At 33.5% G+C, this 144,179-nt stretch overlaps 2 protein-coding genes across 2 annotated transcripts; one reads left to right on the top strand and one right to left on the bottom strand.

Annotated features, from left to right (window-relative positions):
- Window positions 1–4,793: 4,793 nt before the first annotated feature.
- LOC133327492 (protein distal antenna-related) lies at window positions 4,794–6,071 on the top strand. Its single transcript, XM_061536010.1, has one exon. The coding sequence runs from the start codon at window positions 4,812–4,814 to the stop codon at window positions 6,069–6,071; it is 1,260 nt and encodes a 419-aa protein (XP_061391994.1). The 5' UTR covers window positions 4,794–4,811.
- A 43,271-nt stretch (window positions 6,072–49,342) lies between these two features.
- LOC133327493 (uncharacterized) lies at window positions 49,343–103,625 on the bottom strand. Its single transcript, XM_061536011.1, has 7 exons — window positions 103,622–103,625; window positions 92,595–98,072; window positions 90,441–90,469; window positions 87,582–90,378; window positions 53,598–54,643; window positions 53,360–53,474; window positions 49,343–49,527 (listed from the first exon to the last, which is right to left on the bottom strand). The coding sequence occupies exons 1-7, from the start codon at window positions 103,623–103,625 to the stop codon at window positions 49,343–49,345; spliced, it is 9,654 nt and encodes a 3,217-aa protein (XP_061391995.1).
- Between the last annotated feature and the right edge of the window lie 40,554 nt (window positions 103,626–144,179).

Below are 144,179 nucleotides of genomic sequence, written 5' to 3' on the forward strand. Positions count from 1 at the left end.
TCCAAAATCCCCCTATATATCTCATTTTCATTACAAAACATCCAATCAAATCTCTATCTTTAACATTCTAATCACTATCGTGATTTCGACATAGATTTTTACTTTGATCAATTATATATTCATATTCTTTCTGGGGTCTCCAGTGTTGCAAAGGGAATGATAAATTTAATATACCATTTACCTTATGGCAGAAGGTATAAAAAGCTTACATAGCACAGGGCTGACATTATGTGGAAGTCGTATAAACATATTGGAAAATAATCTAATTAAATCCGAATCCTAAATTATTATTACGGCTCTTGATGTGTAGATTATATGACGTTATTTAAATTTATTTTCCATGAATGCAATAATTACAAACATAAAAATTTTATCCAAGGAAATTTTAGAAGGCGGGTTCGACAATTGCACCGCGTATATCTCAAGAACAAAAATAAAATATCCTCGCACAATGAATTTATTTTCTATAGATACAAGACTCGGTCATAATCATCAAATTGTAGATAATCAGAAATGTAATGCTGCTTTATGTGAATGTCATGGTATTACAAACGATGTGTTTTGGTCCAACCCAACAGAAACTTCAAATATTTTATACTGCAGAGATTTAGTTTGAAATGTGTGCTATAGCTTCCGATGTAACGATCCAGATCGGTATATGGGACAAATATAAAAAAGTTTATCTACACCAATAATTTTCATGCATACTTCTTAGCCAAAATTGTTTAGGCAAGTATGAATAGAAATTGAAGAACAAATGCAAAATACCGAAAATAATTCCTTAACAATATTGCTAAGGCAAGACAACGTTTGCCGGGCCATCTAGTATATATATATATATATAATGAAATGTAATGGAATTAATTTTTTTTCAAAACTACAATGAAACTAATTTTTTCATTGTAAAAAATTGCGGATGCCTCTTTTTTGAACACCTGATTGTATATGAAGGAGTTGCCAGATCGAAACAAAATTTAGCATGTTTTCATAACTGAGATGGAAGTTTCCAATACACTTAACTTTTTTCTGTTTACACCGCGCATTTTGTATAGTCTAAGAACTTTCCGAACTGCCCTCATATGTGGGTTATACCGGAGACTGTGGCACCTTCAGCATCGGGGCACATTCGGCAACCGCATTTCGATATGAAGCTCTCACTGTACATTACTGGCTTCGATCCATAGGTACCGAATATCAAAAAAATAACTGTTTGAAAGTTTGAAATCTCTAGCTAATAAACTTATTTTGATGCACGTTTTTTTTTGTATTTTTACAGATGTTTTGGTAATATTTCCATTCCATTTCGTAAGTATTTCGTGCATAAAACTTTTAAAATTTTAAGGCAATATTATTAAAAAGTCATTAATTACATTAATTGTATATTCTTATAAAAATAATTAAAGATGTAATGTTTTTAGAAGATTGCTAGAAAAAAATTAAAAGACAACTATAAAAAGTACTTCGGGGTACATTTGGCATTTTAAAGTGGGCAAATTCGGCCATATACAAATAGTGCGATATTACCTATATAGGACCAAACGAACTTGTATTGACGAAAATTCGGAAGAAAAAATTTATTTCTGATGGTTAGTGTGACCTTGAGACGTGAACGTCCGCTGCTAGAAAATATAGCCCTAAAATTCAAACATTGTGTCGCGTATTAAAACCAAATAGAGCCTCTAGAGGATCTGAATTTCAACGAGACTGATAGCGATGATAATTACCAGGCTATGACTATGGTGCCGAATGTGCCCCATCAAATGCCGAAGCTACCCCGGGTTGGGGCACATTCGGCGAATTAGACTTTTTTTACAAAACTGTAAAAATTTGTAACTAATACTAATTTTTTTGTATCCTTTTGGTATTAGTTTTTATAATTAAGTGTCTGAGGACAATAATCAGCCATAACGTTTTAATATATGTTGAAAAAGTACTGAGATATAGAGCTCTAAACAAAAAGTGCCAAAGGTGCCCTAGTCTCCCCTACTGAGATATAGTTCTCTAAAAAACGTGCCGAATGCGCCCCAGTCTCCCCAACCTACATCTGAATCAAAACAACAATCGGAAGAACGTTGAGTATTTAGTGCAATTTTCAGATACAAATTAACGAATATAAAGTGGTGGTAACGTAATTAAAACATTAACAGGGGTAAACTTTTTTTAATCAGTCCTCTATTTGTTTAAAGTATTTTTGATTTTGTAATTCAGAATACTTAGATATATTGTACTTAAGAAATTTAGTGTGAAAATAGGAGATTATTGCATGCAGTTTTTCCATAAATAACGGGTTTTTGAAAAATATCGACTTTGAAGTGGTCACATAATTAAAACATTGTGTGATTTTTTACTTTGTTGTTTTCTTTACGATTTTTAAAAAATTCCTTAAATTTGTTAAATTAAACTAAGGACCGATAAAATCATTTACAGATAAAAAAAATGTGAAAAGAATATGTAAAATCTATCAAAATGGGCAAGAATTCTGCAGTACACCTAACATTATAGAAAATAAAGGTCCGAATGTACAAGAAATTGCTGGAATTAGTAGAAAACAATAATAATTTCTTAAAATAAATAAATATTTGAAATAAAAACTTAAAGAATTAACCTAAAGGAACGATTCGATTTCAAAAGCCTTGATTTTTCCCAATTTCAATAGGGTTCGTCCTTGGGCCAAACAAATGAGCTGTGCCAAATTTCATCCAAATCGGATCATAAATGCGACCTGTACTTTGTTTACAATTTAACACCAACAGACGGACAGACGGACGGACGGACGGACATGCATATAAATTGATTATTGAAGATGACCGGAATATTTTTGCCGTATATAAAGAAATATCGATTAATATTGGCATTTGTTATATCAAAACGATTGTTCGAGAATGAACAGAGATAAACGACTATGTTGATCAATAAAAGTTTCTGGCACACAGCAGAACTTTTGATGCTCAACACAAGATTTTAAATATTGGTCAAACTTTAAAATTTTTCTGTTATTGGTCAACATAGGCGTTTATATCTGTTCATTCTGTTGTGACTGATATTATATATTTCTAGATTAAATATATTTATATTTTAACTACTCGAACAATCGATTTGATATAATAAATGTCAATATTAAATGGACCCCCCATTCTCGATGTCAAAAAAATTTTATTTAGTTATTTGAATCTATACTAATTCAAGAATGTCCCTACAAAATTTCAAGTTAAAATCTCAAGAACTCTTGAAGATATAGTCGCTTTATTGTGTCAGCATCAATTGACGACAAGAAGGCTTCTCAAACTTTAAACGCATTTTTCTCGAAACAGTGTTTTACGAATGGCGGGCACGATAATTCAGAAACTAATAATCCAATAGGTTCCAACTCGTTTCTCTGTGAGTGTATAGCTATCGTAGGAACTAGGATAACGCTAATCTATGAAGAACTTCCTAATTTTTTAACTAATTTGTAGTCAAAAATAGGCGAATTTCGAAAAAAAGTCAATAATTCTAGTTCATACGAGATCCGGATTCCAATGTTCCAGTGAACAGTTATCATGCCCGCCATCAAAAATGAGGCCATTTTTGATCACCAAAAACAACAACAACCAAATTTTGTAAATTATTTTTCTTCTCTTTTAAATCTTCAATTATATATGTAAAGTTACAAACCTTGATATGCATTGGCATTCATTAACCAGCCCAATGAAAATCTTGAAATTTTAAAATCGAGAATGGGGGAAGATCCCCTTAATCAATATTTCTTCACATACTGCAAAAATTATCCGGCCTTCTTCAATTTCAAAAATATTTACCCAACAAATTCAAAGGGCCTAAATATTTTCATTATTGATTTAAATTTTATTTTAAAATGAACTAACAATTTTAAATTATACTTTTAAATATTTTTTTTTTCGAAATTTTAACAATTATCAGATGTACGTTAGGATGTTGTTATTGATAGGAAGCAAGCACAGTAAGCCTGCTCGAATATTACCAAATGCCATAATGTACAAATCAGCAAGGTTGGCTAGCTCTCTTTAACGAAACGCACACAGCTATTTGGATGCTTTTACTAGCTTCGGTGACCAACCATAAATGTCGTCCCATCCAAAACACATAAACACATGTGCAAATTAATACGACCGAATTCGCTTCATTCGTGTGTCTGAAATGAAGCAAATTCGTTAATACATCACATGTGTGCTTAATGCATGTCGTGATAAAACATGGTTGACGCAGAGCCTTGAACAGCGAACGCTGCCTTCATAGCATTTGAAGAGGACAAGTCTTATAGGAGTTTGCGCCTTGCAGTTTTGCTAGTATGTGTTACAGTAGGATAGTGATGGAGTATTTTAGTGCTAAGGATGATAAGTAACAAGTTGTTGTCCCAGTAAAGTTTCTTACCGTCCTCAAATTATAGATAGGCACATGTTTGTGCTTATATATGTATCTACGTATGAATGCGTGTATAAGCAACATCATTTAAAAATTTGTTTGCATCCACTATGTATACACATACATACTACTATGTGTCCTAACACTGCATATTTCATACTGTTTGGAGCAATTGGCATGAAGGGAAGATTATTCGCAGAAGAAAATTATAAACAAGTGACGACGATTTCACAACTAGTTTCGCGGATAAACTCGGAGCGAAGAGTTCGTTAAGCACAGCAGCGGAAATCGCTTATGCATAAAAGCCCTCCAAAAGTTTGAAATTGTTTAAACATAACGGGAGCTCTAAGCAAATAATAAAAACCCAATTTTGAAATTTAATACGGATTTGACTTGGTTTAAGGAACATTTACAGTACAGTGTGTTCTACCATGGATACATCAGTTTATCGCCACATGAACATTGGCATGAACACAAGAGGAAAACGTCCCCTGCGTAATATGACACCGAGTGATAAGGTGCGGGCTATTCAACGCATCCACAATGGCGAGACTAAGGCGTCTGTCTCGAGAGACATTGGAGTGCCGGAATCTACGTTAAGAGGTTGGTGTAAAAATGAACAAAAGCTTCGATTCATGTGTCGTCAATTGGATACAACGGACCAACTCAACTTTCCGCTGGGCATGGAAAACCCTCCAGAGAAACGTTTTCGTTGCAACAACCATATGCAGTCTGCACATGCTTCTGGTGACTTCCTCTATAGTCGGTTGTCGCTGAACGGCTTCCAGTTCTCGCCAAACAATAATTTTATATTAGAAAAGAATCCAATAACTGAAATCATCCACAAGCACATTGATGCTGAAATTAATCAAAAGCACATTAAGGATACGTTTATCCAACAGACTAATCTTATTATGCCAGATTCTAGCTTATTGAATCGAGAGTGTCCTCAACTACCTTTACTCGCGAATTCCAATTTTCTGCCCATGCTTCGTTCCAGCTCAGGTCATCAAAATGATTCATGTTCCTTCGAAGTTGAAAAAGTGAGGACCACATTACGAATGCCTGATGTATCCAAAATCAATGTGCCCCTGAATAGTAAAACTAAAATTGGTAGTAACTGTTCGTCATCTCTTGGAATGAAGGACTTGCTTCAAACAGACATAATTTCTAAAGCAAGCAACATTGCCGCAAATGCCAAAGAAAATAAAATAAAGTCGATAGGCCCATTAGTAGCTGAAATTCAGAACAAATCTGGATCTAGTTTAACTCCGTTCCAAATACCAAATTCAGTAAATGGTGACACGGAAAGTAATTTGCTCGAATGGTGTAAATTTTTCAATGCAAGCCTAAACTTCTTGGCCCTGGCAGCCGCCGCTGCATCATTGCACCCCAACACTTCCTGCTCTATAAGAGGCGCTAGTGCCAACAGTATGCTTCCAGCGGATAATGTTAAGAGCCCTGACAATGGAAAGTTAGACATATCAATCGAACAAAGTCCAATTCCTGCAATATACGCAAATAGTGATTTATCAAACGACAGTTATTTTGACAGCGAACCGGAGGACTTATCAGTTCGTTCTATGGCTTCCAAACATTCTAGTTCATCGAATAGTCGATCTGAAAGTCCGGGATTGGAATCTTCGTTTCCACAACAAGTTACATCCGTTCCAAATACTGTGTGCCCATAAGCTGAATTGCCTACCCCGAATGCATAACATGTACATAACTTTAGGTTAAATAGAAAAACTACTATTAAACTTAAAAATATCAACTAATATACTTATATGAATATATGTAATAGTCTACTTTCACTTTAGAATTTCTGTCATATTACCATATATCATTCCTACTAGATTTTTGTATATGTTCCAACTAACAACTGTAATTATCAGATATATAAAAAAATTAAAATAAACTTACTTTCAACAGTCAACATTTCTTTTAGTTTGATTGATCTATTAAAAATGCATGATCCAGTAATTTGTTTATGATATATCATGCAATTTCCTGACAACGAAAATAAATGTTTTTTTTTTTTTTTTTTTTTTTTTTTGAAGCCTACAGCCATACATTTCGTTACGATTTCTGTCATTATTATCTTTTATTTAAAAATATAGAAGTGTTCAAAATATAACTTACGGGATCTTGGTACGAGGTTGTGGTTGATGACATTTTAACAAGTTTCCTGCCCAATGGTCGACATCAAAGAACGAGTCAACACATCGGCGCATGAGATTGGATATACTTACAAATTTTATGTAATGTTATAGTTAGTCGTTTATAATATATTAAGATCCATGATTAAGATTTTGTCTATGTAAAGTTCACTAAGTGTGTCTCGGGTCATTGAAGATGGGGGGTATGTAAAGTACGGCCTGGACGAACTTAACGATATTTTTGCTTGTTTTTAATATTGGTGGTATATACATAGTTGGTTGTTCTTTTTCGAGTTGAGCTTAAGGATTGAATTTTGCTATGAAAAGCGAATCCCACTATTTCTATAGAGCGAAGATTTAATGTTTGTGCTGGCCATTATAAAACCCTGATTTTTAATCCCGCAACCAATGTTTGACATGGGCCCCGGCCACCCCGAAATTATTTTTTCAGAGTAAATTTATGTTTGCAACAACGAATTTATTCATTTTGCAGTAGTGGGAACCAGTGTATGTTATATAGTTCACATCAATTAGTGGCTGGTGTTATTTTTTCTTTTTTTACAATAGAAGGCATGGTTTTAACGATTGTAATTTGTTGATAATACTTCATTGAAGTATATAATAAATAATGTTTATATATATATATATATATTATGTTTTGGTAATTTGTAGGAACTTGACATGCTGACAATTGGAAAGAGATTAACTTTAAATCAATGACATAGAAAAATGTATTTGGAAACCCAAATGCTTGGTCGGACACAATTTGATGTACAGTGCCGGCCACCTAATTAACACACACCTGAAAGGTATGTGCTAATTATGAAAGCCAGTCATATTTGAAGGGGACACGTAATTAGCACATATTCTTTCTATCTGAATGAAAACTTTACATTCAGTCAAAATTTAGAGAATTTGAGTCGATCAGCAAAATATCAGCTGTGTGATATAGACTTGTCAACATACCCCTATATCCATTATCATTTGGTTTCGACTGATATTTTTTTCTACAAAATACTTTTTGTTCTACTCAAACGACTAATTTGATATTACAAATGCTATTAAAAATGAAATTTCCTCACATATGGCGAAATTATACAGTTTTTCTTCCTCGAAGCCCTTCAAAGTCAAAGTGAATTTCAAAATTTGAGTTTTTTTTCGAATTTTGTTTATTTTTATAAATCGATCTCTAGTTATTCTAACAATTTCAGGGCCATTCGCATCTTTCTTTTTTATACAAATGCTGACTTTCCCAATATTAAGTTTACTGTACGAATTGTTGCCAATTTAATATTACAGAAATTTTTAAACTTTTTCATCAGCAAATGATTCATAAGACTTAATTTGATAACACGAAGTAGTTTTTTGTATACATTTCTTAACCCTTTGCGGCCCGAATTTTCACCCGTGAAAATAGAACTATTTTCTGTGTAGAGATTTAATGTAACTACCCTAAATAGGATATGAACAAAATTTGACGTCGCTAAATTCTTGCATTAGTGAGATACGGTACCTTCTTTCCGAAAAATAAAAGTCCAATATAAACAAAAGCATATATTGCATCGACTAAAAAATTACTTTTAATTATTCTTTACGTTCTTTTTTACAAGACTCAACAACAATTTGGAGGGTACAATTCGTACATTTCGAATATGAAGCGATTTAAATATTTTGGACTGTATACACAAATTGGTACTATACATATTTTTGCACTCATCTATGTATTGAAAAGCGTATAACTTGACCAAAAGTTTGAATTTTTTAGATTTTTCTTTTGATATGTGTCGTCCATAATCAGCTCTTAACATATGTAATCCAAAAAAATATATATTTACTTACCGCGTATTAAATATAAGATCTAAAACATTTTGTTGCCTATGGGCAACATTGGGCAATAAAGGGTTAATATCAACGGCATTTGAGTTTAAAATTCCAAGATGTGCTAACTACGTGTCCCCCTCAAATTTGACTTGCTTCATAAATACCGTTATATATCACAAATTTCCAGTGATAATTTTCTGTTCTCATACTTAACCACTCTAGCACAGTACACATAAGTGTTTTTAATAAAAATTATTTAAAAATATTCCAAACGAATCGAGTGTAATTCAAAACAGTTTTCTCTTCAGGTGTGTGCTAATTATGTGACCGGCACTGTATATGACCGAGTCATTAAGCGGTGCAATTATCGATCCGTCTCACCAACTATATTTAAAGTATAACTGGATTTGTCCGAACACTATATCTGGGGTTCCTGAATGTGATGATCAATGTTCAATTGATTTTCGAAGTGAAATCCATATTTTTGACATTGGTCAATACGTTGAAACCGGACTCCACATACTGCTTATGAGTTTCAGTCACAAATAAAATATGAAAAAAGAGAACATTTCAAATAAAATGACCAAAAGGTACTTAAGTATTGTTGGCGGGTATTTGATAAACAATTTGTATTTTGTTTTTTGCAAAATAGACAGGCTAAACCCCAGTTTGTTGTTTTTAACAAAAACAACTATTTATTAGTGTGACAGAGATGACGTTTAATAGTTTCTTTACTAAAACTTTCATACCCAACAGCAACAAATGCCTTGTTACCCGCGAAGTGAGGCACCAGCGAAATTCTCATATATTTTATTTCCTTGGTTAGCTAAGTACTTCGTTACTTCTTGTTACAAGAGAAATTTGGGTATAAAAGTTTTTTTTATTTTCTTTTTTTTTTGTGAAGAATCTATTAATAGCTTCTGGGGATTCCGGAATACTGTCGTTAGACGCAGATAATCCGGAAATTTGTTGGGAATGGAAATCTTAGAAAAAGTGTGGAGAGTACAACCAAAAATGCAACATATTAATTAATTAATAGAAATAATTGGAGAATACACCCAGAAGTCTATTGTTGAAGAAGTGAAAAGTGGTGTATTAGCGGATGAAACTACGGATATTTTCGGAAAGGAGCTGCTAGCAATATGTATTAGATTTTTCAACATGGTATCCATAATAAACACAATAATCAAATTGGGTTTGAATCGAACATTTTAGAGAGGTCAAAGATATGACGGCGCGTCGAATTTATAATAGAGTGCAGGCCATATTAAATCAAATTTCCTTTCTGCAGTATAAATTCATTTTTCCTCTTACATGTCGGAAATTTGCTCATTCTTTCGAAAATCTCCAAAAAGGTCTGCTACTTTATATAGAACTAGCTAACCCGGCAAACGTTGTCTTGCTTTAGCAATACTGTTAAGGAATGATTTTCGGCATTTTGGGTTTATTTTCCAAGTAATATGCGTGAAATTTTTTCATATAGATAAACTTTATATATATCCTTCCACATACTACTGCAAAAATAATTGACAGTACGAGTCGTGAATAAGAATCCGTTTTGTTAAAAAATTTAAAAGAAGGCATAACCACCTCTATTGAACAGAATTCAACCCACATTGACTTACTTTAATAGATTACCGTTAAAACAGATCTTGTATAATTATGCCATGGTACAATAACAAGCGGTAGAATTAGTTGACGAAATAAAAAAAAACTGAGGTCAAGTGTAATGTCTTGTAGTGTGATACTTACTTATAAACATATTCAACAGGTAAAGAAAATATATGGAAATATTATATTGATTTTCACAAATGGGATTGCAAATATGATTCTAAAAACATTTCTTTCCAAAATTTGGATAGATTTTTCTCAGAATACTGTAATGTTTAATTTTAAATACAACTGACATGGCTTAATTAAGGAGAAAATCATAATGGCAACCTTTTTTAAAATGGAATTCATATATCAATTTCAAATCAAATGAAAAATAAATTCCAAAAATTGTATGTATGTATGTCGATTGACATATTTACAGTAAATCGGTCAAAATATATTTCCTAAAGCTACACATTGCTATCAAAATTCAACATAGGTTGTTAAGGGCCCCATACGCTATACATCATGCCGTACAGCATTTATCATAGTATGTGTTTTTTTGAAAGTTTATTTATGTATGTGTGACACACACAATGCATGAAGATAATCAAAATAGTTTTGATTTTGAAAATGAACCCCTATCAATCTGGTAAATAATATTCATTTTGAAAGTTGTCAGTAAATAATTTTGTGTACAAAAATAATAAAATTGTGACGGAATAAAAAACAACTGAATTTACGACTCAAAATGCAATTTTTGGGATTCATCGGCATGACGGCATGATATATAGTGTATGGGGCCCTTTAAACCTATATTTATAAATTTTAGATGCAGGGAACTTAAAAATATTTATAAATATACTAACAACTATGCATTTTAAAATCAAAGAAATCGCAACAGAAGTTCGTTGCCCTGTGGTTTACGATTTACTTCAATTTCCTAATGTGAACATTTGAAGCAGAAAATCATTTTGCAATGAAATATTCAATGATATATTTCAATGACTCAATTGGAGGAAAGATCTGGAAGCTATAGAATTAAAAATTTGCAAGATTTTCATTCATGTTTTTCAATTTTATTTTGAAAATTCAAAAAATATTATATTTTAAAAATAAATCAAATTAATTGATATTTCATATGTTTTGTTTACATTTTTCGACATATCAAACTGACACTAGTGTTACATACAATAACAATTTTCTATGTGGTTGTTGTTGAATTGTATTTGTTGTAGTTTTGCAGTTACCTTGTATACTTGTACCATGATCAGCAGGTTACATAAACCTAACTCTTGTTATTGTACCATAGAATTTGATTTTTTAACAATCCATCAAACGTTCTTTTGCCTTCTAAAATATCCGTGGATATAATTTTGTGCTAATTGAATTCATTGAAATAAAGGCACATATAAGTTAGACATCAAGAACCCAAATTGTTGTCATGTAGGATTCGGATTTAATTAAACTCAAATTGTCAATTCGTTTGCAACACCTTATTCTTATTCTTGACCAGAATATAATTCTATGTCGATTTATACATTTCCGTTTGTTGAAATCACGATAGAGCTCGAAATACTTATGATAAAGATTTGAAATTTTGCACATACACCTAATTCTGTTTTTACACGAATTTGAAATAACACGAGTAAATACGAAAAAATATTTCTATTTTTACACGACATAATTTGAAATAACACGAATAAAAAAAAAAAAAAACAAAATTACTTTTTTTACATGAACTATTTATTTATTGAAGAAAATTCTGGAATGCAAAGATCCTGTTATCGATAATAACGCTGAACTTGCTGATATAATAACAATGGCCAATGCAATCGGTGGGGATGGATTCGATGACCTATCGTTAGCAGATGTAGAAGAATTGTTGGTAGATGAAAGCTTGAGCGAAAATGAAATTATAGATCTCACCCTTGAGACTCGTTATGATAAAGAACATAGTGACAGTGACGAAAGAGATCGTCCAATTTTGAAAGGATCTCTAATTAAAGAAGGTCTTGATCTCGCTACAAAATTAGGTAGTCATTTTGAACAACATGATCATGACGAGGAACGAGCTGCCAAATTTCAACGTGAACTGAAATCATTAATGGCATCTTACAGGGAAGTTTATAATGGATTAACGCGAAATAAAACTCAATCTAAGATTACTGATTTCGTTCAAAAATCTACTGATGTCCCAACACAGTCGGCTAGAAATGATAATGATCAACAAAATCATTCCAAGGATGGCAGTGATATTGTAGTCTTTCGCAAACGTTTACGTTTATTATGAGACAGTGACAATAAATAAAATTGTTTAATGTTTAAATTTTTCTTATTGGCAATGAATTTCTGGTATTATTTTTTTTATGAAATCTAAATTTTAATTTATTTTATTATAATTTAGTTTATTTAATAAATTAAAACGAAAAAAAAAATTTAAAATAACTACAACAATATTTTTTTTATTATTTAGTCTAATTTTAACTTATTTTTTGAGGTCTAGAACCAATCTATTATTTTTGTACTTGGCCAGTATCTTTTTTTACACGAATTTCTCGGGAACCATTCTATCGTGTAAAAACAGAATTAGGTGTACATTGTTACTACTCCTAGAATTGTAGGTATTGAAAATGGGATATATCGGTCTACGTTTTTGTATATTTCCCATATAACGGTACCCAATATTCAGTATTATGGGGATGTTGATCATATTTTCAACCGAATTGACTGAATTTTTATACTTTCCTACTATAAAATATTGACCCAAATAAAAAATTAAACATTTCCAAACATATTAATTTTTACCAAAATTTTGGGGTAGCCCCATACAGTGTTATTCCACAATATTCGTTATATTTTTGTTTTAAAAAGTTACCATAATTCCAACTAGGCGTACAAAAATATTCAACTTCCCCACTATAGTAAAATGTTTTGTACGGCCGTATTACCCGAATACGTCGAATTCATATCTCTTAGAGAACTAAACAAAATTGAGAACAAAAATACGAAATGTTTTCAAATATTTCACATTATTTTAAAAGAAAAACATTTTATCTTCTATATATCTATGTATATCTATCTTCTTCTATATATAAAAATGAATTGCTGTTCGTTAGTCTCGCTAAAACTCGAGAACGGCTGAACGGATTTATGTCATCTCAGTCTTGAAATGTTTGTGGAGGTCTTGGGAAGGTTTAAAAGGTGAGAAACAAATCGAAACCGAATTTAGTATAGAGCTATTTGGATTGCACCACGTCGTTGTTGTTATTTAGAGATATTTTGTGCGAAAATTGATAGCGTATCATTCATTTAAGCCTTGATTTTCAGTTATTAAAAATTTTCAAATATTTCATTGCCATTGTATTGAAACTTTTTTTGTAAGAGAACAAAAAAAATTGGGATGCATATCAGTGAATGTACACGCGATCACTGTATGTAAACATTTTCCATAAAATAATAAAAAAAATTTTCAAGGATGAAAATCAGAAGACATTCGGAATAGAGTTCTGATTCTATGACCCATGCCCTAGATTATTTTTCTTGAAAATAATAATAATAGTTCGCAACATTACCTAAAATGTTGCTATTCAAATTAAAAAAAAACTGTATCAAAACATGTACTATAACAAAGATTCTCATGATGTTACCTATTCGTATTAAACATGTGAGTATAAAATTACAAATACCTGAATATGACAACTACCGATATTATATTACATGAGGACATCTGATAACATGTAAAAACGTTGTTAAGATAACCTCTTATACCTTCCAATGCGAAGATTTCTTAAACCGGTCGGGTCATTTATATTGTGGTTGTCCATGCTCTGAAAAAATAAGTTCAAACTTATTGACACTTTGTTGGGAAAAAGGAGGCGTTAAAAAGTTCAACATATGATATATTACACCTACTACAGTTGGAATGGATATATATTAATTTTTGGTACGAAGATTATGAGAAAATATCGAACTATGGGGGACACCCTTATATGGGTTCTATCCGGAAATATGGACCAATATTGATAATGTTTGGTAAAGCGGTTTTGATCATAGAAAATAACACTACAGGAACTTTGGTTGAAATACTGGACCAATCTCCCCAAAATACCGAATATTGTGGGTACCGTTATATGGGAGCTACCTGAAACAGTGGACCTATAATGAACGTACATTTTGGGATAAATGCAAGGTTCTTTCAGGGAATTCAGATTCTCACATACATCCTGTATTATTTTATTTTATTTGGGCTATTCGGAAGCCTGGACGAATATAAAATTACAGCCAAATATCAAAGGATACCTTTATATGGCAGCTACCCATATTGATAATTTTCAGTAGGGAGATTTTCTGCTGAAAAAAAGTATCCCTCAAATTAAATTACAAACAATCCTTTTGAATATTGGGATTGCCGTTATATGGGAGTTACCCTACAAAATGAAACAAATATCCTATACTATGTACTGTAAGGTTACTTTATGTGAGCTCTATCAAATACCAAGGTATTAGAAGCGATCTGTACATTTAATCTTATGGTGAAGGGTAAAAACCAAATCTAAAATGCCGAAAATTATACATCAACAATATTGCTAAGGCAAGACAAAGTTTGCCGTGTACTCTAACAGTAATTTTATTTTTAAATATAAGTTTTCCATCTCTATCCTTCAATCTAATCTAAATTGTACAAAATTTAGTACCATTTAGTACACATAAGTCGAATTTTCAAAACTTCCGATATATCTCAATCCTGCACTCCAACTGCAATATTAATTAAAAATTTTTGGATCTTAGCCCTATCCGTTCACGCAAAACCAATTTGTTAACTATTTGGTACCATATAGTACTTTTTGTTTATATAATTAAGAATTTCCAAAACTACGTCAATCCTACACTCCAACAGTAATTTTTATTCCAAAATTCAGCTCAGCTTTATCTGTAACAAATAATCATGTTGTACCAAATATAGTACCATTTAGTACACATAAGTACTCTGCTTCCATATCTCAATTCAATTTTCCAACACCAACCATTATTCCAAATTTTAGGTTTCCAGCTCTCTCCAATCACCCAAATCCAAATTATACCAAATCTAGTACCGTTTAGTACTTTTTGTACACTTATATACGAATTTCCAAAGATGTCTCTATATTTCTCAATCTTCCACAGTAATCTTAATTCCAAATTTCAGGTTTTCAGCTCAATCCATTGAAGTAAAATTCAAACTATCTAGTACTTTTGGTACCAATAAGTACGAATTTCCTAAACTACCTCAATCCTACACACCAACAGTCTTTTTATTTCCCAATTTGAAGACTCTAGCGCTACCAATTACAATTAGAACTAAATTTAGTAAAGTTTAGTACTTTTCGTACACTTATAGGACGAATTTCCAAAACGCTTTTGTACATCTTTCTACCTGACCCACATTCCAAATTTCAGAATTCTAGCTCTTCCCGTTCGCCTAATACAAAGGGTACCATTTTTGGTACGTTTTAGTACTTTTTATAAACTTCTATTTCGAATTTCCAAAAACCCAGCCTTATCTCACGCCTACACACCAACAACAACCCACACTCCAAATTTAAAGATTATAAATTTTTCCCCAAAAAAGAGGGTAACTGATATCCCGGAATGACATATTATAGCTACTACAATGGGAATTTTGGTAGGAAGATTTGAGAAAACATGGAACAATGGGGATAGCATTTTATGGGGGCTACACGGAAACTTGGTTCAATATTTAACATTTTTTGGTAGGGGAATTTTTACTCAATGATCATCCAAAATAACTTTAACTTTAAATCTAAAAACGTGCCCAAACACCCAAAGCATAGAATAATATAGCGTGCCATTATATAAGGGCTATTCGGAGGCTTCGGCGAATATAAATCCAGTAAGGAAAGCCGTAAAGTCGGACCGGTCCGTCAATGTGATACCCTTCACCACTTTGGGTATATTCAACAGATGGAATCCTAACAGACGTCGCATTTTTGAAGGACCATAAACATGTCATTCTGCAAACTACACTAAATTTTGATCAGATATGGAGTTGCTTCTTACAATGGGACAACATCGAGGGATATGTAGGTACTTTGTTGCACCATTTACATAAAATTGGACGAAAATGTATATGGAAACTATATCCAAATCTGGACCGATCTTCACGAAATTTAAAACACGTCGTTCTAGACTTAATTTAGTACGCTATGCCAAATTTCGTGCAAATCAAAGGATATATAGGGACTTTGGTAAACTATTTACCTAAAATAGGACGAAAATATATATGGGAGCTATATCTAAGTCTAAATCGATTTTAACGAAATTTAACACACATCGTTCTAGACTTAATTCAGTACGCTGTGGAAAATTTCGTGCAAATTGAAGGATATAAAGGGACTTTGGGGAACCATTTATATAAAATCGGACGAAAATATATATGGGAGCTATATCTAAATCTTTGGTAAACTATTTACCTAAAATAGGACGAACATATATATGGGAGCTATATCTAAGTCTCAATCGATTTTAACGAAATTTAACACACATCGTTCTAGACTTAATTCAGTACGCTGTGTCAAATTTCGTGCAAATTGAAGGATATAAAGGGACTTTGGCGAACCATTTATATAAAATCGGACGAAAATATATATGGGAGCTATATCTAAATCTGAACCGATTTTCACGAAATTTAACACACATCTTTTTAGACGTAATTCAGTACGCCGTGCCAAATTTCGTGGAAATCGAAAGATATATAGGGACTTTGGTACACTATTTACCTAAAATCGGACGAAAAAATATATGGGAGCTATATCTAAATCTGAACCGATTTTCTCAAAATTTAGCACACGTCGCACAGTGGGTTAGAATACCCTGTTTCCTTGGATTAATTAAAAAATAAAATTTTATGTATCGTTAAAAATTGTTGCACACGGTTAAAGTATATAAAATTCTACATCACTTGTCGTTGAAATAAATGTCAAAAGTGGACTGGTGTTTTTGTAGTGAAACTTCAAAGTCAAACATCATAGAAATTTTTGTGCCAAAAAAGACTGAAAAAAGTGAAAACGTTCCCGTTGGAAATTTTATTTATTTTAAAAAGAATTGTAAAAGTTAAACATTTTTCAATGGAACCATGAAGTTTAGGTTATTTTGCAAATACTTCGTTAACATTTGAGTATGAAATTGTTTTTGGAAGTGATTAAGATTTAGTTATTTATATTGAAAATGCCAAAAAAAAAAATAATATTTTTATATTTTAAATGGATAAATAGTTATTATTCGTCCACATTCGTGTCAAAATTTTTGGTTTATATTAAAGAGGACATATACCTGTGTTATATTGCAAAATTTTACGCTGCCCTTTTGTGCCTTTTAGAAGCTATGCATTGTTTAATACAAGTGTTGCAGCAGTCAAATTAGCTAAAAGTCACATTGATCTCGTGACTGGTGCTGTTGTTGAGTGTTGTGTTTTCTTGTTTTTCATGTTATTTCTTCTAATTATTTTATTGTTGTTATTTTTGTTTCTTTTAATAATATTCTTTGTTACAATAATATTTTGTTTTTGTTTATTTTAATAATATTCTTTGTTTTGACAAATAGTGATTTTGTTGTGCAGTTGCAAGTAGTCGGGTAAAAGGGTTCTTTATTAGCTTTTTTTATAGATACAAGTTCGAACGTTGTTTTTTATAATCTTCGAAGCTTATGATGAATTCGAGCGCTCAAACAATGAATGACAAGATGACATTTTTAGCTAAAGAAATCCAAAAAACGCACCAAAACGTTAAAAAAAATCTGCCGAAATAACAAAAATATATGTTAATTTAAAAAAAAATCACGTGTCGGTTATATCTGTATCCAGTGGCCATGAGATTAATAATGAAACATTTCAAATATGTGCACACAATACAGGACTACTTTTTGTTGAAACGTATCCTTGGTATAATATGCCTACCACTTTGCACAAGTTTTTTATTCACGGACCCGAAATTGTGTCAAATGCCCTTTTACATATTGAGCAATTATCAGAAGTTGGTAATGCTGCGGACAGAGATGGCCTGTCAGAAACAGTGACGTAAATGACATACGTCAGAAACAGGGATGCAAAAGTTGGTACAATTGTACTAATTTTAGCACTATTTGGAAGTCAATAATACAATAGCACCCCAATGATATATTTAGCACTATTTCTAAATTGTATCAAATTTTTCTCACTTAAGGGAACCCCCTCTATCTATTTTAATTTTTCAAGATTTTAAATGGGCTGGTAAATCAATACCATTGCACATATATAATGGAAGATTTAAAGAGAAGAAAAATAATTTACAAACAAGCTTTGTCATTGTTTTTTGTAATTAAAGAAAAGTCCTTATTTTTGATGGCGGGCATGATAACTCCTCATTGGAAAATCGGAATCCGAAAATTCGAATGGTGTTGGAAAGAATACATGTCTGGCTCTCGTATGAACTAGGATTATTGACTTCGCTCTAAAATTAACAAAATGGCGGACCTTTGAAATAATGTTTTTGGAAAATTGCTGATTTTTTTACCAAAAACCAAGTTAAAAAATAAGGAAGATCTTCACCGATTTGCTTTATCCTAGTTCATATGATACCTATACACTCACAGAGAAACGTGTAAAAATTTGAAATCGATTGGGTTATTAGTTTTTGAGTTATCGTGCCCGCCATTCGCAAAAGATAAAAACGCGTTTAAAGTTTGAGAAGCCCTTTAGCCATCACTTGATGCTGACACAATATCTTCAAGAGTTCTTGAGATTTTCACTTGAAATTTTGTAGGGACACTCTTGAATTAGTGTAGATTCGAATAGATTCTAAATGATTTCGAAGCTTATTCCCAAAAGTTAAGACTCCATTCTATTATTTCAGAATTTTTAAACCCTTTTTATATCCTCCACCATAGTGTGGAGGGTATATTAATTTTGTCATTCCATTTGTAACTCAACGAAATTTTCAATAAGTATTGATCAGGGTAAAATTCTATGACGATCTAGCCATGTCCGTCCGTCTGTTGTAATCACGTTATCTTCTGAGATAGGTCGTCAAAATTTTGCAGGCAGGTCAAGTTCGAAGATGGGCTATATCGGTCCACGTTTGGGCATAGCCCCCATATAAGGGTACAACCCAATTTTCGATATTTTGGGATTCTTGCGAGCGCTATTCAACCAAATTCGCTGAAATTTGGAACACTGGGTTCTTTTTGGGTACCAAAAAAATTACAAATATCGGTCCAAATATCGGGTAGCCCCCATATAAGGGCATCCCCAATTTCGGTATTTTGGGGTTTTTGAGCGCGTTTTTCAACCGAATTCGCTGAAATTTGGTACGTTGGGTTCTTTTTTGGGTAAATGTCCTCACAACAAATTATAAATATCGGTCCACTTTTTTAGTAGCCCCCATATAACCCAAATTCGAAATTTGAAATTTGGTTTTTTGTAGTCGCATAACAAACAAACCTCCCTCCCAAAAATTATTAATATTCGTCCCCTATTAGGGGTAGTCCCCATATAACCCCCTTTTTATATTAAAATAGTTATCTGATTTGTTCCGCGTTTTGGGTCGGGTTCTAAGACATTGTTGTAAATTGAAATTTGAAATTTGTATTTCATGTATGTCGGCAGGATTCAGGCATCTTCTCCATATAATGATAATTCCTGAAGGGAAGAATTGAGATACATAACTAAAAAATTGGGTTCCAAATTTATATATATATATATATATATATCGGTCATTAATTAGGCATAGCCCTCATATAAGTATAACCCCAAATATTCGCTAATTCCTACACTATGTAATCTAAATTGCAGTAATTTGAGGATTGTATATTCCATGCGTTATTAGTATAAGTCCACGCTTTTGGGTTTTCATTACAAATTGCTGAAATTTGTATTTGGTGTACACAATTGTTTACATAAACCGCTTTTTAGAATTATCGGTATAGCTTCACTTTTTGGTATGTCCCCTATATTTTCATTTCAATATCTGTCAGTATACCTATGGAGGTGTTTTTAAGTTTTCATTTTATATATGTGTATATAAAAATGAATTCTTAATGTGTGTTTTTATTAATTGTTAATAACAATAAAAATTTTATTAAAAATATATAAAAAGTACAATCGGACTGAAAAAAGTACACTTTTTATTGAAAGCCAGTACAATTTGAATAATTTCATTTCGCATCCCTGAATAACATTATTTTTTCGAACCAAATACCAATAATTTGCCTCAATATCTTGTTTTGTTGTTGCTGTAATTTACAAACCGCTACATCGATTTATTTTAGCGTGGTGTTTATATAATGTAGATATTTTTGGATTAATTTTTAGGTGGATATATCTTTAATATAATGTAAATAATGAAATGAAGTGGATTTGTCACATTAACCTGTTTTCAGAACTTTGGTTCATAAATGGTTAGACTTTTCTTCTGAATTAACTAAGGTTTTTCCAAAACGCCATAGTATGGAGGGTATATTCATTTTGTCATTCCGTTTGTAACTCATCGAAATATTCATTTCCGACCCTATAAAGTATACATACTCTTGATCAGGGTAAAATTCTAAGACGATCTAGCCATGTGCGTCAGTCTGCCCGCCCGTCTGTTGTAATCACGCTATCTTCTGAAGGAAATGAGATAGTGTGCTGAAATGTAACATAGGGTTGTCTTTTGTCTGCAGGCAATTCAAGTTCGAAGATGGGGTATATCGATCCACGCTCCCATATAAGGGTACCACCCAATTTTCGGTATTTTGGGGTTCTTGAGCGCGTTTTTCAAACGAATTTTGTATTTTGTAGTCGTATATTTGGTATTTTGTAGTCGTATTGGTAACAAATCTCCCTACCAAAACTTATTAATATTCGCCCCCTTTTTGGCGTAGTCCTCATATAACCTCCTTTTTACATTAAAATAGTTATCTGATTTGTTCCGTGTTTTGGGTTTGGTTCTAAGACTCTGTTGTAATCATTTCACCTGTGGAGGATATCGATATAAAAAACTAGAACGTCAGGTTTCGATGAGGCACATCTTCATTGTATTAATGTGTATACACCCTAATTAGCCATAAAGCTAAGGGTACAAATATCCATTAAAAATTGCTGAAATTTGTATTTGGTGTACATTATGGTTTACATAATCAGTTTGTAGAAAGGTCACAAAGCCGGCCCGGCCGGCTTTTTCACTTTTTTTCAATTAAGCTTAGTTGTTTTCAAAGACAGTAATTTCGTTTTTGATAAACCGATTTTATACTTAACCAGACGTCCAATTAAGATGTGGCAAAATTCGACATAACGTTATATGGGGGTACTTTAAAAAGTGGAGTGGAGGGTATAGTGATTTTGTCATTCCGTGTGTATCTCATCGAAATATTAATTTCCGACCCTATGAAGTATATATATATACTAGATCAGGGTAAAATTCGGAGATGGGCTATATCGGTCCACGTTTAGACATAGCCCCTATATAAGGTCACCCCAATTTTCGGTCTTTTGGTGTTCTTGAGCACGTTTTTCATCCGAATTTGCTGAAATTTGGTACATTTTGATCTATTTGCGTACCCAATGTCTCCACTACAAATTATAAATATAGATCCCCTTTTTCTGGTAGCCCCCAATTGGGTTCTTATTGGGTATCAAATTTCTCCACTAAAAATTATACGTCAATTTTTTGGGTAGTCCGCATAGAAGGACACCCCGAATATTCGGTATATTCGGGTTTTCAACCGAATTTGCTGAAATTTGGTACATTGGGATATTTTTGGGTTCCAAATGTTTCCACTTCAAATTAAAACCAGTAAGGAAAGTAGTAAAGTCGGACGGTGCCGATTACATGATACCCTTCACCACTATGGATATATTAAACCAGTGTTGCCAATTTAGCACTTTTAGTGCTAGATTTAGCACTTTTTAAACTTGTTTAGCACCAACAAAAATTGATCTAGCACCAGCAATTTTTTTTGGCATTTTTAATTTGTTCCAAGATTTTTTCAAAGTTTATAGTATCACTCCAAAAAAATTTCGTTTTACCATTTCACATTGACACATAGAAGTTTCTATATGTTTCTCATGGTGGATTTGATTTTCCAATGTTTTTTCCAGTGAGCGGAGCAGTATATTCGGACGCAATCCATATGATACACTACGTAACTACCACAGGACTTAAATTTGCCGGTGAAAAATTCAGCGAGATATCCACCTCTTGGTGTTATAATAATACTATAATAAAACATAGTAAAACAGAGATCAATATTGATATTTTTGGTATTGAAATTTGACAGCCAATGGAAAATACAAAATACCAAATTACAGCCAGTTCGATTGGAAAATATGTGAAAAATCCCCAAAATACCGAATATTGGGGGTAGCGTTATATGGAGGCTAGACCAATACTTGGAGTGATATATGACATTTGCAATGCCAAACATCCTAGGAGTACTAGCAATGTCTGCGCAAAATTTCGGATCTTTATCTTAAATTTTGCGTTCTTTATCGTGATTTCCCGATTTGTGGTGTCTCCGGTGAATACTTCGAGGTGTTGCAACCGGAATGAAAAATTAAATATAGATTCCACCTTATGGTGAAGGGTATAAAAACGCTATTAACATTTTAGTGTATATAAGTCAATATAATTTAAATAAATTTAAAGGACATCTTTACTTTTCTTGACTATAAAAAATATATTCAGATCATTATATTGACAGATCATTATCAAAGCAGCCATTCTTTTTCGTTGACTAGATTTCCTGTATTTATTGGTTTATTGGTATTCGGGTAATAAAAATGGGATCTTAAAAAAATACAATCGTTTTTGGATCATCTCCTAAATATCATCTGTTCAAAACGACAGATGTCGCACTTCACCAAAATCGGAACTATATGTAAAATTGTATAGCTATAGCACCTAGTGTGTAATGCTAAGCACTATTTAAATAGATAGAACCCTGTAAATATTTACGTATATTTCCCATAACCGGTATCTGTCCTTCTAAAATATATTTATACGGCATATAATGCAAATTTTGTATTTTTTCACACAATAGTCTTGGCCAATTTGACTCCCTCAAAATGCTTATTTATTAGCATATTCCCCATATACAATTTTGTGACCTCTAGAGAGTACAGAAACAAATATTAAATGCATCTGGTTGACTTCAACAGCCAAATATTGACAGATTTTACTAAACACAATGAGTCTTCACTGGTCAGAACCGAATAAGCAAAATACCGTGACAATTGTTTCTCAGCTGTAACGGTCACAGATTTTACAAATGTTAATGGACATACCGATAGACACATACATCTATACATCCAGGACCAATATTTCGTTACAAACTGTTGAAACACAAAAACTTATGATACGCTCACAAGTAGCTATTAATTTAAAATTTAAGAAATATAGATCTCATTACAAACTATACTCATATTTTCTTATATTCATTTTTAGCACTTTTTCTGTCACGTTTCTAAAATTTTTAGCACTTTTTGGCATCCTTTTCAACTAAATCTAGCATTTCTCAATCAAGTTTTGGCAACACTGATCCTAACAGACTTCGCATTTTTGGAGGACCAATTACCTATACAGGAGCTATATCCACGTCTGAACCGATTTAATCAAAACATTGTGTGACAATCGGCGTAACTTTGGGTCTTTGGTTTACAATTTATTTAAAATCGTACGAAACTATATATGGGAGTTATATCTGGTAGGTTATAGTAACTTCAGTACGTTGTGCAAAATTTTGTCCCAATCGGCTTAACTTTGGGTCTTTCGTGCACTATTTACATTAAATCAGAAAATATATATGGGAGCTATATCTAAATCTGACCCGATCTTTCCCAATTTCAATAGGGTTCGTCCTTGGGCCAAATAAATGAACTGTGCCAAATTTCATCCAATTGTGGTTTTAAACCGAATTCGCTGAAATGTGGTACAATGGGTTCTGTTAGATGAGATATTGAAACCAACCTTATTGTTCGATTGTAATTCCAATTCTAATTTATTTATAAAATATGCTGACTTAAGAACTACATAAACTAATCTTACTTAGCCTAACAGCTATCAATTCTCACAGTGCAGATGGGGGTTGCGTTCATTTGTTTACATAAAATGAGCGCACCAATATCTTTGTGTGAAATATAAAATTCTTAAAATTTAAGCGATTAATTGTTTTGTAGTGGAATGTAGTATTGTTATCGCTAGCGTTATCGGTTGCTGTTTGCTTTTCTTCTGCCTCTCCAACTATCTCCCCAACTTTCGGTTTATCATCTGGGGTTCGACTAGGTCGAGCGGTTCCTGCAGCTAGTCCTAAAACACTTGGATTTGTGGTACTACTAGCAGCACTTTGGGCAACAGTTTTTTTCAGCTGCCTTTGTCGTTTTGGCAACAAAAATAATCCAAAATATTTGGATTAGTGTATGTCATACTACGTTTATTGGCTAATCGAGGAGAACTATCATGGAAGCCACCACCTCAGCTCAATAGAGCTGGTGGATGATGGGTTCTGAAGCCGTGGATTCTTCACGGAGGAAAAAAACGCCTAACATATGTCCCAAACATATTTTGCAGCAAACATATATATGTTTGCAACAGTCCCAAACATAACATATGTTTGGGTCCCAAACATAATATATGTTTGCATCCAAACATATTTATGTTTGCATACAAACATATTTATGCTTGCATCCAAACATATTTATGTTTGCATCCAAAACTCATTTATGTTTGCATCCAAACATATTTATGTTTGGATGTAAATAAATAAATTTTAGGTGTATTTGTATACTTACGCCATATATAAGGAAAAACAAATTTTAAATAAATTCATATCTTATACATAGTTTATGTATATATATATATATATATATATATAAATAGACACAATATATATATATATATATATATATATTTCAATGTCTATTTATATTTGAATTTATATATTTACCTTTATGTCTATATTAACATATTGTTGGGGTTGTCTTTCATTCGTCAATTATGACCTTTGAGATATTTACCATATCTTATTAAACCGTACAAAACCTATATGAAAATAAAATATGTAAATATATTATTCAAAAAAATATTAAATGCAGTATTCTTACCTCCAATCTGCAACTCAATTTGAAATGTTGGTGTTGACACACACTGAAGAAGAATTTTTTCGAACTGGTCTTCTGAGAGGCTGTACAATTCTAAAAAAAGAATGTAACAAGCAAAAAGAACCAAAAAACTTGACTCATAGGCAAGTATGTGCGAGAGGGGACGCGGCCGAATAAACGCATGTGTTCTGTGTTTGTGTTGTGACGATTTGTTTCACAATAAGCAGGCCCTTTTTTGCATGACGATGGAAACAAAGCACATAACATGTATTCTAGTTGTTGTTGTTGCGACCATTTTTAACAAGCAGGCTTTTTTCATGGCGATGGAAAAAATCGGTGCAACAACAACAAAACATAGAACACATATGTTTCTTCAGACGCATACATATCATACACCCACACTTACCAATTTTTTTATTATTTATATTATACATAATTTATGTTATCCTTTTTTCATATTTAATTCCTTTTTTGTTCCTTACACTTTATTTAACAATTTAGTTATCTTTATTTAACATTTTTCTTTAACACTTATTTTTCTCTAAGACGAACTGAATGAGAGATGAGAGATTTATGTGAACCGAAATCGTGTAGTGTTCTATAGAAGCTGAAGAATAAAACAAACAAAAAGAACCAAAAAAAAATTTTGACTCGCAAGTACCGTCATGCAAAAACGGGTCTGCTTGTGAAACAAATCGTCACAACTACAAAGCACAGAACACATGCGTTTCTTCGACCGCGTCCCCTCGCAACAGCAACAACATAGAACTAAACACAAGCGTTTGCCCGCATACAGAGCACCAAAGTACAACTACCCTTCCCTCGCCCCTTTTGCATCTAATAATGCACCATACACAGAGAGAGAGAGAGAGCACTGTTTTTACGCTCTTCGAAAAAAAAGTGCTCTCTCAAACTATAAAAAATATGTTCTAACATAAAAAATATGTTAGTACCCAAACATATAAAATAAAGATATGTTACAAAATGTTGCAAACAAATATATGTTTGGATATTTGTTTGCAACCAGTCCCAAACATAAATATGTTTGGATGCAAACATATTTCTAACATATATTTTTCTGCGTGTTGGCGCACGTTCACCATGTAAAATATGTCCACCACGAGGATGATGTATCATGAAGCTAGGGGGACCCCGTGAGAAACTAAGTGGCCCAGATGGCTCATCTCGCTCACGCCAGTCCCATGGGCTTCCACTAATTTTTTTAATTGCTTCCGGTAAATCACGTTTGTCGCGTTCCACCAGGCATCTCGGCCGAATTCTGGGTTTTTGGAAACTTCAATTTTGACCTCTTCAGCATCTCGAGGCATGAGAAGATGGTCCTAGTTCATCCTTAGGCCATTCACGTGGACTTCCAACCCACTCTTTGCGTTTCCAATCCGAAACTGGGTGTCTAACATAGTCACGTTCTCGTTCCTCTTCGGGATAAATGCATCGGGTAACGGCACGCATGCGGCTACAATTGGAGCCGCGATATTGTGAGGGGCTTATTTCACGGCATCGTGCAAGATATTCACGGTCTCGTAAGAGTTCCTCACGTTCACTTTCTTCATCATATTCATTTTCTTCGGCTTTAATTTTATAAATGGCTGGCGGTTTATCTTCTCCGTCATCTTCTTCATTCTCGTCTTGGTTTTCTTGTTGTTGTTGCTCTACGGCTGCTTCCAATCTACCTCCAATGTGAAGATCGCCGGCGGGATTATGTGCTCATCTTTGGTATTATTATTTGTGATGTAAAATCCCATCATGTCCATAAACGGCTGCATTTCTTTCATCAATATTTCAAGTTGCTCCTTAAAAGCCAGAATTGCTTGGGTTATTGATCTCGAAATTTTTTATTTTTTAGTTGCCTTTGTGGCTATTTCTTTTGGTTTTCTTTTTGCCTTATTTGACTTTTTTTATGAGCCTTTTTTGCTTCTTTTATTTTTGATGAGCCTTTTTAGTTTTTATTATTATTTTTTTTTTTTGATTTCTTGAGCCTTTTTGGCTTCTTTCATTTATTTGCATTTTTATTATAATATTTTTTCTTTTGTAAAAATATTATTGTTTTGGTTTTTTTTGCGGCCGTTGATTCGTTTTTTTCCGAAGGACTAAATGTTAAAGTTAGATATTGAAACCCAACCTTCTTGTTTGGCTGTAATTTCAATTCTAATTTATTTATGAAATATTCTGACTTAAGGGGACCCCCCATTCTCGGGGTCAAAAATTTTGTTGATATGATTCGAATCTAGACTAATTAAAGAATGTCCCTACAAAATTTCAAATGAAAATCTCAAGAACTATTGAAGATATAGCCGATTTATTGTGTCAGCATAAAGTGACGGCTGAAGGGATTCTCAAACTTTAAACGCGTTTTTTGCGAATGGCGGGCACGATAACTCAAAAACTAATAACCCAATCGATTTCAAATTTTTACACGTTTCTCTGTGAGTGTATAGGTATCATATGAACTAGGATAAAGCCAATCGGTGAAGATCTTCCTTATTTCTTAACTTGGGTTTTGGTAAAAAATCGGTATTGATTTACCAGCCCTTTGAAAATCTTGAAAAATTAAAATCGAAAATGGGGGGGTTCCCTTAAGAACTACATAAACTAATCTAACTTAGCCTAATCTTTTACACATAACACTTATCAATTCTCACAGTTCACATAGGAGATGCGTTCATTTGTTTACATCGAATGAGCGCACCAATATCTTTGTGTGCGGACTTCTATTGATTCTTTATTATCAGCGCACACACACAGATCTTGTGACTGCATTAGCCACTTATCATAAAAACCACTTGAACATCACTTATGAAATGCATAAATGTGAAGTGATCCTAAATAAATACAGAATGATGCCGTGCATGTTCATATTTTTATGAACAGGTTCATATTGGGTACCATTTTTTTCGGGTAGCCCCCATAAGACACCCTCAATTTTCGGTATTTTAGGGTTCTTGAACTACCCCTCTTTTAGGGGTAGTTCCCATATAACCCCCTTCTTATATTAATACACTTAGCTGATTAGTTCCGTGTGTAGGGGTTGTCATCATATAGGCGTATTCTACCATAGTATATGGGATAATCGTTACACGAAATAGTCAGTTTTATCCTACAAATTATGGAATTCTAAGACGATTTACCACCGATTGTAATCATTCCACTTTGGGGTTTTCTGAAATTTTTATTTGGTGTACATAATGGTTTAAATAACCCGGCTTGTAGAATTATCGGTATAGCTTCACTTTTTGGTATGCTCCCTATATTTTCATTTCAATTATCTGTCAAGCTTAAAGTTTTTTCACTTGTTTAATGTTTGGTTCAATTGGCAATGACATTTTTAAACGGTATTTTCATTACAAATTTTTTATTTACGTGCATGTTAAACGACATGTACATTAGAACTTTTTGCAGAGTTAACCTACATTATGTCATAAGTGTATTTTTGCGGCTTGGAAAAAAAGAGCAATATATTTTTCAATATATTTATAATAATTAATAGGCAAAAGTATTCATTCCTGCTACAGCAAATCATTTTCACAAAGACATAAAACTGTAAAAACTGTCAAAATGCATTTTTCTAAAATAGTTTCGAAATCTATTTAATAAAAGAGTTGCGTTATAAGTAATTGACTGGTCATAACGCCCAGAAGAAACGGCTAAAGCTAGAAACTTGAAATTTGGGATGTAGGTCGGTTTTGGTGCGTAGGTGTGTTAAAATGCGTAGGGGAGACTGGGGCACCTTCGGCATCGGGGCACCTTCGGCAATCGCGTTTTCGATATGAAGCTCTCACCGTACATCACTAGTTTCGATACATAGGTATCGAATATCGAAATAAATAACTGACACAAAGTTTGAAATTTCTAGCTAATAAGCTAAGATATATGGGTTTTTGTATTTTTATAGATGTTTCTGTAATATTTCAATTCCATTTCGTAAGTATTTCGTGTATAAAACTTTTTAAATTTTTAAGACAATATTATTAAAAGTGGTTAACTACGATGTGTATTATTATAGAAATATTTAAAAATATAATGTTTTTACAAAACTGATCGAAAAAAAATGAAAAAAACTATAAAAAGTACATTCGGGGTACATTCGGCATTTTAAAGTGGGGCACATTCGGCCATATACAGATTGTGCAATATTATTTCCTTAAAATGTTTTTGAGTTTGTCTTTAAAACTCATCATCAAACGTGCTTGTATTGACGAAAATGCTATAGAAAGCCCCTATTTCTGATGGTGTATGCGAACTTGAGATGTAAACGTCCGCCGCTACAAAATAAAGTCCTTTAATACGCCAAACATTGTGTGGCGTATTAAAGCCAAATAGAGCCTTTAGAGGATCAGAATTTCAACCAGACTGATAGCGATGACAATTACCCGGCTATGACTATGGTGCCGAATGTGCCCCATCAAATGCCGAAGCTACCCCTGGTTGGGGCACATTCGGCGAATTTGACTTTTTTTACAAAACTGTAAATTTTTTTAACTAATACTATTTTTTTTATATCTTTTTGGTACTATTTTATATAATTAAGTGTCCGAGGACAATAATTAGCCATAAAGTTGTTATATATGTTGAATAAGTATTGAGATATAGAGCTCTAAAAAAAGTGCCGAAAGTGCCCCAGTCTCCCCTACTAAGAGTTACTAAAAAGTACTAAAAACGGTTTTACGCGGCACGGAATTTTAGTACTTAGACGTACTAAAAAGTACTAAGTATTATATTTGAATGGAATCGGTAGAAATGCATATCCAAAACTTGCTATATACCTTAAACTATTACAAATAGAATGATGTGCAAAAATATTTTTTTTTTTAAATTTGTACCAAAAAGTACTAAAACTTTGTTACGAGGAAACGGTTGGAAGTCGAACTCCAAAATTTGGTATTAAGCTTTGTCAATGATAAGCAAATCAGAATGTGTGAATTAAATTTTGGAAATTAGTACTAAAGGTACTAATTTCCAATAAATAATTGCAATTTTGAATGTAGTAGTAAAATATGTAGCTCTTGTTGTAAAAGTGTGATTTGAGCATTTTTTAGCACTATAGTCGACGTTTTTGCAAAATGGTCGAGCACTTTGTTTTTCTCGAATATAAAGAAGTTATGTGGTTTTCTTGTTGTCTTTAACAAAAATATACGTTTAGCTGTAATTACAATCGGTGATTTTTAATTTTTATTCATTTTATAGACAAATATATATAATGTTTGACCTGGAATATATTTAGACAACAAATCTACTATGTTGTGTGTATATATATATAAGTACAAGAATAAAATTTTATATTATAAAATGTCTAAATGTGAAACTTCGCATATAGCTTTGGAATTTAGTACTAAATTTAGAACATATTTTGCAATTAAACGCGAAGCCAGCGAAAAAATGTTTTTTCATGTTTCGGCAATATCCTGGTATATTTGTTTTCTCTATAATACACACTTTTCAATAGATGCCACTGTGGTAGGCTCAGATTTTGGTATCGGATATATGTGAGGTGTTGTGTTTATAAGTTCAGAGATATTGACCAACGATTAACCATATTATGGTTTAAGGAACAACATGATCCTTTGGAACTATTATTATTTTTAAACGAAATAATATAGGGCATAGATCTTAGAATCGTAATTCCCTGAACGGACACGAACTCGATTCAGAATGTCTTCTGATTTTCCATCCTTATATTTGTCCCAAAATTTAGTGTATTCTATGGACTATGCAGCTCCGTTCACTGGTTTTATATTACTTTTTCTGTGATATACATTTTGGTATCGGATATATGCGAGGTTTTGTGTTTATACGTTCAAAGATATTGAACAACGATTATACATATAACTCCTCCTATGGAAATATTATTATTATTTTCAAACAATATAATCTAGGACGTGGATCTTAGAATTATATTTCTATAAATGGACACAATCGCGATTCAGAATGTCTCCTGATTTTCCATCCTTGCATTTGTCCCAAAATTTACGTGCATTCTATGGAAAACTTGTACATACAATGATCGTTACTAAATTCGCGGAAATGCTAATAAGCTTCATATTTTGATACCCTTCACCACACTGTGGTACGGGGTATTATGTCTTTGTGCATATGTTTGTAACAGGCAAAAGGAAACGAGATAGACACATGGTTCCTTTTAAGAATATGCATAGAATCACTTTCTGAGTCGATTTATGGATGTCCGAACGTCCGTCTATCCGCCTGTAGATGTTAAATTTTAAACAAAGTACATGCCGCATTTAAGATCCGATTTGGATGAAATTTGGCACAGCTCACTTATTTGGTAAATGGGGCACCGAAGTCCCTATATATCTTTCGATTTGCATGAAATTTGGCACAGAGTTCTAAATTAGGTCCAGAATGATATGCGCGAAATTTTGCATGGTGTACTCAATTGAGTCTAGAATGACGTGTGCCAAATTTCGACAAAATCGGGTCAGATGTAGAATATACCCCAAGTGGTGAAGGGTATCATATAGTCGGCCCAGCCCGACTTTACTACTTTTCTTACTGTGTTTTTTTTTAATTTTCGACTAACGAACAGTAATACATTTTTATATTATATATAGAACTAGCTGACCCCGACAAACGTTGTCTTGCCTTAGCAATATTGTTTATGTATCATTATCGGCATTTTAGATTTGTTTTTAACCCCTTCACCATAAGGTGGAGAGAGATCGTTTGTAATACCTTGGTATTTATCAGAGCTTACATAAAGTAACATTACAGTACTGAATATGTACAATTTGATGATTATGAGTAAGTCTTGTTGCTATTCTCGTCTTCTAATGTTTCGATGGATATATGCTTATTGATAATTTAATTAGTGGAAAATAAACTTAAATTTAATAAACTTTGGATTTAATTAATTGTCAATTTTCATTAATTTAAGGGAACATTCCCCACGGTGTTCAAACCTTCCCTAGACCTTCAAGGACATTTTAAGACTTAGATAAGATGTATCCGTTCAGCCGTTCTCGAGTTTCTTAGAGATATATTCGATAATCTATAAAGTAGTCAATTGTTTATATGTTGGGTGGTTAATTTTTGAATGGTCACATCATATAAATGTATTGTGTGGATAGCCAAAACCATATCTCTGGAAAAGGGTTGGTTGAAAAAGTACTATTGTAAGGTTACGAAAGAGACCTTTCATATCGCTTATCACCAACAGTACAAAATATTACATGATAATTTATACATTTTATCATTGAAGAGCACTTTTTTCGCTTGTTCATAACAAATTGATACAGCCTGGCCTCTGAAATATTGTGCGCTGAGGGTATTGGCCATTCCATACATCAGAATGAAGGAACAGAAATTTAATAATTATGAAACGTTTGACTCCTCACGCCATACCAACGCGCTGTTTACTGTGGCAAACCTTAAACACAACACCAATTATGCACATGCTACGTCAACGTTTTGCCTTGGAGAGCCTGTCGATCGTCCAGTCGCACAGTTCTTGTCAATCACACCGAATGGCGGATGTGCGTGTTACACATGACTTGTTCTGCTATACAATTTGAAGAAGTTTCATGTTTCATCTTTAGTTTTCACAAATCCAGTATTTACGGTACAGCCAACATTTTGTATGCCTTCTGTTGTTTATGTTGAAGACATAGGAGACGTCCAGCCGTTACTGAAGTATGCGCAATTACGATCGGATCAATATAGACAATTGATAGTAATGATGCACAGTGGAGTCAAATCATTCTGTAACATGACGTTACAGAGAAGAGAATAAATATGAATAGATTTAAAATTGAATGCATACATAATTGCAAGGCAGCAAAACCAATCAATATAAAGATATAATATATCTTACTATTCGAATACCCTGTACTATTACAAACAAGATCTCAACATGATCTGTTGCTAATATCTTGCATCGGTACACGTTCCGTTTGAAATAAAATAATCCTTGCTAAAAGAATTAGAAATGAACTGTTTGCGGTACAATCAAAATCGTTTATATCAACAAATCTATCACAATAAAGTCGTTGTGACAGATATGTTGATATAAACGAGAAAAGTTCTGTCATTCATAGGATATACTTATCAGAAAATATATGGAAAGATATTACTAATCGTGAATATACAGCGACGAGCAGAAACGAGTACATATTTGTACTATGGACAACTTTTACGTCATAAAAATAAAAGTTATTAAGGCAATTCAAAAATGTTGGTTTTATTTTATAACGTATTTTGTATTTAACAAAAGTGCCTTAAGTTAAAAATGTAACTCTTAGATTTCTAAGACAAAAATAAAGAAAATTAAATCATCTCCAATGTACTCACATTTGCACGTTTGAAAAAACAATTGCAGAAAACGAATATTTTTATTACTTATACCGTAGTTTTACATTTTTAATGCGTAATTTATGCAATTTTCCATACTTTCTACCAATTTTAGTACAATTTCATTTGAAATATTCTTCCAATCTCATCAGATTCGCTGCCAAAGTTAGTCTCAATTATTAGGGACTGATTAGTTCTGTCCCACCTGTCTCTTTACGATTGGCCCCAAATATCCTTCGGATTGAGGTCGGGACTTTCTGCTGGCCACTGTGTTATTTGAAAATTTTGCTTACCAAGATATTCTGTCACGATTTTGGCTTTGATCGCCGTCCTGCTCATAATTACTTCGCCATCAGAATAGACGTTCTAATCTACTAAGACCGATTGATATGACCCTATAACGGTCTCAATAGATTTCTTTCATTATTATATTGCCAATATTTTTGCATCGGTTCAAGACCCACAAAAAAGATTAAAAAAGTGTTTTGGATTCCTTTTCTTCAAACTATTCATAAAATGCAGAGGTGCAAAAGTGAGTACATTGGAGTTAATTTTGTTTTCCTTATTTTTCATAGAAATTTAAGGGTCAAGTGTTAAAATTTAGGTTGTTTTGTTAAGTACAAAATATTGAATAAAATACAATTAAAAATATTGAATTTGCTTTTTTTTTTCTTTTATTTTTATGACATAAAAAGTGGCCAAAGTACAAACATGTACTCGTTTCTGCTCGCCACTGTATATTTAAACTAGACACTATTTTATATTATTCAAGGTAAAAAATATATAACTTCTTTACTCTAAATGTATTGTGTATATATTTAAATTTTTTGCATATTAAAAAAATAATCTTTATTTCACATCGAGTCTTCTATTTTTAGATATTTTAGTATGTGCTCAGTACTTGGACTTTGCATTTGATTTTTCAGATACTTTTTTACTCGACGTGGTTAGAAAAACTTCTTGCAAAAAAACTTGCAGGATTTTCGTAACATACTACAATTACCTCAAGTGGATTAGATGGTCGGGAATCTTTCGCCGACATAGCATTGACCTCTCAAAAATATTGGAATATGGACTTATTGCCTTTTCATGTTAGGGCAGCAATATAGGTTCATACCTAAAATTATTACCTTATACAACAACGGATTTTATCGTTAATAAATTACGCATGGTATTGTTTGTAAATGCCTTGTAAAACTCGAAGTGAGGCACCAACGAAATTCTCATGCAGTTTATTTCGTTGGTCAGCTAAGTACTTCGTTTTGTTACAAGAGACATTTGGGTATGAAAGGTTTTTTGTATAGAATCAATAAATAGCTTCTGGGGAGAATATCACAACAAAAACCTAAGGTCTTCCCTGCCTTACCCATCGGCGAACAATGTCATACATTCCCCACTAATAAATAGTTGTTTTTTTTATAAAAACAACAAACTGGGATTCAGCCTAACTATTTTGGAAAACAAAATACAAATGGTATCCAAAATAAACCGCCAACACTACTAATTTTAATAAATAACATTAACTGTCCTGCCTTGAGATTTACTCATTTCCTGCGTATTTGGGTAATACGGAAGTTCAACAAACCCTACTAAGGTGAGAAGATGGGTATTTTAGTACGCAACGCACTGTATTTAGGTACGGGCCTCAAATACAAATTTTATTTGAAAATGACCTTGAAAATAACAAAATCAAATACAGAGTTTGCTGCGGTTGCCATCATCGATTCAGCAAATGAGACTACCTTTAATAATTATGCCATGATAATGATCAAATTTCGAAAAGGAAATAAATCTTTCAAACGACTACACAAATAATGAACGAATCTATAGAAGAGATAATATAAGAAGAAATAGGGGAAAATGGTAAGATTAAATTCAGATTAAACCATTCTTATTACATACAGCTGTAGTGTTAATTGTCTCAACACTTAATGTTAACGTATGAAATTAAAAAAAAATATGGATGCAATTTTTTTACACATATATATAGTTCCGCTGATACTTCCTAATACCGAGAGTCAGGGACGTACGCAGGATTTCATGTGGGGGCCCGATGGTGCGAAATGAAAAAAGTTAAATTGTTCATCCTTAAATATAATATGAGTAGATGATTAAGTTATAAAAACAAAAATTTTTCTATTTTATTAATAGAACATGCTAAATTCATATATGAGCACTTTCGTAGTCACTTACACGACTTTCAGAGGCAAAATCATTTGCTAATAATGGGAAAACTCGGCGAATTGAATGAATAAGAGATATAAAGCATTATTACTGCATTTTCAAAATGTCAAAATTAGGCATATGCTTTATTTGTGAAGTATTTTTCTCGGCTACTCAGGCGACGTAACTCACGCGACATTTTTGATTTTGCAGTTTTTATTTCTGCAGTGCCTGCTATAAATGCAGTAGTATTTATGCTATGAACAGGAAGAAAAAATTACAAATGTGGTATCTCTTTGTATTTTTTGCCGTTACTTTACCTATATTATTACCCTTACCCGTATGAACTAGGATTATTGACTTCGCTCAAAAATGATCAAAATGGCGGACCTTTGAAAAAATATTTTTGGAAAATCGCCAACCACAAACCATGTTAAAAATAAGGAAGATTGTGAAAATGTATTTAACCTAAAGACAGTATTTTATATTCATTGAGACCACAAACATATTAAATTTCATTTTTTTTTTTATTTATTGCGTGTATACTAAACATATTGTATATTAGAAAATAATCTGTATTACAAATCAAGTATTATATTCTTGAAATATATATATTGAAAACTAGGGATCTTACACGGATATTCTCCGCGGAGTGAAAGCACGTCTGTATTTTTGCTGTGCATTCACCACCTTGCTTCTTGCCGCAGCCTCCTTTGGACTCAGCATTTTGAAGATCTGCAATGTACTGCCTCGTACTTCCACTGCATCTCCTTCTTCTTCTCTGCTGCGGAAATGCTGTCTCGCATTTACCGCCTTGTTCCTTGCCGCAGCCTCCTTTGGACTCAGCATTTTGAAGGTTTGCAATGTACTGCCTCGTACTTCCACTGCATCTCCTTCTTCTCTGCTACGGAAATGATGTCTTTCATTTACCGCCTTGTTCCTTGCCGCAGTCTCCTTTTGACTCAGAATTTAATTTTAAAGAATCTAATACAGCTAGGTGATCGCATCTAGGTACCACCGCCATCTCTCCAACCAGCTTCTAATATCGGCACCCCCACCTTTGTCTGCCGGCTTCATCTTCCAGCCAGAACCATTGGCCATAGTCTTCGTCAGCTTCGCGATCATACGGCTTCCAAGTGGCTTGTCCGATTCTTTGGCCGGCAGCATCATTCTCCAGGTGCCATTTGTAAACCTCATAATAGCCGCGGCTTCATTTTTCATACCGCATACTTCGTTTTGGTGGGAAAACCTTCCCCTTCTGCTTTACCATAGTTATTGGCACCAAATACGTCCCTCTTCGGCGGAACTTCATATTTGTCAACCAGCTTCTGCTTCCAGCCTAAACCGTTGACAATAGTCTTCATCCGCTTCTTCTTCATCTTTAAGGCTGGACAATCGGCAATCTTTTTCTTCAGCTTCACACCGGCCACCTCTTTCATCTTCCAGGGCAGCATATCCACAAACCTCTTCATATTGGCAATGTAACCACTTTTTCTTGGCGGCTCCGAAACTTCGGCTGCTGTCTTCGTCTTATTGGCGGTATCATCGACAAGCTTCGTCATAACCACCACCTCCTTCTTACGATGAACGTCCCATTTGTCCTCGGCCTTCATTTTCCCGGCCGCAGCTTCAGGATTTATATCCACAATCTTACTGGCAGGGACATCTGCAACTAACGGTCTTTGCTTACATACCCAATCACCTTGTGTCGTCAATTCATCGTCATTGTCCTCCTGCTTTATCTTCATCTCCGCAACATAATTATCAACTAGCGGCTCACACTTCTCAGGCTTGACATCTTCTAGCAATCTCTTCCGCATCCTTTGAAATAGCTCCTCTCTGGCTATTTCATATCGTTTATTAAGTTCTTTAATTTTTTCCAGAATATCTCTTTTCTCAGGATAGTACATCCAAACATGAAGCCAAGCGCCTTCTAGAATTTCATTTTGCTTATCCCAGCTGTCCACCAAACACTCCAACAAATCCATATTAATCTCTAATATCATTTCCTTGAGACTTCTTTCAAATGTGTGGATCTTAAACCATACAAAGTTTGAAAGCCTTCTCTCCTCTTCGGCCGTTGCATTCACCGCCTTGTTCCTTGCCGCAGCCTCCTTCGGACTCAGCATTTTGAAAGTTTGCAATGTACTGCCTCGTACTTCCACTGCATCTCCTTCTTCTGCTCTGCTACGGGAATGATGTCTCGCATTCACCGTCTTGTTCCTTGCCGTAGTCTCTTTTTGACTCAGCATTTTGTTTTTCTATTATTATTATTTTTTTTATTTGGATTTCTTCCACCAAGCTGAGAGAATTTCCTTGAACTTTAAGGCAAATTCTTCTGCATCGATTTCCTCCACAATCGGTCACTGATCCGGCTCGAAGGACCAATGAAAAACTAGGGATCTTACGCGGATATTGTCCGCGGAGTGATAGCACGTATGTTTCTTATTTGCTGTGCATTTACACACTAATTTATTAAAATAAAAAGTGTTTCTTAAGAACTAAATATTACAATATGACTTAACCTATCTTAGACTAATGTGTAAAAGAGAGAGAGCGAGAGAGAGTGTATCTGCCATAACACATGGAGTGGACACACACAATTCTTTATCTCACATGTGGCAAGCACGCTACACATGCTTATCAGTCTGCAGTGAAGATTACTCCCCGTAATCTCACCCAAACATACCACATGTGGCAATAGAAAACTCCTATCTTATTCTTGTGTACAAAACATTCAACCAAAATAATCTCTTATTTCAAGTGGACTGTAGACAAAAATAGATCCCTGTTTAACTAAATATTCTCTCTTCAACACAAGAGACCCACAGCAAGACATTCACTATCTTTATTGTTTAAAAACCATGTTCGCTACATGAACATATATATATATATACATATATATATATATCATGTCATCAGTATTTACAACAGATTTATGCATAGACATAAGAGCGTAGGCTCTTCAGATTTATGCATAGACATAAGAGCGTAGGCTTTGCATTTGATTTTTCAGATACTTTTTTACTCGACGTGGGGTAGAAAAACTTCTTTCTCTGATGCTGTTACCGGTATCGTTATTGAGATTTGTAACAATATATTTATATGTGGAAATAGATTTTCGTCACATACTACATCGGTCGGGATCTTTTACTTTCCACATATCCACTTTCAGATATTTTTCATAAAATTGTATGATTTTTCAATTGGTATCGTTTGCCTAGTTTTGTTTATCTTTGTTGTATTAGTTTGGCTGTAGGCTTTTTAAAAGTATAAATCGTTTTTAATTTAGATTTTTAATATTTATGTTTTCCAATATTTCAATTGGATTCTCCAATCATCCTCAGGGAACTACAATTACTACAATTCTTACTTCAACTAAAGCCTAACAGATTTGTATTTGTTTACTGTGTGTCCGTAGATTTGAGCGCAATTGTCTGTGTCGGTTTTATGATTTTTAAAAATATTTACATTAACTTTTTATAATTCTTCATAATGTTTTCCAGAAATCTGCTTGCCATATCTGCAATTAGTTCGTCCAAACATGAAACAAATAATGTAGTTATATAAAATATTCTGAGTTCGAACTCATTATATTTTTACGTACCAACCCTTCTTCACACGGAAACTTCTACTTCATAGAATTAAAACCAAATTAAATCTTACCATTTTCCTCTATTTCTTCCAACGATTCTACTATCTCATGTTGCTCAAACCATCATGTTTCACAATATGAATGAAGTCGTTTGAAAGATTTATTTGCTTCTCGAAATATTCTATATAACGTATTAGACCTGTTTGAATTTTCTAAAGAATGAGCAAACTTTCAACATTTTAGAAAATATACTTCGAATTTCTCGAATCGTCGAAGCTGCATTTAAACTTAATTTTAAAATGAGAGAGGAACAATGAATGTATACCTTAGCAATAAACCATGGTACAATTATAAAAGGTAACAGCAAATACCAGCTGATATGATTCCAACGTAATACTAGTGTCAATATGAATTTGACAAATTATGTTTTTAAAAATCACCCAACAGGAAAATTGGGAACGCATACAATTTGTAATTGTTCTTTATTAAATGTGCTCTCGTATTCAATTTACTCAATCTGCCTGCTGGGAAAGTTTGATGAAGCAAATCTTTCTTCGTGGAATAACTCGCAATTCCCTGTATTTTCATATGTGTTACACATATAAGTGGCAATGCCTCAATTATAGGAAAGATGTGGAAGCGATAGAAATATAAATTTGATAGATTTTCATTCATGTTTTTCAAATTTTATTTTGAGGATTCGAAAATATTTCATTTTCAAAATAAAAATAATTTGATGATAATTTGTTTGTTTGTTTACATTTTTCTGTCAAATGAGTTGACACTAGTAGAACTTACAACAAAAAATTTCCATGTGGTTGTTGTATCGTTTTTTTGTACAACAACACTTGCTGTTACCTTCTATTATTATACCATGGCAATAAACATATGTTTTGAATTAGTAGAGATGCCACCTAGTCTTTTTCAGAAAGTATGTAAAATATGTAAGTAAAAATGCCAATTATTTCAATTATTATTTTGCAATTAACCGGTGAAAAGTAAAAGGAAATTTATTTTTCATGACATGAATTTTGAACCAATTAAGCGGGAAAATCAGTTAACAGGGTTTAATTATTCGAGAAAATTTACATATATTTTCCTATGCAATAGTTTTTTGCCCAATCATGTGGTTCAATTAAACGTGGTAACGTATTTATTTGTCCATTGTATTTTATTTTTTTTTTAGTACTTTTTATCACCACTCCAGTATTAATTTCCAAAAAATATTTTATGCATAGTATTCTATTTGTAATAGTTAAAGCTATATACGAAGTTTCACATTTCTATTACTATCGGTTATATTGTAATATAATATTTACAACTTTTCAGTACATTTTAGTACTGATTTCAAAAAATATGTTTGCCCACCATTCTATTTGTAAATGCTTAAGTTACATATCCAATTTAAGATATCTTTTCCTACCAGTTCCATCGTAGTAAAATATTTAGTACTTTTGAGTACCTTTAGTGCTAATTTGTCCACACATTTTGATTCGTTTATAATGGACAAAGCTGTATACCAAATTGTAGAGTTCTACTTCCAGCCGTTTCGGTGTACTTTTTGGTACTATTTTAGTACTAATTTCAAAAAAATATTTTTGCAAATCATTCCTTTTATATTAGCATATGCTACATACCAAGTTTCAGATATGTATATCTACATATTCCATACAAATACAATTTTTAGAACTTTTTAGTACCTCTTAGTACTAAATTCCAAATTTTTCACACATATCGTAGGTGTATACCAAATTTCAGAGTTCTACATATAGCCATTCCAACGTAATACAGTTTTTAGTACCTTTTAGTACGAATTTCCTACGCACCAAACCCCTCCTACATGTTAAATTTCAAGTTTCTAGCTTTAGTCGTTTCGTTTGGGCGTCGATGATCAGTCAATCACTTATAACGCAACTCGTTTATATATATAGATTATGAAATTTTTCGACCTTTATAGATTATAGATTATGAATATAGCAATATAGCAAAAAAGTGAATCAGGGTCTGGAAATAACAGATATTACTAGAGAATTTGAACAAAAAACCTCTTCATGTGAGAGATTTGGGCCACCTATAGTGTCATATACCAATAGATTCATATTGACGAGCCCATTAAGAATATTAAGTGATCTTGAGAAATTCAAGGGAAAATATAACAGTGGGTTTTAACTATTAAAAAAGATTTTTATTTTTTCCGTCACAAATAAAAATAATTTGAGAAATCAATATATTTACCTTGTTACCAGTTATATAATTCCAATTTTAAATTTTTGTTTTTTTACAATGTATTATGACCCATGGTTACATCAGTTGGAACCGAATAAAGAGTTCGTTATAAAAAAGCTCGCTTTAAGTGCGAAAATTTGTATGCAAAATATGCCCTAGAAATTCGGGAACGAGAAATGTGTTCATTGAGAATAAAATACCATTATAACCGTTGATCGCTACAAATGTACTCGACTTATTTACATGCATAGGCCCGCTACGTTGTTAGCGAGTCTTTTTATAGTTAAAAAAAATAAACATTAATTTAGCTACACAAAATACTTTTGGATTAAGTATAAATTTGGAACACTTTAATTATTGGTTTTATATATTCAATTTTTATGCAGTTAAATTCTGTAGCTTCATTTCATTTTTCTTTAATTTTTGTACAATTTTCAATCATCTATTAACAAATCAACACGGAACTATGTGAGCGAAAAAAAAAACGATGAAACAGAGAGAGATTCAAAGGAACTATCGGTTCACCACACATGAGTACGTCACCCATGAAATACGTCGACGTACAAATTTTCGAAGTTGAAAAAATTCAACTATGGCAGAACGTATTTTTGTTTTTTATTTGTTAAAAAAGGAACAAAACATAAACCGAAAATATTTTTTTTTTCAATAAGTATATGAAATAATTGGACACATTTTATAATATTTCCAGTTCATTCTTTGATTTTGTTTAGCTGGCTAAGAGTTATGGACTCGACGTATTTCGGAAATACGGCCGTACAAAACTTTTCGTCATAGTGGAGAAATTGAATATTTTTGTACGCTTCGTTGGAATTATGTAACGTTGTCAATATTCAGATTACTTTATATTTTCAATTTTTAAAATTTTCCGTTGCTAATTTGCTATATACGTACAGTGGCGAGCAAAAGTACATTTATATTGAGAAATCCTTCCCTTGACGCAGGCTACCGAAATTTGACTCAGCTGATTTTTATATTAAAACAACTACTGGTATGGAAATGATGTATGTTGGTCCGTGTTTTGATATAGTCCTCATATAACAGGTATATTTTTCTATTATACACACTTTACAATCAAGTTAGTGTAATTTGGCACAGAGAATTCCTACTATTTAGAAAACATCCTTGCATATAGCGGTCGCCGAGTTTGGGTATTTACCCAAATGTTATCAAACCACTCTTTAACTATCAAACCACTTAACGTAGGTTGTTATAATTTGACAACTACTGGTATGTACAATCTATGAGTCCATGTTTTAATATAGCCCCAATATAACCGCACCTCCGACAATTAGGTAAATACTCTGGTATTTACCCAAGTATTTACCCACGTGTTTACAATATCATAAAACTATCCATTTTGAATCGAGTTGATAACATATAACCAGAAATAGGGTTAAAACGGCATATACATTATATCTTTTTACCGGCCTTACCTACTTTATGAGGATTTATTTAACATATATGAAAAGGAATTGACAATTTAAACCCATTGGGTTAACGAAATCCGGTTAAATGTAAACTTACTATAAGATGTATTGGCAATTCTATACAGTAAATACCCAAGTAATACCCACAAATGGGTAATTACCCAATTTTCCGAGTATTTACCCACTGACCATCTCTAATCATAAACTTTCGGATTTTGGCGTTCCCTATTGTGATATACATTGGTGGTCCAAACTAAAGCAACTGAAATTGCAAACAGAATAAATGACCTATAACTTGTTTAAAAATAAACTTAAGATTAGATTTTTATCTCGATATATTCCGAAGGTATAATGATTACAACAAATGGCTAAATCGGAAAAAGTGGACCTATATGCAAAGACCTGGTACCCAATAAGAACCCAATGTACCCAATTTCATCGAATTCGGTTGAAAAAGGCGCTTAAGACCCCAAAATACCGAAAATTGATGGGTACCGTTATATGGGTGCTACCAGAAAAAGTGGACCAATGTTTATAATTTTTAGTGGAGACATTTGGTACCCAATATAGAACCTCAAATACAGCAAATTTGGAGGTACCCTTATGTTGGGGGCTATGTCAAAACATGAACCGATATAGCTCATATTTGAACTTGAACTGCCTGTAGACAAACGACAACCCCATGCAAAATTTCAGCACTCTATCGCAGTTTCTTCAGAAGATAGCATGAATACAACAGACGGGCTGGCATGTTTAGATCGTCTTAGAATTTTATACATACGTTATAGGGTCGGAAATGAAAATTCGATGAGTTAACCAGTAAGGAACGTAGTAAAGTCGGACCACTTCACCACTTTGGGTAAATACGAAATGACGAAATTAAATGTGTGGACTACATAGATATTTGAACTAATTTAAAACAACCTATACACATACAATTCTGAAACATATGTTAATCGGACGGACTTAGGTTAATTGGTGTACCATTTGTATGAAATCGTGCACAATTGTGTATGGGAGCTGTATGTACATCTGAACGTATTTGAGCAACCACTTGGTATGCTGCAGCATAGTGTTCTGTTCACAATTTATCTCGATCGGAGAAACGGCTATTATTTGGTACAAAAGTTGCACGAACTCACACGATAATATAAAGCGTATATATCAACATATGCACACTTTAATCCAATATAGGTTATTCTAGATTTAATTTGTTTAAATCGAGACTTTGGTACACCATTTTCATTAAATCGGATGAAAATATGGGAGCTATATCTAAATCTGAACCGATTTTCTTGAAATTGTACACACATCATTCTAGTCTCAATGCAGTACACTATGGCAAAGTTCGTGCTAATCGAAAGATATATAGGGACTTTGGTGAACTATTTACCTCAAATCGGAAGAAAATATATATGGGAGCTACATCTAAATCTGAACCGATTTTCATAAAATTTAACACAAATCGTTCTAGACTTAATTCAGTATACTATGCCGAATTTCGTGCAAATCGAAAGATATTTAGGGACTTTGGTGCGCCATATACATAAAATCGGACGAACATATATATGGGAGCTATATCTAAATCTGAACCGATTTTTCCCAAGTTCAATAGGGTTCGTCCTTGGGGCGGTTGAGTAAGCTGTGCCACATTTCATCCAAATCGGATCATAAATGCGATCTGCACTTTGTTTACAATTTAACATGGACAGACAGACGGACGGTCGGACATGCATAAATCAACTTAGAAAGTGATTCTATGCATATTCTCAAAAGGAACCATGCGTTTATCTCGTTTCCTTTTGCCTGTTACAAACATATGCACAACGACAGGGACGTACGCAGGGGGTGGCTCGGGAACCCCCCGCCCCTCCCCCGAAATGAATTTCTTTCACAGTATATTTATGTTTGCAACAGCAAATTTTTTCATTTTGTACTGCCGGGCCCCCCCGAAATGAAATCCTGTGTACGTTGCTGCACAACGACATAATACTCTGTACCACAGTGTGGTGAAGGGTATAAACATTTGTTTTTTTATACACTTCACCACACTGTGGTATAGGGTATTATGTCTTTGTGCATATGTTTGTAACAGGCAAAAATAATCGAGATAGACCCATGGTTCCTTTTGAGAATATGCATAGAATCACTTTCTGAGTCGATTTATGCATGTCCGTCCGTCCGCCCGTCCATATATTTTTGTTAACAAAGTACAGGTCGCATTTATGATCCGATTTGGATGAAATTTGGCACAGGTCACTTAATTAGCCCAAGGACTAACCCTATTGAAATTGGGAATAATCGGTTCAGATTTAGATATAGCTCCCATATATATTTTCGTCCGATTTATGGTAAATAGTGTACCAAAAACCGTATATATATTTCGATTTGCACGAAATTTGGCACAGCGTAATGAATTAGGTCTAGAATGATGTGTGTTAAGTTTCCTGAAAATAGGTCCAGATTTAGATATAGCTCCCATATATATTTTCGTCCGATTTTATGTAAATGGTGTACCAAAGTCCGTATATATCTTTCGATTTGCACGAAATTTGGAATAGTGTAATGAATTAGGTCTAGAATGATGTGTGTACAATTTCAAGAAAATCGGTCCAGATTTAGATATAGTTCCCATATATATTTTTGTCCGATACATAAATGGTTCACCAAAGACCCCAAGGTAGGCCGATTGACAAAAAATTTGGCACAGCGAACTGAAGTAGATATAACCTAGCTTGAAGCAACCCTGTATCTGACCACATGAAAAATGTAGTATAGGTTGCAGAATGACATGTTTATGGATCCATTATCATGTTAATGGTCCTTCAAAAATTCGACGTCTGTTAGGATTCATCTGTTGAATATACCCACAATGGTGAAGGGTATCATATAGTCGGCCCCGTCCGACTTTACTGCTTTCCTTACTGTTTTTTTACTAATTCGCTCCAATACACCACCTTATTATTGCATCATGGTACCGCTGTTCTAAAATGACATCTAGTGAGAATAATTAGTACAAACCTGGGTATAAAAAACGGAATGACAAAATTAAATACTATGGTGGAGGGTATAAAAGCACAATATGTTTATTTTTTAAAAAGTTATACGGCATTTGTTAGCATTGCAATTTTAGTTGCTTTAGTTTTGGCCACCAGTGTATATCAAAAAAAAAATCCTTAAGGAGGATACTGGTCTGTTATAGTACGTTTACATTGTACCAGATTTCGTTAACCTAGTGGGGTTCAATTTTCAATTCCATTGTATACATTTCAAATAAGTCCTCTAGAGTAGGTTAACCCAGTAAAAAGTTTTAATGTAAATACCGTTTTAAGTTGGATTTGAATGAAATATGAATTTATAATGGAATATCAGAGTCAAACATGTTATTGGACGCCATTCTTCTTTATTTTTTTTTTTTACAAAAAAATAAGCCAATTTAAAATTCCAAGCCGGATGTACATATATGTTTCATCCTTTTTAAAAGGAGCTTATCCCTGCAACGTAGTAAATTAGTTGTTGAAAGTAATACAAGTGGCAACGTCATTCAATCAAAAAATTTAAACAAAACACACAAATTAATAAAATGTTATTTATTTGAAAAATATAATATTTTGGAATCCTCAAATTAAAAGTGAAGAAGATGGATGAAAATCTGTCACATTTATATTGTTAAAGCTTCCCGATCTTGAGCCATTGCTCAATAATGCTGGAAGATTTGCTATGGAGATAGATTTACTGCCTCAAACATTCCCAGCAGGCAGATTCAGTAAATTGAATACGGGTGGTCATTTAAGGGGACCGCCTCGATTTTTTATTTTTAAGACTTTAAATGGGCTGGTGAATGAATACCAATACATGTTATATATTTAAAGATTTAAAAAGGAAGAAAAATAATTTACAAAAAATTTTGTTGTCGTTTTTTGTGATTAAAGAAAAGACCTTATTTTTGATAACGGGCATGATAACTCCTCACTGGAACATCGGAATCCGAAAATTCCAACGGTGTTAGAAAGATTACATGTCTGTCTCTCATATGAACTAGGATTATTGACTTCGCACAACAATTAACAAAATGGCGGAACTTTAAAAAAAAAATTTGGAAAATCGACTATTTTTGACCACAAACTAATAAGGAAGATCTTCACCGATTGCCTTTATCCTAGTTCATACGATATCTATAAACTCACAGAGAAACGTTCCAAAATTTGAAATCGATTCGGTTATTAGTATTTTAGGGACTTTCTTGAATTAGTGTAAATTCGAAAAATTTATGCGTACCCAATTTTCCGGTTGGGTCATTTTTAAAAACACGATTTGTCATATTTACATTGACACGAGTATAACGTTGGAATGAAAACAGTTGGGTTTCGCAGTTACCTTTTATAATTGTACAATGTCCTGTAAAAATTTTGTTGTTTGGTTCTTTCATACATGTGTAATTTATTTCATACCAATGTTGTATTAACCCTGTAGAACACTGTCTAAAAGTGCGCTTGCCGGCTACAGGGTTAAGTGCTATTACAATTTAATTTGAATTTATTTAAAAATATTGGACATAGTATATTCAAAATATTGTACATATATATATATATATATATATATGGGCAATATTGCCAATTTTTTAACATAGCTGAAGCGGAGGTTCACCCCTTTATAACTCGGGAGTTACTTAAGTATATGAATAAAAGGGAATAGTTTTGGGTTAATTGATCTGTGGTTGCAAACTGCTCATGATATTGACCTCCAAACTTTATTTTGGTGGAAGCTGTGTCTACTTTAATGAAAAAAAATTTGTAAAAATAGGTTGAGGCGAACCAGTTTTTTATGTTCTCTATCGATTTGTGACTAAGCCACTCATTGCACGGTCTTCGTGTCAAAATAAAACTAGAAGCCAACAAAATGGGGACTACGCCCCTTATGTATCATTTTTCAAAATTTAAACTGCATCTCTTTAAATGATGCTGACATTTTGAAGCTCGATTTTGAGTGTTTTTTGAATTTTACTTCTAGCTTTAATACGCAAACAGGAATATCCAAAAATCGATTATAAGATTATTGTAGTCGCGAATCTGCGTAATTTGGTATGTATTTTGAGTATGTAGTATGCACAGCTTCAGAGTAACACTCATCCGAAGGTGCGAATTTTGTGCGATCAAATTTCTAAAAAACCTATTTTTCGGGCCAAATTTTTAGATCTGTCAACTGAATGATATGGGTACCCGCGATCAATAAGGTTTTTTACGTTTCGGATGATATAAAATCTTCTTCGTGAAAATCCATCTACTAGAACGGCGGGAACTGGCCTTCCAAAAACACGAAATTTGGCAAAAAATGTTTTTGAAAATATCGCGGATTTTTTTTCGTTTTCTGTGTATCATTTCCGCTTCAATAAAATACCTCATACGGATTTTGATCTTTTTCGAAAAGAGATCTTTAAAAACTTCAGCCGAAAGAGAGATGTACGCAATTTATCTCAAAAATAGATTGTGCTGGCACATCCATGGTTCTTAATGGACCACATTGAAATGGTATAGATCGATGTATTTTTTTAGGGTGCACGCCGAAATCGGTTGCGCGTTAATGGCATATGGAGTTTTCGGAAATTATTCGCGTTTTACGATTTTTTGGGTACCTCAATGTAACGTGCGGCACATCTTAGCCGTCAAATGAAATTTCGCAAAATATATATGGATTGGAAGATAAACTTCAGTACTTCCTGGAAACCGCATGTGCATCAAATGATTTTGAGAATTACGCGATTTACACGCAATTTAAAATGTATATTTCATAATATTATTTTATTTTAAGATTTATTCCTATTTATAAAACCCTAAGATTTATCGGAAGGGTCTTGCTATAATCCGCTAGGTGTATACTTGTACAAAAAAATGGGATTATTTTTATATAGTCCAATTTTTCGGCGAAATTCGGGTAAAATAGCAGAATAACCCCAACATTTTTTTCTGAAATTTCTTGTATACAATTAAAAAAATAAATATGATGACATTATTTTTTCGAACCAAAAACAAATATTTTTCCTCAATATCTTGCTTTATTGTCGCTGTGATTTACAAACCGCTACACGGACTTGTGTGATTTTGATATCATTTGATTCATCATGGTGTTTAGATTATGTTGATATTTTTAAATTAATTTTTAGGTGTGTGAATGTCATTAAAATAATGAAAATATTGACGTAATCCAATACATTTTTATTATTTTTCTCATATTTCGCGAAGATGTGCAACTTTATCGCGATTATTATAATGTATTCATATTTTTATTTTACGGAGGAAGATATATATCAACGTTTTTGGTCAATATAAAAAACGGCGTAATTTTAAGATTTTTTTCTTATGCCCAAAATTAAAACCTCGATAACTTTGCGCGCATCAACCAAAAATTTGATCGCGAACGGTTTCGGAGTCAGAACATTTTTCTCTATATGTGTACCAAAAATCATTGATGTGCCACAAAAACAAAAAAGCTGATTTTTTGAAAATGGAATATTAAATATATATAATGTTTAATCGTAAATAGTTTTGCGGTTACGTCGCTGTTTGTTGCCATCTGCACTTTTTATTTTTTTCCGTATATGCTTTGGTATAACTCGGAAGACGTCCGAATCAATTTGTACTGGCATAGAATTTTGCCTCATTGCCATCCATTTCCTTCTATTTACTGCATGTATTTTGGAATCAGTAGGCTCAACTGAAAATAAATAAGGAAAATGTATATTGGAATATAAAGTACACAATGTATATGATGATATTACATTATTTATTCAACGAAGAGAAAATCGAGAAATTTGTTCTTATAAGCGGGGTTTTCTTATGGGAATGTATTTTCTATAATAAACTGATTTTTATATGGGTGAAACATTTTCTTATGTCCCCAAATTACGAAATGGAGGGGGGTGGACCTATATATATATATAATTTTTAGTGAAGAAATTTGGTACACAATACGCTGATCAAGAATATATATACTTTATAGGGTCGGAACTGATTTCGGTGAATTACAAACGGAAAAATAAATATAATATGCCCTCCATATTATGGTGGAGGGTATAAAAATGGTAAATCTAGATTCATTCCGAAAATGGGTTCTATGGATCACGCAGTTATCTCCTTTCACAAGTAATTTATATATGCATTCCCCTCGCCCTACTTGGATGTTCCCTAGACCTGTTAAGATCAAAAACTTTCCAAAAAATTATTTTTTCAATATCATAATTGTTCACCATTATTCAAAAATGTTTTAAATTTCTTGGGTTTGCAAGCTCATAATTCGCGAAATATGAACATATTACATATAATTTAAATGCATTTCTATAAAATGAAGTGTTGTGGTCAAAATATTGGAAATAAATAAAAAGTTGCGTAGAAGCTGTGATGGTGGTAAGGTAAACATGTGAAATAGCGTTATGTTCGGCCGACCCGAACTTTGGATACCCTCCACCATAGATATACTGCAGGTACTTGAAATGAAAATACAGACAAAATATCAAACACAGACATTTCCACAAACGGATTATTTATACCATAATACTAATTTCAGAAATTTTAAATGGATTTTAATTATACCCTCAGCCTTATAGCTGATGGGGGTGTATACACTTTGACACGGTGAACATGTGCCTCCTGGAAATATTGGTTCTAGACCACATGTTTCTTTGGACCAAATTTGTTTAAAAAAATTTAATTTCATCCAAACTTTGCCCATTATTTCTTCCAAACATAGTTCAAGTTCGAAGATGGGGAATATTGATCCACTCCTTCTGGTAACTCCCACGCAGGGGCTAGGCCTAAATACTGGTTATAGTTCTACGTTCTAGCTCATCTCGATATCCTCCGCAGGTGAAATGATTACGACTGAGTCTTGGAACAAACTCCAAAACGAGGAACAAATTAGATATGTAACTATTTTTTAATATAAACATGGGGGTTATATGGGGACTATCCCAAAAACGGGGCGAATATTAATAATTTTTGGTGGGGAGATTTGTTACCATATACGACTCCACTCCTTCTGGAATCTCCACACAGGGGCTAGGTCTAAATGCGGCTATAGTTCATTATCGAACTTTGCGTTCTAATTTTTTATATCGCTATCCTCCGCAGGTGAAATGATTACAACAGAGTCTTACAACCAAACTCAAAACGCGGAACAAATTAGATAACTATTTCAGTATATAAAAGGGGGTTAAATAGGGACCACCCCAAAAAGCGGGCGAATATTAATAATTTTTGGTAGGGAGATTTGTCACCATATACGACTACAAAATACCAAATTGCAGCAAATTCGGTTGAAAAACGCGCTCAAGAACCCCAAAATACCGAAAATTGGAGGTACCCTTATATGGGGGCTATCCGAAAAAATGGACCTCTATTTATAATTTTAAGAACTCTATTAAGAACTCAAAATACTAAATTACAGCTAATTCGATGGAAAAATACGATCCAAACCTCCAAAATACTGAAAATTAGGAGGTACCGTTATATGGGGGCTACCAGAAAAAGTGGACCTATATTGATTTTTTGTGGAGACATTTAGTACCCAATAAGAACCCAATGTAGCAAATATCAGCAAATTCGGTAGAAAAACGCGCTCAAGGACCCCAAAATACCGAAAATTGGGGGGTACCCTTATATGGGAGCTATGCCTAAACGTGGACCGATAAAGCCCATCTTCGAACTTGACAAGCCCATCTTCTGCAGACAAAGGACGACTCTATGCAAAATTTTGGATATCTATCTCAATTCGTTTAGAGGCTAGAGTGATTACAACAGACAGACGGGCATGGCTATATCGTCATACGCTGATCAAGAATATATATACTTTATAGGGTCGGAAATAATTATTTCGATGAGTTACAAACGGAAAAACAAAATTAATATACCCTCCATACTATGGTGGAGGGTATAAAAAAATGGTTCAAAATGTGTTGAAGCCAACAAGTTTTTTGGTATTCTTTCCCGATTTGTGACACTTGGGAACAGTGTGGCACTTGTGAACATCGACAATATGGTTTTAATGTATGATTTTTCTTTATAATTGAAGACGGATTTTCCAATTTTTCTTATAATCAGTACACGCTACCAAATAATGGGCTACATTAAATATAGGATTACAGAACTCGTGATTTTGCTTCGTTTAGTGTATATCTAATGAACGTGCTCACCGTAACACATGATTAGATTTCTTATACTTCTAGGAATTCTGTGTTCTTAATGAAGTCCTTCGAAATTTTCTATTCACACCCCCTTATATCGGTCAGTTCGTGAATAATATCATTACCCAAGAATTGTGTATGAATGTTTGCAAAGGCTGGACAGTGACATTGGCAATTTTCCAGTGTTTCACTGTCTTCCCCACACGCTCTACACCTGCTGCTTCCGTCCCACACAATTTTGTGTAAATGTGCCAGCAGGCTTATTGCTTATTATTCCTGTGTGACTCGGTACCCCTATTATTCATACAAGACAGCGTTGTGATAAATTATTTATGGATTTAACATATTCCAGAATATTTTTAGATTGGCTTGTTTACTATTTGCCATTTTTATATCCTGACCAGAGCTTAAACTTAACATGTTTAGACACTTCGTTATAGCTTCAACTTAACATGTTTAGACACTTCGTTATAGCTTCAACATCCGCCTGTAGGATCATATTAAGATCTGGCAAGCGAAGTGAAATTTCGGTTCACAGTTCTTTAATATTTCCAGTCCCGATTTTCCTGCTACCCGGGAGCCATCTATTTAACCACAGTTGCCAGAGGGCATTTAAGCTGGTTTTCCGCTGTCCCATGAGTCTCGGTCCAGTATCATAATTTCACATGATGTGTCTACTCTTATTTCAGGTATTCGGCATGACTCAAAACTACTTATTGAAAATTCCAACCTGTACTAAATTTTAAAATTGTTCGCTCTGTTGTGTCCGGAGTCGATTCCCTCGTTGCAAGGGCCGCTTCATATTTTATTTACTCTGAATTGCTTCACATCATCTATCATCTTTTTGAAATCCGATATACGTAGACTATATATATACACAAAAGCAACAATCTATCTTTTTAGCATCTGTCTGTAACATTCAAATATACAAAGACGTAATATGTTATAACATTTCGAGAAAACTGAATCTTCTGGAGCAGGCCAAACAACATTTTGTGAATTGTATGTCAACCTACCATTCACCAAATTTATTTACTAATGTATTTCTAAAAATTACTTAATTTCTGTACATCATCAAAATTTTCTCAGTGGAGTTCTGCGTGCTGTCCTTGTATTTTAAAAACAAAGTACAGCTCTCATTTATTATCAAGTTAGATTAAATTTGACAATTGAAATTGTGGAGATCTAGATTTACCGAAAATTTGCACTCACAAACAAATTGAGACTAGATTATGAATTGTTACAATCGTTTGAGCAATAGCTCGTCTTAAAAAAATAGCTAGATGTATTTCATGTTTGGAGATGTGCTTATGCTTTGTACGATCAACATGAAATGTTTCTATTTCATTTTTGGCATTGATATTTTACCTTTAATACTATCCTGAACTTCGGTTGGTTCCATATTTTTATTCTGATTGGACGAAGTTTCTTCATTGCTACTCCCTTCATCTGGCGTAGAGTTGTTGCGCAAAGCAACCCCTCTCTGCAACATTGATCGTTTTTGGGCCAAGGAACTGTCACCATTTTTCACAATATTATCGGAATTGTCATGTAATCGTTGTTTTCCATAAATTTGATTTTTCCGTTGCAAATTTTTAAAAAATGCCTGGATTCTTCGTGCAGCTGCTTCTCTTAATAGGAATTCCAGTGATTCGCTTATTGCGGCATTGCCAAATGAAGCCTTTCTACTTTCGTCGCCTTGGGCAGACTTAAGATCGCTGGTACGACCCAAACGTTTTCGAGTGAGGTAACCCCTAGCACCGGCTTGAAGTTTCGTTACGGCAGAAACAATCGTTGACTCGGTTTCAGTAGATGTATCTATATTATCAACTAAAGCGGTGGAACCATTGACATAGTCGAGAATATGACATTTATTTTCTGTGTAATTTTTATCAAAGACGTCTGAATCAGTTTCCGAGAGCGAATATGCCATAATTTTGCTACGAATATTTTTCGTTGTATCATCATCCAGATAAAAGCTGTCAGTAGTTGTTTTATACATGGCGTTTTTTGTAATTGCTGGTCGATCAACAATTTGCTCTTCAGTATCTTTCAGGTCTCTCTCTTTATCTTCAAATATTATTACATCACTTTGCGATGAACTTTCACGAGACTCTTCATTTTGCAATTTATTGATAACTATTGAATTCTCATCTGTATCTAAGTTGCTTTCAATTTTAGGCACTGTTGCAGACTCCTCAAAAGAATATCTAACGTACTCATATTTATTAGTTGACGTAGAATCTCGGCGTTGCTTCATTTTCTCAATCGAAACGTCGGCTTCGTTCAGTTTCATGATCTTACAGTCCAAGCTGTCGTCAGCCTCATTTCCGCTGTCTGTCTCTGAAGAATCATCATCTTCTAAATCGTTCGATGGGTTTGGAGGTGCCGTTAAAGACACTGACTTAACAGTCATCATCTTTTCATAAGGTTGCAACACATTGCTAAAATTTATCTCGGTTTTTATGAACTCTTTACTGATATCAATTGTATTTGATATATTGTAGTTTTTTGAAGCCATCTGCCTTTCATAGTGCTTTTCCGAATGACTCCGTTCAGATGTTATAAATTGCTGAGTAAGAATTGTCATTATCGCGATGTCCCTATCAGATGTATTTAACAACAATTCCGGGTCAAGTAAATTTGCTGCTTCTAAAAAAGAAAATAACATAATATTAGTAAAAAATTGAGAAATACAGTGTTATATGCGCAAATACGCCGAAGACAGAGAAAGCCCAACGGAAACTACAAATGCTTCAATGGAAACCAAATAATTTGCCGTCGTATTTCCCAAGGTGAACATATTTGAAATCTAAAAAAATATGGAGTGTTTCGAGGTCGATTGTGATTCGGCAACAATGTATTTTCTGCGTACCCGACACCAATCATTACAGAACGTTTGGTAAAAATCTCAATAACGCCATTTAAAACAAAAATGATAATGCATACCATATATTGATATAAATTATTTTCTTCGTGATCATTTCTATATATTCTAAACATGCTACGTTGATAACTTCAGTAGGTGCTGCGAAGCGCCATGGGTCAGCCAGTATTTATATATAAATATAAAAGTCGTTACTTACACCGTTTATAATTAAAAAACGGCTGTATCGATTTTGGTCATTCGTGTCAATTTAGAAGCTATCAAGTCGGGAAAATCCGCGAAAATTTTTCAAATAAATATTTTGAAGCACATTTGCATTTCCACGAATTTTCTCTGCAGCCGTTTAGATTGTATTACGTAGTGGTTGTTTTGCTTTAAATATTTGTGCAAAATTAGGAAGCTTAGCATTCCTTTAGGCTTGCATTTGTCAATTATTGAAAATTTTCAAAATATTTAATTTTTTTCAATTGGATTGAGATTGTATTGAAACTATTTTATGCGACAATAAAAAAATAATTGAGAAGTATATCATTGTACACACGATCAAGGGATTCTTATTCTAAGATGCATATTCTAGATTATTTGAAAATAATTTGTCCTATATGTAGTAATTTATTAGATGTTTCTTTAATAAAATTCAAATAAAACCAATAAGACACTGAGTTTCGTTTTTCTTAACCACTGGGTATCAAAAATACCCAATTTCATACCATTCCACAGGGGCCTGCTGTGAAAACCTTTAAAGTACATAAAATCTTGCAGTACCACGGGACCTATCAAATCAGGTGTTACCATTATATTTTCCATGTATTTACGAGATTTTTGAAGTTATGGATCGGATTGTTTATACAAATGTTTTGGAAATCGCAATGGTTCCCTTCGCTGAAGAAAATATATCGATTGTTTGGGTATTGGTTGCGAGAGTCCAAAAATAAGGGTTTTATAATGGCCAACCCAATCATCAGAAATTCAACCAATAATTAACAAATTTTGGAGTATCATAGACAGTAAAATCAAAAGAGTTTTACAAACAAACAGACATAACCAAAGGTTCAGAGTGCGAGGAAAATTATACCCAAGGATCAAATTGATCAATAAAATCTCTATCTCTATATATATAAAAATTACATGTATGTTCGTGATCGCTAATCTCAAAAACTACTGCACCACCTATGGGGCGTGAGGAGTGTTTCTGTGTAGTTTGAAGTTCATCCGACAGATGGCGCAATATTTAGTTTTTTGTGGTTATCACCATAATTCAAGAACTACTGCACCGATTTTGACCAAACTTTACGTATATGCTCTATGGGGCGTGAGTAGTGGTTTTGTGTTTAATTTTAAGTTCATCCAACAGATGGCGCGATATATATAGCTTCTTTGTGTTTTGTCAATTTAAAGATTGGGTGCTTAATCGGCGTGTGTCGACGTTAAGTATTCCGACACCGATACATAACCTGTTTTCGTGAAAAGCGCGTGGGAGTCAAACGAAAAGTAACAACTTATCAAATTGAAGTAAAATGAATTTAAATCTATTTATAAAAATGTATAGCAACTCATCAATTGAGAACGGCGGCACCGATTTGACTCGAAATTTCTTTCAGTTGTCTGTAATTGAAGTGGGAATGCTTTTATGAATGAACATTTTGAGAAAAATCCTTGAAAATCTTCCAAAATATATTTTGAAGGAACGGCTGGGCCGATTTGTCTAATATTATGTGGGACATATACCATAAAGTGATACCATACCGACTGTTTACAGAGAAGTTCTTTATCCTACATGAAATACCTAATTAAAGGCAATGTATACGGTATGTGTCACTACTTTCAAAGTACATAAAATCGTACTATGGCAAAATATGGACCAAATATAAGGAGGCTTAAAAACGCACAACAATAATGAGAAAATTTTTTACATTATAAAACCAACACATGGCATATATCCCACACAATATCTGAATCATTGGCTGAAACTTGAACGTATTCTAATAGGCCAGCTTTATTTGTGAAAATGTCAATACATATACATAGGATATACCAACATGCCCATTACAAATACCTCAACAATTTAGCTAGCTATGGAAGGTATTATTGAAAATTTTATTATATTCGAGATGGCCTAAGTTAGATTAGGTTAGGTAGTTCTTAAGGAATAATATTAAATAATAAAATTAGAATTGAAATGACATTCGACCTTACAAGTCCTTTGTATTTTCCTTTCTCCCGCTTCGTAACACGAGAAGTATATATAAATTTGAATCCCACGTGGAGACAATTGGGCATTAGATGCTCTAGGTGTCTAACTTATATGTGCCTTTATGGTTCCTCAAATATATTTTTCATGATGTGAAAAATGTTTCCATTGAGAACAACTGAACAAATTTGACTCACATTTTCCTTCGATCGTTTTTAATTACAGTGGGAAGAGTTTTACCAAAGAAAAAATTGAGAAAAGCATAAAAAATTGGAGAACTTATGAAACGTATGTGATCAAAACAGGAATAGTAATTATCTATTGAGATACGAGTAGTTAGATCAAAACTTGATCTTCTCCTGAAAAATGTTTGGTGTTTGGAAAATGTTTGGAATAAGTTCGATCAATTGATAAACTGAAATACCACACATACTGACATAATATAATATTTAATAATAACAATATTACTTAATGTACAGGAGTATCAGTAAATGAAGGTCTACCGTCATGAGGAAAATATTGTGCATATTTTTTTGATTATGGAAATTTGACGTACATTTTTGGTAAATAGTTTCTGAAATATATTTTCGATGAATTCGGGTCTGCTAGTAAATTTATAAAAACAAATCAAACAAATTGGGTCAATTTAGTTTTCCATAGAATATTTTTTATTTCAAAATAAATTTTGCGTTTATATTTTTTGATTTTTTAAAAATAAATAAATAGCCTATTTATTTCTGAAAAAACTTTCACTATAACTTTATTTTCAAAAAAGTTACAGCTCATTTATTCAGTTTGCAATTTCAGTTCAGTCAGTCTATTGTAAAATGTGAACCACAGAACAAGTAATATACAAGGATAATGAAAGGAAACTTACTTCTGGCTTTCCTCTGTATTGCAAAATTCGATCTTAAGCTCAATCGAAAGAGAACAACTAACTATAAACCGGCAATATAAAATATGTGAAGGAAATACCAAAACCTCCATCAAAAACTTTTATTTGAATAAGTGACTATTAAGTTACAAATAAATCGGTCTGGGCGAGAATATAAGGACTATGTTGATGATCTGAAAAAATAATATTCCAAATAACAAATACTCATGTTGAAAAACTGGGGTAAGAACTTCAATATATATTTGGGGTCAATTATAAAACGTGGACCTATAGAGCATAATTTTGGGAAGAAATTTTTCGCCAGGAAGTTTCGTGAAAATCGGTTCAGATTTAGATATAATTCCCATGTATAGTTTTGTCCGATTTTATGTAAATGGTGCAACAAATTCCCTATATATCTTTTGATTTGTACGAAATTTGGCATAGGGTATTGAATTAGGTCCAAATATTGTAGTCTGTATGAAAAAAGAGTCCGTCACTTCAAGGAAAATCGGACGGAATATGGGAGCTATATCTATATATGAACCGATTTTCTCGAAACCTAGCACATATCATTCTGGACCTAATTCAGAACATTATGCCAAATTTAGTGCAAATCGAAAGATATTTACTGACCTTGGTTCCCATTTACCTTAAATTGGACGAAATTATATATAGGAGCTATATCTAAATCTGAACCGATTTTCTCGAAACTTGACACACATGATTCTAGACACAATTCAGTATACTATGCAAATTTTCATGCAAATCGAAAGATATATAGGGGCTTTGATGCACCACTTACATAAAATCGGACAAAACTATATATGGGAGCTATATCTAAATCTGAACGGATTTTCACGAAACTTACCACACATAATTCTGAACCAAATTCAGAACTCTATGCCAAATTTCATGCAAATGAAAGATTTATAGGGATATATTGGGACGGATCATAAATGTGACCTGTACTTTGTTTACAATATAACATCTACAGACGGACGGACATGCTTAAATAGACTCAGAAAGTGATTCTATGCATATTCTCAAAAAGGAACTTGTTACAAATATGTATATGCTCAAAGACATAATACCCTGTACCACAGTGTGGTGACGGATATAAAAACGGGACTCCGCAACATAAACACGAAGGAAGACAAAGACAATACTAAGCTTCAGTATTCAATTGCAATAACTTAAACACAGTTCTGTGATATATTTAATTTTTAACTGCGATTTTATTTTTTATAATTTTATTTAATGTTGTGGTGTCCCGTTTTTTTTTTAATTTAAGCCCAACAAAAAGCACCAATAATTAATAAAATTAAAAAAATTGGTCAGTGACTTACATAAGAATACTGAATAATGGCGGATACAATTATTTTGGACAAATATATTTGTATGTTTTGGTAGGTAGATTTTCTACTCAATTTGGTTTAAACGTGACCAATCTCCCCGAAATACCGAATATGGGGCTATTCTTAAAATTGGACCATTTTCAATGCCAAACATCCTAGAAGCAGCAATAATGTATGTGAAAAATTTCAATGTTCTACCTTAAATATTGATGATGTGACAGATCTTTAATTGCACAGCTTATAACATAATGGATTTTTTTCTATACATCAACACTCGGTCATATATATCAAATTGTAAATATTCAGTGCCTTTGTGAAATCTGATCAATACTAAGGTATGACAAACGCTTTGTTTTAGACATTCTGTTCCATTAGGTAACGGCAATCTATTAAAGTAGGTCGATGGCCGTTAAATTATGATTAATATCATGTTCGTTTTCTATTCGTTATTCGGCCCTGAATTATGAAATAATTACTTAGTTCCGCGTACATAATTGTTCAACTCGAATTACTCTCTAATCAACAAAGAGATTGGTCCCATCGTTAACAATGAACAGAATGTATCGAAAAAAAATATGTTGGCAGAATAAAAAAAAAATAAAATAAATGAAATTTCAAAATTATTCACGAAAACTGAAAGTGATGAATGGAAAGTAAAAATCATAACAGTTTTTATAAATGTATTCAATACATATTTCTACTTAATTTAATACATATTTCTTCTCATTATTATAGTAATCTATCTATACTAATAAAAGAGTAAAGTGATTGACTGACCTACTGATTTAACGATTCATCAACGCCCAGACTAAACGGCTGAAGCTAGAATCTTGAAATTTTGGGTGAGGGTCAGTCTCGGTCCAAATGTGACAGATAAGGCTGGGTTTTACTAAATTTGGTGCAATTTTGTAGCATGTGAACGGATAGCGCTAAAAACTTGAAATTTGGAGTGCAAATTAAGGTTGAGAAGTAGGGTTTACGGTTTAAGGGAGATGGCTTTGAAAGTGTGTGCTTATATGTACGAAAAGTACTATATGGTACTATATTTGGTGCAAATTAATTTTGGTGGTACAAATCGAGCTGGAATCCTGAAATTTGAAATTAACATTAGCGTCGGAGTGTAGGATTGGGATATGAACGTAGTTTTGGAAATTTTTTACTGATGTGTACGTCCATAATCGGTACAGTTTGGATTTGGGTGAACCGATAGAGCGGTGAAATTTGGAGTCAGGATCACTGTAGGGGTGTGGGATTGGGGTCAGGATTCAATTTAAGAATATAATACTTAAGGATACTAAATCATGAAATTTGGAGTCTGGATCACTGTTAAGGTGTAAGATTGAGATATGTAGGAAGTTTTGGAAATTTGTACTATTGTGTACTAAATTTGGTACAATTTGAATTGTGTGGGAATTTTGTGATTTTGATTTAGGAGCACTGTGGAGGTGTAGGATTTGGGTATGTAGGAAGATTTGGAAATTGGTACTACTATGTACTAAATTTAGTACAATCCTGAAACTTGGATTTAGGATCACTGTGGGGCTGTAGGTTTGAGTTAAGTAGGATGTTTTGGAAATTGGTACTACTGTGTACTAAATTTGGTACAATTTGAATTGTGGGTGAACCGATAGAGTTGTAATCCTGAAACTTGGAATTAGGATCACTGTGGGGGTGTAAGTTTGTGTTAAATAGGATGTTTTGGAAATTCGTACTACTGTGTACTAAATTTGGTACAATTTAAATTTTGGGTGCACCAATACAGCTGGAATCCTGAAATTTTAAGTTAGGGTTACTGCTGCGGTATAGGATTGGGATATTTGTACCATTGTACAAGATTACTGTTGGAGTGTAAGATTGGGGTATGGATGTATTTTTGGAAATTCATACTTATGGGTACTAAATTGTACCAAATTTGTAACAATTTGAATTTTGGTTGAACTTATAGAGCTGGGATCCTGAAATTTGGAGTAAAGATCATTCGTACTAATGCGTACTAAATGGTACCAAATGGTGGTAAGGATCACTGTTGGGGTTTTGGATTTCGGTATGTAGGAAATTTTGGAAATGTCTACTAATGTTTACTAAATGGCACTAAATTTGGTAGAATTTGTACTGAGAGTGAACCGATAGAACTGGAATCCTGGAATTGAGTAATAAGATTTCCATTGGATTGCATGATGTAAGTAGTAATGGAAATTTGTACTTATGTGTTATAAGTGGTACTAAATGTGACACAATTGGATTAGGTGAACCGATAGAATCCTGAAATTTGGAATTAAGATTGTTGTGTGTGGGAAGTGTTGGAAATTCGTACTTATGATTGTTAAAGTAGGTTGTTGTACTCTTATTAGTATACATTATATTAATGTACAGTATTTTTCGATTAATTGCACATCAAAATTTGCACAAATTTTCGTTCAATTAACCGAGGAACCAATTATCCGAACCCGGTTAATTGAATAGTTTGTTCAATTACAGTAATCACGTATAATTGGAACTACTAATGATTTAAAAAATCCAATTTCAAATACAAATTACGCTTTTTCGAAGTTTTTCCTTAGCAATAAACATATGTTTTGAATTAGTAGAGATGCTACCTAGTCTTTTTCACAAATTATGACAAATATGTATGTAAAAAAATGGCAGATTGTTTTTCAATTATTATTATGCAATTAACCGATGAAAAGTATAAGGAAATTTATTTTTGATGACATGAACTTTGAACCTATTAAGCGGGAAAATCAATTAACAGGGTTTAAGTATCCGAAAAAATGTATAAGTATTTTGCTTTGAAATATTTGTTGCCCCATCATGTGGTTCAATTAAGCGTGGAAACCAATTAACCGAAAAATACTGTATACTAATAAGAGTACAACGGTTAAAAAATCAGAACTGGTGTGTAGTGTTGAGATATAGATGTAGTTTTGAAAAACGTTCTATTATAGAACATAGGTACTAAATGGTTCTAAAACTTTAATAATAGTCGGTATTAAATTTTAAATACTTCCCAAATTCGCTAACGAAGTAGCGGGTATATGCTAGTATATATTATATATATATAATAGTGACTGACTAATCATCAACGCCCAGACGAAACGGCAGAAGCTAGAAACTTGAAATTCGGCATGTGGGTCGGGTTTAGTGGGGAGGCGTGTTTTTGGAAATTCGTACTAAAAGGTACTAAAAACCGAATTACGCGGCAACGGTTAGATGTAGAACTCTGAAATTCGGTATGCAGCTTTGCCTACGATAAAGTTTATTTATTTTAACAATAAAAAGATCCGCTAACGACGTAGCGGGCCTATGCTAGTCTACTATTATAATAAAGAGTAAAGTGATTAACTGACTTACTGACTGACTTAAGGATGCATCAATGCCCAGACGAAACGGCTGAAGCTAGAATCTTGAAATATGGGGTGAAGGTTTTCTGGAAATTCGTTCTAGAACGGCACGAAAAGTGCTAAATGTGGTACAATTTGTATTTGGAGAACCGGTATAGCTGGAACTTTTAATAATAGATATAGCAAAGGGGTTTTCAGAAATGTGATACATTTTTGTACAATTTCGTAGCATGTGAATAAATAGAGCTAAAAATTGGAAATTCGATGATAGGAGCACGTTGGGTTGTAGGATTGGTATATATAGGAAGTTTTGGAAATTTGTTCCAATGGACCGATAGAACAGGAACACTGACATTTGGAAGTAAGGTTACTGTTGGAGTGTAGTATTGGGGTATGGATGTAGTCTTGAAATACATACCGTTCCTGAACTCACAAAACTGGCAAAACATTGAATCAAATTTAAGAGAGCACAATACAAAATGGCGTTCTCTTTGTAAACTTTTTACTCGAGAAATTTGGCCGAGTAAAAATTGTAAACAGGAATGCCTACTTCTGATTGGCTGTTATGCTGATTTTGAAGTATTGCCATCTAATTTTGGTATATTTACTAGATTTGCGTTCCTGAACTTTTCAAATTATTTTGTACTCTTAGAGCGATTTTGAAATGTTTCCCCTTTACTTTTAAAAAAGTACTGAAACAGACCAAAAATTGATTTCCAATATTCTTGTCAAATACAAATTAAACACTTACTTCTACTTTCTGTTGACAGCAAGAGAAGACTAAGAGATTAATTCGCTACCCGGTAGAATTTATTTATAGGCCATGAATAAATGAAAAGTATTTAGCCAAATTTTCTATATAGACCAGGCGATGATTTAATAGTAGACCCCACAGGTTTGAAATAATGATCTCTCACTACCACGTTATTGATGTGCCCGTCAGAAGATGGCATAACAAAGGTTGTTATGGCTTTATAAAATTCTTAACAAAGCAGTGTCAAAAGTTGTTGTTCCCAGCGGATTTTTTGTTGCCCATACATCTTCCATCTTCGAAATACAATGTAGCAGCGATCCATCCGAAGCCTGTATAGAATTTCACAGCGATGGCCTAGGCCTTCATATGGGTCCGAGTTTCCAATGTGTAGCAAATCTCCCAACCAAAAAGGGCATTATGTGCCCACTTTTTATAACGGTACTCTTCATTATTCAGTATTTTTGGGGTGTTTGGCTATTTCGGCTATAATTTAGTGGATATTGATTCACTTTCGAATATATCCCCCATGTAACTGTACATAATTAGTTTTTTGGGCACGACTTTAACCCAATTGGCTGTAATTAGATACCTTGAGCTCCCATTGGGTAACAAATCTCCTTAACCAAAATTATCGATATCGGTCTACATCATGCGACTGTATATTATAATAAATGCTTTTGACCAACGTTTTGGTATATCCTTTACATTATATATTATGCCTATTATACATTTTTTTTATACTAGCAGTAGTAGCGGGTATACTTCGTTAGCGAATGTGGGTAATATTTAAACATGTATTAACATATTATTTTATTATCACAGAAAACTGAATATGTCAGAAAAACTAAACAATCCACACATTAATATCGACCACAAACTGAATTTGAGTACCAAATTTCATGATTCGACCTCACCCAAATCCACATTATTTCCATAAGTACCCTTCTCAACCATCCAAGAAAACTTCCTGCATTCCCCGATCCTAAGTGTACAAAATATTGTACACAGTAGTACGAATTTCCAAAACTTCCTACTTAACCCAAACCTACACCCCACAGTGATTCTAAATTAAAGTTTCAGGATTCTAACTCTATCGGTTCACACACAATTCAGATTGTACCAAATTTAGTAAACAATAGTACAATTTTCCAAAACATCCTACATACCCCAATCCTTCACCTCCACAGTGATCCTAAATCCAAGTTTCCGGGTTCCAACTCTATCGGTGCACCCACAATTCAAATTATACCAAATTTAGTACACAATAGTACCAATTCCCAAAACTTCCTACATACCCCAATCCTACAACTCCACACTGATCCCAAATTAAAGTTTTAGGAATACAACTGTATCAGTTCACCCACAATTCAAATTGTACTAAATTTAGTACATAGTAGTACCAATACCCAAATCTTCCTACATACACCAATCCTACACCTCCAAAGTAATCCTACATCAAAATTTCAGGATTCCAACTCTATCGCTTCACCCAAAATATAAATTGTACCACATTTAGTACATAGTAGTACCAATTTCCAATCCTTCCTACATACCCCAATCCTACACCTCCTTAGTGATCCTAAATCAAAATTTCAGGATTCCAACTCAATCGCTTCACACACAATTTAAATTGTACCAAATTTAGTACAAATTTCTAAAAATTCCTACATACCCACACCCTACACCCCCACAGTGATCCCAAATCCATGTTTCAGGATTCCAACTCTATCGGTTCATTCACAATGCAAATTGTACCAAATTCAGTATACATTAGTAAAAATTTCTAAAACTTTTACATATCTCAATCTCACCTCCACAGTGATCCTGACTCCAAATTTCATGATTCTAGCTCTATTCGTTCACCTAAAATAAAAATATACCAAAATTAGTACTTTTCGTACACATAAGTAACAAATTTCCAAAACTACATTTATATCCCAATCCTACACTCTGACGGTAATGTTAATTTCAATTTTCAGGATTCCAGGTCGATTTGTATCTCCAAATTAAATTTGTACCAAATATAGTACCATATAGTACTTTTCGTACACATTCAAAACCATCACCTTAAATAGACCCTACATCTCAACCCTTATTTGCATTCCAAATTTTTAGTTTGTAGCTCAACCCGTTCACATGCTACGAAATTGTACTAAATTTAGCACTTTTCGCATACTTATAGTTCGAATGTCCGAAAAACCGTTTGCTATATCTATTCTACACTCCATCAGTGACCCTCATTTAAAATTTAAGAGTTCTAACTCTACCGGTTCGCCAAATGCAAATGGTATCACATTTAGTACTTTTTAGTACTTTTCGTACTGTTCTAGTACGAATTTCCAAAAACCCAGCCTTATCTGTCGTCTCTGGACCAAGATTTCAAGATTCTAGCTTCAGCCGTTTCGTCTGGGCGTTGATGAATCGGCAAATCAGTCAATCACTTTACTCTTTTATTAGTATAGATTTGTTCTTTTTGTACCGTTCTAGTAGGGATTTCCAAAAACCCAGCCTTATCTGTCACATTTGGACCAAGAGTGACCCTCACCCAAAATTTCAAGATTCTAGCTTCAGCCGATTCGTCTGGGCGTTGATGAATCCAGTGTGACCAGATCAAAAAAAGTTGCAGCTAAATCCTCATTGAAAAAAATGCTAAATAATGCTAAACAATATAAAACCAGTAAGGAAAGTAGTAAAGTCTGACGGGGCCGACTATATGATACCCTTCACCACTATATGTATATTAAACAGGACTATTAACATGAAATTGGATGAAATAAAATATGTGATATTTATCTAAATGTGAATCTACCTAGATCTATCCATAAACATGTCATTCGTTTGTTACAATGGGACAAAAGTATGTAAATCGACTTCAAACAAATATAAATAGGTCATCTGTTGTCCTATGTCTGTACTTCTAGAAAACGCAACTAAGTAATTCTATGCTCAATTTTATACGTTGTTCAAAATTTGATGTCAATCTGACTAACATGAGGAGTTTGATGTCCAATTTACTTGAAATCGGGCGAAAATATATATGGAAGCTCTATCCAAATATTAAGCGATTTCAAACAAACTTGTCACAGCTTAGGTTATACTAATTTCAGAACGTTTTGTTCCTATCAGCCTATTGGTTCCTTGGTGCGTCGATTACCTTAAATCGATTTATAATAAAAGGGAGCTATATCTAAATCTGGACCGATTTTCTCGAAACTTGGCAGACATCACTCTAGGCTCATTTCAGTACGTTATGCCAAATTTCGTGCAAATCGAAGGAAACATAGGGACTTTGGTGCACCATTTACATAAAATCGGACGAAACTATATATGGGAGCTATATCTAAATCAGGACCGATTTTTACGAAACTTGGCAGACATCATTCTAGGCTCATTTCAGTACGTTATGCCAAATTTCGTGCAAATCGAAGGATATATAGGGACCATTTACATGTAATCGGACGACACTATATATGGGAGCTATATCTAAATCTGGAGCGATTTTCACGAAACTTGGTAGACATCATTCTAGGCTCTATTCTCTATTATCCAAATTTCGTGCAAATCGAATTATATATAGGGACTTTGGGGCACCATTTCCCATATATATGGGAGCTATATCTAAATCTGGACCGATTTTCACGAAACTTGGCAGACATCATTCTAGGCTCAATTCAGTACGTTATGCCAAATTTCGTGCAAATCGAAAGATATATAGGGACTTTGGTGCACCATTTACATGAAATCGTACGAAACTATATATGAGAGCTATATCTAAATCTGGACCGATTTTCTCGAAACTTGGCAGACATCACTCTAGGCTTAATTCAATACGTTATGCCAAAGTTCGTGCAAATCGAATCATATATAGGGATTTTGGGGCACCATTTACATGAAATCGGACGAAACTATATATGGGAGCTATATCTAAATCTGGACCGATTTTCACGAAACTTGGCAGACATCACTCTAGGCTTAATTCAATACTTTGTGCCAAATTTCGGGCAAATCGAATGATATATAGGGATTTTGGGGCTCCATTTACATGAAATCGGACGAAACTATATATGGGAGCTATATCTAAATCTGGACCGATTTTCACGAAACTTGGCAGACATCATTCCTGACCTGAATGATTAGGCTGTACCAAATTTCGTGCAAATCGGAAGATATATAGGGACCGTTTACATTAAATCGGTTAAATATATATATGGGAGCTATATCTAAATCTGAACTGATTTTTCCCAATTTCAATAGGGTTCGTCCTTGGGCCAAACAAATGAGCTGTGCCAAATTTCATCCAAATCAGATCATAAATGCGACCTGCACTTTGCTCACAAAAATACATGGACAGACAGACGGACGGACATGCATAAATCGACTTAGAAAGTGATTCTATGCATATTCTCAAAAGGAACCATGTGTCTATCTCGTTTCCTTTTGCCTGTTACAAACATATGCACAAAGACATAATACCCTGTACCACAGTATGGTGAAGGGTATAAAAATGCCAAAAAATAATGCTAAATTTAGAAACGTTTTTTTTGGTAAGAAGATTACTTTATAGCATTTATTTAACTGTGGAAATATATTTCTTTAGAATAAAACTATGTAATATAGAAATTCATCCATTTATTGTTGAGCCATGGCAAATAACAATAAAAACCCAGTAAGGAAAGTAGTAAAGTCGGACGAGGCCGACTATATGATACCCTTCACCACTTTGGGGATTTTATACATATGTATCTTTACAGATGTCGTATTTTCGAAGTAACATTGACATGAAATTGAACGTACTTAAAATTGCAATCTTTATCTATAAGTATACCGACTAACATCAATTCTTACACATGCCATTCTGCAATGTATTTCATACTTTTTAAGTAGATTTTAAGCAAACTTTACGCACGCTATTTGGTATGCTTCACTGTTTAAAATGTAATATGAATCAAGCACCCATTGATTATTTGGTTTACAATCAACATGAATTTATACTAATTTCAGTACGGCCCAGTCCGACTTTACTACTTTCCTTACTGTTTTTTTTTTTTATATACAGATGAATATCACAAGAATATACGTTTACACACTTTTTGCTTTTATATGCTTCTTCACATTTGTATTCTTTAATTTTGTTTTTACTACCAAACACAATGAATGCAAGCAAACAGCTGATTGATATTTTAAATGATTGCCATCGTTAAAGAGTTGTCATGAAGAAAAACGCTGATGTTCTATTGAACAGCTGATCATAATTGGTAAATGGTTACCATTTTTAAAGGATTGTCATTGTTACATCATAATTGTATAGCCATATCAAATTATGTAGTAAGAAAAATACCAAAATATTTAAAAATGTTGTGTGTAGAATAATGCTAAAAAATGCTAAATAAGTAACTGCAAAATGCTAATAAAATGCTAAATGAAAATTTTGCGGCTATTTCTTTAGAATAAAACTATGTAATATAGAAATTCATCCATTTATTGTTGAGCCATGGCAAATACCAGTAAGGAAAGTAGTAAAGTCGGACGAGGCCGACTATATGATACCCTTCACCACTTTGAGTATATTCAACAGATGAATCCTAACGGACGTCTCATTTTTAAGGGACTAAAATTAGATCCATAAACATGTCATTCTGCAATCGATACAACATTTTTCATTTGGTCAGATATAGAAGCTATATCTAAATCTGAACCGATTTCAGGAAACTTAACACACATCATTCTAGACCTAATTCATATCTAAATCTGAACCGATTTTCAGGAAACTTAACACACATCATTCTAGACCTAATTAATTACGCTGTGCCAAATTTCGTGTAAATTGAAAGTTATATGGCACTTTGGTGCACCATTTAAATTTAATAGGACGAAAATATATATGAGAGCTATATCTAAATCAGAACCGATTTACAGGAAATTTGACACACATCATTCTAGGCCTAATTCATTACGCTGTGCCAAATTTTGTGCAAGTCGAAAGATATATAGGGACTTTGGTGCACGGATTTTCCAATTTCAAAAGGCTTCGTCCTTGGGCCAAATAAGTGACTTGTGCCAAATTTCATCCAAATCGGATCACATATGCGGCCTGCACTTTGTTCGCAAAAATACATGGACGAACAGATGGAGATGCGTAAATTTACTTTATTAAATTTAGATATAGCTCCCATATATAGTTTCGTCCGATTTAAGGTAAATGGTGCACCAAAGTCCCTATATATCATTCGATTTGCATGAAATTTGGCATAGAATACTGAAATAGGTGCAGAATGATGTGTGTCAAGTTTCGAGAAAATCGGTTCAGATTTAGATATAGCTCCCATAAAGAGTTTTGTCCGGTTCTATGTAAATGGTGTACCAAAGTTCCTATATACCTTTCGATTTGCATGAAATTTGGCATAAAATACTGAATTAAGTCTAGAATGATGTGTGCTAAGTTTCTATGTAAATGGTGCACCAAAGTTCCTATATACCTTTCGATTTGCATGAAATTTGGCATAAAATACTGAATTAAGTCTAGAATGATGTGTGCTAAGTTTCGCGAAAATCGGTCCAGATTTAGATATAGCTCCCGTATATATTTTTGTCCGATTTAAGGTAAATGGGGCACCAAAGTCCCAATATAACTTTCGATTTGCACGATATTTGGCATAAAGTACTGAATTAGGTCTAAAATGATGTGTGTTAAGTTTCATGAAAATCGGTTCAGATTTAGATATAGCTCAAATATATATTTTCGTCCGACTTAATGTAAATTGTGCACTAAAGACCCAAAGATTGGCCGACCCGCACACAATTTTGTACAATGTACTGAAGTTACTATAACCTTGTGTGTGCGAAGTTTTCTTAATGGTGTACTAAAGACCCATAGCTAGGCCGATTGGCAAAACGTACTGAAATTAGTATAAATTCATGTTGATTGTAAACCAAATAATCAATGGGTGCTTGATTCATATTACATTTTAAACAGTGAAGCATACCAAATAGCGTGCGTAAAGTTTGCTTAAAATCTACTTAAAAAGTATGAAATACATTGCAGAATGGCATGTGTAAGAATTGATGTTAGTCGGTATACTTATAGATAAAGATTGCAATTTTAAGTACGTTCAATTTCATGTCAATGTTACTTCGAAAATACGACATCTTTAAAGATACATATGTATAAAATCCCCAAAGTGGTGAAGGGTATCATATAGTCGGCCCAGTCCGACTTTACTACTTTCCTTACTGTTTTTTTTTTTTTTTTTTTTTTTGTTTTATATACAGATGAATATCACAAGAATATACGTTAACACACTTTTTGCTTTTATATGCTTCTTCACATTTGTATTCTTTAATTTTGTTTTTACTACCAAACTCAATGAATGCAAGCAAACAGCTGATTGATATTTTAAATGATTGCCATCGTTAAAGAGTTGTCATGAAGAAAAACGCTGATGTTCTATTGAACAGCTGATCATAATTGGTAAATGGTTACCATTTTTAAAGGATTGTCATTGTTACATCATAATTGTATAGCCATATCAAATTATGTAGTAAGAAAATAAGAAAAATACCAAAATATTTAAAAATGTTGTGTGTAGAATAATGCTAAAAAATGCTAAATAAGTAACTGCAAAATGCTAAAAAAATGCTAAATGCTAAATGAAAATTTTGCGGCAAAATACAAAAATAAAATGCTAAATCTAGCTGCAAAAATGCTAACATGGCCCCACTGGATGAATCGTTAAATCAGTCAGTCAATCCCTTTACTCTTTTATTAGTATATATTGCTGGTTTACCGATGTATCCCATTTTCAATACCAAACATGTTAGGAGTAATGGCAATATTTGAGCTCCACCGTGATTCCAACAGAAGGGTAAACCACATAGAATTTTACTCAGATCAAGAGGTGTTGCAAACAGAATGACAAATAGCCAGTTACTAATTCGTTTTGACAATGTGACTACAAAATTACAACTACGTCAACATGTTAATTATCGATATATACAATGAGGACATCTAGTAAAAAGTTTACTTAAGGGAAATTCCCTTATTTTTGATGGCGGGCACGATAACTCCTCACTGGAACATCGGAATCCGAAAATTCCAATTAGAAAGAGTACATGTCTGGCTCTGGTATGAACTAGGATTATTGACTTCGCACAACAATTAACAAAATGGCGGAACTTTGAATTCTTTTTTTTTTTTTTTTTTGGAAAGTCGCCTATTTTTGACCATAAACTAAGTTAAAAAATAAGGAAGATCTTCACCGATTGGCTTTATCCTAGTTCATACGATAGCTATGTACTCACAGAGAAACGTCCCAAACTTTGATTTGATCGATTGGGTTATTACTTTTTGAGTTATCGTGCCCGCCATTCGCAAAAAACGCGTTTTGAGTTTGAGAAGCCCTCTTGCTGTAACCTGATGCTAACACAATAAATCGGCTATATCTTCAAAAAATGTTGATATTTTCACTTGAAAATTGGTAGGGACATTCTTGAATTAGTGTAGCTTCATATTAAATCAAAATAAAAAATTAAATTTTTTGAAACCGAGAATGGGTTGGATCCCCTTAATATTAGGCTACAGTTATTAGAAAGTCTTATAAACTCGCACATACGTATCATGTAATATTCAACAATTTGGGCTCTTTATGTCTAACATATATCGTTAGCTAAAATGCAAAAAGGCGTAACTAACAAAAGCATAATTGTGTAGGAGAAGCAAAAAACTGTTTTGAATGAAAACTATAAACATGTCATGTGAAATGAAAAAGTATGCCCTGCAGGGTGATATTGCATATGACGGATAATATATATAGACTATAATTTTTTTAACAAATTTAGTTATTTAGTTTAATGGCAGTCATAACAATTAAGTAAAATTCGAATTTTCTTGTAGTTAAGTCTTTTTGTTTCTTGTATATAGAAGCTCCTTTTTTGACCGCAGTCGTGTAAAACTTTGTCAACACATGTAGTTTATTGACATTCACAATATTCATTCAAAAAGTCAATTTTAAATTTTTTGTTAGTTACACCTTTTTGCATTTTAGCTAACGATATGTGACTTTATAGTACGTTTCATTTATTTTCCATGAATTCAATCAGAGAAAATTTTCTATTCGCAATGACTTTTTATATTAGTTTTCTCAGTGATAGTCAACTTCTCACCTTTATAGGGTTTGTCACCTTTATAGGTTTCGTATTACCCAAATACGCAAGGACTTTATTTGCTTCTGTGCCAATTGAAAATGAAAAAAAATGGATGAAATCATTTTTTTAATTGATCAAAAAATGCATGGCATAATTACAGAAGGTAGTCTCATTTGAGAATTTGATAATGGCAAACTCTTTTTCATTTGGAATTCATATATCAATTTCAAATAAAATAAAAAATAAAGCTGAACATTGCTCTCAAGATTTAACCATGGTTGTTTCAACTTATATTTATACGTTTTAGAGGCAGGGAACATCAAAATATTTATAAATATAAATTATTTAGCAATTTTTGCCACTGAACACATGATATGCGTACTTGTCGAAGGTAGATATTTTCGTTTGAATTTTTAAAGCTGAATACTGTCAAAGGAAAATTTATTAAAAAATTGGAAACATATGTCTGCATGAGACTACCTTGTATTATCATGCCATGGAAAAATTTTTACTTTCAAAGAAACAAAAATTTTTCAATGACTTAAATTCAATTTTCAAAAAAAAAATCCAAAATACACATTGTCAACGTTGAAAAATTTCAACTTTATATTTTGATACGCAATGCGTATTTGGGTAACATTCATTGAACTACATGTATTTAACTTTTGAGGTGAATAAAATCGTACACATACGCATGAATTTAGATACGACATTTTGGTATCGGATATATGCGAGGATTTGTGTTTATGCGTTCGAAGGTATTGCCCAACGATTAGGAAAAAAATGTTTTATTTAAACTGAAACCTATTATGATTTGGTTGGATACAAGGTAGATATATAAAGTAGCCGCATCGGCGAATTGGGAACATGATATGTCAAAATTGAAAACAAGGCGAATAATAATAATTTCGCCATGCGTAAAAAACTCGAAGGAAATTAAATTCAACCAATCAGAATTAAGCATTTTGAAAAATGAAAAATATGTTTATTTTTTGAATATTTTTAAAATTGTAAATGTTTGTGTAAATATCTGATTTTTGTATAAAAAGTAACATCAGAAGAGCGTCTTAAATGCAATAATGTTGGTGCCATCGGGTGTATAAAGAGATAACAAGATTTGGACCATTTTTGCGTAGTGTTTTTATTCCCTCACATGAAATTGGAAAAAAAACAATATCATACAGAGAAGATAAAAAGGTCCCATCGAACCAAATATTTTTTGATCCCAAAGTCTTGTTTTCGATTCTCGATGGTTTACCGTTATGACTTTCTTTTTATTCCTTGTTTTTCGTTATTTTTAATTTGTAGTTCAATTTTTATTTGGAAATGGATTGGAAAAAAAAACAAACAACAAATTGTTATGACATATAATATTACCATCAGCTGGTTTGATGCGGTTACCTTCTTAATATACCTTGGTTGGATACCATGGTACAATTATAAAAGGTAGCAGCAAATCCCAGATGATTTGATTCCAACGTGATACTAGTGTCAATATGAATTTGACAAATTATGTTTTTAAAAATCACCCAATAGGAAAATTGGGAACGCATACAATTTGAAATTGTTCTTTATTAAATGTGCTCCCGTTTTCAATTTACTCAATCTGCCTACTGGGAAAGTTTGAGGAAGCAAATCTTTCTTCATGGAATAACTCTCAATTCCCAGTATTTTCATATGTGTTTCACATATAAATGGCAATGGCTCAATTATACGATAGATGTGGAAGCGATAGAAATATAATTTTGATAGATTTTCATTCATGTTTTCTAAATTTTATTTCAAGGATTCGAAAATATTTCATTTCAAAATAAATATAATTTGTTTAGTAAAACTTACAACAACAAATTTCCATGTGGTTGTTGTATCGTTTGTTGTACAACAACACTTGCTGTTACCTTCTATTATTATACCATGGTTGGACACAAACGGTTATGTCATTTGTCGTGGCTCAAAAAAAGTTTTCAAAAATTCTTATCGCCTCTCATACAAAAAATCGGACGTTTTTGTGCCTGAATTTTATATGGAATTACATAATAATTAAGATTACGTATTTATAATCTTATGTAATAAATCATCAATGAATGTTACTGTGATACGAATTTGCAAAAAAATGTCACAACACTAATGAAGTTATTGAAATATAAAAAAATCAATGTCGTAAATTTTGTTTCTAATATAACTTAAGGAATACGGATGTTTAAATCATTTATTGTTTTAGAACTTCTATTAACAGCTCATATTGTCATTGTTATTTGTTTTCCACGTTCTTTGTTTAATACATTTTTTCTGCAAAATTACGATTGTCTCTCATCTGATACCAGAAAAAGTATTCGTATACATTAATTTAGGGAAAACCCACAATTGTACGACACAAAAGTGTGTAAAGGAGTAATATATAACAAAACACGAAGAAATTGGTTTGTAATAAATTGATTTGACAAAAACAGTTTATTTTGTTCATCTTAAAAATCGAGATTAGTTTTGATAAAAATTACAGTTCCTAGTATGTAAACCTATGGACAATTTTGTTCATCTCCTCCAGAACTTGAAATGTCTGCAAATTTACATACATACTAACACTTTTATTCAATGAATAGACTTGAAAACATGGGCAGTGTATTAATAAAGAAATTTAGTATATAGATAACAAAGAAGCAAAAATATAGTAATTATACTTGATATTAATATAAAAGAACTTTAAATGTACAACTGGTACAACATTTTTACACTGCGCAACAACATTTTGGCGGGTTGAAAATGTATCTTTAGGATTAAAGTCGTTGGTTATATTCGGAACCCACAACCGCAAATGATTCGTTAGGGTCGGCAATGCAATAATCGTACATAAATTTTGAGGATTAAGGTCATACATTCCGATTTCGAAAAGATTATATATCGAATCATCAATATTTAAAATGTGCGGTATGAGATATAAATTTCACAACATTTTGTTGTTTGTGGCAATATGGGATATTTAAGGGTTGAGCCTATAATTGTTGAAGGTTAAAATTTTCCTTTTAGAGATTAAGATCGTAAGCTGAAGTCGAGGTGCAGCCATTAGTATTTCGAGAGTTTTTATTGTATGCCAGCCAAGTTGAATAGTTATTTGGTCTGTATTTGCAAACTTTACATAAGTTGTGTCTGGTTACTTTTCCAGTAACATTTATTAAGTAATAGTACGTTTACATTTAACCGGATTTCGTTAACCCAGTGGGTTTCAATTGTCAATTCCTTTGCATAAATGTCAAATAAATCCTCATAAACTAGGTTAACCCGGTAAAAAGTTCTAATGTATATGCCGTTTAAGTTCAATTTCAGAGAGTAAGACGTTTTATTCGCTTTTGCAATAATACAGCGTAGAACTGGCAAAATAGCTTTCTCTTTTCGCACTCTTTTACTGGGCTTTCCAGTAAAATTTGGAAACAATTGTTACCAAATATCGGGTAAACACACAGCGCTAATATCGAACTTAACAATCATTTGTGTAGAATCCTTTGCTGCAAAAAATTAGTAAAACAGGTAAACTAGGTTTTTTCTTCTATTTTCTCTTGATTTCGATTAATAGAAGGTTTGTATATGTTCAGGTCGGTTTCAGAACCTGTGTCATGAAACTCAATCTAAACGTTTTCAACGACACAACCATGTAATCAAAACTTTCCCAATAAGAAAAAAAGTAAAAATTTTTAGATTTAAGTAAGAGTCTGAACAGTACCAGAACTGGAAGACATTCTTTATTCGACTTGATAAAAAATATATATGTTTAAATTTATTGAAATAAATATTATAATATATAAATAGTTTATGCTAAAGTGTACGAGAAGTTATTGTTGATTCAATATTATAAACAATATTTCACAATAATTTTTGGTGTGTGTAAATACAGTGAGCTTTTCCCAACATTTGCAGCTCTGTGTAATAAAACCACTCTACATTGCTCCAATGCGCATGTCTGCTCAATGGGGGAAAGTGCTGGCATTCACGAATTTCTCTAATGAAAACCAAGTGAACTAACCCGTTAGCCGCCATTGCCATAGACCAACATAAAAATTGAAAAATAATCAATTTCTATCATATATGAATCTATGTTTACACATATAGTTATTTTAATGAGTTTCCTTCACAAAGCAAGTTTTTTGTAAACTTACTCTAAGCTTATTTTTTGGCAGATTGATTTGTGAAAAGATTCAACAATTATTTGCACAGTCATTATCAGATTGTATGAAATTTTTTACACTTCCTACAATTTTTTTAAAAATATTGCTAAAACATGTCCTTGCCGACATATCTGTGTTTAATGCTCATTTCTCGGTTACAACTGTCAAAAAATAGACTGTTGTTCTCAGAAAACAAGGGACCACAAACGGTTAAGGATATAAGAACGAGGAACGCTAACCTGTATCGAGTAGTATTTAAAGTTTGTATATTATTTAAATAGTTACTCCGATGATATTAATCTCCGTAAAAAAGTTCTGAATTGTTTATTATGCAAAAGCTTAGTTGGGACTGTAATAAAACATATTCCGACAGGACCCATTAACGATACGAAAAATTCTATGAATGGTATTAACTGGGAATTTTCTTAGGCAATTGGAATCTGAAACATTGAATTAAAGGCAAATCAAAAAAACGGGATTTTTTGAAAATGATACATTGCTTATATCCCATACGATATCTGGGGTATTTGCCGAAACTTAAACATGCTCTAAATGGGAAACAAAACCAGCAATATTTGTGAAAACGGCCAATACATAGACATAATTATTATGCGTAGAATATACTAAAAGTTCATCAAAACTATTTAATCGGACAAACATTATGTAAAATCGGACGAAAATATATGTGGTAGCTGCATCTAAATCTGAACTGATCTTCACGAAACAGCATACATCATTCTAGACTCAATTCAAATACACTAAAACAAAAACAAAATAGTGTGTACGTAAATATTTTCAAACGAGAGAAACAAGACTTTACATTAATCCGTGCGTTAGCGACGATAGCGAGAAAAAGTGATGTTGAGATGGGCAAGAAAGTTTTGAAAGTGATCAACAATACGACCAACTACGCCCTCTGCATCCGAACTATGAGACATAGTAGAGTAGAGCGTAACTCTCTCCTACAATCAGAATTAGACTAATGAGGCTCCTGGAAGATATGCAGAGAAGATTTCCCCATTGGGCTCTGAAGAGCGGTCAATTAATGCAGTTAATTGTAATTGATGTAAAAGGGGAAAGAATTTATCAAACATATATGTTGCCGTAAGCAATAGCTCCGTTTCAGAACCCAAACGAATATACTAATTTTACAAGTTTTGCAACTTTTTACTCGAAAACAGTTCCTGATCCCACAAAACTGGTAAAACATTGAATCAAATTTAAGAGAAACAAAAAAAAAGGCGTTCTCTTTGTAAACTACTACTACTTTTAGTAGTAAACAGGAATGTCTACTTCTGATTGGCTGTTATAGTAAGTTTACATTTAACCGGATTTCGTTAACCCAGTGGGTTTCAATTGTCATTTCCTTTGCATATATGTCAAATAAATCCTCATAAAGTAGGTTAACCCGGTAAAAAGTTCTAATGTACAAGGAGTTTTATGTTGATTTTGAAGTATTGTCATCTAATTTTGGCATATTTACTAGATTTGCATTCCCAGACTTTTCAAATTATATTGTACTCTGAGAGCGACTTTGAAAAATGACAAGCTGTCATATCTAGATGCAAGAATAATCAGACAAGACAAATTTAGGAACTCAAAATTATTCATACATTAAAATAATATATAAAAATTATTCATACATTAAAATAATATATATATATATATTTAAATCCATGCTTAAATGATAATCATTGTTTCCGTCCCGGCATACCAAGGGAAAACCAAGGTAGTTTCTGACTTCCACGAGTCGCCCTGATGGCCACATGTTGCCTAGGGTCACAACAATTTGCAGAGGGGTTGGTGAACATCCAAATTAGATCACAATAAAAAATAACTGAAACAAATTAACCCATCTGAAAGCTATAACGAATTTACTATAATTGTTTTAGATAGATTATCATTTAAACATGGATTTAAATTTATATTCTTTCAATGTATATATAATTTTTAGTTTAGATTCATATAGACTAATTTAAAACAAGCGCTTTTACTGGATGGGTTCAAATGTACCACGGTTATTGATCTACGTAGGTAATAACTTTAAAAAATTGTAAAAATTATATATATGGAAAATATTTATAATTTTTTCTTCGATTATGTGTGAAAATACCTTTGAACAAATTGAGAAGGAGTCTGCCAAAGTGGGTCTGGCAGTAAACGGCGAGAAGACCTAGCTGAGACGTCTAGTAGACACCTACCAACTGTGGAACTTGAGAACAACAGCTTCGAGGTAGTCAAAGATTTTATATACCTTGGTACCGCCACAAATAAAACGAACGACATCAGTTTTGAAATTCGGAGAAGGATAGTGATGGCCAACCGATGCTACTATGGTCTGAGCAAACAACTCAAAAGCAAGGCTACCTCCCGCCAGACCAAACTCACACTCTACAAGACGCTGATACTACCCGTGCTGTTATACGGATCTGAAGCATGGGTACTTACGCAAACAGATGAGGCAGCTCTTGGAGTGTTTGAGAGAAAATTTCTCCGAAAGATCTATGGGCCGATCTGCGTTGAAGGTGAATATCGGCGTCGAATGAATAATGAAAAGTCGGACGGTGCCGACTATATGATACCCTTCACCACTTTGGGTATATTCAATAGATGAATTTTAACAGACGTCGCATTTTTGAAGGACCAGTAAAATGAAATTGGATCGATATACATGTCATTCTGCAAGCCATACTAAGTCTAAGTCTGAACCGATTTCAACGAGACTTCCCAGAGATTAATTTATATTAACTTCATTGTACAAAATTGTTTGCAGCAGGACAAACTTAGGGTCTTTAGTGCACAATTTACATAAAATCGAAAGAAAAGGAGCACACCTCCTTCAAGACTTAACTCAGTACGCCACGCCAAATTTCGTGCAAATCGAAAGATATATATTGACTTTGGTGCACCATTTATATTAAATCGGAGGAAAATATAAATGGGAGCTATATCTAAATCTGAACCGATTTTCAAGAAACATATCATTCTGGACCTAATTCTGTACCCTATGCCAAATTTCGTGCAAAGCGAAAGATATTTAGGGACTTGGAAGCCCCTTTTACCTTAAATCGGAGGAAGATGTATATGGGAGCTATATATAAATCTGACCCGATTTTCTCGAAACTTGGCACACTTCCTTCTGGACCTAATTCAGTACTCTATGCCAAATTTCGTGCAAATCGAAAGATATATAGGAACTTTGGTGCCCATTTACCTTAAATCGGACGAAACTATATATGGGAGCTATATATAAATCTGAACCGATTTTCTCGAAACTTGGCACATGTCACAGTAGACGCAATTCAATACACTATGCAAATTTTCGTGCAAATCGAAGATATATAAGGACTTTAGTGCCCCATTTACATAAAATCGGACAAAGCTATATATGAGAGCTATATCTAAATCTGAACCGATTTTCACGAAACTTAGCACACATCATTCTAGACCTAATTCACTACTCTATGCCAAATTTCCTTCAAATCGAAAGATATATAAGGACTTTGGTGCACAATATACCTTAAATCGGACGAAACTATATATGGGAGCTATATCTAAATCTGAACCGATTTTCTCGAAACTTGGCACACATCATTCTGGACCTAATCCAGTACTCTATGCCAAATGCCGTGCAAATCGAAAGATATATAGGGACTTTGGTGCACCATAAATGCGACCGGTACTTTATTTCCAATTTAACATGGACAGACGGACGGACATGCATAAATCGACTTCTATTATTCTATGCATATTCTCAAAAGGAACCATGTGTCTATCTCGTTTCCTTTAGCCTGTTACAAACATATGCACAAAGACATAATACCCTGTACCACAGTGTGGTGAAGGGTATAAACAGTTGTTGTTTACTAATTCGTTCCAATACACCACCTTATTATTGCATCATGGTACCGTTGTTCTAAAATGACACCTAGTGAGAACAATTAGTACAAACCTGGAGTTAGATCGGGTTTAATTTGACGTTTAGGTTGATTTTCGAGTTTTTACCTATTTGAGACTTATATATAGTAAAGTTTAAGGGAACATTTTTGTAGAATATTTTGACAACTCTTGTCGCATTCAGACGTGTTTATTTTTGTGTCAAACAGTGCTTTAACATTTTGTTTAAATTCGTTGTGATTTTTTTTAACATAAACAATAGCGTGCAGTGTATTTATGAAGTGTGAAATACTAATTCAATTTGCCCTTAAAAAGATACGTGAATTCTCTATTGCCTGCATTCTGTCGATCTATTTCAGTGTTTACATTTTGTTTTGCATACACTGACGTTCGCTATTGTAGGTTTTGTAATAATCGTTTTTGTGGCATACTTTTAGGCGATTATAATTAAATTGGCAATACCATTTTTCAACGAGTTATCTTAATCAATATTGAGCATACTTTTAGTAATTACATAATAATGGGTTCTCAATATACACGAGCACTCAAATGTGCTCTTTCAACTCCAAACAGTTTGGACTAATAACTAACCGAGAAGATTTTTTCACTGGCTTGTATAGGTTTTAAGTCCATAGGAGCCGATTTGTATCGTCTATTTAGGTCAGCTAAATTCGAAATAGCAGAAGGTTTTCGAAGCTGTGCAATCAAAATTTGAAAAAGATGCACAGTTTGAATACGTTGATGTTTCACCAAAGAAATCATCAGGTATTGCTCATAGTGAAAATTTAATTACAATAATTTCGTAGGTAGATTAATGTATATGAATGGGTGGAGTTTAAAAATGTATATTTATATTTATTGACACAATTCCATTGTCACATGTTCATAAATTGCTCCCAATTCTGATGTAGAAATTTACTTATTGCATTCTAATAAATTTAACGAGTTTCAGACACATAAACGTCAAAAAGACTTTAATTTGCCTGGGCGAAAATACCACAGATTATGTACCTGTCTTATCAGAACCTGGAATGCATCTTGGAGCACTATATTTGCTTGATGCTTATTTCAAATATATAATATAAGAAATGTCAATAACAGAATTATTGACCTCGGTTTTCTTCATTCCCAAACGTGCCATTGTCTAGATGCTCTACATTTGCAGAACATTACGAAAAACATCATCCTATGTTATGTTTAAATTTAGAACTGCTAGATAAATTATTAAATAACACTTTAACCGACTCCTAAATTTATTTTGCGAAGATCTTCAATCTATTACGTTACACATTATCTAATACTAAATGAGAATGGGTTGAGTATGGTAGTTTGGGCCCGTTTTTCATATTATGGTGTAGGGCCAATCCATATCCATAATGGATAGAACAGTGTATGTTAATATCCTAAAAAACATTAGGAAACACCCATTTAGTGGACATTTCAAGAGGATAATGATCCTTAACATACCAGCAAACTCGCAAGGGTCTGATTTGTATCCGAAAGGATTAAGGTAATAAAAGACATAAAAGTATAACAACAGATGACTTTTGCCTCGTTATGTTACGACTTTTCAAGATCGATTTTCGATTTTCTTTATAAATATAGACTTTATTATCACAAAACCAAAATTGACCAAAAATATCACTTTCCAAAACTTTATTTGATCTGTTGACAACAATACTTCTAAAAATTTAACGATAAGTGGATTTAGCTTTAGTCCGTAAAAGTCGAAAATCGATTTCGAACAGAATTGACAAAATCGAAAGATCGAAAAGACGACTTTTTGGTCAGATGCAAAAATCGAAAAGTTTAAAAGACGAGTTTTGCGCTCGCCTACGTATCCCTTACCACAGCCTGTGCAGTCACCGGATCTGTATCCGATAGAACATTTGTTGGCAGATGTTAAATGATGTGTGGCCAATACCAAACCAAAAAAAAAATCCAACTATGGGATGTAGTTCAAGAAACATGGGCTCAGATACCAATACAGCCATGCAAGGACCTTATCAACACGATCCATGTCGTAGCGTGGCTGTAATAAAAAATAAATGGTAGACAACAAAATATTAAATATATGTATTCATATACAAATAGAAAATTACTTACAGATATTATTACACTTAAAATTTTTATTATTTTAAGTATTAGTTAGACAATAATAGAATAACAGCAAAAGTTGTATTTTAGAAGATTTTAATAAAATACATATTATTTTATATTGGTTCTACCAATTTCGGGAAAAGTTGGACCTATATTTTGCAGATTCAAAAGTAGAATAATGAAAAGGAGGGTTTCCAAAACTCGAAATGGGGAAATATATCCTTAAATAATTTATCTAAAATACGCATTTGCAACCTACATAAATTGTCCTCTTTCTATTTTTTTCCAAACCTTTTAGATAAACAGGAAATGGAAGCAGTTAAAATGTACTTAAATATAGCTTCAAATTCAAGTTCCAATTATAAAAGTCAACATTTTTATTCCGACCTGAAATATTTTCAAACTACCTTGTAAAGCTTGTTTCCATTTTTTTTTTTTGACGAAGTTATTTAATATTGAAAATTATCTACAATATAAAATTTTGAAACGATCGAATATAAAATTTGGATTTTGTGTGCCTTCAGGATAAAATTGGATAATATATATATATATATTTTGAATTGAAGATCAGGTTTTGATACATCCCAATATTTTGACATTTTCTAATTTGTCCATTATTGAAAGATTCTAAATTAGAAAAAAATTTTGTTCATGTCTAACTGTCCTTTTGATTTTTATATTGAAATCAGTATATAACTCGCAATATTTTATTTTCGGCGTAGAAATGTTGAATGTTGGTATTAAAAACATGTCGTATCGTTTAGTGGTATACAATTCCCTCCATATCACAATGGGTAAAAAGTATGATTTTTTGACATAAAGACAATTTTTTTTTGTTTTCATATTTTGAAATGTAACTGATTTCCTAAATGTAGATACCCATATTAGTCTTGGGCAATATCGTTCAGTTTAGTGATCGAACGAACTAGGTAATTTTTTAAAAGTGAACTAGGTCGTTCACCTCGTTCAGTTGCCTTATATCGTTCAAATGATCACTCAGTTCAATTCGTAAGGCAGCACATTGCTTTGCTTTTAAATGTTGCTTAAATTTATATATACTTATTATATAATTTATATACTATACCTAGCTACAGCAGTATTTGCATTTGGCCTTTTGAGCTCCGCATTTCATGAAATAAGACCGGAGTGCTCATTTTATTACACGTACCATATTTCAATTTAACAGATTTTCTATGAAATTTTTCTTGATTAACGCCGTTCAGTTTGTCAAAGTCGGTGCACCTGTGAACAAAACAAAGGGTGCAGAGTAAAATTTAATGTTGTTCAGTGACCGACGACGTTTATTGAGCAAAGTCGTTCAGTGGGCAACGTCGTCCAGTGACCGACGACGTTCATTGAGCAAAGTTGTTCAATGACCAACGTCGTTCAGTGACGGCGTTTTGTAAAGAGAATCGTTCAGTGAACGACAATAATCAACATTGAACGATGTCGTTCACCCGTTCAGTGGTCTGACTCGTTCAATTGAACTAGGTCGTTCACGAACGACACAAGATTAACCCATAAAATGTGTAATAATGGAAAACGTTAGTGCAGGTATGTAAAATTAAGACGAGTTGTCCTTTTTGTCATATTTGTCTGTTGTTGTAATACTGTGAAATGTTTTGTTTATGTATAACTTTATAAAAAAAAACTATAAATTGTAGTTTTGTTCCGTGGAGTGTAACTTGTGAATGGCAAAGCATTGCAAAAAGGTGTAAATGCCATGTTATTAACAAAAGTGTGTTAATTAATGAGTAACTATCCTTTTTTGTTCTATTTTGTGCCAACACGTGTTTTTTTAATGATAAACATGTGTTTGCCCATGCAGCGCTTATTGAAATTTGGAGCAGCAACAATCGCTCAGAAGATGCACTTGTGAAATATGTGCTACAGAATATCAATAATATCAGTTAAAATGAAGATCAAATGCGTTTGATACCAAAACAAGTTAAAGATTTTGTTAATTATATAAAAAGGCATCTGCCAAAGTTCAACCGTAAATTAAAGCGATTCAAAACTAAACATTCAAAATGGCTTAGCAAAAGTATAATTATTGTAATGGTCGCCCAAAATTAAATTATGAAGATGCTGGACCTAGGCTAAAAAGGAAATTAGCTTCCGAAGTTGCTTCACAAAATAAACATGCAACGCCGATGGTAGTTCATGCTGCTAAGGTTTCAGCCAAAATATCCAACGACAGAGACATGACCTTTGTTTTGAATAAAGCAGTCAGTAATGGAAATATAGCCGAAGTAAGGAACATACATTTTGCTATATGCTGTTATATGAAATAGTGCCCCAAATCATATGAAAATTGGTAGGTCATCTTGGGAGCATAACAAATGTATACAAACCAAGTTTCACTTCAATAGCTATAAAAACAAAAAAGTCGGGACAAATCGGCCAGATCGGCTATATGAAATAGTGCCCCAAATCATATGAAAATTGGTATTGGCCAAAATAAACGTAAAAAAACATAGTGCATATGTATGAAGGAAATTCACGAATATATGGATTCTGCTCAGATATAAGTTCATTGAATTTTTTAACAATTTATTAGTAGGTTGCTAGATTGTCGACATTGATTTGTATTTGATATCCAACCGTTTGAGTTGTATATAAGAAAAAAATTCCAATATCTGATGGGAATATTCAGCGATTGGAAATGATCGAATTATTAGTAAAAGAAGATAAAAAAATCCTTAAGCTAGAAGTTTTTATTTAACTACTCTTATCTCATGAGATCATATATCCTTAAAACAATAAATTATTCAAACCTAAAATTGGAAAAATGTAAATATGACATTGTTATCGCGGACTCTCACGATTTGTTTGCATATTTTCCTTTAAAATCGGTGCAGACGTTCTTGAGTTATAAACGGTATAACTAACCAAACGTTCAATTATTCCAACTTCACGACTTTCTTCATGCATTTCACAACATTTTATTTTGTAAAATCTTCCCTCTAATTACAAACAACCGAAGAAATCGGAAACAAAGTAAATAATCTTGATTTAATGGAAAACGTGTGGAAATAGTGATCGCGATAAATATGCGTATCTTACATATAGTTATTACTTTTCGGTTTCATATTATTAAATTTTTCTCTATTGAAATAAAAAGTTATTGTCGTATATCATGACAATCTAATTGATTGTAGAAAATGAACCTATTTTGCGAATTTTACATAATTGACATTAACTTAAAGAAATTATACGCTGACAATTTCGACTAAAACATGCCCAAAAAGAACTACGAAGTGACGAAATCATAAAACTTCGAAGAAAATGTGTGGAAATGCAAGTATCCTTAAACATATATTTTGAAAAATTTTCACGGATTTTTTTAAAGATGTTCCTTCTTTAAAACCTTTCCACTACAATAACAGACAACTAAAAGTAATTTTGAGCCAATTCGGTCCATCCTTTCCTTCAAAATAATTTTGCGGGATTTTTGCTGATTTTAAGAAAAATGTTATTTCATAAAAACCTGCCTTTGGGCCATATTGCAGCAGTGTTAAAGCCATCTATTGTAGTTTGTCCTACTTTATGCTTCTAGTACCTCTAGTAAACGTTTGACAAATTTCAATTTAATTTCGCTCCCAACTGTTTAAACTACACCACGCTAAAGCAAATACAGTACTTTTCGCTTATAGTCCATTACGCTTAAAGGCCAAACAACGGATATAAGCGAAAACGCATAAGCGAAAATTCATACGAATTATTAGTTCTTTAGTCCACTTCGCCTATAGTCCGTTTTCGTTTAAAGGCCACATTTTCTGTGCATGCAAAACTAATATTGCACTGAAAAAATGTCATATAGTCCACTCTGTTTTTTATATATTTTAAACTGCAATGGCATTTTGATTTCTAGTAACATTTACAAATCTAAAAAATTGCTAAATTCATAGAAGTAGCGAAAATTGTAGACGCTTTATATAAAGTATGAGTATTGTAGACGCTTTATATAAAGTATGAAGAAAAACTTGAAATTATTAAATTATTATTGAAATGTGGACAATTGAGCGAAAAATACAAAGTTGACAAATCGACAGTTCATAAAATAATAAAAAATAGTTCTAAAATTAAAAATGCTTCAAATTCGACCACCCTGCTTCAAAGGCGATCACCCTGATACTGAAAAGGCGCTTATTATATGGTTTAATGACATTCGTGGCCAGAATGCGTTGGTGACTGGCCTTTTCCTTAGAATATCAGCATTGTGATGACGAACTGACAATTTGGTTTCGGACAAATTTTTTTAAGAATGTCATAATAATATTCATGATGAGGAATCCACTGTTGAAGTTTCCATTGAAATAATAAGAACATTTTGTGCAGAAAACAAAATTAAACAAAACACATTTTTTGAAAAATTAGAATCGTTTGTTTTAAATTCCATAAAAAAGAAGCGTACGAAGATTACATAATTCTTTTAAAACTTGTGAACAATTCACATTTGTTTTAATCCTCCAAATGCTTAAAATGGGTCTCATACTTCATTTTTATTTCATTACAATAGCATTTGAATTAAAATAAATATTACATTATTGTTTAAACTTCATATTGATTTAATTTAAATAAATATATACATTCGTTTTTAACAAACTTTAATTTTGTTTAAAAAACTACATATGTTGTGTATAGTTCATGACGTGTATTATATCAGGATTCAGTTATAGTCCATTAAAGGGCTTAAAACGAAATTCGGATTCGCTTATAGTCCACAAAAATTCTGCAACTATAGTTGTGGACAATAAGCGAAAACTACTGTATATTGATTACGCTATTCTTACTTTTTATGGCTTTGTGTGATTCGTAAGCGTGTTTTGTTCATTAATTGATTCAAAATACTTTCATATAGAACTTGGACATAAAATATATACATACCCCTGCAATTTTTTTCACGCTTAGGTGTTTCACCAAGATATTCTTCCTTTTCAACCTGATTGGCAGCAGTTGCTTTCATCAAAGGATCTCTAAGACTCACATCTGAAATATTTTCTTTAATCGCATTAGAGTATTGTAGATTATTCTGGATTTCATTGTCGTTATATATGTTAATTTGTGCTGTGGCCATTGTATTAGTATCTACAGCATTTTCCGATTCCGAACTAGTTCTACTTGCATTGCCAACTAAATACGGTGGATTATCTGTAAGCTCTACATAAGCCTCGGTCTCTTCGAAAGAAGTTTCTGAAGGAGTCATTGCATCAATAACTTCATTGCCAACATACCAGATAGGTTTTCCCGGAGACGTTTTTGTTGAAATTTCTGAGGATTGGGAGCAGTTGTCATAAAGTTGTTTCCTGTTATTTTTCGTATATTTTCGAAATGCTCTTTGAATAGTTTCAGCTGCTTTATTTTCGGTTTGGTTAAGTACACATCCTCTGTAAGTTCCGACTGCGAAATTATTAGTGTTGCCCTGCATTTGCCTATATTCGCGGAATCTTTTTTGAATTACTCGTGCAGCTCTATCTCTGGTAAGTATTTGTTTATTTTTATGCAAGTGATCCAGTTTTTCTCCTGATTTATTCAATGTGGTCGTTTCAATAACATTAGTCTCAACTTGTTCTTTTACGGGCGATATGTTAATTTCATTGCAAGTGGAATCATTTCGTAAATATCCATCTTTTTTGGTCCTAGACATATATGCTCTAAATGCATTCTGAATTATTTGGGCTGCACGAATATATGTCCACTTTGAAAGAGACATGTCTGGCGTTTTATATGATTTTTGTATATATGCTCTGAAGGCTTTTTGGATTATAATAGCAGCATCATTACATTCAGAAGAGTTATATTTTGAATGATTGCTGTCATTCTTTTTCATAAAATGTACACTTTCGCCTACATGTTTCGGTTGGGGATTTACTAGAGGCCCCTCGAACCTTCTTTGGATGCCGTCAGCGTGTTTGTTGGCATTGTGTGGAATATCAATGTCCTGTGATACCGTTTTCACGTTCGTGACTTCATCTGAAGAAGTATCATTTATTATGGATTTACTATTTTGTAATGCATCGATCGTAATGTTTGGTAAGATAATATTTCCATCTATGGATTTGTTTTCCATTAACATGACTTCATTTTCTGCATTTACATTTGAAGTAGATTTGGTAGCACTTTGATCACGCAGAGCACCATTTGATAGCTTGGGTGATGCACAAGTATCCTTTCCGGCATTTTCATGTTTATGCAGTAAATATGATTTGAATGCCCTCTGAATAACTGTAGCAGCTTTGCCCACTGAATGGGTATCATCGTCCTTCACATGGTGCTGCTGCACTTCACTTAAATCAGGCCCTTTTGTCATAACTATGTCTGGCGATATATCTTTTTTCTTCAATGTGTTCATAGATATTTGTCGGTCATTCATAAATTTTTTGAAAACTTCCTGTATTTTTCTAGCTGCAATGTCTTTGTTTATTTTTTCGATGACTGTTTTCGAATGGATGTTCGCTTCGTCATCATTATTGATGGGTGGAAGATATTCCACCGATGTCATGGAAATAATGTTTTTATTGTCATTTTGAAACATATTAATTTCGTTGTCGTCCTTCGGTAAATTGTTCACTGGACACATTTTTACGCAATCTGAATTTTCAATAACTACACAAATTTCGTGAAATGGTTCTGTTTCAATACCACATTCCTTCTCTTTTGAAGATTCTGGTTCAGTAAGTTCAATAATTGTGTGCAAAACAGTATCTGTCTTATTTGAAACTGTTTCCATATTTTCTCTTCTGGGGCTAGGTTCATTATCGTGTTCTTCGGATTTGAAGCGAATGATATCATCGATTGTTTGCGATATACCCATGTCGAAAGCGTCAATGTCGTTTTCAAATTGAACGAGTTCATCGAATAATTTTGTAGGTGATTCTGATTCCAATAAACATTCAATTTCTACAGGATAGTTCACGTCTTCTGGGTTTTTGAATAGATTACATTCAAATTGTTGTGGTTGTTGCTTTTTGCGCAAGTTCTCTTTGGGGCGTTCGAATGGTATTGTAAAAGCTGTAGCTTCTTTGTACACCTTACGTTTCGGAAGTAAAGTTTCTTTACTTGGTGTTAATGGAATCCCATTAAAATATCTAGGAATTCTTTCTTGGTTGGTGTTTTTAAAGCGAACGTAATTTCCAGATTTTTCAATAACATAAGAAGCAGAATCGCAAAGTAACGTTTCCTTACACACTTGTGTGCACTCAGAGGTCTCCTCGATATTAGTGGCAGGGACAGGGTTCTGATTTAAAATAATTTCCTTGTTACTTGGCATATCTCCTGAGTCGTCGTCAGATGTATTTTTATTGGCTAAAGTTTCCTCCCTAACATGATTAGTGCACTTAGAGCTTTCTTTGGCATTGCAATTTAAAAGATTTTCCGCGTTGCTCTTCGTGTCACTTGACGAGTCGTCTTGTCGTTTATCCTTATTTAAAAGCATGTTTGGATTTTCGAAATCTTTCTCAATTTGTTCCACATTATTTTGAAGAAGCTGATTTTCGTTCAAGCCTACGCCAAAGTGCGGATTGTTATTCAATTGATATTCATTCCAGAACGAGCGTAAGTGAGTTTCTGCAAACACTTGATCAGAAAATCTTTCTAGGAGACCATGTCTACTTCTACCAGTTAGCAAATTTAGATTACCAATAATAGCTTCGCTTGGATTGTTGCCAATGGAGTATTTCGTTTCCTAATTAATAGTAACAAATATTTTAAAAGCGAATTTAGGAAATAAATCTTACCAAATATTACTTGTTCTTCTCCTACAGATAGACTATCATCTGAAATAAGAAATTCAAATGAATTACATTTTCAGAATTTCAAATACAAATTAGGAACAAGATGTATATTACTACAAATATGTGGTCGTTATATCGTTAGCGGAAAGTGAAATAAATTGAGAAAGAAATTAAAAGAACTTTTATTAAAAAAAATATATATAAGATTGCATTTGTTTTTTATTTATATTTTTTTTAGAAAAAACACTAAATCTCTTAATTAATTTTTTGTTAAGTTTTTGCCTGTTAGGGCGATGATCATTGGATGATTTTATAAGGGCTTTCACTTTTGAGCTGAGTTAAATGACTAATGTTTTGCAATGAAAGGGTAAGCCAGAGCGCAATCCTACACACCCACCATTATTGAACGCGTTTCGGCTCATCAAGCATTTTGGGCTAGTGGAACAATTTTGTCTTTGCGGAATACTCCTTTGATGCAGTATTATTGAAAATTTTCAAGGTGTTTAATTAACACTTACTGAAGTCGACAAGAAATATATTGCGAATAAAGTTAATTTTATAGTGTAAATTTCTAAAGAAAGAAACTATTGAATTGGGACTACTGTTGTGAGATTTATAGTGAAATTTGATGTAGAATAATTCATTATTTGACACTATACACCACAAATTTAGTTTCATGTTACTTTTATACACTTTATAAAAAAATATTGGGAAATTTCTATGAAAAAAGTACTAAGAAATTTCTATGGAAAAAATGTTGTCCCAACGTCTACATATTCCTAATATAAATATATATATATTATATACGGATTTCACTGTATAAAAAATTGAGAATATTTCTTTCCTTTTTGTTTTCCTTTTGTTTTCTTCGTTTTAAAACGACTTTTAGTGGGAAAAATCTGTTTTACCCTATGCTGATTTTTGCTTATGCTGATTTTTGAATTTGGATCTATTCTGAGACTTATCCGACTCTCACTGCCAAAATACAAATTTTATGGCTTGACATCTCTTCTGGTAATGGAGAAGATCCTCTCAAGTAATATCGCGGACGTGGTAAAACTCTTCCCGTGAACTTTATTGCTTGCAGGGAATTTATGCGACTACAATACCATTGAGCCAACAACAACAAAGCTTCACTTTATTTTGGATACTCCATTCTCAATCAGTCAACAATCTATTCCCTTAAAGTAGAGGCCACTACGAAGAATGATTAAAATACGCTCTTTCCCACGGCAAGCATTCGAATGTTTTCAATTTATCACCAACGATAAAGTTACAATGAATGAACAAGCATTTGCAATCTCTCGCGAAAGTTCGCATTGCACGAAAAATTCACGAACGATAAAACTTCGCTGCAAGCGTCGTCGATTGATTAATTCGCAAGCATTCCTTGCTGAAGAACATTCTTTTAAAAAATTCAAAAAACAAATGTTCGCGAGCACTGTTAAAAACAACAACAAACAAAATTATCATAAAAAAGTAAACACACAAACAACGTAGAAGCAGAAAGTGTGTGGAATAACAAAACTCATGTCCAACAACTATTGAGTTCACGGACGTTTGTTGCTGCCGTTTTGAGAAGTCTATGGAAGAGGTAAATGTAACCGTCATCCCGAGATGTACTTTACTTCGTTTTGGCTTCTGATGATAAATGAGATTATGGTAAAATTCAACCATGTTATCATGAAAGTTGTTGTTGTTGACCTTGCTAATGACAGTTAATAAGCGGTAAATATCCCATAACATGGGGGTGAACACAATTAAGACCGAAACTGTACTCCTAAATATGAAATGAAAATATATAGTGAAATGAAAAATATGAAATGTAAAATCCCAAACTTCCGCCTGCCCTCTTTGGGTGGTATGACCTTAAACCTGTGAACACAATCTAAGACGGAAAAGGTATGTCGAGGGGCGTACTAAGAAAGGTCTAATAGCATTTTAGTGATTCAACCCAAAATCGTACAGTGGCCGTACGTAGCAATGGTTCTCAAAGAACACTCTTGGCCAAAATAAGCTGTGTTCAGCGATCTGCATCGCTCCTGATAACTGGGGTTCTCAAAAATATGCCTCAAGCTGCTATACATATAAAAAAAATTGTTAAAATATTATTTTCTGCTAACGATATAGTAAGCCCTGAATATATATAAATATTTTTTATACTTGCCTTTTACGTTGTGAATATTATCGTCATAATGCTGTTCTCTTACATCACTACTGCTATTGGCTTCTGGTGAAGAGTTACACCTGTTCAGCAAATCATTTTTCAATGGATTAACCTTTTCATATTCGTCTGGTTTGTTATTGGATTCTAAGGACAAAATGTCGGAAACTGTATCTCGTACTTTATCATAGGTTAACGCCGTTTTGGTTTCGGTCGGTCCTGCAGAGTTTTGATTGTTTATTGCATTACCATGAATTTCTTTAATTTCAGTGCTGTGATCTTGTAAAGTGAAATTTAAGTTCCGAAATATTTCTTCACTATCTTGTGTCTTTATATGTGTGTTCGGTAATGCCCTTAAATCCTCAGGCGTTATAGGTTCTGGTAGAGAATTATTATCAATTCTAGTATCTATAAATTTTAAATTCTGATCCATTTCAGTATTTGGGGTTTCGTCGGCGTTAATTTCCATATTCGATTGTTCCTTCAAAAGGTGTGAGATTACTGATTTTGCTTGAGAGGAGTTATCTAATACCACTGTTTTCTCTAAAATTCCAGGGTTTTCATTTTCCAATTCTGGGTTATCAATGTTTGTTAACCTCTTAACTACCATATGATTTTCAGCAATCTCTTTTGTACATTTTTCTTTAATGACCATAGAATTGTCATTTTCTTGAGTGGAATTTAAATTCTGGTGCATTTCAATAGCTTCTGTTTCTGCAATATGCATATTGATATTAGGTAAGTCCTTCAAATCATCGGACATTATTGATCCTGCTGGAATCGATGGATCTGATTCATCCGTTTTTTGAGAAAGTTGAGTGTTTTGATGTTTCAGTTCTGTTTCCTCCATGCCTGTCAAATGTTTAAAATCTTCTTCATTATCAGCAATTTCTTTTATACAAGTTTCTCCAACGATGTTGGTGGTGGAATCTTGTCGAGTCATATTTAAATTCTCATGCATTTCAGTATCTAATGTTTTTTCAATACTAATATCTATATTCGGTAGTTTTTTTAAATCCTCTGATGTTGTTGGCTCGGCTGGAATTGAATTATCTAATTCAATCGTTTTCTGTAAAAGATCAGTGGTTTGATTTTCTAATTCTATTTCCTCAATATTTGGCGTTCTTTTAATTATCTTCTGACTAGGGGCAATTTCGTTTAGGATTTTAGTATTACCATCTTGTTGGGTCGAATTTAAATTCAGATGTTTTTCTGTGTCAATCATTTCTTCACTGTTAATTTCAATATTCGACTGTTCTTTCAAATGCTTATAATCCCTTGGTTTCACTTGTGTGGAGTTATCTAATTCCATTGTTTTCTCGGAAATTTGAGAGGTTTCATTATCCAATTCTAGTTCATCAACTTTTGTTAATTTTTTATTTGTGACCCGATTGTCTGCAATCTCTTTTGAACAGTTCTCTTCAATGTTTTTGATACTGTCATCTTGTTGAGTGGAATTTAAACTCTGATGCATTTTTTCGATGTTAATTTCCACATTCGGTTGTTGTTTCAAATGCTCAGTCGTTATTGACTTTGCTTGAGTGGAGTTATCTAATTCCATAGTTTTCTCTGAAATTTGAGAGGTTCCATCATCCAATTGTAGATCATCAATGTTTCTTAATTTTTTATTTTCGACCCGATTATCGGCAATCTCATTTGAACAACTCTCTTCAATGTTTTTGATACTGTCGTCTTGTTGAGTGGAATTTAAACTCTGATGCATTTCTTCGATGTTAATTTCCATATTCGGTTGTCCTTTCAAATTTTCAGACGTTATTGCTTTCACTTGAGTGGAGCTATCTAATTCCATAGTTTTCTCTGAAATTTGAGAGGTTCCATTATCCAATTCTGGGTCATCAATGTTTGTCAATTTTTTATTTGCGACCCGATTATCGGCAATCTCTTTTGAACAACTCTCCTCAATGTTTTTGATACTGTCATCTTGTTGAGTAGAATTTAAACTCTGATGCATTTCTTCGATGTTAATTTCCATATTCGGTTGTTGTTTCAAATGCTCAGTCGTTATTGACTTTGCTTGAGTGGAGTTATCTAATTCCATTGTTTTCTCTGAAATTTGAGAGGTTTCATCATCCAATTGTAGATCATCAATGTTTCTTAATTTTTTATTTTCGACCCGATTATCGTCAATCACATTTGAACAACTCTCCTCAATGTTTTTGATACTGTCATCTTTTTGAGGGGAATTTATACTCTGATGCATTTCTCCGATGTTAATTTCCATATTCGGTTGTCCTTTCAAATGCTCAGACGTTATTGGCTTTGCTTGAGTGTAGTTATCTAATTTCATTGATGTCTCTGAAATATGTGAGGTTTCATTATCCAATTCTATGTCATCAATGTTCGATAATTTTTTATTTGCGACCCGATTTTCGGCAATCTCTTTTGAAAAACTCTCTTCAATATTGTTGATACTGTCATCTTGTTCAGTGGAATTTAAACTCTGATGCATTTCAATATCAGGCGTTTCTTGGATGGTCATTTGCATATTCGGCTGTTCTTTCAAATGCTTAGATGTTATTGACATTGCGTGAGTAAAGTTATCTAATACCGTTGTTTTTCCTGAAATTTGAGAGGTTTCATTATCCAATTCTAGTTCATCAATGTTTGATAATTTTTTATTTGCGATGTTTTTGATATTGTCATCTTGTTGAGTGGAATTTAAACTCTGATGCATTTCAATATTTGGTGTTTCTTGAATACTTATATCTATGTTCGGATGCTTTTTCAAATCCTCGGAAGATATTGATTCGACAGGATTAAAATTATTTAATGCAATCATTTTATTCAAATTTTGGGTTGTTTGATTTTCCAACTCTATTTCATCAGTGTCTGTTGATTTCAGAATAATTTTAATGTCTGGTGTTTCTTTAATATTATCATCTTCCTTCAAATCCTCGGACATTATTCGTTCTAATTCATTATATAATTCAATTGGTTTTGGGGGAAGTTGAGATTTTTGATGTTCAATTTCTATTTCTCCCATATTTGCCGATTTTTTAATTACGTCATGATTATCAGCAATTTCTTTTGTACAAGTTTTTTCAACGATGTTGCTAGCATCATATATTATATTCTGATGCATTTCAGTATCTGGTGCTTCTCCGATATTAATATCTATGTTCGGTAGTCCCTTTAAGCACTCCGACTTTATTGGTTTTGTTGGATTTATTTGATATGTATCAATCTTTTCTTGGAAAAGTTTAAAATTTTGATGTTTCAATTCCATTTCTGTCTGGGGAGGTTGAGAGTTTTGTTGCTCAAGTTCACTTTCCTCCCTGTTTGTTGATTCTTTAGCTAAGCCAGGGTTATCAGCTATTTCCTTTGTACAAGTTTCTTTGATGATGTTAGTAGTATCGTCTCTAACATTCTGATGCACTTCAGTATCTGTTGTTTCTTCGATATTAATATCTATGTTTATTGGTTCTGTTGGATTTATTTGATCTAAATCAATCGTTTCTTTTGAAATGTTAGAGATTTGATGTGTCAATTCTATTTCTTTTACACACGTTTCTTCAATGATATCTGAATTGTTATCTTGTTGAGCGAAATTTAAATGCTGATGCATTTCAATATCTGATGACTCTTCGATATTAATGTCTATATTCGGTAGTTCCTTCAAACTATCAGATGTTATTTGTTCTATAGGAATTGAATTACCTAATTCAATTGTTTTCTGGGATATTTCAGTGTATTGATGTTCTAATTCCATTTCCTTTACGTTTTGTGATTTTTCATTTATCTCCGCATTACCGAAGTTCCCAGTTATTACAGATATAGTTGGGTTTGAATATGGAGTTTTCTTCACGAAGTTTAGAGAGCTTTGATGCTCAATGTCTGTTACCTCAGAATCTGAGATGTTTTTATTAGCGTTAGCACTTTTATTAGCGTTTTTTGCATTTGCTTCATTCTGGGAATTTTGATTGTGGTTTTCGTGGGGGTTATATTTCAATTCCCCATTCATGCTATGTTCTGTTTTATGTGACTTATTATTAGTTGTTTCCCCACCTAAATTGTCAATTACACGTAGTGTTTCATGTTTGAAATCTTCTGTTTCAGACATTTTTTCCGCTTTTGCATTTACATTCAAATTGTTTAAGTCCTTATTCGTATCGCTAATATGTTGATTTTCAAGCTCACTATTAATTTCCCTGTCAATATCAGGGGATTGTTCATGGGTTTTAGTTTGTATTTCTTTTATCTCGACTTCCGTCATTTGAAGATGTTCTGGCTTTTCTTCAATTTTGGAACAATTTAAGACATCGTCCGTTTTATTAGGCAGACAACTTTCGTTATTTATTAACTCTGGTTCTCGGGTGGTTGGTTCTTTTTCTCCCGCAATAGTTTTCTGTAGCGTTGAATCTTCCTTTGACATAACGGAATCAACATTAGTTTGATTAATTGGATTTTCAAGATTATATGATTTGATTTCATTTTGTATCGGCGAATCTATTGTGAATGATATTTCTTCAGTAGTGTGTAATATAGTGGCCATTGGGTGTCTATTAAGTTTATTTGTTCGTAAATCGTTTTTGTTGATTATTGACTTCGTCGACGTGCCGCAATCCATACTACCGTTTTTTTCTTCTTTTTCACGCTCATGTTCACCAAATAGCACGCTATTTCCGCTCTCAACGTCGTCTGCATTTTCTGATTTTGTCTCTAGGTTTGGTTCTTCTTTATTATCACATTTCCTTATATTTTCATTTTTAGTACTTTCATTCATTGACCCCATTGATTCTGCACCTTCAATCTTCTTATCAATGAAAACATTTTTTCTATTTATTCCATTCCAGGATCCACATTGGATCTCGGTATCAACTTCGACGTAATGTGCATCTTTTTCTTTGTATTCGTCTGATAGAGATGTATTTCCTTTTCCAACATTGTTATTGAAAACATTTTTAATATCTGAAAAGTTTTTACTATTCTCATCAATATTATCTGCCGAATTGTTCTTGTCTTCTTCGTGGTTTGTCTTGTCTTCCCATCCTTCATTACTAACATTCAAATCCCGATTAATTTTATATAACCCATTATCGTACGTCGATTCGCTTGAATTGGATGTTTCCAATGGAGTTATTTCGTTCACATTTCCTGTAGTAGGAATATTAGATGCTTTGTTGGCTACATTCAATGATTTAGGTTCTTTCGAATGACTGTTTTCATTAGTGTCATCATATGGTGAAACTGTTTTTTCACAAAATTGTGTAATTGTCATATTGTGTTTACATTGATCTTGAGGTGAGATTCCCTCTAATTGGGTTTCCACTATTTCTTCGTCTTGCTTTTGACAGCTGTTTGGTGTAATATTTACTTCATTGTCCGATTCCTTAATATGAGTATCACCAATATTATTTTCTTCCACACAATTCGGATCCTGGTTCCCCTTATTCTCACTTGTCACACCACTGCCACAATTGTTGCATTCGTTTGAATTTATTACTAAGTAATTTGAAAGATCTGTAAGAAGAACATAAAAAATGTAAATTTAAAAATAATGATTTTAATATATACACTCCTCCGCATTTTTACACAACGCAATCTCAAATTTTGTATAATGGGGTACACAGCTGTAACTTTATTTTCTGAAAAATATACAGTTATTGTGGACTATACGCGAATTTATACTACAGTATTTTTCGTTTATATACTTATTATGCTTAAAGGCCAAAAACGGATGTAAGCGAAAATAGTACTATTTACTGACAATTTCTTTTCAAATTCATAAAATTATTTATTCTTTAGTCCACTTCGCCTATAGTCCATTTTCGTTTAATGACCACATTTTCTGTGCATGCAAAACTAACATTGTATAGATTATTAGCCGTTTTTTCTTAGAATATCAGCATTGTGATGACGATGACGGATTTGCTATGGAATGTTAAATGATGCGGATATTTTGGACGATGTGGTTTCGGACAAATCTGTTGAAGTTTTTCATTGGAAACAACCCAAAGTTACTTTAAAAGAAATTACACATTCCACTGAAATAATAAGAGCATTTTGTACAGAAATCAAAATTGAATAAAACTCATTTAAAAAAAATATATAATCGTTTGTTGTAAATTCCATAAAAATTGTGGACAATTCACATTTGATTTAATCCTCCAAAGGCTTAAAATGGATCTCATACTTTATTTTTATACCCTTCACTATACTGTGGTACAGGGTATTATGTCTTTGTGCATATGTTTGTAACAGGCAAAAGGAAACGGGATAGACACATGGTTCATTTTGAGAATATGCATAGAATCACTTTCTGAGTCGATTTATGCACGTCTGTCCGTTCGCCTGTCCGTCCATGTATTTTTGTGAACAAAGTATGCGACCTGTACATTGATCCGATTTGGATGATTCACTTATTTGGCCCAAGGACGAAACCTATTGAAATTGGGATCGGTTCAGATTTAGATATAGCTCCCATATATAATTTCGTCCGATTGAAGGTAAATGCACGAAAGTCCCTATATATCTTTCGATTTGCACGCAATTTGGCGCAGCGTACTGAAGTAAGCCTAGAATGATGTGTGCTAAGTTTCGTAAAAATTGGTTCAGATGTAGATATAGCTCCCACATATATTTTTTTTCGATCGATTTCATGTAAATGGTGCACCAAATACCCTATATATCTTAGGATTTGCACAAAATTTGGCACAGCGTAATGAATTTAGTCTAGAATGATGTGTGTTAAGTTTCGTGAACATCGGTTCCGATTCAGATATAGCTCCCATATATAATCTCGTCCGATTTTATGTAAATGGTGCACCAAAGACCTAAAGTTAGGGCGATAAACACAAAATTGTGCACAACGCACTGATGTTAAATTAACCTAGCGTATGGATTTTTTTGTTTTGAAATTGGTTTAGACTTGGATATATCCCATATATATTTTCTCCCGATAAATGATGCACCAATAACTCAAAATGCGACCGATACACACAAAACATACTGAAATTAGTATAACCTAACCTGTGAAAAAATTTCGATGAAATCGGTTTAGATTTCGATATAGCTTTTATATATATTTTCGTCCGATTTTAAGCAAATGGTGCACCAAACTCTTCAGGTTTAAATTGATTTAAATAATATTTTCCTCTCTATATCTGACGAAATGAAAAATTTAGTATGGATTGCAGAATGGCATGTTTATGGATATAATTTCATTTTATGGTCATTCAAAAATGCGACGTTTGTTAAGATACATCTGTTGAATATATCCAAAGTAGTGAAGGGTATCATATAGTTGGACTCGTCCGACTTTACAGTTTTCCTTACTGGTTTTCATTACAATAAGCTTTCAAAGCATTTGAATTAAAATAAATAATATATTATTGTTTAATTTAAGTAAATATATATTTTTTAATTTAAATAAATATATGAAATTGTTTTTAATAAACTTAAAACTTTTTAATAAACTTAAACTTAGTTTATGTTCGAAGATGGGGATTATCGGTTTACTCCTTCTTCTTCCTCCCCCACAACATGGTCAAAATCGTGCTAAAAATTAATTATATAATAACATTCAAACAGACTATCCGATTTTAACGAAGCTTTGTACAACCTATTATCTATACCAAACTAGATCAAGTTTGAAGATGGGACCCATTGGCCCACTCCTTCTGGTACGTCCCAACGGAGGGTCCACATTTTCAATATTTATAAATCCAATATCAGGCTAATGGAATGCCCGATTTGAACCAAACTTTGCACAACCTATTACCTTTACCAAGCCTAGATCAGATTTGAATATGGGACCCATTGGTCTACTCCTTCTGGTACCTCCCCCACAAATGGTCAACATTTTAAATATTTATGAATTCAATATCGGGCGAATGGAATACCCGATTTGAACCAAATTTGGCACAACCTATTATCTTTACCAAGCCCAGATCAAGTTTGAAAATGGGACCCATTGGTCCACTCCTTCTGATACCTGCCCCTCAAATGATCGAAATTTTCAGTATTTATAAATCCAATATCAGGCGATTGGAATGTCCAATTTGAACCAAACTTTGCGCAACCTATTATCATAACCAAGAATAAATCAAGTTTGAAGATGGGAGCCATTGGCCCACTCCCTCTGGTACCTCTCCCACAAAGGGGTCGAAAATTTCAATATTTATAAATCCAATATCAGCGAATGGATGTCCGATTTGAACGAAACTTTGCACAACCCATTGTGTGGTACCTCCCACACAAATGGTCAACATATTCAATATTTATAAGTTCAATATTAGGCGAATAGAATGCCCCATTTGAACCAAATTTTACACAACCTGTTATCTTTACCAAGTCTAGACGATTTTTAGTTTTCCGATAAGTGGAACACTACGATTTTTAATGTTCCGGCCAGAGGAACACTACGATTTTTATCGTTCCGGCCAGTGGAACCTTACGATCTTTAGTGCTCGGACAACGGTACACTACGATTTTTAGTACACCGACAGCGGTACACTACGATTTTGAGTGTTCCGACTGCGGTACCCAACGTTGTTAGTGTATCAAAATGTGGAACACTACGAATTTCGTTGTACTCCGGTATAGTAAGACTAAAAATATTTTTATTGTTTGTGTACCGGAACACTAACGCCAAAAAATTTTTAGTGTTTGTGTTTTTTTTTTTTTGCGAACACTGTTTTAAATACAGATCAGAGCTCCGAAACAATTTTTATCCGTCACGCACATGTTACAGAAATTTTAAAATGAGATTACTTTAATTATATAATTACATGAAATTATACTTATTAACATTATAAACTTCTATTTTTTCTTAATTTTTATTTATCCGTTTCCAATAAAATATATAAAAACCAGTGAGCGGTACAGTATAGTCGGACGGGGCGAATCATGTTTTCCTAGAATGAACATTTACCCCGTAAGATTCAAATTTTGTCATTCTATTCCTTTGTAATATTTTGTGATATTGTTGCCATAAATATTAATCGATCATTACCAAAAACAATAGGAGTCTTATTTGGTTAACAAAAAATTAGTGCGAGGTGCTAATTTTGTCGTTCGCGTCGAAAAAATATATTAAACTAGCTTATGCCCGCTACTTCGTTAGCGAATGTGGGTAATATTTAAACATGTATCAACATATTACTTTATTTTCACAGAAAACTGCATTAAAGACGTGCAAAGTATTGTAAAACCAAATACACCAAAAACTTATCTGTTACTACTGGTGCACATGAGAGAACGAGTATAACAGTTCTGTTATGCTCTGTATTGATGAACTCTCTCTACTCGTCAAAAGATAAACAGTTCCAAACATATTTTGAATTTTGTTATGATTTACTTGTTCGTACCCTCAGATACTCGTTGTACAACAAATATATTCGCAATATTGGTGGTGCAATCGATAATCTAGTGAGACAAGCAGCGATTAAAAAGTATCAACTGTGGCACGTGCCCTTTTATTATAATTATATTAAAATGTTAACAATATTAAAAAATGAACATTTTGGTAAATACAAGATAAATAGCAAAAGAGAATAATGTTAAATATGTTTTGGAATTATCGAAATATTGTTTATAATTTTAGAGACAATAAAACCTGTACAAATGTTATTTTTTATCAAAAGGTGCTTATAATTAGAGTTTGCGTTTAAAGAACTGATTTTTTACCTAAGGTACCTGACTTTATATTTAATAATAAATAGGAGTTTGCACAACATACAACTGTTAAATATGCAATTTTTATATGTGTGGCATTAAGTGCATACAAAACAAAACATCAATGTTTGCCTCTGTTTACCTACAACTGACTTCACAATACATTTCTAATGATCAACAGAATACAATAAGTACTTATGATATTCCCGCCAGTAACTGTTTTATCTGTTTGAGAATATTATAGGCAAACAACTACACAGCATTCCAACTCTATCGCTTCACCTACAATTCAAATTGTACTAAATTTAGTACATAGTAGTACCAATTTTCAAACCATCCTACATACCCAAATCCTATACCTTCACAGTGATCCTAAATAAAATTTTCAGGATTCCAACTCTATCGCTTCACCCACAATTTAGATTGTAACCAATTTAGTACACTTAGTAAACATTTCTAAAACTTCTTACATGCCCCAACCATACACCCCCGTAGTGATCCCAAATCCAAGTTTCAGGATTCCAACTCTATCGGTTCAGTCACAATTCAAATTGTACCAAATTTAGTCTACATTAGTAAAATTTTTTAAAACTTTTACATACCTCAATCTTACACCTCAACAGTGATCCTGACTCCAAATTTTATGATTCTAGCTCTATTGTGCTCTATTGGTTCACCTAAAATTCAAATTGTACCAAATTTAGTACTCATAAGTATTAATTTCTTAAACTGAAACCTGACCCCAATCGCACACCCCTACAGTGATCCTGACTCCAAATTTCATTGTTCACCCAAATCCAAACTGTACCGATTATAGTACGATTTAGTACTTTTCGTACAGATAAGTAACAAAGTACCAAAACTACGTTCATATCCCAATCCTACACTCCGACGGTAATGTTAATTTCAAATTTCACGATTCCAGCTCGATTTGTATCTCCAAATTTAATTTGTACCAAATATAGTACCATATAGTACTTTTCGTATACATGAGTTCATGCATTCAAAACCATTTCTTAAATAGACCCTACATCTCAACCCTTATTCGCATTCCAAATTTCAAGTTTTTATCATGCTACGAAATTGTACTAAATTTAGTTCATTTAAGTACTTTTCGCATACTTATAGTCCTGTTTTTGAGGCAAAAATTAAAAGAGAAAACGCAGATTTCCACAGTAGAAACCGGATATAACGAACAACGGTTATAAGCAACTACACATATAACGAACAAAGCTAATCCTTTCTCGGATAATTTCATTAGCTTTCTTAAGCACAACAATCGGTTGAAAACTATTAGGTTAGTGTGTTAAAAAAATTTCAACCCGCGATCAGATTTTTAAAGGAATAATGTTGTATGTTTTTGCAGAATGCATTAATAACAATTAATTCAGTACCCATTTTTACTCTTTAATGTTATTAATCTATACAAGTGAGATAAAACCATGCTTACTACAGTCGAACACGATTATAGTAAACCCTGGATATACTGAACAACATTTCTTCATATGTCATTTTTTATTTTTAATCAATGTTGAAAAAAATAAATTTTTGGTGGTTCATATTCTAAGGGAAACCCAAGCCCGCCATTTCCTCTTCTCCACTTTTTAGATTTTTTCTCATAATCTTTCCTTCAACAACCTATTTGCGGTTTACGAGTCTTGTTATTTATTTTGTAACCAAAATTCTAGTGTATTCGTTTTTTTCGCGGAAAATTCTTCCTATGACATTTGGTCTATCTTGACAGTTGCACCACTGCTCTAATAGAAGTTTCAGAGTCTATAAGGTGCGAGATTGACGAAAATAAGATATGTTTTCTTGTTTTGCTAGATCACTCAAAAGCATTTGACACCGTCGACCATCAAAACTTGTGCTTCAAACTTCGTCGTTTTTTTTTTAATTTTTCCACAACTTCCACAAAACTAATTTCGTCCTATCTTTCAAATAGATCTCAGTCAGCTTACACTGGAACCTTGATCTCTAAACCTTTGGCTGTAAAACTGGAGTCCCCCAAGCATCCATCATAGGTCAGCTCCTCTTCTTTTTATACGCGAACGATTTTGCTGATCAACTTCACCATAGTCAAGCACACATGTACGCAGATGATGTGCAAGTATTTTTGAGTAGCTCCCTAAACAATATAAATCAGTGTGTAGAAATTCTTAATCAGGATCTCTCTAGATTATGCGAGTGGGCTAAAGCTAATGGCCTATTATTGAATCCGCTTAAATCAAAATGCTTGATCATTCACAAAAACAGAAAAATATCATTGCAGCATATTGACATTCTTGTCAACAATGAAAAAATCGAGCTGGTATCCAGCGCCAAAAATCTTGGAGTAATTTTCAACAAATCATTAAGCTGGAACAACCATATCAATGCTGTCGTAGGACAAGCCTACTCAAAATTAAGGGCTCTGTGGCTAACACATTCATACACACCTCCAAATATTCGCTGTCTGCTGGCCAAAACCTTCCTAGTTCCAAGCTCATTGTATGGGTGTGAGCTGTTTGACAATTGTGATTCTCTCTGTCGTCACAAATTGAATGTCGCATTTAATAGCATAACACGATACTACTTGTATGCCCTAAGTAACAGACAAAATGTCTCACAGTATTCTAAATCCCTGTATGGAGTAAATTTCGACTCACTTCTTAAAATCAAATCTCTACAACTCCTTCATAAAACTATTCTCAAACGAAAACCAACGTATTACATTTGCAAGATCACATAGGGGAAGAATAATTATACCCTTTCGTCGAAAGAGCCTGGTTTCTGAGAGAAAATTTTACATTTACCATCCGATTTGCAATGCATCAACAATATAAGTAATTTCAAAAAACGGCTTCTACAACATTTTTAATAATTGAAAAAGTTGGGTTTGATCATACATTCAATTTATTTGATTTACTACTCGTTCTTTTTGTTAACAATTGTAATAGAAACCTTTTTTTATTGTAGTTCAATCATTTTTTTAATTTATTTCAACTCATGTTTATACCCTACACAACTATGTTGTCAGGGTATTATAGCTTTGTGTAGCCCCAAGAGTATGTAACGCCGCGAAATATTGGTCCTAGACCCACCTTTAAGTATACCGATCGTCATATCTCGACTAGCTGAGCCGATCTAGACATGTTTGTCCTCCGTCCGTCTGTCCATTATAATTTGTAAACACGATACAGGCCACAGTTATGGACCAATCTTCGTGAAATTTTGCATGTAGAATGGGTTCTGGTCAATGAAGACCCCTATTGTTTTTGGTAAAGATCGGTTAATATTTAGAGGATGAAATGGACAAAAAACTTTATTTTTGTCGGTTTTTCTGGTCGCTCTAGAGGCCGCAATTATGGCCCAAACATCGCGAATTTTTACATGGAGAAGAAGATCGGGCCAAAGAATATGCATGCCTGTTTTGGTAAAGATCGGTCAATATTTAGCGGGTCAAATGGACCCTGACTTTTGTGTGAAAAATGAAAAAAAATGTATTCTATGGCCTATATATTTACTCCTGAAGGACATAGAACCGAGAAGTTGATAGCATATGTAAGAGGAGTGGATGGCCTTTAAATTGATACCAATTACATTGTAGTATGTACTCGGATGTGGGAGTTGCACTTAAATATTTACAGTTGCTTACGTACTTACATATTATTTAGTAACACATTACCTCACTAGAGGCGGAAATATAGCGCGGATCGCTTTGAAATTTTCCATGAGGGTCCAGGTGTGGTCAAGGATAACGCCTATAATTTTCGGTGATGATCAGATAATAGTAATGGGTAGCAGTGGAATTTTTGTAATTTTGTTGTGTTTTTTTTTTTGAGTCGATCTGTAGGCCCCGTACATCACAAAACAACACATGGTGAAGGGAATCTGGACGAGTAATTAGAAGGGCTGTACTGGATATTAGTAAATCCAAATATCGCGAAATATTGCCCAAGCTCAGAATAAAGAACCACACAAAGTAACATTTCCGTGGATGTTGTGTAGGGTATCATATGGTCGGCCCCGTCCGACTATACTGCTCCGCTCACTGGTTTTAATCATATATATTATTTTCCATTATGTATCCATTCTTTTACCACTTTTATAATATCTAAGAGACTTATTATTAAAAAATTATGGACATGTGTTTCAATCTTGATTGTAAAGTGAGTGGGTTGCGAGAGATGTTTATTCAACGAGAGTTAGAAAGCAAGTGTTTACTCTACGAACGCAAGTGATGTTGCGATGGACAAGAAAGCTACAGCAAGGCCGTGATCAACAACTACGACCACAGCATTGGAAAGCGCCACTCTGCATCCGAACTAAGCGAATGTTGCTTCCAGGAGATATAGTAGAAGAGAGCGAAACTCTCCCCTACAATCCGAACTAGGTGAATGAGGATCCTGGAAGATATGCAGAGAAGATTTCCCCATTGGGCTCCAAAGAGCGGCCAATTAAACTGATTAATTGTAATGCTGTAGAAGGGAAAACAATGTATAAACATTGCCGCCCACCTTGCTGCGCTAGCTGCGTGGCAACCGATATTAGATTAGTGCGCGACTTAAAATAGGGTTAGTAATTGCATTGTGAATTAAATGCATCGATAGGTATAGTAGTTCAGTTTTATTGAGCAGGAGTGGATATAATTCAATTTGAGATTAATTATTTTTCAACTATTTTGACAAAAAGAATGTACGATGAAGTTATTCTTTACTATTTACAACTAATTTAGTCTCTGGTCGACGAACAATTCCTTGTTGGACCTAAGTGATTGCTCATGACAGAGCACAACGAGTTATTGAAATTGTATATTAGCTAAGAAAATTTAGATTTTTTTCTATTGTGGAATTGAAGTAAATATTACAAATTTTAACTAGAGAAGTCTATTGATAAGGCTTAGAAGGACATCGACTATTATTGGATACTGTGGCGAACGAGGAAGAACGACTAGATAGATGGCCCGATGTAAGTTGAACAGTATCGAAAGGGATCCAGAAGTTAAGCAAGTAAGAAAGTAAACAAATTCTGTCATATAACAAACGCGACAACCCAAAATGAGAAAGAGATGTCAAAATGAAGGAATGACTTCTAAGAAACTGCTTTAATTGAAAAGCAGACGAAGACATATACAAACCTTTGACGATACGACACGCTGAATTCGTAAACAACTTCATATCAAAGGGCTCGAGTAAGTTTTTCCCCGAGGAAAGGCAGACATAACTAGAGTACGGAGACGATGGATAACCAACGAAATACAATTATAGAGAACCAAATATTCGATACAAAGGCTACGAAATATATATATATATATATATATATATTTCCATCATGAAGGGAAATCACGTGAACGAATTCTGCAAGAAGCCAAACAAATTGGCAAGAAAACGCCACGATAAATGCTTGACGTTCAATCTATTACAGCGATAGAGACTGAGATCTTTGAGGAGGAGTGAACTGTTCGAAAGCAAGGAAAGACTGATCTAGCAACGAAATCTAGGTAAGCGAGATTTACGAAAATTAGATGAATTTTGATCGGACGCAACGACGATAATTCCCCTCACAGAACATGTCCGACGGCGAAGGATGCTTCAATTTGGGAACATATGTAAGTCTCCAAAGTCGGAGTAGTGTTCTGTGGCGAGATTCATCCTCAGCAAAATCCAACGCAGTCCTAAAGACCTGGACTGAGGACGAAGGCATAGGACCAGTCAGAATCCAGCCGAATATCGTGTTTTGGGCTAAGAGGGAACACAAAACACTTCGATGCGTCTCTTCCTTCAAGATCTGTGGATACAAATCTGCCCCTAACAACAAATCTACAGGTCTACAATTGAAGAGGTGGGCATCGGCTAAAGGAAGATTGGGCAAGCAATAAGTAAGAGTACAACTAAGTGGCACTGAGGGAAGATTTCCAGATATTTTTGGAAGAACGAAAGCAATGGCATCAACAAATAAAGACGAATCTAAGAGATAATCGATGCGAATTGAACAATTTTTCTTGGAAGTGGCATAAGTTGGAAGTTTGGGAGGTATGAAACACCTGACTATTTAATACTCTAGGACTAGTGCCAGTAGAATTTGATGCCACATTGCCATCTACTTGTGGAGGATTGACAACATTTGTCGTTATAGGATTCGAAGACCTAGACGATAGAGGAGAACCAACACTAGAGGAGAACCAATCCCAGATGATTGAGGAGGAGAAGTAGGCCTATGCAACAAAGTATGATGGCGAATTTTACAAATATTACAGTTATTACTACTGGCACAATTCTTGACGGAATGTCCTACAGAGAGACAATTTAACCCACAACCCTGTTTTTAGCCGCTTCAAATCTTTTTTCAGACGAAAGAGTTCTAAATTTTGGACATGAGCGTAATGTATGGGATTCATTTAGACAAAGAATGCATGAATTTGATCTATGTTTAACCGCAGAAGTAGCTACATGGGATTTGATTTTACTTTTTGAAATTGGACTAGAAGGAGAACCTCTCATGTCTCGTAAACAAGCTAAAGTTTGAATCCTTTCAGTAAGAAATTTGTTTAAGTCTTCCCACGACGATAGCGAAGATTTATCTTTAATACTCTGTTCCCACAAAGCTACAGTTAGTTTAGGTAAACGCTGTGAAGCAAAAAAGCCCAACAAATCTACACACAGTCGAATTTGCAAAAGGATCGATGAAAAAAGAGGAAATATAGTCGATAGGAACAACTAAAAACAACAATTTTTGTGGAATTTCCAAAAAAAAGAAGAAAAATTTACGAAAATAATTTAAAAATCGCAATTACCGACAGTAGGGTGCACGAAATTTCAAATTATGCTATAATTATACAGACAAATAATTTTTGTTGTCAAAGTAAATATCTATTTTGTCGCAAAAAATTACAACAATTTCAATAAAAATTTCGCAAAAAGAGATCCAGAAGTTAAGCAAGTAAGAAAGTAAACAAATTCTGTCATATAACAAACGCGACAACCCAAAATGAGAAAGAGATGTCAAAATGAAGGAATGACTTCTAAGAAACTGCTTTAATTGAAAAGCAGACGAAGACATATACAAACCTTTGACGATACGACACGCTGAATTCGTAAACAACTTCATATCAAAGGGCTCGAGTAAGTTTTTCCCCGAGGAAAGGCAGACATAACTAGAGTACGGAGACGATGGATAACCAACGAAATACAATTATAGAGAACCAAATATTCGATACAAAGGCTACGAAATATATATATATATATATATATTTCCATCATGAAGGGAAATCACGTGAACGAATTCTGCAAGAAGCCAAACAAATTGGCAAGAAAACGCCACGATAAATGCTTGACGTTCAATCTATGACAGCGATAGAGACTGAGATCTTTGAGGAGGAGTGAACTGTTCGAAAGCAAGGAAAGACTGATCTAGCAACGAAATCTAGGTAAGCGAGATTTACGAAAATTAGATGAATTTTGATCGGACGCAACGACGATAATTCCCCTCACAGAACATGTCCGACGGCGAAGGATGCTTCAATTTGGGAACATATGTAAGTCTCCAAAGTCGGAGTAGTGTTCTGTGGCGAGATTCATCCTCAGCAAAATCCAACGCAGTCCTAAAGACCTGGACTGAGGACGAAGGCATAGGACCAGTCAGAATCCAGCCGAATATCGTGTTTTGGGCTAAGAGGGAACACAAAACACTTCGATGCGTCTCTTCCTTCAAGATCTGTGGATACAAATCTGCCCCTAACAACAAATCTACAGGTCTACAATTGAAGAGGTGGGCATCGGCTAAAGGAAGATTGGGCAAGCAATAAGTAAGAGTACAACTAAGTGGCACTGAAGGAAGATTTCCAGATATTTTTGGAAGAACGAAAGCAATGGCATCAACAAATAAAGACGAATCTAAGCGAGAATCGATGCGAATTGAACAATTTTTCTTGGAAGTGGCATAAGTTGGAAGTTTGGGAGGTATGAAACACCTGACTATTTAATACTCTAGGACTAGTGCCAGTAGAATTTGATGCCACATTGCCATCTACTTGTGGAGGATTGACAACATTTGTCGCTATAGGATTCGAAGACCTAGACGATAGAGGAGAACCAATCCCAGATGATTGAGGAGGAGAAGTAGGCCTATGCAACAAAGTATGATGGCGAATTTTACAAATATTACAGTTATTACTACTGGCACAATTCTTGACGGAATGTCCTACAGAGAGACAATTTAACCCACAACCCTGTTTTTAGCCGCTTCAAATCTTTTTTCAGACGAAAGAGTTCTAAATTTTGGACATGAGCGTAATGTATGGGATTCATTTAGACAAAGAATGCATGAATTTGATCTATGTTTAACCGCAGAAGTAGCTACATGGGATTTGATTTTACTTTTTGAAATTGGACTAGAAGGAGAACCTCTCATGTCTCGTAAACAAGCTAAAGTTTGAATCCTTTCAGTAAGAAATTTGTTTAAGTCTTCCCACGACGATAGCGAAGATTTATCTTTAATACTCTGTTCCCACAAAGCTACAGTTAGTTTAGGTAAACGCTGTGAAGCAAAAAAGCCCAACAAATCTACACACAGTCGAATTTGCAAAAGGATCGATGAAAAAAGAGGAAATATAGTCGATAGGAACAACTAAAAACAACAATTTTTGTGGAATTTCCAAAAAAAGAAGAAAAATTTACGAAAATCATTTAAAAATCGCAATTACCGACAGTAGGGTGCACGAAATTTCAAATTATGCTATAATTATACAGACAAATAATTTTTGTTGTCAAAGTAAATATCTATTTTGTCGCAAAAAATTACAACAATTTCAATAAAAATTTCCCAAAAAGAGTTTTTAATTAACAAATTAATGCTTTGTATGCGCTTGTGAAATGCCGAAAGTGGGACACTTTTCGTCAAAAAGTCCAAAATTCTACTGTAGACCAACAAATATAACAACAATTTTTTATTAAATATTTTTTAAAAAATTATTTATAAAAATCTACTATTTTTCATACGGACCCACTGTGCAGTGGTGAACAACGAATACCGCACAAAAGGGAATAAAACACAAGCAGTGTTGAGTGAGCGGCTAACGCACTACAAACACACCAACGACAACGAACCAACAGAGATGTGTGGGGAGAGCAAGAGCTTGTTGGTACGTTTGTTTGTTAGTCGGCTCATTGTGAGCGGCTGGAATGCGAGAGTGATATTTGTTGTTGATATCACACGATCAACAACACAACGAGAATGAACCAACAGTGAATGGGGGAAAGAACGATTGAACAGTAATAGTGGTGAAGAGAAATAATTTGTTGGTGGATCGAATGTTAACAAACAGACGCTATAAAAAGGATGTTATTGTTGTTATATTTATACGAACAAACAAGGAGAGTTGATGTGATGTATTAGTTGTTGGTAGGTTTGAGATCAACAAAAGAAATTAGAATAAGGGCACGATGAGTATTCGTATTGTTGTTAGTGTTTTTTCTCCCTAATGGAGAGTTTAACAAGAAGCGAAGTGTATATGTAGCATAGTTAGGCAGACTTGCACACCATGTAGCAAGATATTTTATTATTTCTCCATAAAATATTCATAAGAAGAAAAAAACATTAGTATAAGTCATTATTATATTATTATCCTATCGTTAATCCTTGTTGTTTTGTTTTGATTCACTGTGCAACATTATTTAGTTTAGACTTTGAACCTTTGCACTGCGTAAATATTTATTGTTTGTAACGAATATTCAAAACAAATTGAGTGAACGAACAAACGCAACAGTTATTGAGTGACTATTGATCACTGATTGAGTGTTAGTTTAATGTTGTTTATGTTGTCTCTTTTATCCTTTAGTTTGCTAACGTAAAGAAAAGCTTTTGTTTGTCAGTTAAGATATTGAGTTAATTTGAATTATATTCGATCAATACTTTTGAAAGCTTTGTTTGGATCGCTATAAAAGGACAATGGTTTTACACAACAGACCTTGATTCTCTTATAGACAATCCATACGGTAAGAAGTAAGTCTTCTTGGAAACATGATAATGTGGCCGGTTGACTTATTCTTCCAAAGCTAATTACATGGAATACTTGGTGAAAGCGATGGCAGTCCCTTGTATTCATGTCTGAGGCATATGGAATAATTGTCAACAATGTAAGATTATTGCTTTAATAAAATATTATAACGTTTTATGTAGAAAACCTTGGTGTGTTTCATTTTAATTGGAAAATATTCAAAGACACACACTAAAACCCGCTACATAATTGGCGCCCAACAAACATAATTCAACCCAATTAATTTGTATGGAAATTCCTGTAACCCCAAGAAGAAAAAGTCCACGTTTACAAACAATGACGAGTACATCTCTAACAACCGAGCAGTTTGAGAAGCTGGTTAAAGCCGTAGCTGCAGCTAATGTTAAAGTTGGCACGTTTACTCACTGCACGGCTAGGTATAATGGAGAAAAAGATTCCACTAAGCTGGAGGAATTCATCTCAGCTATCACTACGTTTAAAACGGTGGAAAATATAGGTGATCAGGATGCGATCAACAGCATGCCGATGTTATTGTTAGGCGACGCTTCTGAGTGGTGGAGTGGTGTAAAATCTAAAGCGAAGAAATTTGAGGATGTAGTGAAGATGCTTCGTGACGCCTTTTGTCCAGCAAAGCCAGCATGGCGCATATATGCTGAAATTTTTGATGGAAAGCAGCAGAAAAACGAAGCCACTGATGTTTTCATTAGGAAGAAGAGAGCATTATTTGCAAAACTTCCAAAAGCTCCGTCTGAAAGTGACCAAATTGACATCCTGTTTGGAATGCTTCACGTCCAAATTCGTGATCGAGTTTTTCGGCATAAAGTGGCAAATTTCGACGAATTACTCAATGATGCACGAGAAGCTGAAGATTCCCTAGGTGAGCGTGGCAAGGTTGTGAACACTGAGAATGTAGCTGCCGGTGGTCCAATTCGATGCACGTATTGTCGCAAAAAGGGTCATACTAGAGACAATTGCTTTAAGAAGGAGAAAATTGAATCCGAAGCTAGGCAACAAGCCAATTATATTGCTCAAACCAATACGGAAAAACCGAAATTGGCATGTTATGGTTGTAATGCTCCAGGATTTGTTCGAGCAAATTGTCCCAACTGCAGCGGAAACAAAAATAAAGGACATGCTGAAGGACATGTTGGTTTTAATAATATGTCACTTCGTACAGTTGGAAGAGAGATTCCACTGGCGAATATTCAGATGTTCGGTGTACCAGGTCAGGCATATATGGACACAGGAGCTCGTACCAGTATCGCTAGTGCCAATCTAAAGAAGGTAATGGATTTCCATGGTTGCATATACAATAAGGTGCGAATGGAAATATCTTTAGCAGACGGCAGCAGATCAGTGCAAGAATGTCTGTCCACTATTTGCAAAATATTTATTGGTGGCAGATCATTAAATATACAATTCGTTATTTTGCCAAATGCCGCCAATAATCGAACATTGCTGGGAGCAGATTTTCTTGAGCAAGCAGCTATTATTATGAATATGGGCCAAGGATATTGGTGTTTTGAAGATGATCCAAATAGCCATTTCGATTTTCCAGACTGTTTGCCATTAAATTTGAATCTGCTCGAGACGATTAAAGTGGCCAATCGAAACATAAAGCCTATCCCAAAAGTGATGCCTGCATCAACGTCGGATGCTGTGAAAAGGAAACATGGAGATGAAGTACATGTGGAAAAGAAGTACCACCGTGAAGTCTACATGTCTGAATTTGAGGATTTTGGACCGGAAATTACCGGAAATGACTATTCTCCACATTCTATTCAAGCTATTTTTAAAGATTGTCTACCTCTGCACGAACAAGATACTCCAGAGCGTAGCAACAAAGCTGAACTTTTTCGTGTTAAATCACAAAATGACGAGTATCTAGACTCAATTTTCACCCCTCTATTTATGGCGGATTTCACTATTTTAAAGCCTTCGGACGGACATTGTCTAAATTATGAAGAAAAGTCAAAATTGGACCAACTTTTGAAAACCCATTGGGAAATTTTTGGAGAAATTTGTGAACCAACACCCTTTATGGAACACGCCATTAACACTGGTAGTAAATCTCCAATATTTTCGCCTGCTTATCGACTATCCTTCGCGAAGACTAAAGAGTTAAAGGCAGAAGTTGACCGTATGCTCGATTTGGGAATAGTGGAAGAATGTGAATCTGCTTGGGCATCGCCAGTTGTAATGGTTCCAAAAAGAGATGGAGGCATACGTGTTTGCGTCGATTACCGAAAACTGAATAGTTTTACTGAGCCTGATCGCTACCCTTTACCAAGAATGGACGATTTGTTACATGCCGCCAAAAGTACTAAGTTTATGACCACATTGGATCTTCAGAGTGGATATTACCAGATCGCTGTAGCCGAAAAAGATCGTGATAAAACATGTTTCATAACACCATTTGGGTTGTTTAAATTTACAAGGATGCCATTCGGCCTCAGAAATGCCCCTGCCACATTCCAACGTCTTATAGACCGTTTTAAATCTGGCCTGAGTGAAGTATTTATATTTGCCTACTTGGATGATTTAATAATATGTTCGGAAAACTTTGAAGAACATTTACGAGATTTGGATTTGGTGTTTAAGCGTCTAGACCAATATAAACTTCGTGTAAACAATTCAAAATGTCGTTTTTGTTGCCGGGAAGTAAAATATCTTGGCCATATTTTAACTCCTGCCGGTATAGCCGTAGATCCAGCAAAAACAGAGGCAATTTCGGAGAAAAGAGAACCCAGAAACTTGAAGGAGTTGATATCTTTTATTCAAACATGCTCATGGTATCGTAAGTTCATATGCAATTACGCTGAAATAGCGAAACCCCTTACAGATTTAACAAAGAAAACTGCTACATGGATTTAGAGGGATAAACAGAGAGTTGCATTTAATGAATTAAAACAGAGGCTAATATCTCCACCAATACTGAGGCAAGCTCAGGATGGCTTGCCATTTATAATGAAAACGGATGCAAGTTCGTTTGCTCTCGGAGCAGTTTTGATCCAGGGGGAGAAAGGGGATGAACATCCCATAGAATATGTGAGCCGATTGCTTTCTAGTGCTGAAAGAAATTATTCTACCACGGAGAGAGAAGCATTGGCAATTGTTTGGGCCTGCTCAAGATTCAGAGGTTACATCGAAGGAGCAGAAATAATCATGATGACTGACCATCAACCATTGAAATGGCTACTAACCGTCAAGTGTCCTGTCGGTCGTTTAGCCAGATGGGCTTTGCAGGTACAACAATACAACTTTCGAGTAGAATACACTCCAGGAAAATCTAACTCCGTGGCAGACATGTTATCTCGTCCAAGTGGTTTTGATGATGAATCAAATACTGCTCCTCTTTTAAACATCCAAATTGATTTCCCTACTAGAACTCCAGAAGAAGTACGTGCAGAACAAATGAAGGATGAAGCCATAAAACGGGTCATCAATTCATTGGAATCTGAGGATGAAGATTTGAGTCATTGGGCTAATCGAGGATACATTATGAACGAAGGAGTCCTGTATCGATATAATGATGATGAAACCGATGAAGCACAATTTGTTGTTCCTGAGCACGAGCGTCCTAAAATTTTAAATACATATCACAATGATAGTACTGCTGGACATTATGGTGTGGAGAGAACCATGCAACGAATCTCTAAGAGATATTTCTGGCCAGGTATGAGGGCAGAAATAACAAAATATGTTAAATCATGCATCGACTGCCAGCGATATAAAGCAACAAACATAAAGCCTGTTGGACTTATGAAGACAACCAGTCCCAACCAACGCTTTGAAGTTCTAGCTGTTGATCTTTTTGGGCCACTGCCTCCAACTGCTGATGGTTATCAGTGGATATTAATTGCCGAAGATGTTGCTTCGCGTTGGACTGAGCTTTTTTCCTTGAAAGAAGCCACTGCCGAAATATGTGCTAAGGTCCTAATAGAAGAGGTATTCCTTCGTTATGGAATCCCAAGAAGGCTTAAAACTGACAATGGAGTCCAGTTCATTTCTGCCATAATGCAGCAAGTAACATTCTGCATGAATATCCAACAACAATTTACCCCAGTGTACCACCCCCAGGCGAATCCAGTTGAACGTAAGAATCGCGATATGAAAGCACAACTGGCTATTCTTGTTCAAGGACATCACAATACTTGGTCCACCCATATAAGTGCAATTAGATTTGCCATGAATACCGCCAAATGTCAATCCACGGGATTTTCCGCCGCATTTCTGACTTTTGGAAGGGAATTGAGAACTTTGGATGACGTACATCACGATTTAAGATCTCTAGTAGAAAGTGAAAACTTTGTTCCTCAAATTTCGACTTATATGAGCAACTTATCAAAAATCCTTAAAGATTCCATGGAGTGCGAACAAGGAAGACAAGATGCAAACAAGAAAATATATGATTCCCACAGAAGACCACAGCCACATTTTGATGTTGGAGCCACAGTATTGGTTACTACCCATGTCCTTAGCCAAGCGTCAAAAGGAGTAACATCAAAGTTTGTTCCGAAGAGATAACAAGGAAAATTGGTTCATCGTCCTATGAAGTAGCTTCTCCTGAAAATATCAACTTTCCACTTGGTACATATCATGCGTCCGCATTGACACTTTATGCTGATGATACTACTAATATTATGCCACAGCCTGTGCATCCCATACGCAAGAGAGGAAGACCAAGGAAGTCCTAAGATGTGTTGTCGTGCTTTCGGACCGAAGCCGCACTCCAAAAAGGGAGATTGTAGCAAGATATTTTATTATTTCTCCATAAAATATTCATAAGAAGAAAAAAACATTAGTATAAGTCATTATTATATTATTATCCTATCGTTAATCCTTGTTGTTTTGTTTTGATTCACTGTGCAACATTATTTAGTTTAGACTTTGAACCTTTGCACTGCGTAAATATTTATTGTTTGTAACGAATATTCAAAACAAATTGAGTGAACGAACAAACGCAACAGTTATTGAGTGACTATTGATCACTGATTGAGTGTTAGTTTAATGTTGTTTATGTTGTCTCTTTTATCCTTTAGTTTGCTAACGTAAAGAAAAGCTTTTATTTGTCAGTTAAGATATTGAGTTAATTTGAATTATATTCGATCAATACTTTTGAAAGCTTTGTTTGGATCGCTATAAAAGGACAATGGTTTTACACAACAGACCTTGATTCTCTTATAGACAATCCATACGGTAAGAAGTAAGTCTTCTTGGAAACATGATAATGTGGCCGGTTGACTTATTCTTCCAAAGCTAATTACATGGAATACTTGGTGAAAGCGATGGCAGTCCCTTGTATTCATGTCTGAGGCATATGGAATAATTGTCAACAATGTAAGATTATTGCTTTAATAAAATATTATAACGTTTTATGTAGAAAACCTTGGTGTGTTTCATTTTAATTGGAAAATATTCAAAGACACACACTAAAACCCGCTACAAATATTTATTTTTTGTTTTTGTAAATCGAAATGTAAAAAAACGACAACACTAGCGGTATGCTCAATATAAAAGAAGCTGAACTACGTACCTTTGAGTTTATGATGTATTGTTTGGATGATGATGCAATTTTTGATGTTGATGATGTGTTGTGTTTGGTGAGGGGGGATGATGTTTTTTTCATTAAAACAGATGTGTCAGAGACCAAATTAGCAAAGGTTTCGAAATTTGTTGGTAGATGATCCGATTTAATTGGATCCAAATGCAACAACGATGCTTGTAAATATCCGGCTCGAGCGCATCAAAATGTTGGCGTGATACCGAGATGCAGTGAAACCCCAAAAAATAAAGAAAAGGAAAACGAAATATAGTTTAGTAAATATTTTCAATCTTTATTGTAAAGTGAATGGGTTTCGTTAGAAACAAGACTTTACCTTAACGTGCGTTAACGACGATAGCGAGAGATGTTTATTCAACGAGAGTTAGAAAGCAAGTGTTTACTTTACGAAAGCGGGTAAACAAGTGATGTTGCGATGGGCAAGAAAGCTACAGCAAGGCCGTGATCAACAACTACGACCACAGCATTGGAAAGCGCCTCTCTGCATCCGAACTAAGCGCATGTTGCTTCCAGGAGATATAGTAGAAGAGAGCGAAACTCTCCCCACAATCCGAACTAGGTGAATGAGGATCCTGGAAGATATGCATAGAAGATTTCCCCATTGGGCTCCGAAGAGCGGCCAATTAAAGTGATTAATTGTAATGCTGTAGAAGGGGAAACAATGTATCGAACATATACATTGCCGTAAGAAATATATCGAACTTAAACAACCACTTTAGTACAAATTTCCAAAAAAATGTTATGCATAGGCATTTATCAGATATCTATCCCTACCTGTGTTATCGTAGTATAATATTTAGTACATTTTAGTACCTTTAGTACTAATTTCCAAAATTTGTTCACACATTCCGATTTGCTTATCATTGACAAACCTGCATACCAAATTTCCGAGTTCTACTTCCAACCGTTCCGGCGTAATACAGTTTTAGTACCTTTTAGTACTAGTTTCCAAAAATATTTCTGCACATGTAATGCAAACGGACGTAACTACATAAAAATTCGAAATTGACTTTTTGTTTGATTTTTGTTCTTTTAATCAAACAACATGTTCACACAAAAATTTAGACATCTAACGTAAAAAAACAGCGATCTAATTTAAGAAATTCAAACGGACAGTAGTATGTTTTTATTAAGGGGACCCCCATTCTCGGTGTCAAAAAATTTAATGTATTTTTTCGAAACTACACTAAGACACAAAAACGTCCCTACAAAATGAAAACCTTAAGAATTCTTGAAGATATAGCCGATTTATTGAGTCATCATCGAGTAACGGAAAGAATGATTTTCAAACTTTAAACGCATTTTTCTCGAAGCAGGTTTTTTTACGAATGGCGGGCACGATAATTCAAAAACTAATAATCTAATCGGTTCCAACACGTTTTTCTGGGAGTGTATAGCTCTCGTTGGATAAAGCCAATCGGTGAAGCTTTTCCTTATTTTTCAAATTGGTTTGTGGTAAAAAATAGGCGATTTTCCAAAAATATTAATTTATTAATGCAAAATTACATAACTACACTCCTGAAAAATACTAAAGCTCGCAATATTGAATATATAAATTCTGAACATATATTAATGTTACTTCTGCGATGCTTAGTATTGAAAATTAGATATATCGGCCAATTTTTTACGATAGCCCCCATATAACGGTACCCCAAAGTTCGGTATTCCTTTTTTCTTTTCTTTTTAACTAATCAGCTATAATAAGTTAATTTTGTTTCCCACTGGACGGAAAAGTTCCCTGGCATAATTCTATCGCTATTGCAGGAATATTTTATGTCTTTTGTGCAACATCTACATAAAATCGGTCGAAAATGTATATGGGAGCTATATCGAAATCTGAAACTTAGTACGCATCATTCTATACTCCATTCAGTACGCTATGCCAAACTTCATACAAATCAAAAGAAATATAGGGGCTTCAATGCACCATTTACACAAAATCGGACGAACATATGTGTGGGGGCTATGTCACTCTAGGCTGAATCCAATACCCTATGCAAAATTTCGTTGCAAATCGAAAGAAATATAGTGACTTTAATATATAATTTACATAAAATCAACGAAAATATGTGTGGGAGCTATATCAAAATCTGAACCGATTTCAACAAAACATAACACACGTCTTTTTAGACTCAATTTGGTGCGCTGTACAAATTTGAGTTTCAATCGGATAATTATTAGTAATTTTGTTGCTAAAATAGCACCTATATCACTAGAACTCCTTAAAAAACAACTTGGTTGGAGAAACTGGTAATTGAAGTACACAAAATATGTATTTAAATATACTTTCAAATTGGTCTAGTAATTATGAAAATTCATATTTCCATTCCGAAAAAAATGCATTGAAACCACTTTGTTAAGTTTGTTTCTATTTTTTGCGCCGCAACTTTATATATATATATATATATGTACTTTATGGGGTTTCCGGTGTATATTTCGAGGTTTTGCCTCGAGTTGCCAATTTAACTACATTTTAACTATATTATTTTCAATTATACTATACTATTTTATTATTTAATTTCGTATATTTTATTTGGATAAGAGCAGTCATAAAACTTGTCTCTTTCATTCCCCGTAGTGGTTAAGACACTTTCTCACATTTGTTCAAAGTGTATTAGTCATGTTGACTTAATTGTTAATTAGTAGGGGAGACTGGATATAGCGGCCAATTAAAGTGATTAATTGTAATGCTGTAGAAGGGGAAACAATGTATCGAACATATACATTGCCGTAAGAAATGTATCGAACTTAAACAACCACTTTAGTACAAATTTCCAAAAAAATGTTATGCATAGGCATTTATCAGATATCTATCCCTACCTGTGTTATCGTAGTATAATATTTAGTACATTTTAGTACCTTTAGTACTAATTTCCAAAATTTGTTCACACATTCCGATTTGCTTATCATTGACAAACCTGCATACCAAATTTCCGAGTTCTACTTCCAACCGTTCCGGCGTAATACAGTTTTAGTACCTTTTAGTACTAGTTTCCAAAAATATTTCTGCACATGTAATGCAAACGGACGTAACTACATAAAAATTCGAAATTGACTTTTTGTTTGATTATTGTTCTTTTAATCAAACAACATGTTCACACAAAAATTTAGACATCTAACGTAAAAAAACAGCGATCTAATTTAAGAAATTCAAACGGACAGTAGTAATAAGGGGACCCCCATTCTCGGTGTCAAAAAATTTAATGTATTTTTTCGAAACTACACTAAGACACAAAAACGTCCCTACAAAATGAAAACCTTAAGAATTCTTGAAGATATAGCCGATTTATTGTGTCAGCATCGAGTGACGGAAAGAATGATTTTCAAACTTTAAACGCATTTTTCTCGAAGCAGGTTTTTTTACGAATGGCGGGCACGATAATTCAAAAACTAATAATCTAATCGGTTCCAACACGTTTTTCTGGGAGTGTATAGCTCTCGTTGGATAAAGCCAATCGGTGAAGCTTTTCCTTATTTTTCAAATTGGTTTGTGGTAAAAAATAGGCGATTTTCCAAAAATATTAATTTATTAATGCAAAATTACATAACTACACTCCTGAAAAATACTAAAGCTCGCAATATTGAATATATAAATTCTGAACATATATTAATGTTACTTCTGCGATGCTTAGTATTGAAAATTAGATATATCGGCCAATTTTTTACGATAGCCCCCATATAACGGTACCCCAAAGTTCGGTATTCCTTTTTTCTTTTCTTTTTAACTAATCAGCTATAATAAGTTAATTTTGTTTCCCACTGGACGGAAAAGTTCCCTGGCATAATTCTATCGCTATTGCAGGAATATTTTATGTCTTTTGTGCAACATCTACATAAAATCGGTCGAAAATGTATATGGGAGCTATATCGAAATCTGAAACTTAGTACGCATCATTCTATACTCAATTCAGTACGCTATGCCAAACTTCATACAAATCAAAAGAAATATAGGGGCTTCAATGCACCATTTACACAAAATCGGACGAACATATGTGTGGGGGCTATGTCACTCTAGGCTGAATCCAATACCCTATGCAAAATTTCGTTGCAAATCGAAAGAAATATAGTGACTTTAATATATAATTTACATAAAATCAACGAAAATATGTGTGGGAGCTATATCAAAATCTGAACCGATTTCAACAAAACATAACACATATCAATTTGGTGCGCTGTACAAATTTGAGTTTCAATCGCATAATTATTAGTAATTTTGTTGCTAAAATAGCACCTATATCACTAGAACTCCTTAAAAAACAACTTGGTTGGAGAAACTGGTAATTGAAGTACACAAAATATGTATTTAAATATACTTTCAAATTGGTCTAGTAATTATGAAAATTCATATTTCCATTCCGAAAAAAATGCATTGAAACCACTTTGTTAAGTTTGTTTCTATTTTTTGCGCCGCAACTTTATATATATATGTACTTTATGGGGTTTCCGGTGTATATTTCGAGGTTTTGCCTCGAGTTGCCAATTTAACTACATTTTAACTATATTATTTTCAATTATACTATACTATTTTATTATTTAATTTCGTATATTTTATTTGGATAAGAGCAGTCATAAAACTTGTCTCTTTCATTCCCCGTAGTGGTTAAGACACTTTCTCACATTTGTTCAAAGTGTATTAGTCATGTTGACTTAATTGTTAATTAGTAGGGGAGACTGGATATAGAGCTCTAAACAAAAAGTGCCGAATGTGCCCCAGTCTCCCCTACTTTATAGTATATGTTGTACACATTAACAAATTCCATGTAATATAGGTCGCTATCATATTTGAGGTTATAAGTGGCTTTTTATTGCTACAGAATTTTTAAAAAATATGTCATGGTTTGTGTGGATCCATTGTTTGAAAAGAATACATTTTAATTACAACTAATCCTCGAAATACGGAGTTAAAAAATACAGTTGTATTCATGATATTCCACTCACCTATATGTCCATCATTCCGATGGTTTCTGTTATCGTCATCAGTTAATGTCTCGTTGCAATATTTTCCTGACTCGATGGATTTATTTAACATTTTATTATCCATGATGTTTTCTTCATCATTTTCCAGTTCTTCGGTTTCAATAATAGGCACCTTCACTATGCTTTCTGTCGTGCCAACGTCAACCATATCTCGACCTGACTCCGAAGCAGAGAGTATGGCAGTAGAAGCTGAAGTGTACGAAGCCTCTTCGGAGAGGTTGTCATTTTCAACCTGATTTAATTGTAGTCCTGGAACATTATGTAATATTTCCTGTGGTTTAATAGAATTTTCCCCTTTTCTATATATAAGCAGATTTCTTAAACTTTTTTGAATAATTAACGCAGCTGTTTCTTCGTTCATTTCTCGTGCAGGAACATATAGTTTGCCTCTTTTCTTTTCTAAATATTGACGAAAGAATCGTTGAATGACACGAATAGAGTGATTATACTGCTTTGATGACACAACTTCGCTTCTGGCTTTTTTTGGAGCTGGGCAACATTTATTTGACTTGAGGGGGTCAACATTCATATCTTTGATGGTTCCTATGTTTTGACCCAAAAACCGGCCGCAGAAACATTTCACAAAGGGCGTATATATAAATCGATCCTTGTTTTGAAAATAATATTCATACGCATCATATTTTACTTCCTTGGTATCACAATCCTTATTTGAAAGTCTTAAATGGCGAAAGTATTCAACAGCAAATTCACACAAATTTGTGGGCTGTTCCCTTAAAATGGATTTTATAATATCCTTTATAAGCTCTGTCAAACCATCAGGTATAATGGTATGTGCCAAAGCCATTGGAACATTGTAGTGTTGCGGAGTGGTAATCTTGGAAAAGTCGTATTTTGAAACAAAGGTCTCAAAGCTTCTTACGTCGTATTTTTCTTTCTCGGGTAAAAGGGAGAGAAAATAATTTTCGGCAAACCAATAAATGTTGGAAGGTTTCTCCTTTAAAATTTCTCTTGTGAAGTTTTTCATAAGATTTCTTAAGCCTTCTGGGACTTTGGGTCTGATATCCGTAGCCATGTTTGCTTAACTTTACCTATTAACGAACTAAATTATTATATGTCCTTTATAGAAAAAATGTGTACCTTCAGAAGTCCGATACCATGGATACGTACCTGATGAAGTCACAAAACCATGGTTACGGAATAGCCAATATGACGTTAGCCGCATATTATCTAAATGTGACATTTTTTTCTGTTCCTTCAAAGTCAAAACAACAGCCGATCCTGGTTACAATGTTTACCCGCCCAAATTCCCTAGTAAAAAGTTTATAAAGAAAACTCCATTTTGGTCTGTGTCTTTCAAAGTTGGTTAAAAATTTTTCTAGGTTGTAGGTTTCTGTAAGAGTTGTAGATTTGTTTAGGTTCTGGAACGGAAATTTTATAGTATGACAAAATAGTCGGAAATACATTTACGGAAAAATATTTTAATATTCTAATATAATATTTAATATTTATAGACAATCTTTTTATTTACATGTATAAGTTTTGAAATTTGATATGGACTTTTAGAAAAGTATTTAAAATTATAAAACAATAAAAAGAAAACTAAATATTTATCCTGCTAACTGATAAAAATGTTCCTATAAAAAACATATCTAACAGAAAAATAGAATCAGCTTTTAAATATTATAATACTAATGTTATTGGTCAAGATCTTGTTACCACACAGATCACTCTAAACTTTTTAATGAAATTATTTTTATTTCATTTGGATGATCAACATTAGTGGCATTGTGATAAAATGTAATATCTCGAATTAGCATGTAGGAAATGCCTACAGTAAATCACTATTGACTTACTTATCACATTGTCACCAACACAATGCATTTTATTATTTATTGACATTTAACATGTGCTTGCATTGAAAATGAACTACATAGTGACATGGTCAGTAGTTTGTAGATATAGACACAATGTCACATATATCACTTGCATATCTTTTATAATTTATTTGGCTCAAATTTTTATCTTCGCCAATTAATTATCCGTTTTGTTTTTTTTCTAAACAAGTGAAAATGCTTTAAGTTCGGCCGGGTCGAACTTTGGATACCCTCCACCATAGGTTGCATTAAATGTAAATATAGGGAACATAACAAGAAGTATACCTGTAACAACAATTGTTGTTGTAAACCATAATGTATACCAAATACAAATTTAAATCGCAATAAAAAAGTGGACTTATATTGACGACGCATGGTAGAGTGGAACATGTGAACGTACGAAGGATTTTTTTTTGGGGTGGTGTGGAATATGAAAATTGTCATTGCAGAAAAAAAACTGTATGAGTACGTCCCTGGAGGCTACACCTAAAGCGGGATCAATATTAATTACGTCGTGTAGGAATTACGGAACATTTGGAGTTATCATTATATGAGGTGCTATGCCTAATTGAGGACCGATATAGTTCAATATCGAACCTAGAATTTTCTTTTTGTATCACAATTAGTTATTTCACTCTAAATATTTAATCGGTAGTTATTTTTATATAGGGTGTAGGCCTAATTGCGGGCCAATATAGTTTATTTTCGAACCTGACGTTCTAGATTTTTATCTCGATATTCTCCGAAGATAGAATCATTAAATCGACTAAATTGTCTTAGAATTCTATACTTTGTAGGGAATTATCTTACAATTTCGAGTACAAAATGCGGCTATACCCCAAAACGCGGAACAAATCAGTTAACTATTTTGATATAAACAAGTGTAAAAGCGTTAACTTCGTCCTCCACCATAGGTATACTGACAGATACTTGAAATGAAAATATAGGGAACATACCAAAAAGGTAAACCTATACCGATAATTCTACAAACCATTATGTATACCAAATATAAATTTCAGCAATTTTTATTGCAAACCCCAAATCGTGGACTGATACTAATAACGAATGGTAGAATATACAATCCTCAAACTACTGCAATTTATTTTATATGTGGGGTTATAGTTATATGAGGGTTATGCCCAATTAATGACCGACATATGTCAATTTCGAACCCGATATTTCTGTTTTGTGTCTCTTTCCTTTAGGAGGTATAATTTTATGGGAGAGATGCCAAATTCTGGCCGATATATTTCATTATCGCCAGGTTCGAGTTTTTTATCCAGATTTCCGTAGAAAGCGGATTGATTTCAACCGGTGGCTAAATCGTATTAGAATTCCATAACTTTTAAAGTAAAACTGACTATTTCGAGTAACAATTATCCCCTATACTATGGTAGAATACGTCTATATGGGGAACACACGGAACTAATTAGCTAACTATTTTAATATAAGTAGGCGGTTATATGGGAACTACCCCTAAAAGAGGGGCAAATAATAATAATTTTTGTTAGGAAGATTTGTTACCATATGTGACTACAAAATACCAAATTACAGAGAATTCGCTCAAGAATCCTAAAATACCGAAAATTGAGGGTGACTTATATGGGGGCTACCCGAAAAAGTGGACCTAGATTTATAATTTTTAGAGAGGAAATTTGGTACCCAATTCTTATTGTACCAAATTTCGGTTAAAAATGCGCTTAAACACCCCAAACTACGGTAAATTGGGGGGTACCGTTATATGGGACTACCAGAAAAAATGGGCCTAGATTTATAAAGAAGAACCCAATGTACCATATTTTAGCGGATTCGGTTGAAAAGTTCAAGAATCCTCAAAATATCGAAAATTGGCGGTACCCTATGGCTAGACTATGTCTAAATGTGGAGCGATATAGCCCATCTTCGAACTTGACCTGCCTGCAGACAAAAGACGATTCTATGCAAAATTTTGGCGATCTATCTCAATTCCTTCAGAAGATTACAAAAGACGGACGGACATGGCAAGATCGTCATAGAATTTTACCCTGATCAAGAATATATGGGCAATATTGCCAATTTTTTAATGTTCCATTTTCAAAAAATCGGCTTTTTGTTTTCGTGGTACATCAATAAGTTTTGGTACACATATAGGAAAAATGTTCTGACTCCGAAACCGTTCGCGATCAAATTTTTGGTTGATGATGCGCGCAAAAGTTATCGAGGTTTTAATTGTGGGCATAAGAAAAAAATCTTAAAATTACGTGGTTTATTATATTAACCAAAACGTTGATATATATCTTCCTTCGAAAAATAAGAATATGAATATATTATAATAATCGAGAAAAAGTTACACATCTTCGCGAAATATTAGAAAAATAATAAAAATTTAGGACATTGCATTAATTTCATTATAAAAATATCTACATAATCTAAACATCACGATAAATCAAATGATATCAAAATCACACAAGTCTGCGTCAGGGATGCAAAAGTTGGTACAATTGTACTAATTTTAGCACTATTTGGAAGTAAAAAATACAATAGCACCCCAATGACATATTTAGCACTATTTCTAAATTGTATCAAACTATTCTCACTTAAAAGTATTATAAGTGCTTAAGCATACAATATGAAATGGATTGCCATCCCCCGTTGTCGTTACGAATGGATGAATTTCCCATAGTTTAAACGTAGTGTCCTATGCCAATTCAGAATTCAGTATTCCCGATCAGATTGACAAATTCAGTAAAGATATTAATTATTATTTTTGTAACAGTTCTATGAGAGAGATGATTTTTCATTGTTTCAGGAATATATCGGTACAGATATTCATGTTGTTTTTAAATTCTCAACAACTCGATTGCTTTCACGTCAAGAAGTTATTGAAACAATTTTGGCGCAGTGGAAATAACTTCAATATTATTTTACACTCAATGATTTCGAAGCTGATTCCCAAAAGTTAAGGCTCAATTCTATTATTTCAGAATTTTCTAACCACACTGTGGTACAGGGTATTATGTCTTTGTGTGTATGTTTGTAACAGGCAAAAGGAAACGAGATGGACACATGGTTCCTTTTGAGAATATGCATAGAATCACTTTCTGAGTCGATTTATGCATGTCCGTCTGTCTGTCTGTCTGTCCATGTTAAATTGTAAACAAAGTACAGGTCGCATTTATGATCCGAATTGGATGAAATTTGGCACAGGTCACTTATTTGGCCCAAGGACAAACCGTATTGAAAATGGGAAAAATCGGTTCAGATTTAGATATGGCTCACATATATAGTTTCGTCCGATTTAATGTAAACGGTCCGGTAAATCGGGTCTAGAATGATGTGTGTTAAGTTTCCTGAAAATCGGTCCAGATTTAGATATAGCTCTCATGTATATATTCAGAGATGGACCGTCAGAAACAGTGACGTAAATGACATACATTTCCGACGTATAATACATACGTCAATACATTATAATACATTATCAGTTCTAGTAAAGAATATTCAGATATATGTAAAAATAATGTATATTTATGAAAATAACTGTGTATGGTAATAATATTCAAATAAATGACGTTTACTACATTTATACAGGTATATGACGTTTTACGTTTACACCTTTTTGACAGTCGAAAACCTAAAAACTCGTCGCACGGACCATCCCTGTATATATTCGTCCGATTTTATGTACATGGTGTACCAAAGTCCCTATATATCTTTCGATTTGTACGAAATTTGGCATAGCGTACTGAAAAAAGTCTAAAATGATGTGTGTTAAATTTCGTGAAAATCGGTCCAGATTTAGATTTTAAGTAAAAGGTGCACAAAAGACACAAAGTTAGGCCGTTTGCTACAAAATTTTGCACAACGTACTGAAATTAATATTGCATAACGTCTGCCAAGTTTTGTAGGAATCTGTTCCAATTTAAATATAGCTCCCATATATATTTTAGTCCGATTTTAATTAGATGGTACACCAAAGACCAACATTAGGTCGATTGACACAAAATTGTGCACAACGTATTGAAGTTAATATAACCTAGCATATGGAAGTTGTAGTTGAAATCTGTTCAAATTTTGATAGAGCTACCATATATATTTCCTCCCGATTTTAAGTAAATGATGCATCAAGAACTCAATACCTGTGACAAGTTTCGATGGTTTGGTTTGGATTTTGATATAGCTTTTATATATATTTTCGTCCGATTTTAAGTAAATGGTACACCAAACTCCTCAGGTTTATCAGATATTTATATCAAAGGGTGTCCGATTGATATTTGCTTTAAATTGATTTACATAATTTTATCCCATTGTAAGAAGCAACTCTATATCTGACCAAATGCAAAATTTAGTATAGGTTGCAGAATGACATGTTTATGGATCCAATTTCATTTTACAGGTCCTTCAAAAATGCGACGTCTGTTAGGATTCATCTGTTGAAAGTGGTGAAGGGTATCATAAAGTCGGCCCCGTCCGACATTACTACTTTCCTTACTGGTTTTGTTCTTGCAATATGTACAAAAATTATAAATAATATCAAATTAGAAATGCAGTCTGAGGATGCCAGAATGTGTGTAGAAATTCTTAAGTCTTTCAAAAGCGACAATACATGCAGTTGTTGGTCAAAGGTGGCTGAAGTCAAAAATGAACTAAACAAAGATATGTTTCCTTATATATCACAACTTTTTAGAGGGTTATTATATGTTCCACATTCATCTACAGATGTGGAAAGGGTATTTTCATATCAAAATATAATTAAAACCAAAGAAAGGAACAGAATACATGATTCGACTGCTTCAAATTTTAATTAATTTTTTTATGTATGTTTTTATTAATTGTTAATAACAATAAAAAATTTGATAAAAAATATATAAAAAGTAAAATCGGACTGAAAAAAGTACACTTTTTATTGAAAGCCAGTACAATTTGAATAATTTCATTTCGCATCCCTGGTCTGTGTAGCGGTTTGTAAATTACAGCGACAACAAAACAAGATATTGAGGGAAAATATTTGTTTTTGGTTCGAAGAAATAATGTCATCATATTTATTTTTTTTAATTTTATACAAGAAATTTCAAAATATTCTTCTATTTTACCCGAATTTCGCCGAAAAATTGACATATATAAAAATAATCACTTCTTGTGTATAAGTATACATCTTGCGGATTGTAGCAAGACCCTTCCGATAAATCTTGGGGTTCTATAAGTAGGAATAAATCTTAAAATAAAACTATATTATGAAATATACATTTTAAATTGCGTCTAAATCACGTAATTCTCAAAATCAGTTGATGCGCATGCGGTTTTCAGGAAGTACTGAAGTTTATATGCTAATCTATGTATTTTTTGCGAAATTTCATTTGACGCCTAAGATGTACTACATGTTGAATTGAAGTACCCAAAAACTCGTAAAACGCGGATAATTTCCGAAAACTCCTTCAAAACGAGCTTCAAAATGTCAGCATCATTTAAAGGTAGATGCAGTTAAATTTTTGAAAAATGATACATAAGAGAGGTAGTCCCCATTTTGTTAGCTTCTAGTTTTTCTTTGACACGAAGACCGTGAAGTGAGTAGCTTAGTCACAAATCGATAGAGAACATAAAAAACTGGTTCGCCTCAACCTGTTTTTACACATTTTTTTACATTAAAGTAGACACAGCTTCCACCCAAATAAAGTTTTGAGGTCAATATCATGAAAAGTTTGCAGCGACAGATCATATACTTAAGTAGTTCCCGAGTTATAATGGGGTGAACCTCCGCTTCAGCTATGTTAAAAAATTGGCAATATTGCCCATATACTTTACAAACGAAAAGACAGTATTAATGTACCCTCCATACGAATTTTTAGGTTTTCGACTGTCAAAAAGGTGTAAACGTCGAAATCGCCATATACCTGTATGAAATGTTTTTTTGTCGAAGCGGAAACTAATTGTTTCGCCTTTAAATAAGAAACACAACCAAGACACAGCGCAATTTATAATTTTGTAAGATAATTTATTTGAAAATGTTCTTTAAAAATAGTCCAAATGTGCTTTAAAAAGATGATATAAATTAAAATTGAATTGAATATTGAAAAATATTAATGTTTTCGTTTTGACGTCTAATATAATTTTTCTTTTCTGACGGACCATCTCTGATCATAACCATGTTCAGTTTGCTGTTAACATAACAAATGCTTCTACTTACAACATGATATGAACACAAGTTGAAAATATAATATGGAGACATGTCGCACAGTGGGAAAAAATGCAAATCTAGCGTGCAGAAAATAGAAGTAGATGTTTTACTGTATGTTTATCGATATTTTGGATAAGAATAGATTTAGATGGACAATTTTAATTATTTTATGAAAAATTTGGTATTTTTTTTTTTAATTAACCCACTAATCGCCGAATTTTTATTAGAAAAAACTTAAATTTTTAGGTGAAAATTACTATTTTGAAGCTTTTTAAACAATTTTTAATAAGCAACATTTTTCCTTATAACTAATTGTACTCCTAAAATGGGAGCTTCTTTTAAAAATTCCGAAACATTTGGAGGGTAAAAAGTGGGTTAAGGGCAAACACTTTTATGGTTATATATATATATTTATTTATTATTGTTAATATTATATATCTAAAACATTAAACTATATATATTTTATAAAATTTAGGCATTACTTATTAAATACTAATCACATTCTGAATCCGAGTTTTGATCTGAATTAGTTGGTAGCATTGGATCCTCCACTAGTTTAAGGACTTCTTCAGATAGTGGTTCACTATATCGATGGTTAAGAGATGTACTACGAGGCCAACTTGATATTTTTGGATCAGAAAAAATAGCAACCTATTGAAAAGATTCCTCATTGTTTCCTCACGATTCATTTTTCTGGTGTACAGTTCCCTGTGGTTCCGAAAGTCCTTTTTTGGATTCCATGGCTTCTTCAGACAACATTCCTATGGGCAAAGCTGCACATTTAATTATATCAGCTCCATGCACTAATATTTGTGTACGCTTGAAGGCATATTGAACCAAGTATACAATTCAACGAAAAGAATAAATGTTTCCTCAGAAAGTTCCTTAAAATCATTCTGCGTTAATAGCATATCCACAGACCAGGGTTGAAAGGCTGATACTAAAATTTTTAATTCATTTTTCATCAACACCAGTTATAGACGATGCCAAGCCAGGTTGGTTAAAAAAACGCCTAGCAGTATTGCCATCGTTTGTTATTTCGGATACTGAATTAGGTGTGTCAACAATAATGTGCATTTCTTCCTTCAAATCATTAAAGATACGTGCCTTCCTTTCTTCGAAAAGTGACCGATCGGAGCTAATTATCTTCCACTTTTTCAAAACCAGTCGGTATGAAATGTGCAATATACATTCTAAACATCGAATCCTTGCATGTAAGGTAGACAGGCCGTATTCGTATAAGTTGATGTTTGGTGTTAATGACGAAATTTTGTTGTAATCATTTATTACTTTTGGTGTTGCACCGCAAATTCCACATGATTGGGTAGATGATTAATACCTTGCCGTCGATCATTGTTAAATGGAAAATGTGTTCCACCTCTATGTCTGGATCGTCTATTTTTGTATTTAGAATATTTCCGATTTGTTCCTTTATAAGATTCACTCCTGTTTGGATTAAAGATTAGAAAGACATTTGGAATAAATGTATATTCAGTGCATGAGTTTAAAATCACTGTTTGGGCCAGCTTACTTACATACCCTCATTTTCATACTCACACCCATTTCTCTGGAACCTTAGGACGAACATTTTGAACTTGTTTTTTCTTATCTGCTATACTGTGATCTATTCCATGTCATATTTGACCAATTATATCAACAAAATTCACAAATTTTTAATTGTATTTGAACAAAACTTTAAAAGCGCTTCCTACACCAAATTGTCATTTTTTTTTTTAAAAATTGCCATAAATCCGAGAGTCGCAGGAAAAATTTAGTATAATATTCTAGACAGACACACAAAAAAATAAAAAAATCAACGCTGAACTCGTCTGCACTCCATACGAAACCCCTATTTTACTTGAAGGAATTAAAAAAAACGGACCTTACATATATTTAGCCCGAAACACCTAAATTAAAATAACTTTTGCGTTACATAACTATTCCATTTAATTAAATACCAATACTATATATCAAAAATTGACAAAATTCTATAATAATATTCACAGAATACCATTTTAGCATTGGAAAAATATCTATTTTAAATGTACCGTTATTCCATTCTAACTTATTAATAAGGATTATTTTATACGCACTTAAGTACACTCAACACTCTACTTTAAAACTGCATTAATGTTTCAAAGATTCCTCCAAGTTAATTTTTTTTTTTCTGCGCGCTAGATCGGTATTTTTTTCCACCGTGTGTCGCCACAATAGTGGACAAAAGCGATAAAACACCCCACATTTCCTTCAGGGCTAGCAACTACCCTGTCTAATAGACAAAAAGTACCTTAATTCGAGAGGTACGGTTATATGGGGGCTATATCAAAAGTTGGACCCATCTGAGCCAAATTTTGGCCGCCTATGTCAAGTGGTTCGGCAGTTAATGACTTTATACCCAATTTTTGGGTAAATATTCAAAATAGGGGTACCTTTTTATGGGGGTACCAGTAAACGTAGACCTACATACATAAATTTTTGCATGGACATTTGGTACCCAAAGAAAACACTCTGTGCCAAATTACAGCCAATTTGGTTGCAAAATGTGTCTAATAGACAAAAAATACCTTAAATCGGGAAAAAGCGGTTATATGGGGGCTATATCAAAACTTGGATCCTGGGACCCCATTTAGGATTTCAATATTTGCTTTGACATTAATTACCCAATTTTTGTTTATACCCAATTTTTAGGTAAGTACTCAAAATAGGGGTACCTTTGTAGGGTACCCCTACATTTTGTACATTTTTGCATGGACATTTGGTACCCAATACCAAATTTACCGGGTATTTACCCTGTAATACACGGTAAATTTGCTAAATGAGCTAAATGACAATGATAATCATTTTTTTTATATTTTGAGTTTGCCGAAAGATTTCCCTTAAGTTTTCACTGATTTTGGATGCCGTTATTTAGGGATAGTAAAAAGTATTGTGTTGGGTATAGTCGGTCAATAGTGTTGTATCGCTTTTGTCTACTCTCTGTATTTTCAAAAAATTGTCTACATATTATGTAATAAGAATCATTGGTTATAAAAACTGCCAACTAAGCTGGCTATGCTTCTTCTTATTTTTCTTTTATTACAAATAATATTGACGGCAGTACAGAAATAATAAAATACTAGCTGGACCGTAATACCTTGGGATTTATCAGAGCTCACATAAAGTAACATTACGGTAACTTTGGGTAATGTGTACCAACACTTATTTTGATATTGTCAGCATAACAATGGCAAAAAAATGAAAACAATTTTTTTCAATAATATAGTTGATATGTTGTTTAAATATATTAAAGGTCAAACATTATATATATATTTGCTAATAAAAAATTATTGCATATTACTTAAAAAAGTCAAAACGGCGAAAAAATTTGGCGGGTAATGTGGACGAGTGGAAGCAGATAATGTGGACCCGTACATTAAAAAAAAGGCCAGTGCTGCTAAAAATGGGTTTAAAATTTTGAAAAAAGCAAATTGTTTAAATCTTGTGCTAAAAAATGTTCAAATAACAGATTTCAATAAGAGCTTAAAAAAATTTCAATATTGCATATTGTTTTCCCTTATACCATAGTATATATCAAGGCAGCAATGTAATATTTCAACCATGGCACAATGAATAGACAGTCCATTTAGCGCAGCTGATGTCTTGATTAACTGTCAAAGTGGGTAATTTTTTCCCAACCATTTGAAATATTATATGGAAAAATTTGACAGATAATCGAGACAAAAACAATGTTTTTTTTTATACATCACCTTATTATTGCATAATGATTTCAACCATATACTAAGATATGGGGGTGGTCCACTTTAGACGCATAGTCCACACACCTACTCTGATAATACCCCTAAGATATTTGGTATTGAAAATGCTCTATATTGTTTTTTAGGGTAGCATATAAAGTAAGTTGAGTAAAAAGTCTACCAAAAATTTAGTTCCAAGGGTTTAAAATGCAGCATCAAAAATATTAGCATTAGTTTTAAACAGCTACTGCTAAAAAATATTGACATTATGACTAAATCGTATCATTCGCACTAAGCACGCATTTCACATGCGAGTTTTTTTTTTTTTGTTATGACCAATCGGCAGTCCGACTACCTATTCATATTTCGTTGCCGACGAACAATCAGACGAGGGTTGTTTTTATGTTTGTGTGTTGCCAACGCAGATATTAGAAAAAAGACATTTCATTTTCAGTTTTGTTTGTAATATAAACTTGTCAAATCGTAACCAAAAACTGTCAATAATAGTAATAAAAACTAAATTATATATTAAATAAAAACCTTTAGCAATTATTACTAAATGCGAATTTACATATAACATCTAATCATGATTAAAAGGTGAATCAGGGTTTATTTTCTTAATTGGGCTGAATTTACCATGATTTCTCATACAAATTTAAATCATTGTGCGGCAGGGTTTATTTTAAATCATGATACTACTGAGATACAACGCGGGTTTTGTACGAAAAAATACAACTCTCTCACAAAGTACCAAAATTTGCAACTGTTTTTACATGCCGTTTGTTTTAAAATTTAACGGTTGACAAATACTAAAATGGAAGATCAAAGAAAATTACAAATTATTTATAGAATTTTTGTGTTTTTAGTTTTTTTTACTATTGCATCAAAGTATTGCAAAAGCATTTCCATTGTGGTAATTCTTCTATTCTTTTTCAAAATATTTTTGGCGCAAAATAATAATTTTGTATGTATACTACCAAATATCAGCTGATCGGCATTTAGATCATGATTAATGGTATGTGTAAACAATTAGGGTGTATTTCTGGATTTCGTTAATCCAGTCGATTTAAAATAGTATATGTAAATGTACCTTAATTGTCTTTGTTCGAAAAAATAAATTTAATTCTGTTATATAATTTATAACATTTCAATGGGCAACACTGAACTTGATAAAAATCTTGCTAAACAGCCACAGTGAAGATGATTAGTCTTCATTGTAAGCTTTGGTTGTTAGTCTCGTTGTCAATTATGTTGTAGTTGTTCATTGCTATTTTGATGGTGCTGACAATAGCTCTGTCTGTTTACTCGATATTTGGTAACAATTGTGACTAAATGTTGTCTGTTTACCCAAAAATCCAGTAAAAGAGAGTCAAGTGAGAGAGTAAGTTTGACAGTTCAACAACAACAAACTTACTGGAGTTTACTGAAAGAATTTTATGCAGTAAGATTTTGCAAACTCGACCATTTTTGGATCAGCTGTTTTATGATCAAACACAAAAATTCTTCAAAACATTTTTTTTTAATTTGCAAAGTTCAATTTGCTCATTTTTAAACAAAAATTATTTATTTAATAAATTTTTCTGCTATTTTCATTAATAAATTATATTGTCGGACGTTTCCATCAGTGTTGTACTAAAAAATGTATATAAAAAATTTTATTTATTAAAATATTGCAATTATAAAACATGGTGCCGACTTCAGGAACACCTTATCCAATTCTCCGCATGGCATATCAGAGGTTAAAAGAATTTGAGATTAAAACCATGTCTTCCATTATGTAAAGCCATTCAAAACTGATTTTTTATAAATTAATCGTTATTTAGAAGACTTATTTAACATTTTTTTTTCAATTTTGGGCCAAAATGTCAACTATAGGAAAACCTTAATTTTTTTCCTAAGGACGGCATCGATAAAAATATCATATGGTCTGTTCCAGTACTTTTTTAATAGTAATCTAGTAAAAGTGAAACATTTCAAAATTTCTCTCAGAGTACAGAATAATTTGAAAAGTTCGGGAACGCAAATCTAGTAAATTTGTCAAAATTAGATGGCAATACTTCAAAATCAACATAACAGCCAATCAGAAGTAGGCATTCCTGTTTACCATTTTTACTCGGCCAAATTTTTCGAGTAAAAAGTTTACAAAGAGAACGCCATTTTGTTTTGTGCTCTCTTAAATTTGATTCAATGTTTTACTAGTTTTGTGGGTTGAGGAACGGTTTTCGAGTAAAAAGTTGCAAAACATGTAAAATGAGTAGATTCTTTTAGGTTCTGGAACGGAACTATAATTACAAATATTTTTTAATGTGAAAAAATATATAATCTTGTGAAAAATATATAATCTTGTGAAAAATATATAATCTTCATATAGTTACAAGTCTTTTGAAATCGACATGCCCACTATTTTTTTTCTTAAGCGGTGTACACACTAGCATTTTTGAATGACACTCTTGCTTGTTTGATAGTGTGGCCTCTCATGATTGTCATTCATTAGGCAACCACAAAAATATTGTTACGAATATAACTTTAGATTTAAGTTAATTTAGATGAATTCCGTTAATTTAAGAATTTGAATTGTAACGTAAATTTCTACTACGCAGTTTATTCGAATAACTTCACAACAACAACTACTGTATAGATTTTTCCTACATCCTTCCATTTCCTCTTTCATTTTCTATTTTGTTATTGACGTACAATTCTTGTTAAACGTCATCATTGATGATCGCTTAATTCCTCTTTCTTTGTTACTGCCTCGCCTGTATATGTGTTGTTGTTATTGTTCACTCAATGTAAGTTTGTATGTGTGTGTTGCATTGGTAGATTGTTCGTAATCCAGATGTTACCAGATCGTCTAGAAACTTCTGTAGCGACAGGCAAGGCCCATATAAATAGAGGAAATGGCAAGGCAGTTAGTCAGTTGTGAATCAGATCGTGAATTGAAACCGTCAAGTAACGTAAAGCTGTAAAGTGAAGTGCAAAGTAAAGTGTGTCAATAAACTCATTGTAATAATCGTAATCAGAAAGAACCCGCGTTTTATTTAGTACGAACTGTACTGGGAAATAAAGCAACGTCTACACGGGATTAAGTAAAATCCAAGAACGTAACAATTGGTGTCGGAAGTGAGATTACGATAATACTACGATGAAGTTTAAGGATCTACGAGTGGAAGACTTGAAGAAGGAGCTCAATAAATTGGAATTGTCCTCTACTGGCAACAAGGCTGAACTACAAAAACGTCTGTTGGATGAGTTCGAGCGCCGTGGTATGAACATCGATACATATGAGTTTGACAGTAAGGATGAAGTGGATTTATCGGAAATAGGGGAATCCAACGGTGGGGAAGTCTCGTCAGTAGCTGCCAGGGGTGACGATTTAAGAGAAATTGTTTAGGCGAGGGACTTGCTCGACTCCTCGCCGTTGTGTGGTGGATGGGGGTGATAAATTAATTAACTCAAGGGAGCGGGGGGATGACGACAACGAGAGCTCCCAAGTAGTTAATGGTGATACGCGCGTGTGGTGTAAATGCAAAGAAAGAGAAGAAATAACAAGAAATAAAACGCAAGAGATGATTAGTTTAATTATTCTAAATATCTTGGTTTATTGGTGCTTCTTCTTTTCGTAAACAAACAAATAAATTACCTTTGTAATTTGGTGTGGTGGCGTCAGAGGCCTGTTAGTACTAACGCGTAGACGTTAGTTCGATAAGACGGTTAGTTAGCAAGTTGACTCTTCGATAGCTACAAGCCAAGTGAAGTGAGAGTTCTTGTGATCGCAGAGGATCGCTTATCTATTTCTACTAATACATATACATATTCCAATGAGTGAAAATAGCAAAGAGAGCAAAACAACTACTTCCCCCGCTGGTAGGTCATCCGCGCCCTACGGTATTCGCAGAGGGAATGTGTAGGGGAGATGCCAGTAATGCCAATCAGCATCCGTGATTGATCCAGCTCAGGAAGTGGTGTCAGAACATATCAAAAATATACATTCCGGCCCCCTTGCTACGACCGACTAAGTAGCAAATACAATGGAATATGGGTTAATATATCTTTAAAAGAACGTAAATTCAGATTTCAAGTGAGCTGTTCAAAGTTACAATTAAATAGCATAGCGATATGTTTAGTAAATGGGTGATGTATAAGTTCAAAACGATGTTAGGTGCTAGTAGGGCGAGGAAGTGAACCGGTGAGCAAGTACCCGAAAATAGACTTTTGGGCCAACAATGAATTCAAAACTATTTTTGGTGGTTCAGCTTCCAATATTTGGGGATAGAGATCAGCGCCAAGTAGCAAATCTACTGGGCTACCATTAAAGGTATCAGCTAAATCTAAAGGAATTTTAGATTTCAACGTCAAAATAGGTGGAGGTGAAAACAATTTCCCTTTAACACTAGGCCGAACAAATGCCTTTGTTTCAATAATTCTGGACGAATTTTTAGGGGATGACAACTTAAGAGAACAAACTTCTCTTGGTGTAGGAGATTTGCAATTTTTCGTCGAGTCAACCGAAATGCCAATTGCATTTTTAAGTTTTCTACTAACAATAGATACCTTTGAAGAAGGATCAATAATGGCACGCGTAGGATGCGTTTTTCCATTATGAACTATATTAACAATTGCTGTTCCTAAGAGAACATTGGTATCATGGGAGGGGTGAGGTATCTGGTGATTCTTAAGTTTTTTGTCCGAAGACCGCGACAAAAAAGAAGATTCTCGACTTTTGACTTTGGTGAAAGCCGGAGGAGTTTTGGAAGAAGCAACAACTCTATTAATTTGTGGCCGGTGAAGAAGGCTGTGGTGTCTTTGTTTGCACACATTGCAACTAAATTTGCTTTTGCAGTCTTTTACTGCATGACCACGGGATAAGCAATTTATACAACACTTATTTTTCTTCATAATCAAAAATTTGTCCTCAAAGGAAAGTTTTAAAAACTGGGGGCAAAGTCGCAGATGATGACTCTGATTAGGACAAATGGTGCAAGATGTTGTTGACGAAACTGTAGTTCGATCAGAGGTAAGACATTTTGAATTATGTACCGACAACAATTTAGGTGGAACGACATTTTGCTGTGACTTCTTCGAAGAGTTGGGAGAAGTCATTTTCTTTTGCGATAACAATACATTTTCGGAAGGGAGGATATTTTCTATGCACATCAAAGTTTGTATTCTCTCTGTTAGAAAGGTATCTAATTTTCTCCAGGTAGACAACGACGATTTGATTTTGATACTTTGCTCCCACAGAGTCAAAGTTAATTTTGGCAAACGCTGCAAACAAACAAATACAATAATTGGATCCCACTGATCCGTGGCCACGTCATAGACTGACATTGCAGCAAGACAACTATTTATCCCACGTTGGATAGTTTTAAGGCCAGAAATAGTTTCAATCTCGACGGAGGGGATGTCAAACAAAGATTTGAGGTGACAATTTACTATGATACGTTTATTTTCGTAAGTATCTGAGAGAGCTTTCCACGCTAAAGGGAAACTACAATTGGTGAGTGGAAATCTGGAAACGATTTCACGAGCCTCACCGGTGGTATTCTGCATTAGATGACAGAGACGTTCAATGCCAGATAAACGACAATTATTTATAAAAAGGGTGGTGAAGAGATCCCGGAAGGTGGGCCAAGATATGAAATCCCCAGCAAAAATATTTATGTCGATAGGTGGTACAATGAGACTATTACCGACAGGTGGACCAGTGTAGCTATTGGGGTGGTAGAAGATTGAAACTCAGGAGCAACGAGAGAGGTGGTGGACTGCACAGAAACCGAATTGACGGATTTGCTCGAGGACAAGCCGGAAGGTGAAATATTTAATTGTGCACTAGGTGAAATGGAGTCATTGCAGTCTGGTGGAGGTGGTGAAATTAGAGGAGCTATAGCAGGAGATGAAATTTCTAGAGCTGGAGATTGAAGCCGATCAAGATGGCGGTTAATGGTGGATATACACCAAGTATATGCAATAAATGAAGCGTTGTATTTTTCCTCAACGACATCAATTATATCATCCTGTGCAGTCTCAGATGTCGCCAGGAAGGTTTTGCACTCATCATAAGTGCATTGGACTTTATTCCACAACCTTCAAATTTCTGAACTACGAATTTCGAGGTTGTAGGTAGAATACGTAGATTCTTTTACATTTTCAAACGACGCTACACTTTTCAAAACAATTTCAGTAGCTCTAATAAAACGAGTGAGAGGAGTTATCGACATTTTTTTTACTGATATGTGAAAACGCGCAAATTGAAATTTCTCAATTGAAGAATAAACAACAATTAATTGAATAAAAAATCCCAAAATTTAACAAAGATTGCTATAGCTCAACCAAAAAATGCAAATTACAACAAAACCTCCAATAATATTAACAAAAATAACTATAATCTCTAGTGTTAAAGTAGCACAAAGGTAGGGAAAATTAGAAGAAACTTCCCCTAGGTCACAAAACTACTTTAATGCGACCCCAAAATGCAATTATTTGTTCCAAATGTTCAACGAAATTCCTCAAACTTTGCAAATTCTACCAATGCACAGTTGTCGCAATCACAGAATTTTTGGCCAAAATTATTTTTTTTGAAGTTTCATATTTTTATAATTTTTTTGCGCGGAATAATAAAAAACACTTCAAACCATCCGAAAATAATTGGTTTTTCTAAATACCATTAATAGCCGCTCGTTGGTGTAATGCTAAAGTTGAAAATTTTTTGTATAAAAAATAGAACAGACTGTGTGGTGTAAAATATATACTTTTTGGTGTGCTGTGTGGTCGAATGTGTATACGAAATTCAGACCAAAGTTATTATGAATCTGGAAGCTGATAATAAGTGCTTTCATAATATATAAAAAAACGAAGAGAGTTGTAATATCTGGGTAGGGAGATAAAAGTTTGTGTGTATATTGAAAATTATTTTTTACAAATATTTTTGAAATCTTCATAAACTTTAGAAAAAATGTAAAAATATCGTCTCCTCCAAAAAAGTTTTGGAAGCTGGCAGGGGTATGTACTATCATATTCAGATGAAATATTTTGCCTTTTTTAGAAAAAATGTATTTTTCTACTTTAAGTTGAGTGAAATTTTTTATAAACTGATGTTTTTATTGTATATAGTATTGAACTGAAAATGTGGATAAAGACAAAGTTTCATCCGATTTTTCTTAAAATTGATATTTAAGGTTTTAATAGTATAAAAAACATTTCTGAAACATTTTTTGAAAATTGGCTCACACTGTGACATAGCCGTACCGTCCGATTTAAGATATTTTAAAGATTTTTATTATATTATTATTATAAGATATATAAAAATGACAGATTATTACAGATTAAAAATGACAGATAGAAACAGTAGTCGTGTCAATAATCTCACAGACGTATTTAATAGAGCATTGGATACATCTGATCCACTTATATCATCTATACGCCTAAACGCCCACTTACAAGAAAGAAAGCGGTTAAACCTGCCATCTGAAGTAATCGAATTGTTAGTTTGTGAACTAAACGATGAATTACGGCCCGCGAATGATACTGATTGTGATGAAACCACAGATGAAGAATTCGAAGAAGAATATGGCGATGAAAATATAGTTCTGGAAAACGAAATATCTACATATATTCAATAATTAATTAATTTAAAACTTAATAGAGTTCTTTTATTTTCTTTACTTAATAGTATAAAACAACCTTTTATAAGCCTGTTTTAGTCATACTTTTATAAAAAGAGTAAATTTTGAATTATGTTTACCGCATTTTATTTTGTTTTACAACTCATGTTTGCACTAAAACATCACATTTTGTACCCTAACATTTTGTATGTCTTTGCATATCTAAAACCCTAATAAATAGTACTATATTGTATTTTATGATTGCAGAAATGCGTTTTAACGGATTTGCAATAAATATTAATATTATTATAATAAATATTAATCTATTTATAAACGAAAAGTATACATTATGTTGTATTAAATAATTTTGGCCAAAAAAATTTGAATTGGGACAACTGTGCAATGGTAGGGTGTATTTGAGGCGGTGAATGCCAAATGTAGGGTGCAGGTGTCAAAAATTTCAAAAAACTCAACAAGGAGTACTCAAATGTTCAAAAATAATGAGTAAAGACAACCAAAACAATGAATAAATATTCCAAAAATTAATACTTTTACTCAAGTATTATTTGCTCTAATAGAGTGCAATAGCTGCCGACTGTAGGGTGCAAATGTCCAAAAATATTAAATACCCTACCAATAATCAGTAATTATTTCGAAAAGATTCAAAAAATAATTTTAATATTAATTATTGCAAATCCACAATTTTTGTCGCTTGGTACCACTGTGCTGTAGTGTGGTGAATAACGAATATCACACAAAACAGAATAAAACACAAGCGACGCTAACAGAGAAATGTCTATGCGTAAGCAGCTACGCACCCACACAACACACGACGCGAGAAACGATCCAACAGTGAGAGTTGGAGCCGACAACAATTGTTGGTATATTTTCTGTTATACCAAGGTGACGCTAAAAAAAGCGCGTGGAATGCTCGTGTGTTGTTATTGCAATATGACAGTGCAAATTATTATGTGAGAATCGATCAGTACAGCCGAACAACAATAACAACCAGGAATGTTTGGTTGGTGGTGGAGTAAGTAACAAATAAACCAAACAACAAGACAGTGGACTGTTGGGTTATGATTGTTGTTATTGTTTTCGAGTAATAGGTGAGTGAAGAGATGAAATGTTGTTATTGCAAATATTAAAAATTTAACTCTGCTTGTTAGAACAAACGAGGGGGGATAACAACACGACAAATTCGTTTGGTTGGTGAGAATTTAAACAACAAATAAACCAAACGACCAAAGTGCATTCACGACAAGTGATGCTTGTGTTGTTATTGCAATTTAGACAATGTAAAAAAGAAGTGATCGAGGGAGATTACAAAAACAGCTATTGCGTTTGGTTGGTGAGGGGGAAAAGCAACAAATTAACCAAACGAACAATATATGGAGCGGTGATTTTTTTTATTTTTTATAATGAGTAAGGAATAATTTTAGACTGGTGGAGTGATATGTAACACAACAAAGAACGTTTTGTATGACCAACGCGACGTAGGGTGATCAGTACAAACAAACGAAATGCAAGGTTCGTAACAACGAAATTGTTTAAGTGGACTGTATTTAGGGTGCTTTAGTTAAACAACACGCGTAGGGGTAATTGAAAGTCGACCAATGCAATAATTCTTTGCTATGCGAATTTTAAGACAAACAAAATATACTAACACTCGCGGTAGCTCACTGTTTAAAGAAATCTGAGTTTACGTACCTGGTGTTAGTATGGTGATTTGTTGTTGCGGTGATGAGTTGAGAGGTGATTTCAAATGATTTCTTCTCCAAAGAGCAACGACAAATAGGCGGCGACTTCAATCCAAGCAAACAACAAAAAATACCCGGCTGGTTACTTATTATCTGGCTCGATGCGACCAAATGTTTAGGCGAGGGACTTGCTCGACTCCTCACCGTTGTGTGGTGGATGGGGGTGATAAATTAATTAACTCAAGGGAGCGGGGGGATGACGACAACGAGAGCTCCCAAGCAGTTAATGGTGATACGCGCGTGTGGTGTAAATGCAAAGAAAGAGAAGAAATAACAAGAAAGAAAACGCAAGAGATGATTAGTTTAATTATTCTAAATATCTTGGTTTATTGGT

The sequence above is a fragment of the Musca vetustissima genome, unplaced genomic scaffold (assembly GCF_032173495.1).
Source record: "Musca vetustissima isolate MV318-11 ecotype Yass unplaced genomic scaffold, APGP_CSIRO_Mvet_v1 utg13229, whole genome shotgun sequence".
NCBI lineage: Eukaryota > Metazoa > Arthropoda > Insecta > Diptera > Muscidae > Musca > Musca vetustissima.

Excerpts from the sequence above, each read along its gene's own strand:
- LOC133327493 (XM_061536011.1), bottom strand. Across the intron at positions 53,475-53,597 it reads CAGCTGCACGAAGAATCCAG|AGAGGGGTTGCTTTGCGCAA; the intron begins GCATTTTTTAAA and ends TCAATGTTGCAG. Across the intron at positions 49,528-53,359 it reads AGTTCAGGATAGTATTAAAG|TTGAGCCTACTGATTCCAAA; the intron begins GTAAAATATCAA and ends ATTTATTTTCAG.
- LOC133327492 (XM_061536010.1), top strand. The coding sequence starts at position 4,812 with ATGGATACATCAGTTTATCGCCACATGAACATTGGCATGAACACAAGA.